At 42.9% G+C, this 113,965-nt stretch overlaps 6 protein-coding genes across 11 annotated transcripts; 5 read left to right on the top strand and 1 right to left on the bottom strand.

Annotated features, from left to right (window-relative positions):
* The first annotated feature begins 5,939 nt into the window (after nucleotides 1-5,939).
* Nucleotides 5,940-14,822, top strand: zmp:0000000662 (RING finger protein 145). Of its 2 annotated transcripts, XM_061245830.1 has the most exons (10): nucleotides 5,940-6,751; nucleotides 7,166-7,274; nucleotides 8,352-8,443; nucleotides 9,177-9,418; nucleotides 9,871-10,046; nucleotides 10,558-10,698; nucleotides 10,982-11,164; nucleotides 11,374-11,521; nucleotides 11,929-12,285; nucleotides 12,975-14,822. In XM_061245830.1, the coding sequence occupies exons 1-10, from the start codon at nucleotides 6,577-6,579 to the stop codon at nucleotides 13,566-13,568; spliced, it is 2,217 nt and encodes a 738-aa protein (XP_061101814.1). In that variant the 5' UTR covers nucleotides 5,940-6,576; the 3' UTR covers nucleotides 13,569-14,822. The 2 variants fall into 2 exon arrangements, with proteins under 2 accessions (XP_061101814.1, XP_061101815.1); XM_061245831.1 differs by lacking the exon at nucleotides 7,166-7,274 and having other exon boundaries at nucleotides 5,941-6,751.
* Nucleotides 14,823-14,950: 128 nt separating this feature from the next.
* LOC133130881 (uncharacterized) lies at nucleotides 14,951-22,215 on the top strand. 2 transcript variants are annotated; one of them, XM_061245832.1, is made up of 7 exons: nucleotides 14,951-15,612; nucleotides 18,204-18,416; nucleotides 19,053-19,206; nucleotides 19,685-20,114; nucleotides 21,108-21,299; nucleotides 21,389-21,516; nucleotides 21,879-22,215. In XM_061245832.1, exons 4-7 carry the CDS (start codon nucleotides 19,809-19,811, stop codon nucleotides 22,144-22,146), a joined length of 894 nt encoding a protein of 297 aa, XP_061101816.1. In that variant the 5' UTR covers nucleotides 14,951-15,612; nucleotides 18,204-18,416; nucleotides 19,053-19,206; nucleotides 19,685-19,808; the 3' UTR covers nucleotides 22,147-22,215. The 2 variants fall into 2 exon arrangements, with proteins under 2 accessions (XP_061101816.1, XP_061101817.1); XM_061245833.1 differs by lacking the exons at nucleotides 14,951-15,612; nucleotides 18,204-18,416 and having other exon boundaries at nucleotides 18,758-19,206.
* Nucleotides 22,216-25,687: 3,472 nt separating this feature from the next.
* On the top strand, nucleotides 25,688-43,511 carry LOC133130481 (ubiquitin-conjugating enzyme E2 D2-like). 2 transcript variants are annotated; one of them, XM_061245096.1, is made up of 8 exons: nucleotides 25,688-26,021; nucleotides 37,690-37,753; nucleotides 37,850-37,881; nucleotides 37,985-38,062; nucleotides 39,286-39,391; nucleotides 40,146-40,239; nucleotides 40,500-40,549; nucleotides 42,399-43,511. In XM_061245096.1, exons 1-7 carry the CDS (start codon nucleotides 25,998-26,000, stop codon nucleotides 40,546-40,548), a joined length of 447 nt encoding a protein of 148 aa, XP_061101080.1. In that variant the 5' UTR covers nucleotides 25,688-25,997; the 3' UTR covers nucleotide 40,549; nucleotides 42,399-43,511. The 2 variants fall into 2 exon arrangements, with proteins under 2 accessions (XP_061101080.1, XP_061101081.1); XM_061245097.1 differs by lacking the exon at nucleotides 40,500-40,549 and having other exon boundaries at nucleotides 25,691-26,021.
* Nucleotides 43,512-44,723: 1,212 nt separating this feature from the next.
* Nucleotides 44,724-63,487, top strand: manba (mannosidase, beta A, lysosomal). 2 transcript variants are annotated; one of them, XM_061247150.1, is made up of 17 exons: nucleotides 44,724-45,080; nucleotides 46,237-46,331; nucleotides 46,752-46,857; nucleotides 46,937-47,110; nucleotides 48,928-49,051; nucleotides 49,764-49,930; nucleotides 50,673-50,783; nucleotides 51,288-51,439; nucleotides 52,048-52,165; nucleotides 52,888-52,974; nucleotides 55,955-56,122; nucleotides 58,150-58,368; nucleotides 58,705-58,869; nucleotides 59,251-59,395; nucleotides 59,966-60,108; nucleotides 61,305-61,562; nucleotides 61,911-63,487. In XM_061247150.1, the coding sequence occupies exons 1-17, from the start codon at nucleotides 44,856-44,858 to the stop codon at nucleotides 62,145-62,147; spliced, it is 2,694 nt and encodes an 897-aa protein (XP_061103134.1). In that variant the 5' UTR covers nucleotides 44,724-44,855; the 3' UTR covers nucleotides 62,148-63,487. The 2 variants fall into 2 exon arrangements, with proteins under 2 accessions (XP_061103134.1, XP_061103135.1); XM_061247151.1 differs by having other exon boundaries at nucleotides 48,934-49,051.
* On the bottom strand, nucleotides 63,419-93,760 carry LOC133131725 (nuclear factor NF-kappa-B p105 subunit-like). 2 transcript variants are annotated; one of them, XM_061247149.1, is made up of 23 exons: nucleotides 93,440-93,760; nucleotides 91,084-91,121; nucleotides 88,882-88,960; nucleotides 86,543-86,580; nucleotides 86,352-86,450; nucleotides 81,438-81,586; nucleotides 80,799-80,962; nucleotides 80,086-80,244; nucleotides 78,291-78,395; nucleotides 75,366-75,457; nucleotides 75,091-75,229; nucleotides 74,564-74,698; nucleotides 74,356-74,448; nucleotides 73,741-74,038; nucleotides 73,374-73,488; nucleotides 72,834-73,035; nucleotides 71,756-71,925; nucleotides 71,189-71,291; nucleotides 70,511-70,650; nucleotides 70,218-70,284; nucleotides 69,895-70,061; nucleotides 67,961-68,108; nucleotides 63,419-65,282 (listed from the first exon to the last, which is right to left on the bottom strand). In XM_061247149.1, the coding sequence occupies exons 2-23, from the start codon at nucleotides 91,114-91,116 to the stop codon at nucleotides 65,104-65,106; spliced, it is 2,874 nt and encodes a 957-aa protein (XP_061103133.1). In that variant the 5' UTR covers nucleotides 91,117-91,121; nucleotides 93,440-93,760; the 3' UTR covers nucleotides 63,419-65,103. The 2 variants fall into 2 exon arrangements, with proteins under 2 accessions (XP_061103133.1, XP_061103132.1); XM_061247148.1 differs by having other exon boundaries at nucleotides 86,543-86,583.
* A 3,703-nt stretch (nucleotides 93,761-97,463) lies between these two features.
* On the top strand, nucleotides 97,464-112,642 carry slc39a8 (solute carrier family 39 member 8). Its single transcript, XM_061247064.1, has 8 exons — nucleotides 97,464-98,110; nucleotides 99,610-99,772; nucleotides 104,384-104,556; nucleotides 105,234-105,356; nucleotides 106,606-106,743; nucleotides 108,389-108,596; nucleotides 109,254-109,438; nucleotides 111,592-112,642. Exons 1-8 carry the CDS (start codon nucleotides 97,877-97,879, stop codon nucleotides 111,739-111,741), a joined length of 1,374 nt encoding a protein of 457 aa, XP_061103048.1. The 5' UTR covers nucleotides 97,464-97,876; the 3' UTR covers nucleotides 111,742-112,642.
* The last annotated feature ends 1,323 nt before the right edge of the window (nucleotides 112,643-113,965 follow it).

Here is a 113,965-nt window from a genome sequence, read left to right on the forward strand (position 1 = left end):
GATGTTCTGATCTATATACTAGACCCAGATATAGACTGTAAAATGTGTTGTCTTGTTGATTAAATAATACAACTGAGAGGTTTCTCTTTATGCAGAGCCATTACACAATAGGTCGTAGAAAACGAACTGAAATGGTGCGTAATGAGATTAGACATGCATTCAATCGGATTTTGTAACCTAATTGTCATGCTATAAGGGCGCATTATTTCCATTGAAAACTAATACACACGGCTCCTGCCTTTGCAATTACTGCTGCATTTCCTTCTGCTACTAGTAAACATGCATCGACTGCATTATGATTATGGTGATGACGATGATGATGATGATGATTTTTTCTATAACTATTATTTTATTATTATTGTTGTTGTTGTTGTTGTTGTCGCCACAATCATCACCATCCTGTGGTGTTTCAATAATAATTACTTAAAAATAAAAAAGTTTTCTACGGAATCAAAAATAATTAATCTAGGCCTACCCTATAGAAATACGTGGTTTCATGCACAATGCATTCTCAAAATCGTACGGATGCAGATTTGAATCTATTCAACTATAGAATGAGTTGCCCTTTTAGCCTGACGAATAACAAATAAATCTAAACAACCGATGTTTAACTTTTATGAAGCTTCGGTCTCCGCGGCTCTAAATGTGGTCCCTTGGGATTACAGTAAAAAGGTCTTGAAGAAATGCATTGATATTGAAGAAGTGCAATATTATTAGTTATACAAATGCACATTCATTTTGCGTGTTAGTCTCAAACGAACTGTTTAAATACAGTTCTAGTGGGTTATAGAATAAATTACAACTTTGTATTGTTTTTAAACGTTTTTGGGTCTATTGGTGTCTTGTCTACTAGGCCAGTAGTCTGAAAGTGTGTGTAAATGACCATAGTTTGATATAAAAATACATTCCTGGTTTTGATCATGTTTCCGTCAACCGCAAGTGTAACAATGGTGTTCATGTAGTTGTTTTCAACTTGGAAAGTTTTTGTGTCTGTGGTCGTCATTTGAATATTATCTCTATGGTTAATAAATCAGACCATGAAAGTCTACAGAATATTGTTGGCCTAACAATTAACAGGCAGGCTCAAAACACCAAGTTACTTTGGCTCTAAACGGGTGTACAAAAATCATGTTTTTAATACGATTTTTGGTAATATATCACAGCGACTCTGTAGTCTAACCTTTCCAGTACATTCATTTATTTTAGTTATTTTTTATTTCTTTACTTAAATGTTCTTAATATGCCTGCCCAAGCTGTTCAGGTAATTGGCGTCCTGTTGCTGCTCATATTCGATTCGCCAGATCTTGCTTACAACTGTGTTAACCGCTGCGCTCCTCTTTACCTTCGATCAATAGTAATCTCCTCTATTCCCATCTCTCTTCTGCTGAGGTTAATATCAAAGAGAACATCATCTCTTTGTGTCTTGGAAAATGTACAGTTTCTTATTATCTTTTGCATCTCTGCATGTTTTATCTGTTTTGCATATTTACATTTTCTACTTGTCTCACACAAAACATTGATTTTCCTCAATTCGCCATAGCCTGATGTAGCTTTCATTGGCTTGAATTTGATATGCTTTAAATCCCTTGAATATCCTATTTAAAGTTGTTCATTTTTACGGGTCTTATCGTATTAATGAACTGTATTAGAATAGTAATTTTCTTTTGGACATTTGCGCTTGATATTGTAGACTATTGTGGTGTCTTATGCATTGTAAATTACTCTGGGAATTCCGTCGGAAGAATCGTTTAATTGCAATGATGATTAAGACTGTAATGTGTTTATTGTTGTACGCTATTGAACATTATTTACAAAGACATAACCGAGTGTAAAGGTGCGTTTGGCTTATATTTATGCAAATCAACCAACCACATGGAACTTCAAACATAATGAGTAAGCCCTATAAATGTTATTTCCTTTTTAAACCTATAAAATAATAATTTACATTATTTAAACTAAACTGTATTATGGCGTTTTCTATCATTTTAAAGTTTCAGAAAGTGTATAATGATGGAACCCAGTTGATACGTGGTCCCCAGTTAACTCTATCAGCGAGTGACTTTTGTAACATAAATTTAAAATAATGAAACCGATGTTGGCAGACGTTGTGACAACGAAATTTACTACGACGGGGGGTGATATGTTTTTTAAAAATGTCCTGGTGTCAATTTGGCTGCAGATAAACGTGTAGATGGCAAATCAAAACTTAAATGGACAGTGTTGCAGCACTAGACGAGTCTAGAACGCAAGGCGGTCGATATCCTGCAGTTTCTTACTTTTGAATGAAAGATTGGAATGAAAGAATAGAACCTATCGAGTTCTGTTATCATGCTGCTATAATCAAAGCCTTTCTTCTTCAAGTGGCAGCCTCGATAGGAAAACCAATCTGTGCGCTTCCTGAAATATGCGCAGACCTAGCGTTAGCTAGATGTAGAGTTTTGCTTTTCAGCGTGCCTAATTTTGGTCTCTAAATTGTGAGATTACTAGTGCAAAGACGCAAAATATTTTTGTTCTGTGAGTATGTGTGTGTCACAGCACCACTGAGGCGCCACGATACGAGATGGAGGCTATTAGGTGGCGACTGTGTGTCCACAGAGGTTTTGTAGATCTTTGGAGTAAAGTTCTCCACCTTACTGACACATATTCCTAGTTGATGAGATGGTGTGGAAAGAATGGCCGATACCAGAATACAAGGCAAGCAAAAAATATATATATATATATATATTTTTTATGACCATAGGTATGATATTAATAACAATAATTGTACACATTCCATTGTGTCCTTGAATGACCAATTATTTGCAACAAAGTTGGGAAAATGAAGGAAACGTTGAAAGAGTTAAATCCTTCAAATGTTGATAAATGTGTTCAAATCTTTGTCTCCCCCCTGTGTTAAAACTTGAAATTCAATGTCATGTCTGCCCGGAGGTTGGAATTTGAGTATCAGGCCACATGTTCTGTTGGCTTCATTTAATAAAAAGGAACAGTCTGCAGGCTTGCATGGAGTGCTATTGCCAGTGACCTTTGCCAATAAGGCATAATCATCAAGATGAGAAATGGTTTAAAAAACAAAACCAAGTCATATGCAATGTTAAATTATGTCAAATGCATGTTTTTGTTTGGTTTCCATGCAGGTCAATATTCAGGCCATCACAAAGTTATTATACCACTGTGATATTTGCTTGGAAATAACTTCAAACATGAAGAAACATCCTCAGAAAAAACTTCCCAAGCCTTTCACTCCCCAAGGCTTAATATAATGTATATTGTGGGGAGCATGTGTGGAGTTGTGTACATACCATCCAAAACTTGGAAAGTGCGTAAAACTGTCTTTTAAAAAAATCGTTTAAATTTCATTTTGCCACACTTTTTCCCAACATAATATAGATTTTGATCATTCAATAAAAACATTCACACCATACCCTAAGTTTAAGCCAGTATACATTACTGCCACATGGTCGCGTTCATTTCTGTACCATGTAGATTCATCTTTTCCTCTTGTAACAGCACATTTTGATTTATTTGAGGGCTATGCAATGGTACAGGTATTTCTGTAAGAAAAACATTTATTAGCCAAATAATTTTGTCTGTTTGAAACGTGTAATTTGTTGAAAGTGAATTATCAAATCGTTGACAGTAGTGTAATGAAAACACCAAGCAGAAGTTCTACATAAGAAACAGTGATTAAATTATTCAATGTAATCATATACATGTGGATATTAAACATATATGATTCAATTATCCATTTGAAAAGTCTGTAGCATTTGAAGTCACAACCTGACTTCACTGGCAGATATCTGTGTTACTTTCAAGGCTGATTCCCACTGCATGGCCCATAGTGCCACCTACTGGAAAGTCATAGAACTGATATAGATATGCTTAGTACTATCTGCTAGATACCTGAGTATTCTTTGTTGCATGTAATTGTTCGCTTTCTGAGGTTATCCTGTCAAACTGTATATGCAGCCAATCATTTTGCAGTTCTAGGCTACTTTCTGTAAGCCTGCTTCTTTGGAGACATTGTAGTTCACCTGAAGCCTTAAATGAACACAATCCAGTGTGAATGTAAACCTGAGAACAGAGAGCTGTTCTGTGCCATGACTGCAGCACCAGGACCATGTACAGTTTCTGTATGCTTCTGTCATAGCTCATTTGATGGGAAGACACGGTAAACAAATAAAATGGTATGCTTCAGATGATCTATGCATAATTTGTTTTAAGCATAGCTTACCTGCCTACTCGGTGTGGAAAGTCCAAGGAATGTGTTGTCATTTTTAGTGTTGGTGTGAAGTGGGTCAGCAGCCACTGTTCCCCACACATAATACACTTTCAAAATACATTAATCATATAATGTGAACAAACTCTTGTAACTATTTATCTTTTATTTAGCATTTAAAACAAGAATACACTGACACCATGGCTTGTATAAGGAAGGCAATGGTGCATGGAGACAGTATGAATCTTGACTAATTTGAAGAGAATAGGCATATTTATCCTGCAAGTGACTCCAGTCCAAACTGTCCCAACTCTCGACCTGGGACAAGTTCTCTTGTTCATTAAACAGTTTTTGTGTTCATTCCTCTATCGACAGTTGCAAAGCGAATTAAACAATCTTACTGTAACTCAGTGATGGCCATCAGAGAGATGCATTTTTCTGGGAAATGGGTCTGGCACCATTGCATCAAATTTGTCTCAGTCCTGTGACCCATATTCACACACAGAATGATTACAGAAAGTACCTTGCTCAAGCTGGCAATCTAGCCCACAGGCCCAGTTCCCAAGCCCTCCTGCTACCACCCCAAATATTCTTCTTGGAGATGCAGGGGATTGATCATACATGCAAAACAGCACTCAGCTGCTAAGCCATATTCCCTGGCTAGATTTCACATTCCAATACTTTACTCACTAACAGCTGCCTGCTGCTAGTCTACTTTAGACTAGGCTACTATCGAACACAGATACACTAAATTGGAGTCTTTACCTTATACGATCTTTTATGTTCTGGGGTGTGTCAATCTTTCATATTTGTGTCATATATTGGAAAACATACATTCTTAACACCTACACATTCTGTTCTTTAGCATGCATTTAATATTTTATGTAGTATTGTAAAGCCTCTTATAGAGCAAAAATTGTCTGAGCTGTCATCCATCCATCCATCCATCCATCCATCCATTATCTTAACCCACTTATCCTGAACAGGGTTGCAGGGGGGCTGAAGCCTATCCTAGGCTACATTGGGCGAAAGGCAGGAATGCACCCTGGACAGGTCGCCAGTCCATCGCAGGGCACACACACCATTCACTCACACTCATACCCACAGGCAATTTAGATTCTCCAATCAGCCTAACCTGCATGTCTTTGGACTGGAGGAAACCCATGTGACACGGGGAGAACATTCAAACTCCACACAGAGAGGCCCTGGCCGACCGGGATTCAAACCCAGGACCTCCTTGCTATGAGGCGGCAGTGCTACCCACTGCACCATCCGTGCTGCGCCCTGTCATCGTCATCATCATCATATTATTATTATTATTATTATTATTATTATTATTATTATTATTATTATTATTATTATTATTATTATTATAATACATCAAGACCTGCACATAAAGTGATGAGAAATGCCAAAATCCAGGGTTCCTCCAACCATGGACTGATGGATGGATGGCTTGTTTTTCTGAATTTACTTGGAATGCCAAATCATGCTGGATTTCAAAATAAATATCAGCTGATTGAATATCAGGTTCTTATTATAATTAATATAATGGTTAAATCCGACATAAGGAATATTTTGTAGTTTTAACGCGTATAAACGTATTTTTACTAGCTGTGCATGTACTTGCACTCGGAACTAACGCCGCTTTCGGAGAGAGCGTATCTATATCTGTATTCACAGAACTGTGTGGTCACATTGCGTTAGCAAACAACGGTATCGTCGCCGCTGTGACGGGTGCGTAAGGTCAAAGTTCATAACAATGGCTGATCATGTTGAGGAAAAGCCAGAATATTGTCGTCCAAGAAAGGCAGAACTGTGCATCTTCTGACGTTAACACGTTGAAATATTATTATTTTCTTATTTAAGAAGTAGACCGTTCGATTGTATAGGTCGCTTCTTTGTCGCACTTTTAAACGTCAACACAAGTAACAAAAAAGCTGCAGCTGTCTACGTGTACAGACACGGGTTTGCTATTGCTAACTGAGACGACAACATGGAGGTACAGAATGTCGAAGGGATCAGAACCTGGACGCTGTCAGGCGGCTTCGCTTCGCTCCGTTTCGCCAAAGACAGGAACGTAGTTTAATAGCTATGTGTAATCCGCGCTCAAGGGAACGGAAGACAGTGCCTCACCAATTTGAACCCCCGGTTGTTTTAGCAACAGGTGAAAACTAACACTGTGCTGAACCGAAAAATGGGCAAGCGAAATCGTAAAAAAAGTACTGAATGATGTGCTGTGAACGCCCATCTCGGTCGCACCGTTTGTACTGTCTGGTGAACAACATGGCTCCAAGGTATTAATCATGTGAGAAGAAGAGGTATTAGAAGCACGTTAGCAAGCTGGCATTAGATTAGCAATGAAAATGCCTCGACTGGAAGAAATAGCAAATGTCGCCTTGAGAGTGCCTAGCATACTCATGCTGGATTTGTTGTACAAGTGCGACATAGACAGTTTCACGGAGCATCTAAAGGCAAAGAATGAAGACATGCTTTTTAAATACAAATATGTAATTTGGAATCTCTATTATGTTGGTGAGTACCTAATTATACGATCAGAATCGGGCTTAATTATGTTGGCTAACTTTACCAACAGTAGGAAGCTAGTTTATGTAGTAATAATATATAGCAATATAGTCTTGTGTCAAGCTGAGCTAGGAAAAGTTCATTATTTTAGGGTGGCACGTAAATGAGTGCATATTTTAGAGTTTATTGAGTATATATTTTTATTTACGTCTTCATATTGATTTGGACATGCATGCATGATATCTTTCACCTTCAAATTGTTTTAAGAAAATATTTCAACGTTTGCAAACCAGGAAAACTGAAGGGCTTTCTGCCTGGACAATCACATCCTTAGTCACCTGGTTGGATGTAGTTGTCAGCATGTCTTGCGACGACCCTGTCCATATCCCATTGAAATTGAAGTGAGGGGTGTGTGTGTTTCAGGTCATCTGGTCAGCATAGTTGTGCTGGTCCTGCCTTTGAGACACATTGTGAGGCTGTACCTCTACGTCCTGACAGCCCTGCTGCTCTATGTGGGTCACCAAGTCTCCAGGTGTGTGTTGTTGCTTCTGCCAGGCACACAAAGGCCCACTTTTTCCACGGAACCACACCAAGCTGAGCCCAGCTGTGCAAAACTGCTGTGGCATGCCAGAACCTGTCCAGGTCACGGATGGCGAGATTGGCTCAATCACATATAAAAGTTTTAAAATGTAAAGCTAGCATAACTGTATATGCCATACAGAGACCTTCCCAGAGGGAAATAATGAAAGTTTGATAATAACTGTTTTTCTGGGGAAATTCAACATGGTCAATAGCAGGGTACACCTTTTGGAGCATTCGCCTAAGCTCTCTTGTAAGTACGTTACCTGTGACCGGCAATTTTTTTTTTTCCTTGACATGTGACCTGTCATACTTAGTTATAAGTGGTCTGTCAGCTGTATGGAGTTGGATCCTGTGGTTGGAGCTCACATAGAAGCACAGGCTTGTATGTGCACACAGTTTATGTAAATGTTATCATTTAATTAATTGAGAGCCTACCATACTTGGCTCCCTTGGCATAAGCTTGACCTGATTGGAAGATTGTGATGTCAAAGTAGCTTCTGAGTTGATGCATCAGGGGTGCATGTGTCACAGGGTGGAGTTTTGCCATTGCTTTTCCAGTTTGAGAAAAAAATGGTGCGACCAAGTGGTGTCAACTGATTTCCTGGAGGGCTGCAAGTTTTTCTGGTTTCATTTTTTTATCACAGTTTAGGCATAAGAAACAAGAACCCTTAAGCCTTTTAAATCTGTAAATTGCACTTTGGCGCATGACACCAGTGAACAGGCTGTCTAAATTATTAGGCTATCTGTTAGTGTAAACACTGTTTAATGAACAACAGGGAGACTGTTTTTATGTAGGCAACATTTTCAAAAAGTCAAAAAGCTAGGTTATTTACGGTTATTTAATTTCAGATTTGTCTCACAATCTAACAACCATTGGAATCGAGCTAAAATAAATAAATAAAATGAAATGTAATCAAATGCATTATATTTTCTGCCCTTGTTGCAAATAATTGTTTCTTAAATACTCCAATACTGTTAGCATGTTCTGTCAATTTATCTGAATTTGAACCTTTTGAATCCTCTGCAGAGATTATGTACGTGGGGAATTGCACTATGCGTACGAGGGAGCAGTGTATCTGGACTCCTTGGCTTTCAGCCGTTTTGTAGCTGCTCTGACAAGTAAGTGGGTCCTAGAAGTGCATAACAGCCTTCCACTTCAAATACCTGTTTCTCCATGTGCTCTTGGTGGAGGGAAGCAAACAAGCATTTCCAGTCTTCTTTCACCATGCTCTGTTTTCAAGGGATAGCTCACTTTCTGGGGTTTTTGATATTATTTCAGTTGTAGTGTACATTCTCAATGAGCAGTTTGTGTGTGTGAGCAAGGGTGTTATTGATGTTTCTAGAAGTTTCTGACAACCTGCCTATACTCATGGCTGGTATAAGGGTATTTGGAGGTTAGTTGTCTAAAACAACAGAATACAGTTCAAGTGACTGCAGCACAGCTTCTACAGTTATGATATGCCTTTCAGGTCTTTCCATATACCACGTTTGAGACTTGGTCTTGGTCAAATACATACTTGTTTTGGATTCCAATACTTTGCTGTGCTTTTCCAATCTTGCCTGGCACATTTCAGCCTGCCAAGAGGACAAGAAGGCCCGATTTCTACTGTTTAGAGTATTTCATAGGTTCCAATACACCAGACAAGTTCAGAAAAGTGTAGAAAAGTATTTGAATCCAAAACAAATATGTATTTGACCCATGTCTGTTTGTCAAAAGGATTGAGGTTACATTCTTTTCTTTCTCCCTTCTCCGTATATTTCTGTTGCCTAACTGTCCTTGTGACTGTCTTTATAATATATAAGAAGAACGTATCATTAATAATATACCTGTGACGTCTGGTTATTTGCTCAGGTCAGATTATCCTCAGCACACTGTGTGCCTTCCTGATGAAGACCCGGGAAGTGTGGCTCTTCTCAGCTCACCTGCTCCCCCTGCTGGCCCGCCTCTGCAACACGCCCCACACCACCCTGGTCGCCGTCAGCTCCTTCGCCATGGTCCTCACGGGCCTGGAGGTGGCACTCTTCCTCATCTCCAACCTCTTTGTGCCCTACCAGCTGGCCAGGGCAGCGTACAGAGAGCTCCTGCAGGTGGAGGTGAGTCCGAGGGAGCGGACGACAGAATCTGCGCTGGTGGAGCGAGCAGCTACATCTTTACCACCAAGTGTATATCCTAGAAGAGAAGACCTTTAAGGGCTGTTGGATCTGATTGGTGTCAGATCAAGTTGTGTGTCAGGTGAAGGAACTAGGAAGTGTTTGTAGGGAACTGAAGAACCAAATAACACCATGTAGGGTACAATGTGCCAAAGCAACAGTAGTGAAAGTGAGTTATATTACATTACATTGCAGGCATTTGGTGGACGCTGTTATCCAGAGCGATGTACAACAGAGTGCATAACCAGGGACAAGTGTGCTGAGGCACAACTGCTAGGAGTGACCCTATAGATAAGAACCTGGACCCTGTAGATGAATCTCTTAACAGCAGTCTGCTGTTGTACATGAAGGAAGGTGAATGTCTGTCTGTCTGTCTGTCTCTATCGTCCTCCCAGGTGCTGGAGCTGTACCGGCTGCTGGCACTCGGGATCTCTCTGTGGAATCAGTTTGCCGTCCCCACCCTCTTCAGTGTCTTTTGGTTTGTGCTGTTCCTGGTGCAGATGTACTCACACATCACATCCAGCAATCCCTTTACCAACCACCAGGGAGTGCTATTTGTGTTCCTTACCAGGTACAGTTAGCCGTCCAATGAGAGGTTCTCTGTCCTCTGCATAAATGGCTGAAGCAAGGATATTAGTTAAGAGTGAAATAATTCTCTCAACTGCTGTCATATTAATGCTAATGCTAACTAGTACAAACACAATACAAGATGGTGCTGCTGCCATCACAAATCGGGAACTGAACTTAACTGAGCTTAAATTCCCCATTGATAACCTTTCTCAGGAGAGGTGAACCCAGCCTTAGAAAGGACTGAAATGTCCACACCACTAGATGAACTCTGAAACTAAAGCTGGCTCTGCCTCTCATGAATTTCACTACAAGGTCATGGCAGTTGAGACTAGAAAATGTTATTCATTAATTTTATGATGCGTTGACATGCTTATTGGCTGTGTCCTGTTGCCTCAGGCCTGTGTTTGTGCGTGTCCGTATGTGTGTGTACATACCTCTGTGTATGTGTGCATATCTGTGTGTGTGTGTGTGTGTGTGTGTGTGTGTGTGTGTGCTCATTTCTTTTCCAACAGTGTCTCAGAGTGCTGCGCTACTCCCTACTCCTTACTGGGCCTGACGTTTGTGGTGTCATACCTGGCTCTGGGGCTGCTGAACCTCTGCAAGCTGTACGTGGGCGGCTACGCAGCCGTGCAGAACGAGAACGTCATGCACAGGTAAATGTGCCTTATTTATATGTATAAATATATTATATGTATATGTTTATTGACATGTGCATACCCATGTACATGCATACACCTGCTTACACATTCACACGTACATACAAGTATACATAATGCAATTACAGCAATAATGCCCTCCCCCAATGACAATAGTATGATGATTACTATGTGAGTGAGCGAGCGAGCGAGCGACCGACCGACCGACCGACCGACCGACATCCAGTAGTGTGTGAGGAGCAGGACAACCCTCATCCCGCTTTGCACTGTGTATCTCCAGGGGGGTGACGGAGGGCGTGACTCTGCTGCTGCTGGCTCTGCAGACGGGCCTGTTGGACATGCAGGTGCTGCAGCGCACTTTCCTCCTCAGCATCATCCTCTTCATCGTGGTCACCTCCACCCTGCAGTCCATGATCGAGATCACCGACCCCATCATCCTGGCGCTGGGGGCCTCCCGTAACAGGTGCCTGCCGCCCAATCACTGAACAGCATGTGCACAGGAATCATTTTACATTAGACTTGGGGAAAGTAATTTTTAAGTGAATTATTCAAGATATTTCAATTAGGACGTGTGCGGAAGCAATGAGTAAATGAGGAGTAATTGCCAAGTTAGAGATAAGCAAGTTGTGTAACCGCTGGGTCAGTGACGTGTGTTGTCTGTGCCATCCTCAGAAGTGTGTGGAGACACTGCCGGGGACTCAGCATGTGCCTGCTGCTCCTCATCTTCCCCGGCTTCATGGCCTATAAGATCTCCCAGTTCTTCCATATGGACTTCTGGCTGCTCATCCTGGTGTCCAGCTGCATGCTCACCTCCCTGCAGGTAGGAGGTCAGAGTTCAGAGGTCAAGGGTCATACGTCTTAAGAGCTGATGTGCACACACTGATGGTCTTTGCAGTCTTGCTTACTGTAGACCCCAACACTGTGTAGCCCATGTTGTGAGCAGTACTGTGGGAACACAAACAAGAACATGCAGCTTTCTTTTGGGTCATCCCCAGTTTTAGTTCTAGTTTCGCCTTGGTCAGTGACACTGGCACAGAGCCTGATGACCGGTGGTCTTAGTGTGTGAAATTGGTACCAGCCACCTGCTAGATACTACTAAAATTTGCCTGTGGCTGATAAGTTTACCTGATGATTGGTGGGCTCTATCTGCCAATCAGCAAGTTCAGAAACATCCCAGTGACAGGGCCTGGTGAATAAAACAACACATTTCTCCCCACGGTTGCCCAGGTGACGGGCACCCTGCTGATCTACTCGCTGTTCATGGTGGAGCTGGTTCGACGGGACCCCATCGACAGCCTGGACGAGGTAATCTACTGCGTGAACGCGCTGAGCCGGGTGCTGGAGTTCCTGGTGGCGCTGTGCGTGGTGGCCTACGGCACCTGGGAGTCCCTGCTGGGCGAGTGGAGCTGGATGGGCGCCTCGGTCATCATCATCCACTCCTACTTCAACGTCTGGCTGCGGGCGCAGTCGGGCTGGCGCAGCTTCCTGCTGCGGAGGGAGGCCGCCCACAAGATCAACTCGCTCCCCCGGGCCACCCACGAGCAGCTGCGCCTGCACAACGACGTCTGCGCCATCTGCTTCCAGGTCGGCCAGGGGTCACCGCGGGGGAGGGGGGCGGGGACTGGGGCTTTGAAGTGTACCACCCGAATGGTCCACCAATGAGTTTCCTCTAGGTTGTAACTAAATTTGGTGAGACTTTATTTGAAGGGTCCTACATCAGAGCTACAGTGCAGTCTGTATGTCTTTGGACAGTGGTACAATTTCTGTTCTTTTGGCTCTGTAGTCCAGCACATTGGCTTTGAAATTAAACAATAAATGAGAGGTTAAAGTGCAGACTGTCCCCTTTAATTTGAGGTTATTTACATCCATATCAGGTGATGCATGTAGGAATCCCTTTGAAGGGTACAGTCTGCACTTTAACCTCACATTTATTGTTTCATTTCAAATTGTGACTTCAAAGTGACTTTGACTGTGGAATGGTTGTTGGTGCAAGACAGGGTGGATCTCAGAAACCTGATCTCCTGGGATTTTCACGCTCAGTTTGAGAGTTTGCAAAAACCACGATTCAATATATCATGCAGCCCTAGTTGTGTTGAAGGTTTACGGTCTCGGTTGGTTGAGTAGAGAGGGCAATTCCTGAGCACTTACTGCACTTACTGCTTGGGAGTGAAAGGGGCGCTATGCTATCATTAAATGTTTCATGAGGGCTCTGATAAGGTCTCAACCTCAATTCCAGGTGCAGTATCTTGTGTGATCGAGTGTCTGTTTTGTAGGAGATGAGCTCAGCTGTGGTGACACTCTGTGGGCACTTCTTCCATGGGAACTGCCTGCGCAAGTGGCTGTACGTGCAGGAGACCTGCCCCATGTGCCATCAGCCAGTGAGGCCCACTGCACCCCCACAGGGTCCGGCCAACCAGGCCCAGGAAAGGGCTGCTCCTGGCGGGGAGGCTGAAAATCAAGCCCCAGGCTTCGGCCAGGAGGTGGAGGCCGAGGCCGGAGCTGAGCAGACACCACAGGGCGAGACGGGTCAGGAGGAGGAGGAAGCGGAGGAGGCGGCGGAGGCGGAGGCAGGGACGGGGGAAGACGATGAGGCCTCGGGTGATGGCGGAACGCCCTCTGACCTCACCAGGGCGCCTGTTCAAGGCCTGCGCTTCAATGCCAGCGGGCACTTCGTGGGCCTGGCCACCCCCGAGGGGCCGTGGTCGGGGCCGGACCCTTGGGCATGGGCCCTGGAGGAGGAGCGGCTGGAGGGCCGGAACGGGGCGGGGTTGCACGGCGAGCCGGATAACGGAGACAGAGCGGAGTGCGTCTGTGGAGATCCAGCACCAGTCACGGCCAGCAGGTCCTCTCACGGCAGCGGGTCCTAGGGCCCCCACCACGGACTCTGGGGAAGAGGGTTGGACGGGGTTCTTTTAGGGAAATCTCACACCAGCGCAAGAGGACATGAGGCTGGAACTACGGGTACGGAGGACAAGGGCGACGGACCACAGGAAACTACATCAAACAGCCTTCCGCAAAGAAGAACCCCAGTATCCTCAACGCTGGAGGAATGCGACTGCAACAGCAAACCAGAATTCAGTCAGGCGTCGACACCGGCGAGTAGCGATGGGGTCCACAACAACGGGAGCACTGTGGAGGCAGGCTTCAGGGCGGACGGACTCGGACAGGACCTGGGGTCCGTGTAGACGGGACTGACCTCAGACTGAACGGGCCTGCAGCTGGGCTGCGCAGCGCGGTGGCCGGAGACTGGAGAAAGAGGCCAATCACATGACTGCAGGGGGAAAGAGTGGGTGGAGCTGGCAGGAGTGTCATGTAGCACTGAAGGAAAACTCCACCCGACCTCTCAAACGCATACACCTTCTGTCCGTGGAGGATAATGGAAATATATATACACAGGTCACCTTATAGTCCCTCAAGTAGAACAAAAATTACGAATATCTGGGCCTCTGTTTAAGCCAAAACTCTGCTGTCATGTTTGGAGGGAGGGGAAAAAATGGCAGGTAGACGATAAAAATGTACATTTCCTACTATCCTTATGTGAAAGCAAACTTAAAAATGAAGCTTCCTGTAAAACTTTGATTCATATAAATTAAACAAGCTCTTAAAAGTAGCTTAAGTAGTTCTACAAAATGTGATTGTTTAAATTATTCAAATGTTTAAACTGGGCAAATATGCATCTCCAACCTCTGCTGCTATTGTTGTCATTTGAATTTTGTGAAGTTCTGCCTCCTTGTGGGCTCTACTTGGTCTACTTTTAAGCAGGGACAATAATGCAAAGATGCAGTACTGTCAGGTCAAGCATTTTATTTCATTTTTCTTTAAGAATGTAATAACTCTTCATTTTTGAGTTTCCTGAAATAAGCTCATTCTGATCATGTTTTCACTTCGGTGCGCTGGGGAAGAAAATAGTTTTGCCAAAGTCGCGTTTATTGTAGTTAATCTCTTAGACACTTGAATATTCTCTGTGGTGACAGCAGTTTTTGGAGACTGCTGAAAGGACAAGAGTTTGTTTGGGGAAATTTAGCCTCTGAAGCACAAACCTTACGGATGACATCTTTTTTGAGCTGCCTTCTCAAAACTCTGATGTATCGGACATGAAGTATATAAATGATATTTCAAAATCCTTTATTTAGTGGTGTTTGTGCGTGTGTGCGTCTGCATTGTGTGTGTGTGTGTGTGTGTTGCTGCAGTGGTTAAAGTAGTCCAGTTGTTCAAACAGGGACCTTTTATCCAGAAGACCATGAAAGACCCATTTGGACACTGTGATATCCCTTAATCCAGCGGCCCCCAACCACCGGGCCGCGGACATGGACCGGTCCGTGGGTCATTTGCTACCGGTCCGCACAGAAATAATTAATAACTTATTTTATTTCCTATCAGTTATTTTTATTTTATTTATTTATTATTTTATTTCCTTATTTTATTGATCAGTCTGAAAGGTGTTTTATTTTGGAAAAAACGACCGGATTATCTTCCAATTACATCCGTTTTGCCTACGTGCTTTACGCATGTCAAGACTTGTCAAGGCTTGTCTCGGTACACGCGATACCCCCAACATTAAACCCACAAGATAGCTAACCTGAGTAAAAAACAAACGCCTTTGGGGAGCTTCTTTGCAAAGGGGGAAAGGCCCAACGAGGAGACAGAAGAAGATCCTACAACTACCAAGAAAAAGAAAGCTGCATTTAACAGACAGTACCAGGAGTCCTACTTAAAATACGGTTTCATCGCGACCGGTGATTCTATCTTTGTGAAGCTGGGTTTTCTGCAGTGACGGCAACCAAAACAAAATTACGGAGTAGACTAGACATAAAGAACACACTTCGGGTGTCATTGTCTCCGATTACCCCTCGATGGGACCTTCTTGTTGCAAAGAAACAAGCTCAGGGCTCCCACTGATTCAGCGTTATGGTGAGTTGTATTTTTTATGCACTTTATATTTGTTTTTATGCCGGTCGTACCATTTTATTTCGTTGTATTTATCCCCCAAAACTTGGAAGGCCAGACCGTGAAAATATTGTCTTTCATGAAACCGGTCCGTAGCACAAAAAAGGTTGGGGACCGCTGCCTTAATCTACCCCACGACAGTGCCTATGTCCCAGAGAGTGGGGATTTGACAGACACTGAGCCATTGCATTACGTCTGCAGAGCTATAGTGTAAATCAGCCATATTTTATGTGCCAGGGGCATTTTACCCACATGTTTCTGCTGAAGCGCTGTTATAGACTTGTGTTGTAGGAGTATGGGACTTGGAGTTGTATTACATTGGGGCATGTGCATTGCTGTCATGCTGGCGGCCTGTAGCGTAGTGGTTAAGGTAAATGATTGGGACCCGCAAGGTCAGTGGTTCTAATCCCCGTGTAGCCACAATAAGATCCGCACAGCCGTTGGGCCCTTGAGCAAGGCCCTTAACCCTGCATTGTTCCAGGGGAGGATTGTCTCCTGCTTAGTCTAATCAACTGTACGTCGCTCTGGATAAGAGCGTCTGCCAAAATGCCAAAAATGTAATGTAATGAATGGCCCGATGAAAGTGAGTGCACTCATTTGTAACTGCCTGCCAGTGCTGTTCCCTTTTGATGATGTAGGGCTTGTTGGCATTCACAATAGGTGATGAATGTTTGTCCTGCTAACCACAGAGTGGAATAAAGATAGCTTTTCAAATTTTCTGATTGCCAAAACATTTATGTTGGATAGTCTCCTGTGTTAACTGGGAACCAAATATCAGTGAGTCGCTAATGACATTGTAATTTCTCTGATCACATATGACAACACATTAAAGGTGGGTTGAGTAATTAAGCTAAACTTACTTCCTGTTAACATGATGAGTAACCACACTATTTAGCTAGTTTGTTGTCACCACTGAAGATTTGTTTGTTTGGCTAAATAATGGTCACCATGGGAACACAGTAAATACCTTTGTGACATCATAGAACTATGGACTCATTTCAAATTCCATGGTTTACATTTCATAGTTTACATTTGATAATTTGCAATCATTAATAATTTCAGAGATTAAAAATTGTGAAAAACATCTGTCAATATATGTCTGGAATGTCAACTGTTCGAATGGTAAGAAGCCGTATACTAGACCAAATATAAGTGAGTTAATAAGCCAGTTTAAGTGCAGTCAGGTGGGTACTGATTTACTTTCTTCAGGTGTTGATATTTCAAGTGATAAACAGTTAACTTGAATTAAATCTGGCCTTTATTTGGGAGTACAGCATGTCATACCAGGGACATCTGTGTCTTTCTTTTATTTTGAATCTACAGTGGCTTCAGAAAGTATTTAGACCCCTTCACTTTTGTCACTTTGTGTTGTAGATTTCATTTTAAATGTATAAAATTGGTATTCTTGGTAAGCTGTCAGATTGGATGGGTAGCTTCTGTGAACTTCAGGTCTCTCCACAGATGTTTTATGGGTTTAGGTCTGGGCTTTGGCTGGGCCACTCCAGTGTTGTCCTGGCTGTATGCTTAGGGTTATTGTCGTGCTGAAAGGTGAACCCTTGCCCCAGTCTGAGGTCGTGTGCATTCTGGAGCAGATTTTCTTCAAGGACCTCTGGCTGTATTCATCTTTCCCTCAATTCTGACCAGTCTCCCTGTCCCTGCCGCTGAGAAGCACCCCCATATCGTGATGATGCCACCACCATGCTTCACCGTTGGGATGGTATTAGCCAGGTGATGAGCAGTGCCTGGTGTTCACCAGACATCGTTCTGTCCAAATGTTCCCCATCTCTACTTAGGACTTCCGAAGGTTTTTAATCACCTCCATGACCAAGGTCCTTCTTGCTTAATTACTCAGTTTGACCTGACGGCCAACTCCAGGAAGATTTCTGGTGTTTCCAAACTTCCTTTTCACAATTACTGACGCCACTGTGCTCCTAGAGACACTCAAGGCTTTAGAAATAGTTTTGTACCCTTGCCCTGATCTATGCCTTGCCACAATTTTATCACAGAGGTTCCTTGGCTTCAATTTGCCACAGGTGGACTCCTATCAAGTTCTAGGCACAACTCAACGGTAATTAAATCAGACAGGATGCACATGACTACACTTTAGAGTGCCACAGCAAAGGGTCTGAATACGTGTGAGAGATTTCATTTTTTGATTTTTAATAAATTCGTATTTTGAAATAATTAATCGTCATTATGGGTTATTGAGTAGATTGATGGCCCAAAATGGCCATTTATCATGAAATGTACAGCACAATCAAGTGTAGTGAATGAAGGGGTCTGAATACTTTCTGAAGCCGCTGTAGGTATCTTAAATATGAATTCTTACCCTTGTGTATTGCGTATTGTTACCCTTCTAAAAGGAATACAGTATTTCCAATCCAAAGAATTTAATATGCTCTGCAGCACTCTTCAAAGAACCTGAATGGTAATGAAATTAATTCACACTAGACTAAATTCTTAATTAATCGTTCTGTGCAGTATAGTAATAAACTCAGTGTGTGTGCAATAATAATTTCAAAAGCGCTTCATTATATCATGTTGCTCATTCTCAGGATGTGATAAATACTCTAGTCCAGGACAATAGGGCGTTTGCAGAAAAGCTGGAGGAGCAGTTCATTCGAGGCCAGCTAGTCGAGAAGATGCTGGTCAATGCTCAAAAAGTCATGATCGGAAATACACAGGAAATCCAAGGCCTAAAACAACAGCTCTCTCTGAAAGAGAACGTCCTCCATCAGGCAGAAATGGAGATCTCTTTGATGAAAAGGGTGAGTATTTCATGTCATCTGTACAGAACTTTTGTCAAAGAGGCACCTGGGTGATCTTTCCAGTTAACCCAATATGCTGTACATTGTACTGATGTTAATAGATATTTGTGTATAAATGTATGATTTTAAAGTGTTTAAAAGCAAACATACTAGCAGCAATTAATTAGCGAGGAATGTGAAATTGAAGGCAAGATTTACAAAGGTCCTGTGTGCTGGGAGTCTCTAGGCACTGCCACTGACGTGTGTGGTTGAATCTGATTTTCTTCAGACATATGACGGGAGCATGCAGGATAATATGAGTTCAGTGAGTCTCGGTTCTCAGGCTGATGAGCTCAAACAAGTGGAGTCTCTGCGAGTTTCAGAGGAAGGACTTCCTCTCTTCACCAAGGGTCAGGGTCTAGTGCTGTCCATGCTGAGTTACTGAGATGGCAGAGAAACATTTAATTATCGTTTCAATATATCTCAATTGGGGGAACATTTTGTGCGTATTAAGCTTGGTCTAGAAATAGGCTTAATCTTCATCTGCAAAACTTGCCCTTTATTTTTTTGTTTGTTTATCTTTGAACAGCATTATATATTATATTTAAATTGCATAGTTGCAACTTTTTATTTGGTTCTTCACGTTGTGACGGTTAGACAAGGACAGGGAGAGAGATGCACAGCTCGGCTCGCTGAAGGAGGAGATTAGGGCACTGAGGGAGGAGAACCAGAGTCTACAGACCCTCTTTACTAACACTGAGAATGGAAACACACCTCTGAAAGAGTCCTTTTCCCAGACTCAGATTATCAGGTGAGTGATAATCAAAATAGATCAGACATAAACTTATGCATGGCACCTCCAGCGACAGCATTAAGCCCTATTCACATCATTCCCTTAGTTACATTTTATATTACATTACATTTTTTTAGCAAATGCTTTTATCCAAAGCAATGGACCATAAGTTATTACCAAAGGTTGAAGTATCAACTACAGAACACTGGTCAGATAAGGAACAATTCGCATTAAGAAATGTTCTACAGCCATGAACGTCTCATCTAGTTCACATGGTAAATATAAGCTAAGTCAGTAGCCTATGTTTTACACCCCTCAAATCATGATCATGGGCAGAGAACAGCTGCTCATCCCCCCTTCTTTTACCTGGGAATCAGGAGTGAAGCCAGCCAGGCCAATCAGTAGCACTATTATGTTACCTTGGAGGAAAAAAAAAAAAAACTGATTTGAGGATCCCTGTTTTACACTGTTTCACACAAGCTGCTGTTCATTGCAGGCTTCAACGTGAGCTGCAGGACCTCCAGAGACTGCAGCTCAAAGACGTGCCCTCTGAGTCCCCACACTCAGGGCTCAAATCTCCCATCGGGAGACAGCTGGGTTTGGACGACTCCTTCCTGTGGATGCAGCTGGACGAGGGGGACAGAAGTCCCTCCAGCAGCAGCAGCACCTCCCAGTGCCGGGCGGAGAAGCAGGTCCTGAGCGGGACCGCCACCCCCGACGACTGCCTGTCCATCCGCAGCCTCTCCTCCAGGGTCAGTGTGCAGGGTCCGGGGGACCTGTGCGCCTCCCCCAAAACCGCAGCCCCGGCCAGGGAGCATAGCGCCCTCCAGAGGCACATCTCCGAGGCACAGACCCTGATCATGGAGGTGGACACCTGCATCCAGGATTCCTTTCAGACCCGGGTGCAGGAAGACGTGCTGACCAGGGTAATCACACTTTCGCTACAAGTGCATGTCGCTCATTAACATCCCTTTGTGTGCTATTATTGCACTTACTGTAATAGTCAGCTTGCTGGTGCCTCATACACCTTACTGTCTTTTAGCTCATTCTGTAACTGACCACATAGATTTTGCATGCCAGTGTACATTCCATTTCCGCATAGTATTATCTGTTTAATGCAAACTTCTGTTTTACAGCGGGTCAGTAAGGATGTGAATCTGAAACTAGGATATGAGTCATTCTAATTATTGACCTTCACAGATCATACAAGGATAAGCGTTTCGATAAAAAAAGTATCATATTTAAATATTGTTAAATATGGCAACTTTAAAAGAGCACAAATTACATTAAATGACCTTGTTAAGAATCCATTAAACACAGCTAAAATAGCGATAGCATATTTCACAGTAATACTACTAGGTTTGCTATAATGTCAAGACTTTCATCATTAGTTTCATACTTCGCGGATAAAAGACATGCACCCTGTAAGAAAGGGTAAGGAGTGACCCTGGGGTGTACAGAACAGGATATTTAAACAAAGATAGGGTTGAAGGAGCCCTGTCCTTAATATAGCTGTATAGCATGATAAACTCAGACACCTGGGTCCTTCAACAGCAAGCTGGCTCTGGTCAGGTGAGGGTGTGATCTGGGGTTGCTAGTTTTGTCAAGGCTAAGGCAGAGGATTTTCCCTTCAGAGTGAAGGTCTTTCATTTTCAGGGTTTTTAATGTGAGATAGAAAATGTAACAGAAGCACACATTTTTGGATGATAGTTGAGCAATTCGTTTTTTTGTGATTCATTTTTCCACAGCTCTACAGCTGTGGACAAAACATAATTTTTTCTTCGGAGATCTTAAGAGATCCCCAAACATGTCTGGTTAGGTTATCCCTGCATTTTCTTGCAAGAAGGAATCATTTGGAGGCTCTTCAGATTTCATAAGCCTCTTATTTTCATGGTCATGTTTGTGCTTTTGCGTTTCAGGCGGTAATTGAGTCTCTAATGCAGCAGAATCAGGCTGTAGCTCAGGAACTGGATTTGCAAACGGCACGAGTCCACGAGCTGGAGGTCATGCTTGCTGACGCTTATGAGCAAAAGGCCGTGGCGGTGTCTGAGAGCCAGACAGCCATGGAGGAACTTCAGGACTTCATACGTGGCAGAGACAAGCTCCTCAAAGTAAGTTGCCGTTTACTCTGCGCCTTCTCTCATTTACGTTGATATTGAAATGGACCTGACTTGCAGTTTATGTCTCCTCCATGCTATAGGAGCTGAGCGAGGACTACAGTCAGCTGAGGGAGGAGAAAATCCATTTGCAGAGCTTTTTCTGTGACGATGGGCACGGGACTGCGGTCCTGAAAAAGTCATTTCATCAGAGCCACCCTCAGATAAACAAGTAAGCAATGTCTAACAGAAATTATGTGTAGTCATCTTTATATTTGCTTTATTCTCCGCTATGAGCCAGTGACTGTGTTGCACACCACAGGAGGGTCAGCTTAAATCAGAGCTGTGTCTGTATGATATAATGTGTATGCGTCATGGGCTGTGTGTGTCTGCCATATTGATGGGAGGATATAAAACGGCTTATGTGACTGCACCTACAGTGTCCCCACAGCAGACCAAAACAAATAACTTTTTGAATTGTCCACACTGGTGTCTTGTCTACAAAGATGCTAAGTACAATGCTCTCCGTGTCCACGTCATGCTCTAGTTATGATTTGCCGGTTGAATCATCACACAGGCTGGTGTTGGTTTTAGGATGCAGGGTGAGATAACGGAGCTCCACAGAAGGCAACACACAAGCAGCTTAAGCAAGCTGTACCTCGGGCTTAAAGCTCATGAAGAGAGGGAGCTCAGTCCTCAAGATGTGGCTTCGGTCGTTCTGGACCTGAATGAATTTAGTTCATTTCTGGGAGGAACCCTGGACGAGCAGCACCAGAACTCAGCACCAGAACCTGGACCTGCAGCTGCTGAGGGAGCCACACGCCTGAGGAAAGAATACAAGACACAGACATTTAAAGTATAACTGACCCATCATTATGTATTCATTTACTTTTCTACATCTTCAATGTGTTATTAAATCATTCATATGGCTTTTATTTGTTTGGGTTTTCTTTCATTTTATTGATTATTATTATTATTATTATTACTACTTGTCTTTAATATTTGAAATGAATCACTTTGCCTGCCCAACCCTGTTCTTCCATCCTGTAGGTTTTCATTCAAATCAGTGTGGCACATCTGATTCTACTATTCATCAGTTCAAGGAGATCTCTAGCTGTTGAATCAGCTGTGCTTTGTTAGGGTTGGAGTGAAAACGATGTCCAGGAGCAAGGTTGGGTAGCTCTGTCGTACAGGCATATATGAAGCAATTTATTAATGACCAACAGGTGGCACTGTGAGTTATCTAGTGATTACAGGGTAGTAGGTGGTGCTGTGGTTCACACAAGTAGCATCGGGTGATACAGGTTTTGCATGGGTGACACAATGAATAGCGGGCAATGTAGGTGGTGCTGTGATTGACACAATGAATGTCATGACACAGATGGAGCTGTGGGTGACGGTGCATATCAGGTGGTGCAGTGTGTGATAGTGAATATCAGCTGACAGAGGTGGTGCTGCTGTTGACAGTGAATCTCAGCTTTCAGAAAGCACATTTTTTATGAATCCGGTTCCTGAGGCAAATAAACATTTACTTTCTTTTGTGCATTTTCTCCATTATACCTAAAATAGAACGCATATTTGGGTCATTAGTAGGATTTGGATATTTTTAGTTGAAATTCTCAGCTTTATGTTCTAATAAAGTGGCTAAACTGGATCAGATCATTTAATGCATTTGTATCTACTCCATTTCAGTGCATGAATACTGTCACAACGTCTCAGAAAAATTAGTAGAAGGTATTTAGACTTACACAGAAAGGTGAGTCTGGAAGTCTGGTGAGTCATGGTTTCCTATAGAAATATCCACAGGCCTTCCAAACATTGACAGTACACATAATTATTAACTATGAGTACTTATACAGCCTTTGAAAGCTTCAAATAAACACTGACCACAAATAATGTCATGTATGTATATTCTGTCTGTTTTTTCAGTCAGTCATACGCATGAAAAAGTTCACGCCAATGCAGCACTAAAAACATACAGGATCTCAACGAAAAACATTTTTAGAGAAAATAAAAAATAAACCAAGTTACTCACAAGCACTTGTTTTCTAACTTTCTAAATATACACGAGCAAGAATTGGTTGGCCAATGAAATAATTAATGTCAACGTATTGGCAAGTCACAACAAACACGTGGTCCTAATGTTTTGAGGAGATTAAATAGGCACCATTCCAATCCAATATTACTCCATGGTGCCTGTTTTTTTTATTTAACCTGTTCCTTTTTTTCCCCAAGATAATATTATTTAAAATGCATTGTGTCATATCAAATCGTAATTAGCATCAGAGTATATCTGGATTGGGTGCTCTAGTTGGCTTGTCACTGTGTTCTTCATATCACTTTTTATATGCGCTTATTGCCTCTTTCTGTGATGCCTATGGATAAATGCATAAATTATTGATCAGTTAATGCAAATGGTAATTCGCATTATTTTTCCCTCAATCTGAATTCTTTTAAATAGTATATCCTTGTGTTGACTAAATTCAAGTGGTTCAGCTGTTTTTCAGACCAGAAGTCAGAATAGGGAAGAAATGTGATCTCAGTGACTTTGGCTGTGGAATGGTTGTTGGTGCCAGACAGGGTGTTTTGCCTATCTCAGACATTGCTGATCTCCTGGGATTTTCAAGCAAAGCAGTCTAGAGTTTGCAGGGAATGGTGCGAAAAACTAAAAACATCCAATGAACAGCAGTTCTGTGGGCAAAAACATGTTGTTAATGAGACAGGTCAGAAGACAAAGGCCAGACTGGTCAAAGCTGACAGGAAGGTGACAGTAACGCAAATAACCATGCATTACAACAGTGGCATGCAGGAGAGCATCTCTGAACACACAATGCTAGATAGTAAATGTAAATTAATTCATCCAGGCTGCTCCCAGACAATTGCTTTGCTATGTGTGTTATTTGTTTGAAAGATGGAAAATGTTTTAAGCCATAAAAATGTCAAACAAAATAGATTATAGATTGATGGATGCATTTCACTCTTCTGACCCTGAAATAGCAGCCTTCTAATTTACCTGAGTCTGTATCTGCATCAGTTTCTTTAGGCTCTGTACCACATCCTGATGAAAAACATAGTGTGTACACATTGGTATTGGCACACACAAAATGTTCTGTGTTAATTCTGCTATAGAGTTCATATGAGTACAATAGGGATCAAAAACCCAGACTGGTTGGATAAAACTAATCAGAGTTAATCTAACACTGAACATTTTGTTGTGTAGCTGTGTAGCTGTTGCAATATGTGGGTGATGTAGTACTGCTTGCGTATATGTTGTGCAGTTGTTGAAGTGAAAGGGTTTCAACACATCAATAATGGCATGAAAACACGCACAAAATAGCATAGGAAACTTCCTTCAAATCATCCTCATGTAAAATGACAAAATCAATATTGTATGTGTGTTCCTGTACAATATATGCTGACTCGCCCATCAGAGATCAATTTGTTGGCATGCTTCAGTTCTTCATGATGGTGTCATTGAGCAATTTGTCAGGCACTGCTGTGTGCTGGAACACTTGGCTCCCTAGGTTGAATGCCTATACATTATTTGTTTTGGCACACAATACTGCAGAAATTGATGTATTGCACATTTGTTACCTTGATTTTGTTTATTAAGTGGTTTGTTTAAAAATCCAATTTTGGCTTTAAAAGATGACCACTGACAAATTTCTGCATTAGTTATCAGAGAGGCTTCTGCTGTTGAGATGTAACTGTAAACATGTAAACACGTACTATATTCATTTAAAATAGGAAGGTCTCTGATTTTAATGTTCTTTAACAGCTTTTATAGTAATATATATTCACCAATGTGTTATGGGTATTCAGTAGTGTTTATGAATTTGATTGCTTTTGGGCGACAGTTTGCACTTTGCTCAGGGCGACATTAGCTCAGGTGGTCTGGCAGTCAGAGGGTTGCCGGTTCGATCCCACCCTGGGTGTGTCGAAGTGTCCCTGAGCAAGACACCTAACCCATAAATGCTCCTGATGAGCTGGTTGGTACCTTGCATGGCAGCCAATTGCTGATGGTGTGTGAGTGTGTGTATGAATGGGTGAATGAGGAGCATCAATTGTACAGCACTTTGGATAAAGGAGCAATATAAATGCCAACCACTTACCATTTTGTGTGCTCTCTAAAGGCACAGTTTGATTTAGATGGAAGACAATATGTTTTTGACTACAGTGTTTGATTTTGACATAGAAGTTTGAGGTTTGTACAGGTCAGTGTGAGATTTTTTTTTTTTTTTTTTCGTGTTTGCAGTTTTGGGAAATTGAGCATCATTTCAGGAAATGTCTAGTTAAAACTGCAACATGTTGCGACAGGCACGCTTCCGCTACGTGTTCACTCCGCTCCAGGGTTGATTTTTGACGTCGTGGTGCGGTGTGGGCGGAGTGATATAAGATAGAGGTCCGCCCGATGGGTGTGTGTAGTTCCGGCAGGAGCGGACATCTTGTGGAACTGCAGAGAAGACAAGACAGCGATAGAGGGACAGGACGGAGGAGCTGGAGCGGCACGAACGTCAGATAGCTAGCTAGGTGGCCAGAGCATTGGGATATAAAACCGGTGATCGTTGGTCCACTTCGGTCACCGTTGATTGAGTCACACTGGGTGAAAACGTGGCAGTTATTTAGTTTGCAAATTATTCGGGTTTTTTTTTTTATTTACCTGGCGATTTCAACTGGGAACAGATTGCCCCGGGTAACCCACAGAAAGAGAGAATGGCGCTGAAGCGAATTCATAAGGTAAATTGATGTGAAACGAACTATAACATGTTGGATTACAAACTTATATTATTAATGAAAGGTCGTCTCAGCTTAGACATTAATTTAGAAGGTACCTAGCTATCAAGCAAATATGTTGTGGTTTGAATAGAGCTACTGTTAATCGTGCTACCGTAGCCAGCTAACGGTACTAGGCCTGCGTTTTACGCCGGTCGGTTGATAACGTTCCTAAGGTAGACAGCGCTAGCTTTGGGGGCAATACCAGCGGGAGTGCATAACCATAGCCATAGCCATAGCCTAAACCTAACATATCTAGCTAGCGAGCCAGGATAAGGATATACACATTGAAATGTACAATAACAATTGAATGCGTATAGTCTATGAACTCTAAATATACTCACTGCGGATGGTAGTTTTGTAGGTTAGCTAGTTAAGTTAACGTAACATGGGTAGGAACTGACGATATTCTGATGTCCGTGTTGTAGCCAGACAAATTGGCTATATCGCTAATTTTAACGTTAGCTAGTCTTCAAATTACAAGTTAATGTTGGTTAGCGTAATGGGACTGTTTGGCTGAAATAAGGTTAATATTGCCGTTATACGGGTTAAAGTGAAGCTGAGCGAAAGCCAAAATGGGGTTTGCTACTTTAGCAGCTAACTTTAGCTAGCTAGCTACTGCAGTTGGCTAGCCATTTTAGCGAAGTTACATTTTTTTCGCAAATGCCATGTGCAAACGTTAAAGCTAGCTTAGCGGTTTGTGCCAATCTCTCGTTAGTTTACTTTAGCTACTGCTGAGTAGCTACCTTCGTAGTTATTTTAAAGGTAACGCTTGCTTGCGGGTAACCCGAACTTACCAGGGAGCACTGGCTAGTAGCTATAATTTATAACTATAACGTTAGCTACGTAATGTTACACGTTTGGTAGCCACCGTAAACGTTACGTTTGCTATTGGAAATGCACTGTCTGGCTCTCTATGGCTAGTAGCCAAATATATGGCGCAGGAGCTTGATATTAATGTTCACTATATCCAGTTGGTTACATAAATTATAACGGTAATGTTAGCTACGGCTAAGTTAACTTGACTCTTAATGTTGTCATTCACTGTCATAGCTCATGACGCTCATTTGGCTGGCTAACGTGAATGACTGATGAGCAAACCAGGCTAGCTACCTACCTACCTACCTACCTAACGTAACGCTGGGTAACATAACTTAAATGTCAATTAACTTGGCTAACGTTATTTGGAAGTTAACCACGTCCGTTCCTAAAGTGTGTGCGCCTAGCTAACGTTTATGTGCTAGCTATTCTTAAAATGGCGGCTACGGCGGGCCGACCAGTAACTGTTATTGGTCTAGGTAGCTAGATACTTAAGTGATTGATTAATATGCCAGTGTGAATCTTGAAAAGTAGAGCGTATCAATATGAGACCCTTTAATGTCCCTATAACTTTACTAGCTAGCTTGTTAGCGTTATGTGGCTATGTTAATGACGACTATTAAGTTCCATCTGTAGCTAAGTTAACCAACGTTAGCCCTTGCTTAACGGCCTTGCATAGTTATTTCTTTATGACGGGAATTATATCCGACTGATTACCATCGAAGTTTGAGTCGTTAAGGTTAGAGGTGTAAAGTCGCGCAACGGAGGTTACTCATCCCCGAAGATTATTTGATTAGTCCAGAATCCCCGAGTGACAGGTGGTTGGAATGTAGCTAGCACTTGCTCTGTGTAACACGTTAGGTAAGGTTAACGCCACTTTAGCGAAAAGTTATTCTCGGAATTGCGTTATTAAACACTACGTGGGTCGTTTAGTTCGGCTAGCTACGTTTGTGTATATGTTCTTTCTGTGAACATATAATGGTTAACTGCTTCCGTCAGTATGCGTCTCACAAATTGAATTCCAAAAATTCTTATCCGATGTAGAACAACCCCATGATCGTAAATTATAAGCAAGTAATGTTCACCAAGCGGCACAGTGTGAAACATGTCACGTTTAAAGTTGTCTGGCTTATCCGCTGTAATGATGACTTCCTATAACGGGCACGACTTCCTCGCTCGGAATTGCAGCGGATGGAAAGGAATGAAAACGTTGTGTAATCGTCATGTTGCGGAATTCCTTTGTTATTTCTTTAGTCATGACATGATGCATATCTGAATCATATATATTCATATATTACAAAGGGTGTGATTATACACAGTACATGGTGCAACACTTCACAGAACTCACGGCTGCGTTCACGCATTTGGGGTCTGTTTTGGTTCGATTCTGTGCGTTTTCGTACCAATCTAATTTATTTGAGAAAAGTATAATGTTAAAATGATTATCAAAATGCAGTCAACTCATTATCAAATGCTTAATAACACTATAGCCAATTGACACAAAATGCAGTATGAACTCAACCTGTATTAGACTATGTAAACGACAAGTGTATTGTAAGTGTAAGAATCTTGGTTGGAATACAACTAATCTCATGCTCATGCTCTTTCCGTTTCGCAAACTGACCGGCTGAGTGGCTGTAAGGTGTACCTTACCTGTGTAGATGGTTGCATGGTGTGTGTATTCCTTATTTTCAGTATTGTATGGAATCAAATAGAAATGGCTTATATAGCCTTTACATGACAAAAAAGATTAAAAAAAACAAAAAAAACATCTGGATGGATTTCTAGCAGTCTTGAAACTTGTATATCCTTAAATGTAAGTTTTGGGAAGTATATCTCCCAGTAGGCTGTCCGAAGATATAGTCAGGCACTTCTAGTGAGGCACATTGCAAAGTCCTGTATATACTGCTGTGAATTAAAGCATTTACTGTCACATCGTATTAATGCCTGAAAACCTCTCGTGTCTAGTTTATACAATTGTATGATTTTAACCTGCATGTCCATTTGTAGTCACTCATGTTTGATTTTTTTAAAATTCTTTTTTTATTTTTTGTAGAATCCCTGCTACCCCCCATTAATGCGCTGGTAGCAAATTCTCAATTTATCCCTTCCACGTTATTAGTCATAATGTGCAAGTTTTCACCTCAGTCTGTTTTGTTTGAACAGACTTTTGTAAGGCTGGTGAACTGTGACACTGAACATCCTGTTTTTGTACTTGAGTTTTGTTATGGTAAGCATCACCGACCGCAGGAGCGACTTGGCTGCTTGGGGTGTTGTATCTGAGAACATTCTGCTTGCTATTGCTCGCCATTTTCTTTGTGAGCGACTCCTGCAGGTGGGACCTGGTTTTCCTTCACCTCATCCATATACCTCTGGACATGGGCTATTCCAAGATTATATTCTGTGTTGCTGTGTTTTAGTAACCCAAGAAGGCTGGGCCAGATAAAAAGTTTAGCACTGTAGAGTCAGAATAAGGCGGGAGAACTGAGCAATATAAACTGCATAACCAGATTTCTGATGACCTACATTCCTTTAATTGTTTATCTGTGGTGATTTACTTAGCCAGTAATGTTGCTGCTGCTTCTTGTTTTGTTTTGTAGGCTGTTACATAATTGCCTGTGTTATGTTCCCTGATATTTTGGGTTGATCATGTTTAAATATGTTTTTGATTCTCACATGCCAATCTTTCTTGTCTCCATTTGCCGTCATATATTAAAGGCTTGTAGTATGTCTGCTGTTCTCCTACATACGTTACCTTGTGGGTAGATTAATGGATTTTAATTTTCAATGGAAAACAAGATGGCTGTTTGTCGACGTTAACGATGTAGCTGCATTTTATATCTTTGCTCATCAAATTGGGGAATGGTACCAGGGTCAGTGTTCACATTTCAGATGGTTGTGCTGGGCATATTTTGTGTGGATTTGCTGATATTTTGGAATGTGGTTTGGGTGTTGTAGTGAGCTTGCACCATCTGTGCCTTGTAACCCTTTCCCATTCCAATTGGGATTCCTGAGAAAATTGCAGCTAGTTTATTTCCTGCCATCATCATGATGAACCGGTCGGCTGTCGTAGTCCGCTTCCTGCGACGCTCTCCCTGCAGGAGCACAGGCTTGACCGGTGAGCTGCCTGTGGGGCTGAGCCAGGGTGGTGCAGCCTGCATCTGTGAGTGACCACGTTTGTCAATCCATTTTCGCTGAGCTCTGGGACTCTCCAAAGGGGCACAGGCAACCCCAGATTAATCCTCATCAAAGCAACAGAAATGCAGTGGAAATGCATCACTGCCATTAGGTTCACGCGTTGAAGTACATTGAGAAGGGAAGACTTCAGTCGAGGAAATTAAAGATCTCGGAGTTGCCTAGGGTAAATGAGAATTATTTAAAATGGTAATTTTGAGCCTATATTTCCAGTAAGTATGCACAGTATTGAATTTTTGCCAATATCAGTTATCCAATAATTAACAGGGTGATGTTGGCCAATACCAGGTTGGGTTACTCATTATGCTCCTACTAAATACTTTGTGCAGATGCCGACCTCTTTAAAAAAAAAAACCTATTCATACTGGTCCGGAGTCATTACTGAAAACTACAGTGTCTGAAGTCACTGATGTAGCATCAAAAGATGTAGAATTTGCTCCCACAAAAGTAGCCGGCCTTTGCCAGTGCTGTAGTCTGCTATGTAGCCAGTGGCAGCTCTTGTGGAACTCGCCGATCAATAATCACCAAAGGCTAGGAATGCACCAAAATCAGAATTTCAGCCAATACCGATAACCGGTAATTACTGGTAATTAATGTTCGCTGATTTGGTCTGTATAAGAAATGTGTTCATACCCTAATCTTGAGTTTGACATACTATAAATGGGGTCAACACATAAGGGGGAAAAAATATTTCAACATTTTGACCCGGCCAATGCATAAAACCCCAGCTTTGCTGTAAAGTTTCTTGCAAGAAATTACTGAGGGCAATAGTAGGCTAAACAAAATTACATAAAGGAGTGGTATTACTACTACTTGCAACTGAAGTAACAAATTGACACTGCAGTTGTTAATTATAATTTTTTTTTTAAACTGATTGACCATCAGTTAATTGTTACTGTTGAAAATTGGTAGGCTATTAATGGCATACATGTTTCAAGCTTTTTACTTTTTTTTTTTTTCTTTGAATGAAAGCGTTGATGCTGTGTTTATGTTCTGAGTTAAGCCAAGGGTTATTGTTAGTATTTAATAATAGTTTTTTTTAACAGTGCTTCTTTTAAATAATTATAAGCCCTCTTGTGTTATTGCCTTATGTTGTTTCCAGCCATGGCCATAGGCAAGAATGATGCACAAATGGTTAAAAAAAGAAATAATCACTGGTTGCCATATTGGCTTCATCTGACCGATACCAATAATGCAATAATGGAAATTTTAACTAACGTCAGCCAATACCAATATATCATGCATCCTTTATTTCCATTGCATACCCTGATGTACTATGCGTCTATGGACGTCGTCTTGTGTTTTCTACTATATATGGAATTTATTTGGATTTTGTCTGACATTAACGGTCTTACTCATTGAAGTGTAAATGCCTTCACAAACCACCTAATGGGGTTGGGTTGAATTATGTCAGCGTGTGTATGTATCAGTAGCTACACTTGTGTATGTACCCTGTCCAAGACTGCTCACAGCCAAAACATGGGTGCAGTAAAATCCAGCACTGCAGTATGATTAGTTCAGTTTTCTTAAGGTCTTTTTGTCATTTATTTGGCACAAACCGGTTGGTCGGTCAGTCCGGTCCGGGGGGGGGGGGGGGGCACTGAGAAAAGGCTCTGAAGTAACAAGACAGCTGGGTGAAGGTTTCATTTGGAGCCCTGGCATGTGCTGGTCCATTCACGCTCCCCCCCTAGAAACACACACCTCAGTCTCCACTGCGCAGTCCCCTTTGCCTTCTCGGCCCATTGCCCCAAAGAAAGCAGGACTAAATTTAGACGCCATTGCCAAAAACACACAGGCCTCATCTCATCCAGCCCCAATCACTATGACGAGACCTCTGTCCCATCACCTATGCATAATTAAAATCCAGCACAGAAAATTAAACCGGCTTCGATTGGCAAAGAAACTGAGGTTTTGCTCTTTTGGCCCCAGTACCTGGATTCGAGTCACTTCTGTTCTGCTGTTGAAATTTAGAATACATGCAATTCCTTGCCCACTCATTTAGCCTTTTATTTAGGATATCAATGATTCTCATTGTATCCGAAAGAAAATCTGGACTAGTTGAAATCATTACAGGGCATGTATTGTATGTGTCCCAACAGTTTTTCATTCTGCTTTAGAGCCTATAGAGCTAGTGTGTTTGGTTTGAGCTGATGTTGAAAGACTAACAAAATATTGACATAGTGGAAGCTTTTGGCAGTTTGTCAGCCATTAAATGTTCTTATTGGTGAATTTTTGAAATGAAGTGTAGGTTGTAGATCTGCCTACTCTTATGCTGTGACTGAATGTTGCCTGTCAGTTGTAGTTGAGGTTGCGCATATATTCTCATCGTGCCAGAGCCATTTGAAGTGGTGCCAAGTTGCCGGTTTTGTGGAAGTCAGCAACAACCAGTTGTAAAAAAGAAAAGAAAAAAGGCGGTTCTGCAAATGTTCACATCTTAATTCCTCAGCCCTAGAACTGTCATCTTAGAAGCCTTAATTGAAGTGTAGGTTAATTCGATTTTCAAATTGAAGTGTACAGTGTCTTATAGCGCCAATGACCTGGCGACTGAAGGGTCTTTAAAAATGTGAAATTACTGAAAATGAGTGTGAAATGGTGCAACGTGGTATCAGTGTCAAAGGTAAACCATTAGGTTCTCAAATGCATAAAAATCTTCTAATTCTGGTGAATATGTATTTGGCCATTTGTCCACTTTAATCTGATGTCTTGACACGACGTACGAGTAATGAGTGCCGTCATTTTGCTGCCGCTCCAGAGTTGGCTGTGTCCCACTGTGGTTATAATTGAGGGTTTTCCAGTTTGAACCTATAGTGTAATTCTATAGTGTAATTCTGCTCCCAAGCAACTGATCTTGAAACATCCATTGTTACCAATCAGTATCAACAGTTATACAAGTTCCCAGAGACCCCCAAGCTCTCATGAAGGTTACTCTCAGAAGCTTTGCCTGCCCCGTGCATTAACGGCTTCCCCGTGGTCTCGCGCATAATGGCCTTCTCACCTTCACTGCTGTGTGCTAAGTGAACAAGTCTAATGCGATTCCGAAAATCTTCAATCCACTTCATTGTATTTCTCTCAACTGTGTTTAGTCACATCGCCTAAAATCTAAGGAAAGTGGTAGAATTACATATGAAGCCAAATATGAAATGCAGTCAATTGAATGTAATGCAAGTAAAACACTTTTGTTCAGATGGAAGCTCTTCTGGCTGATTTTTATTGTGAATACTGCTTGACACAATGAGCTTAGCAATCGATTTGGTTTCAGTTGGTACATTGAAATACTGAACAGAAAGCCGTGTAGCATATTTATGGTTGCATTCAGACTGTCGGCCTCAATGTCAGTTGTTGCTGGCATCTGAATTTTTAGACTGACTTAATACTTATTTTGGAAAGCACCCCAGCAGTGCTACCAATGCAGTATTGTGACTACATTACCCAGTGACGTGGAGAGTGACATCATTGTATTTCCAGATTCAAGTGTGGCACAAGTCGGAACTGGAAAGTTGCTACTCCCTGTAACCCACAAACACACTTCTAAAACATCCAAACTGTGTTGCGCATAAGGGGACTGCTTTTACCTGCAGTCTGATTGTAACCTTGTAAACGTTGAATTTGCAGTGTCAATTAGTTCCCTTGTGATTGCTGAGGTCCAATATGGGCCTTGAGGAGATCAGTTATGTGGGGGTAACGTGCACGTTTTATCCCCATGTAACTTGAGCTAAGAGAAATCTTCCATCCCTTGCACTGACTCCAGCGATGTCAAATCTTCCATATTAAAATGCCTTGTACTGTAGCCTTTGTTTTGCTGACATACGGTGTTGCCCTTAGTTAATTTACAGTCTGTGGTTTTAACCAGGTAGTCGTGTGCTGCTACTGTGCCTTTATCGGCTCCTTTAGTAATGATGGGTGATGGATTGGTGGGTTTTTCCTGAAAACCAATATTCTGCACAAGAGTTTAAACTGTCAATAGTCCTGTGTGTGCTTTCAGGTGGCAGTGACATCGGCCTAATTCACTGATTAATTTGATGTAGTGCAGCTACCAGTCATTCAAGTAAATTGAATGGGCTCTAGAACACACTCCTAGGGTACACCATTCCCTGCACATACTGTGGCCTGTAAGAAATAATTAAATTCTAATATGGATCAAATTTCAAACACTTTTTTTGACGCCTCCTTTGGTTTTCTGTAAATCTGCATATCATTCCTTGATGGTCCTTGTGAGTCTGAAATTTGAAAGAGGTGTGACAACTTCAGCCTGCTGTTGTCTGGACATGGTGAAAGCACAAGCCTGCATACTTGTAGGTTGCCAAAATGGGAGCTATAGCGGGGCTTCTTGGGTGTTGGGTGACAGAGGAAATGGCACCACATTGCTGTGCTGACCACTTCAGTACAAGCCGTGCTGAAATGCGAAACTTCTTCGAAAGCTCAGCCAAGTTAACAGATTTTTGTTGTCTTTGCTCCTGGTAAGTGTCGTTCAGTAACAGGAAAAATCATTGTATATCATTTGTAGAACTTTGGATTACTACACCGAGAACTGTTCACTTGAACTTATGACCTTGTCAGTGGACCTCTGCTGTAGACCGGTCAGTGGTGGACAGCATGTGCCAAGATCAGTGACAACCCTAAGTCTGACATTGACGTAGATGACATAAGTAATTTTGCTGAAATGTTTACCCCCACAACACGTGTGGACTCTTTTTTTTTGGTATTTTTATCTGTTGTTGAAAGGGGTGTGTTTGTATCTGCAGACATGCCGGACTCGGTAACAGGTGTAACCGAACCCTTCACAACAGCCAGATTAGTGGCTTCAAGTCATTGGGTTCCCCACAATTTTAATTTTGTAGGGAATATGTTCATTTTGAATGCTGGTGTCCAAGAGCTGTAGTGTGTTACCCAAAAATATTTCTGCAGGTGTGAATTTTGATTGTTTCTGACCTTTAGGCCCCAGGGATTGTTTGGATGCATTAAAAAATGTACAAACTAATTAAAAAGGCATCTGTGTAAAGGCTGTTAGTGAGCCTAGGAAAATCTAGTTCCCTTTGTACATTTCAAACTACTTTCCTGAACTCGCTCCTATGCTCGAAGTTTTAAGTTTAACATTTATTCCCGATTTAACGTAATTCGAGTTCGGGTCAAGTGTTTTTCTTGTTGAGTAGCATTTTGCTGGTTTAGTTGTAGGGCCTTTGTATCTGATTTGGCACCTGACGTTGATTTGCTTAAAGAGCAAGTGTCAAAGTGTGAGCAAAGGTCAGGTGTTAAAACTTGTGAAGAGTTCAGATGGAATACATATTTTCTTCTCTTTGAAATGGTAATCAGTCTCCAGGCAGTCTGGGAGGTCCAGCAGTGTAGGAGACTTGCAAATCCGCTTTTCTCTGATGGCAAATCTTGCCGTTTACCCATGGAGTCATTTTCATTTTTCCACCCCAAGGCTCAGGTGAATGACTGAGCGAAGCTCGGCAGTTTTAAGTGCTGAAGACGTGTGCTGCAGACTGGCAGTGCACTGTACGCTGCGTGTTTCTTCATCCCTCCGCCCTCCTGCCGGACCTCTCTTCTGTCCTCATTCTCATTACGAGATGTGCAGTCCGCATGAGCACCATGCAGCCGCCCCGCTGCTGGTGGCTGTTAGCATCTCGGCTTCACACCATGCGAGCAGAAGGCAAAGAGGTGATGCTGTTGTCACGTTGGTTGTGCGGAACTGCATGTGAACCTGAAACCAGCATTTGCTTTAAAGAAGTCGGCCACGTTGTCTGAATGGTTAGAGACAGCAGGGCACTGACGTCCCCCGCAGATGCAATTAAGGGTTCCTCCCCCCCCCTTGACGAAATGAACGTCAACGTGAATGTCAATGGGACCTGAGAAGGTCGGTTATTAGTGACGCAAGTCCTCTTGTGCTGAAGTCCTTAGCTGCCAGGGGCCCTATTGCAGCAGGTTGGAAAGGCTACTTTTGGCAGTCCACTTTTTTGATCATGGGTGTTCCGGATAGATTTGGGAAGTGTCCTTGGCCTGGCCTTGGGTAATATGCTCTTTGCACCAGTTTTATATAAGGTTGTGACCTTTTCCCTCAATGTCAGTAGTTCTCACTTATGAAGAAACTGCGGGAGTTGAGGAGTCCATCCCTGGAGGGATTTTTAAAAATGCTGGCAACCGTTGAATTCCATTGCCTCTGCTTTCATTTGAGCAAAGCTGATCTGCACATAGGCTGGTTCCTCTCCTGAAAGCAGGCAGGCAGTAGGCTTGCCAGTCATCCTGACGGTGTGCGGTCCTGCGGTACAGCCGTAAAGTAGCCGGACCGCCACGCTGAAGAACAGCGGCTCGGGTGCCGTTCCTCTCCCGGCAGTCTCCATCTGGTCCCCAAAAGCGCAAGAACATCTCCACAGAGCTCCGTGTCCTGGAATGGCAGCTGCTCTGAGATGCGCCGTCTCTGTAGGCCCGGCAGGCTTACTGAGGAGAGCGCAGTCTGGCGGGCAGTGACTCAGCAGAGTCTGGCTGTCTCCGAGACTTCAATGTGAGACTCCTCTGTTGGGACTTCAGGCAGCGGTCTCCTCTTAAGCACTCAAAATGGGGGAAGGAACGAACTGTTTAACAAGTGCTGACTTAATATGAAGGTACAAGCCCTACAGAGCAAACTGGGAATGAGGATCAGCCTAGCTTTTGTTTACTGTAGCAGAGCATAGAATGCACCAGCAGTGCCTGAAACAAACGCACCATAAACAAACAATGGCCATTGGCAATTTTTTCACCGTGTGAACGGCTGGCCAGCGCCGTTTTTGTGGTCGGCTGAAATATGGAAACATGACACCCCCCCCCCCCTTTTCTGTTTTGCTTGTAAAGGAAATGGTCTCGACTTCACATGGCCTAACTTGTCTGCGTAATTTCCTTTTTGGCAGATAAAGCTTTGTCTGTAATTGTCATCACATGGTGCACTCTGGCCCCCCTAGGGAAACCGTGCAGGCATCCGTCACAGGGGTAATTGTTTAGCTGGGGTCATGTCAGGGCATGAGTTGCACCTTAAGTGACGAAATGCGTTATGAGAAGCATTTGAAGAGCATTTTTCTCTTGGTACTCTAATGTGCAAAGAGTGTTGAACTATTTTTGGGCGCATTTGGGCAATTCAGGATTGCTTTGGAAACAAACTGGAATCGTTAGCTTGAAGGAGGCCTTCTCAAAGTTAATTTCCTTCTAAATATCTCCAGGTTTTAATTATGCTAAGTACTTATTGGATTACCCAGTGCCATGTGTGCTAGTGCATAGGCCGGTTTGAGGGAGTGTAATTTCAGTACCTCAAGTTGTTCCATTTCTAGTCAATTTAGAAATCTGATGTAGCGAGCTTTCGATGGAGTATATTTGAGTAGTATAATGTGCTGAGTGGAAACCACTGCAATCAAGTTATTGAAATGTGCAGAGGTACCTATTGGAGCTCTGGGGTCAAACTTTATTTCGGCAACTTTTGATGATTCTGCATCAGCGCGAGGATGTGATTGAGTTCCACAGTTGAGCCTTTCAAAATTTTTAGTCGTAAATTTGGTTTGACTGCCCCGGAAGTACAAATGCTGTGAACAGAATCTTCCATCTGGCCTGCCTCACCTGCGTCTCACCCTCTGGCTCTCTCTCTGTCTGTCTACAGGAGCTGAATGACTTGGCGCGTGACCCCCCAGCACAATGCTCCGCAGGCCCAGTGGGAGATGACAGTAAGTCACACGCGTGTCACTCACGTGTCCTGCTCTTGCATTGACATGGCTCTTCAGAAACGCCATCTCCTAACTGCACATTTCGTTTCTCCACAGTGTTTCACTGGCAAGCTACAATCATGGGGCCTGTGAGTATTGCATATCCTCTGCTTTGCACGTTTTCAGATTTTGATGTTATTGGCTCGGTCGCATTTTGACGCCTTCTCCCTTTTCCCCCCCCGTTTCCTGCAGAATGACAGTCCATATCAGGGTGGTGTTTTCTTCTTGACAATTCACTTCCCCACAGACTACCCTTTCAAACCTCCCAAGGTGAGTCTCTTTAAACGAGTCAGCACTGCACGCATTGCGTGAATCCATTGAGGTTTTTGGAAATGTATTTTAGGTCAGCAGGCCTAAAGATTTGATTTGATTATGCTTTTCTGCTCATGCTTCTGAAGTCCTGCATTTAAAGATCCAGGATAATGGAAAAGATAAGATGGCTAGATAACCTAAAACCTGAAACTAAAGTAAAAATGAATTGGAACATTTTATCATAATAGGCATGCCACGTAATACATTTCATTCATATCGACATTTGGTTAGAACTCAATTTATATGGTAATGTCTTAACCATGCAGGACTAGGACAGTCATTTTTTAATTAGTGTCTCGTCAGCCCTTCATCCTAGTTAAATTTGTGGCTTTAATTTAGTACAGAAATGGGCAATGCTGGCTGTATGTTTCTGATTGTCATGCCAACTTCTGGCCTAATTTAGCCCTAACATTTACGCCATCTGACATTTCAGCTACATTTTGTGATAAGCACAGGTTCTAGTGTCCCTTTTTGAAATGCTTTTCAGTGATCTAACCTACAAGTGAACCATTGTCAGTGTATACAACCAGTCAGATCATTCAACCAGGGTAAATTGTGAAAAGATCTGCAAACACTCCGGCCCTCCAGGACCAGAATTTCCCACCCCTGATTTAGCACCTTGTTTGCTTGTTGAAGAAATTCTAGAAGCATATAGCAGCAATGAGTTGCCCCGTTGTATTGTATTGGCTGTTAGGTGACACTGGCTGGGTGAACAGCAGGCTCAGGTGCTATGCCGTTCAGGGGCCTGTAATGGCACACTGCCCACCGTTCGTGGCTTCACAGTGCATCTGTCCCGTTTCCCAGAATGCAGTGTGCTCACACGGCACACCCAGGAGCTGGAGTGCTTCTCCACAACAAGAAGGGTGCTCTCCATTCACCTGTAAGCACACCCTGGGTGCTAAGAGCCGCTGTGTAGTCACTGCTGCTGGCTTGACAGTGTCATGCTGCTCAATACGTGGTTAAAGAACTGGCTACTCAAACGTTTCTGTCAATTTCAGTTTTATATTGGAACCACAAACCAGTCATTCTCCACATTTTCAGAAAAGGCAAAAGGTGTTTGAGCATGTGAAACACTCTGCTAAAATGTGTTCTGCCTGCATTCTTTTATCCATCATCTGTAGCTAAATCATTGTTATGGAAACCTGACACACAACCTGAAGTTTTGCCCTTTTTCTTTTTAGGTTGCGTTTACCACAAGAATTTATCACCCTAATATTAACAGTAATGGCAGCATCTGTCTCGATATTCTAAGATCACAGTGGTCGCCTGCATTAACTATTTCTAAAGGTAAGAGCTTTGGTATTCTAAGCCTGCTTTAATGTAGGCCTCAGGCGTTTAACCTCCATGTTCTTCATAAACCTCTGCTTTGAAGAGCTCCCTTGAAGCTGTCAGCTTGCACACTTAGCAGGATGTAAGCTCATGTTTGGTTGCATTGCTATGTTCTTGTTGCTAAATGAAAGCCCTGTGCTCTTTTGTCACTGAGCTTGTGTGAGTACGTCTAGTTTCCAGTCCAGGTGCAGTCTCACAAGTCCTCTGTGCTCTTAAATCCTGTTAGGTAGCATGTTTGGCTGACCTCTGCACTTTACCTCTGGGTGAAGCTGTCATTATATGCTAAGGATAGGACAGGCTTTTTTTCCTGGTGGTGTGCTAGCTTGCATTCTGCTAATTTTCTTTTTAGTAAAGGCCTCTTTCAAATCACTGATGTAATTTGACAAATAAATGGCCACCCTTTGGAAGGATGAGCACCTAATGGATGTAAAAAGGAATATGTAGCATTTTTTCTTATCCCACAGTTGCTAGTATAGTTCTGCGCTTCTGGTGAACCCAGCCCTAGCCTCTCTTACAACCAACGGCACAGAACTGTACACATCTCATACGAGCCCTTCTAGGGACAAACGCTGGCAATCAACTGAAGCTGTACATGTTGGGGTGCAATTGTTTGGCACAATGATCAAAGCAATTGTATCTGTCAGTGCTTTGCTAGGAGAGCTTAAAATGAATGTAATGTGCAGTCCTAATACAGGTTCTTTCTTTTTTGCAGTTCTTTTGTCCATTTGTTCACTGTTATGTGATCCAAACCCAGATGACCCTCTAGTGCCCGAGATTGCACGCATCTACAAAACAGATAACGAAAAGTGAGTACGCCTCCACGCACGCACACACGCGCACACACACACACGCGTTTAATGTAGGCAGCTTCCAGGATTACTCTTAGTTTTCTTGGAACTTCAGCTAGATAATCCTTTCCTATTGCATGAAACGCTGATTCTGAAGTATTTGAAAAATGTTTTAATGATGGAAATGTCCCCATCACCTTTAGAGTCATTTTCGCACTGTCTGAAATGGTGGTGGGGGGTCTGACTCTGCATAACCCTGGACCGTTTTGCTTTGTTAGATATAATAGGCTAGCACGGGAATGGACAGACAAGTATGCAATGCTTTAGGGTAAGGGTACCTGCATCTTGGAACGTGAGGGGGATGGTGTTTCTCCACTGAACCGCATGGAGACCGAGCTGAACGTTCACTAACCCCAGGCATTTGTACTTGGCCTGAGCGCATTAACCTGACCGCTTGCGATTGAGGCGGGGCCGCTGCAGCCGGTCTTCTGCATTATTAATTCTCTCAGTGGGGTTGGACTGCGGGTTTGCAGATGGAGTGACCTCTTTAACCCATTATGGACTAAGACGCCCTGTAGAAATCCCTTAGAAAGGTCTAAGAATCACAGCATTCCAACAGTATTGAAAAATGGACATATGATCAAATACAAGGTTTGTGTCCCATCCGGCTGTTATGGGAGACCTCACGCACAGGTCGCTGTGCTGGGAGGACTTGGGCGTTGGAAGTTGCTCTGTTTTGATTTTGTATCTGAAGTGCTTAGAAACGGCATGATGTACTTAACACTCGACTTCGGTCTGGTGATTTGAACCTTGGGTGGTGTTTGTTCAGAAACGGGTGCTGAAATTGAGCAGTAGAGCATGTTGTGTGGAACATCAGCGTTCACTGAGAATAATGGAGTGTGATGTGTTTTGATCTATATTCATAGCCAGTACAGGTTAGTATGTAATAGATTACTGGCTAGACTACTTTGTCATAGGTTGTTAGTCAAAGTAGCCCGTGAATCTTGAAGCACCAGCCAGTATGAATCGGTGTGTTGTATGACTATCTGCCCGTTTCCTTCATTTGGCTCTTATGTTTTTTTTCTTTCCAACTTCATAACCCTCCCCCCCCCCCTCATGTAGTGTCTTCCCAGAGCTCACTGCTATCATAGCACATTGCATCTGTAGTGTTCTCTTGTCATGTAGCTAGCATTTTGCCATCCACAGTAGTAGCAGAGGTGCACAACCTTTAGCGGACCAAGATGTGAGCATCAATTGTACAGCGCTTTGGATAAAGGCGCTATATAAATGCCAACCATTTACCCTTTAGCTTGTAAATAAATTTTAACAAATGTTTCAAAATTCTCTAAATGGTACAACTTTGATTTGACTTTTTAAAATAGGATGGTTATTTTCAACATAGAGGAAAACCGTCCAGTAGTGTTGTCCCATCGGCCCCTTTGGTTCTGTTGTACTTTGCCCTCTGAAAGTCCACAACAGGAAGCTTTAGTGAGCCCCTGGGTCAGTTATCTCACTGCATTGCCATGGCTTTTGGAGTTCAGTTTGAATTTATTTTTCATGTATTGACATCTTTTAGTGCAATGTTTTAACAGCATGACAGTTTGGTCACTCGTTAGCTGTTGCTTTTTGAGAGGTGTTTTAGAAATGATGGCTAGATGGCGATTAGACAGGAGGTTTACAGGTAGAGCACTGCCACTCTTCCTCCGGATGTGTCCTAACCCGGCTGCCACGCTGATACTTGTCTCCAGCCTCAATCCCCTATATGACACAGCAGGTCGTTAAAGTGTGAATATCTCCATTGTCTGAACTTTGCTTAGTGTTTCTTGTGACATCACCTGGCCAAACCTAGTTCCGGCTCATGCAACAAAGCTATTGGCCCTCCGAAAAGTTTCTGATTTATGTTTTAGCCCAGTTTAGTTACGCGTATACAGTATGAGCTGCTGGTTTTTCCCTGTCCTCGGGTAATGTATTTCAATTAGGTGCAGCTTAAATATGTTTTGCGGTTGGTCATAGGTAAATGTACAGTTAAACGGCTGGTGCGATTGGCCAGTTGAGCTGCACTTTCGTGCTTGTTTTTCCTGAGTGACACTTGTCATGTATTGCATGCGTGGTGCGGTTATCCTGTTCTGTTGATTGCTGGGATACTATAGTGTAACTGTTTCCTTCTCTTCACACAGGTACAACAGAATAGCGCGGGAATGGACTCAGAAGTATGCAATGTGATGCCACCTCGCCGAAGTCAGAACAAACACGTATTATAGCTGGAATAAACTTTAAATTACTGGTTTATTTTTATTTTTTTGTTTTCTTATTTGGCTGCTCCCCTGTATAAAACCATATTTAGATGTTTCTTTTTTTTTTTTTCTGGCCCGCATTCATTCACACGCTCTCACAAGAAGATGGTGTCTCCTGCCCAGGCCAAGACCAGGTTCTTGAGTTTTTAATGTAATTTTCCCATTGAAAAAAAGGAAACTGCCCACAGTTCTTTCTGAAAACTCAATGGAGCATGTGGCCATAGCAGGCCAACACATCACCCCAGCCACTTGGTTATGAGGCTTTAAAGAACCAAACCAACAACAGTGTTCCTCATCGCTCTAACACGTGCTGAAGATGCCAACAAAACAAGGATGCTCCACGCGCTACCAGCCCCATCTTGTAAGGATCACCTCATTGCTGGGACAGCATCCATTTTTTTGTAAGCTTTTCCCAATAAAGTTAGAGACCTTGAGGTCTGTTCAAATGTATTTTCTGCTCATAACTGACCGCCTGGATGGTGAACTGCTGTAAAGTATACGCATCAGCAGCGAGGAAGTTAAAAAAAAAAAAAAGAAAAAAAAAAAGAAATAAAAGAAATAAAAAAAGTCGAATATAATGCTGTATTTTATGCATGTTAATAAAGGAATAAAGTTTATGTTCTGCAGACAATGCAAATTTGGAGGATGGGATGGGTAGGGTGGGAGGAGAACTCGGCCCCCTTTTTAGGGTTTTTGTTTTTTGTATTTTTTTTTTTCTTTGTTTTTAGAAGTTGGGAGCTATTAGTTGATCCATCTTCCAAAACACTTTTCTTGTAGCACTGAAAAAAGATGCAAAGCCCTCAACGGAAGACTGATCGACTAATAGCTCTGCAAGTTATTGATTTGTTTTATTTCTTCTTTCCCCCCCCCCCCCCCCCCCCCCTCAATAAAGTTGCATAAACCAATACTTGGTAGCCTGGTGCAATTTGTATAAAGCTGTCTTTTTGTATGTGGCTGTATTCACTGTAATGATAATAAAAGCGGTGGGCCTTGGGACTGCAGAGCTCTTTCTTTGTCACCTGTCCCCCCTTAGTTATTCCCTGGTTTCTTAGTCTGGTTCAATTCCTCTGGAAATGTCTGAAATCAGATTCTATACAGCTCATCGGAAGTACGGTCAGGGGAACTGAAACCAGGTTTGCTTCTTGACTTCATTTATGGTTCCAAACTTTTTAGTTGAGATGCTGTCATTTTGCCGCATGCATGTTACTAAATTGGGTTTATCCTATGCATAAAGGAAGTATTCCGTAAACATACCAACTTGAATATGAGTGGTGCATGGATGATGCTGTTGGAGATCTATCGTTAGCAGTTAATGATCAAAAGGAGGTACTTGCTTCACTTGTACGGGTATACCTGGGGAAAGTATTACAGGATATATTTGTAAATCATGCGTCACTTGGACTTCATCTGTATAGTATCGTAAACCCTTCCCTGCTTCCCGAAACGTTGTAACCTGAAATACTTTTATGGATCGTTTTGTTGATGGCTGTACAAGTGCTGGCACATGCTCTGCACGGATTGAGGAAATGACGAGCTCCTGTAATATATTGGTCCTTAAACGGTAGCCCCGATAGATTAGCTTGACATTTCAAGTGATTTATTTTAACCCTAGCAAATTTGCCAAATACGACTTCCTTCCCTGAAGTCGGAGCGAGAATAAAGTGGGTAGTGTGAAGTTACCGACAGTTGCCGACAATTTCGCGGAGAAATGTCCAGGGGTGCGGCGGCACGGATGGTGCAGTGGGTTGCACTGCCGCCTCACAGCAAGGAGGTCCTGGGTTCGAATCCCCGTCGGCCGTGGCCTCTCTGTGCGGAGTTTGCATGTTCTCCCCGTGTCTGCGTGGGTTTCCTCCGGGTACTCCGGTTTCCTCCCACAGTCCAAAGACATGCAGGTTAGGCTGATTGGAGAGTCTAAATTGCCCGTAGGTATGAGTGTATGAGTGTATGAGTGTGTGAGTGAATGGTGTGTGTGCCCTGCGATGGACTGGCGACCTGTCCAGGGTGTATTCCTGCCTTTCGCCCAATGTATGCTGGGATAGGCTCCAGCCCCCCTGCGACCCTGTTCAGGATAAGCGGGTTCAGATAATGGATGGATGGATGGATGTCCAGGGGTATTGCCAAAATAAAAGCCCTATATTAAAACGCCGTACAAATGAGTATTCACGAAGCATGACCCGCAGCGGCGGTCAGCTGATTTGTCATATGACGGCCTCTACCAAAAGCAGGAAGTTGGTCGAAGCAGAAATGTCAGAGCAAGATTAGTAGCCGTTAAACAGTAAACGATGTGAAAATACTTTTTGTAGAGCTTGAATTCTTTGTTTCTAATCGAGCAGTTTGAAAATGAATGCGCTCCGAGAAGTTCTAGCAGCCATTATGTGCATTTTTAGTTTAACGATTCTGGAAGGACGCTGTGAATCATCTGGACCAGAGTCACGCAATCGTGGCTTTGAAACGTATAGTTTAAATGGTAAATGGACAGTATCCAACTCGAACGGTTCATTGTCGTTCGGTGCAGACGTGCCTGGTTGTGTGCATACAGGACTATTGAAACAGGGACTAATACAGGTAGGCTGCATGTTCGCGCGTTTTCTTATGACCAGATGTGCTAAGAGAAATTCGGTGAACACTAGTACAACACTAGACACAAATGCATGCTAGTATGGTGGACTACGCTGGAATCGCAGAGCTGGTGTGGTCAGTAGATCGATTCTACAGGGGTCCTATCAGTTGACGGCAAACAAGGACGCGGCACAAGCAACAATAATGGTATCGGGTGTCAGTGTTTCCACCGTGTCGCATCATTCACATGGATCAGTTATCAGTCGGTTGAAGGGAGCTACATGTTGTGGATGGACATGAATTTGAGATGCGGAAACATCTCAAACAAAATGAATAGTCCAATTTCTCATGTTTACTGAAATTAACTTCCTTACACAAACTTCCTTATTGCTCTTCCTGAAAAATGTTAGCGACCACATCTAGGGAAGCAGACTGATGATAAGTCCTATATCATAAATATATCATTTTAAATATAGAGTAATGCACACCAAATGTACACAACATATGGTGGCATTTTGTAAAGTTCATGTTGCATGGTTAATGCTAGAAGTTCTGTAATTAATCACCATTTCAATGTACTGTGTCCCCAAACTTTTAGTGGTCTAATACTCAGACTTAACCCATGCAGATAAGAACAAATAGCCACAAGCCTCGCACATTTAAAAACCTGCCTTTGGCTGCTCAGATGTGCGACACCAAAAAGGTATCAAGACTACAAACAAAACTAACAGCCCTGAGAACCCAAGGCAGGATTTCACGAGACATGGCTACACTTACCAATATACTTATTTTATTATTTTCTGGTAGCATTATTGTACTTTATACTGTATTACACCCAGTTTTTGAAATCTTAAAAATCCAATCCTGTGACAATGTCTTCAGACACACTGAACTTTATTTGAATTTAATTTACCTTTATCTGTTGTGCATGCAGTGTGGATTGTGCTCTGTAGAGAGGGGCAATTTTCAGTACCAATTACCAGACTTTGCAAGGCCTATCATTAAAGTGGCTTGCAGTGCAGTGCATTCACTTCAGGTCCGCGGTGAAACAAATCCAATTAATGTTACCCCAGATTACACCAGTCTACACATCGGTCCGTGTGGCATGGGGGTTTGTTCTATTGGGTGTGTTTTTGATAGAGCTTGCTTGTGTTTGGAACAGGACCCCTATTACAGGTTCAATGACTTGGCCTACCGGTGGATTTCTCTTGACAATTGGACATACACAAGCACATTCTCAGTGCCGACTGAGATGAGGCAAGCACACTTCTTCTTGTTGCACTTGTCTTTATTGTTGGAAAATATCATTCTTAGAACCATCGATAACCTCTAAGCCACAATAACCATCCCAAGACGTTCATAGCCACTCGTTATAGCTTGCATAGCGTTGTGTAGAGCTTGCCATTTTAGTTTTTTCATCTGAATGGTCTCCCATTTCACAATTGTTTTTTGCGTTCTTTTGAATGCCCTCTCAAATAATATGTTGTAAAATATTAGCAAAAAAGTAAAATTTTAACAACAAATGAACCCCCCCACCACCACCACTTATGCTAGGCTTATGTACTTTCTGCTCATAGTTTAAGCTTGTTTCATTTGTTGATAACTTGTGTATGTTTTATTGGATTAGAGGATTTATACTTTGGCTCAATCAAATATGTTCTTTCTGTGGCTCATCAGGAGCAAGCAGAAGGTGGTTTTGGTCTTTGAGGGCGTGGACACAGTTTCCTCCATCACCCTCAACGGAGCGACCGTGGGCACGACGGACAACATGTTCCTCCGATATGTGAGTGGAATCCCAGCATCCCCTGCCTGGGGTATGTCCCCCTGGCCCTCCCCTGTGTGACGCAGCGTGTGCTTGGCAGGGCTTTGAGGTTCGAGGTCTGCTCAGGGAGCGGGGGAACGTCCTCACCGTCGGCCTCTCATCAGCCGTGGCGTACGCCGCGAAGCGTAGCCAGGCTCACTCCGCCTACCCGGTCCCTCCCGACTGCCCCCCGCCTGTGCAGAAGGGAGAGTGTCACATCAACTTCATCAGGAAGGTGAGCCGACCCATTAGTTCTCTCAATCTCAGGTGATATCTGAAGTTATTTGGCACCGACCTTTCAGTGATTTAAATACGTACAGCGATTCTGTGAAGAGAAACCGTGTGAATGTGTTTGGTTGTCTTCCGGAAATTGATTATATGTCAGTATAATGGTGTGTGAGTATCTGAGCGTGAAGCATGGGGTGCCCAGATTTCACCTTCTCAAGCAAAGCATTAGTTATATGCTCATATTTCACACACCCACCATTCCAGGATTCAAAAATTCAATGATAATTCCAATAGAGAACCATCACTTTTCAAACACACTGACTAAGAGTGAGCAGACACTGCTCGCTATAATTACTAGTAAGACCCTGATTTATAGACCCACTGTTAGGGCGATGTACAGTCGAACAAACCCAGTGACCTGTAACAACACCTCACTGAGCTGAGGCCTCTCTCTGCGTGGTGCCCAGGCAACTGGCCTCACTGAACACAACTTCTTAAATAAAAGAAGCTGCTACCGCTTTAAAAATGCATGGTCCTCTCACGCCTCTTACTTGATTATCTCTTAAAATCGGTAAACAAGTCCTCCGGAGGGCCACTCGATCCCGGCTAACGCACAACGCGCTTACCTTGTCCCTACATTATGAGTGCCATACTGTACGTAACCTGCTCTTACACCATTGTTAGAAGACTGAATACTGAATAATAACAGGTCCTTGAAAAGGCTGTTATAACCAGCCTTCAGGCTGGGCCCAGGCAATCAAAGCCCACGGGGACACGCCGGGTAATTAGCGGGTAGCAAAGATGCTTCGGCGCGGCTATTTCTGGCCTGTTTGTCTCTTGAGAACGCGCTTTAAATAAAGGCGATGTGCAGCATTGCTAGGAATGCTGAGATCTCTTGACAACTGTATGGCTATATATAACGAAAGCACCGCTGCCTCGAAGAGCTCGTTAGCCCCTCCTCAGTCTCCCTTTCAATGCTGCGACCCTGCTAATAGTCCACACCCCTTTTGTTTTGACTCATTTAGGCTGTTCGAGACCCTTACAGAAAGGGAATAAACTGAAAATATATTTAAATGAAATATTTTGTTTCAACGCTTCATAATGTAATGGAATATTGACTAATTATTGCCACAATTAATTTTGCCATGAAAAAAATAGTTTTGAAATATAAGCAATTGAAATGATTTTTTTTTTTCATTCACGTGTAAACACTCCAGTGTGCACAAAGTATTTTCCAAAAACATAGGACATAGAGTCGCAGACACAAATTTTGTATGCTACCCTTCTACATATTGTGATTAAGTTACAAAAGTGATTAAAGCGGATGTGTTCAAGCATTGGATGACATTTTGGGTAATGTTATTTGTATAACTTCGTCACGATATGTTATCTGTCTATTGGTACTTCCTTTACTGATATGAAATGCATATTGTTTGCTAGGTTAACATGACACATAATGATTATGAATGGGCCTTTGTGCCTTCTTGGTGATACTGCATTTTTCTATTCCCGAGAGACAACACTGATGTTCTCTACTGCTATATGTTGCTCTATAGGTAGAGTGCCTGCTGCTAAGTGATTGTAATGGAACGTAATGCAATGTCTATATCAGGCCCTGTCTCAGTCAGGATCCTGTCTCCAAGTGTAAACGTGGGAAGGGTCTTGCGCAAATATGTTCCGGCAGGTTCCTTGAAGCCCTCTGTTTATGTGGTCCAGCTGTTGGCACAACGTGTTGTCACCGGCCGTGACGTTCTCGTAAACACGAGACGTCTTGCGCAAAGGTGCGAAACGGTACACGTCCGTCCCTCATGGGCTGTTTTTCAGGCGCAGAGTTCTTTCAGCTGGGACTGGGGGCCGTCCTTCCCCACCCTGGGGCTGTGGGGGGGCGTGCATCTGGAGGCTTACGACTCGCTGCGGCTGCTGTATCTCACCACGACACCGGCTCGTGGTACGTCATCTCCTCTCAGCGGAGATATCCTCTTTAGCGCTGATACGAAGCTAGTAATTGTTCCATGGATAACTACCGTGCAAGTCAAATAAAAATAAATCTTTACATATATCATTATTTTATACTTCTATTACACCGTGTACCCGTGTATTAGTAATGTCCACATATCAAATGTACCACATAAACTCAGCTGACTAGTATGCTTGTACATCATATATAGCTACAAATATGCTTACATATGTATGGGGTGGGGGCATTTTGTTCCAGGACAGACTGGCAGCATGTTTTTGTTTCTATTAATTATCCCTCGCTGTATTAGCTCATTAGCTCTATACACCAATGCTGGTTCACCAATGCTTCATCTAGGGAAAGAAAAGTAGTCAGCACTGCATGCATCATTCAGTAGCTTATCAGGGAATTCACCCAAAATGTCAGGTCATGTAAATGAGTGGGCTAATGAAATAATTGAGGGAATAAGTTTGTGTGAAATCCCAAAGCAGATATGGCCCTCCTTTCCCACCACTGTATTATATTTTATGTGAGCATAATATAGGGCATATTGTACTCGCATGAAATATACCAATTGAAATGTGCTGGAAAGCTTTCCCTATCATGACAGAATGCACGCAGCTGAGCATTTATGAGGAATGTGTTCATAAGTGCTGGGCTCGATGTGATGTCATCAGATTACTGAACTGTTCCACTTCCTCAGATGGCCCCTCCCAGTGGAGTGTGGGGGTGGAGCTGCACTGTGATGCGGTGGTGGCGGCAGTGGGATACGTGACGCTCCTCCTTCCTGAACTTGCTACGCAGCAAACTTACCGGGTCTTCCTGCCAGCAGGAGAGAGCAGGAGCACGTTCATCCTTCCTGTCAACAAGGTAGACCTGGGCTTTTTGGCTCAGCTGTGGGAAATACCAGCCTGTGAATCGACACTTGCCCAGGCACTGACCCTGGGTCACCTACTTTCTTTTTCTGATATGGTTGGTGCTATTATTAAGGGTTGGTAAGCTGATCCTGGATCAGGTCTGGGGTCACCAAGTACTTGCATCGGAGGAACCGTTTTGGGAGTAGCCAGACCTATAAGGCCTTGTATATCTGCAGGCCCTGTGTGGTCAGCAGTGTACCCCATCAGTACCATCATTTTTCACAGTGTGTGTCATCACTATTTCAGCCACAGGTTTCTCTGGATGGGAGTAATGTCATAGTAACCAAATAGGATGAGGTCACAGTGAACCAAGTTTCCTCTTCCTCAGATTACCAGCTGAAGCCAAAAGCACTAAAAGGAGCACTTGATGTGGCCTGACTTCTGCTCTATTGCATAGTCACCACCTACATTCATCTGTCAAGGGCATATTGGCCTTTTTTAGTATTTGAACTAGTTTGTAGTTTCTTTTTTTTGTAACCATAAACCTACAATATTTGTGCAATTATTGGTGAAAAGGGGAACAAAATTGGGGGGGGGGGGACTCAAATAAAATATTGTGAATAAGATTTTAATTTTTTAATAAATAATAAGTAAGGGGAAAATCTGAGTTATTAAATACCAAATGAATCCGTTTGGCTAAATGTGCCTAGTTGGAAAAGGACTTTGTTACTGAAACGGGCCTGTCTTCCCCGCAGAGCGCTGAAGTGGCCCTGTGGTGGCCCAGGGGTCACGGCTCTCAGCGCCAGTACAACATGAGTGTGCAGGTGGAGCTGGACGGAGGCTTCGCCATCGACACCAAAACCCTGGTCAGCGCTTCCTGCTATTTCACTTTACTGCCCTGCAGAAAAAACTGCTCAAGCTACAGTAGGTTACAGCTGGTAAAGCTACAGCTGGTAAATAATAATAAATTAGCTGACAGTTTTGAACCCAAGCATCTCACAGTTGTTTCGACCCAGCAGGGGACAATCCCCCTGGAGCAATGTGGGGTTAAGGGTCTGGGCCAAACAGCTGCGTAGATCTTATTGTGACGACACAGGGGCTTGAAGCACAAATCTTCCGGGTTCCAGCCCCGTACCTTAACCACTAGACTAGAGGCTGATGGTTGACTGACCAGTTCAGACCAACTCCCCACTCAACGTGGTTTGATCAGCTATGTTTTGAAATGGAACCCTGCATCTGACCTTGTTTTCTGTTGTTAAGCTTGGATCGACAGGCAGTCAGTAAATATGTTGGCATGAGCTTGTTGAGTGTACATCTGAGGAGTGTGCAGTTGTAAATGAACAGAGGTCAGTGAGCATGCTGTGTTCCAGGTGTCTTTCCGCACAGCGGAGCTGGTTCAGGAGCCCGTTGCAGAGTCCCCCGGATTAAGTTTATACTTTAGGATCAACGGGATTCCCATCTTCCTCAAAGGTTCCAACTGGATCCCAGCCCATGCCTTCCAGGATCAGGTCACGCCCAGCGTGTAAGCCACCGCCAGTAGCATCTTTATGTTCCGGCTTACCAGACAACACTCAACAAAAAGCCCACCCTTAGCTGCTAACTATGTTCCCATGTCACGGTTACTGTTCAACTATTTTCAAACAGTTCAAGTTCTGTTCCTTCCCTAATGAAGTTGATTCAATTAAGATAGTCTTGACAGTGAGAAGGAGAGCAATTTTTACCTTTTAAATTTAGGACCAACTATTAAATTCATTAACAGTTAATTATAACCAAATGGCTGCTGAGTCACTTATGGTCTTGGTGGTTTCCCCTTCGGCAGCCATTTCGGTGCACTACTACAAGGTCATTTTCAGACTGCAAGGTGAAACCGACCTTATTTGGATCAGGATTTATTCATTGCTACCCACACCCTCTAATGCCTTTTACAAACTCGCCTCATACTGTTTATTCGTAATAAAATGCCCTCCGCCCCTACAAACTGTTTTTACAATTAGTAAATTAGTAAACTGTCTCAACATGTAATGAACTGTGATGAGAAAAATCATAGACAAGCCATCAGTTGACAAGCCACTTGGTAATATCCCTGACACTGTGTGTTGCACTGATTGATGTTCTCTGTGCTTGCGTCAGGCTGCGGAACCTTCTGCAGTCAGCTGTGGATGCCAACATGAACACGCTGAGAGTCTGGGGGGGAGGAGTCTACGAGCAAGAACATTTCTACCGTCTCTGCGATGAACTGGGTGTCATGGTAACATCTCAGTCTTACTGATTGTTTTGTTTTTTTCTCTTTCCGGAGAAACACTATCTTGGCACCGAGCTGTAGGCAGCAAGCACAAGCCACTGCCATTTGCTTTTATATTTGGATTTAAAAACAAATCTTGTTCCTTCAGAAGAACACAGTGCATTGTAAATTTGACATTGCACAGCTGAAAATAATTAGCTGCATCATAGTTTTGGCAGGATTTATAACTAATTAAAGATCCCTTAATTAGTGGTTATGTTATTATGCCATAGTGTTCACTTCATTACAGCTTTCCTCCGGCTTGTGTCTTACCACCTGATGCGATCTTTGAAAGCCACATCTTGTAATTCACACTCAAAATTTTAATTAATGTCACCGCTGTGTGCTCCTGCTGGCAGAAGACCTTACAGAACAGGAAGTTACATCACAACTGAATGAGCGTAGTTTACAGCAAATAACAGGCAGCTGATTTAAGGATAATTTCAGGTCAGGTTCATTGCATAATGCTCAGTGAGGGAGCGGAAGAAGAATTTATAATGACAATTGGCAAAAAAGAATAAAATGAATTTTAAATGATGTTATCAGAAATCTAATTTATTTCATTATGCATTTAAACTTAGTTTTGGCATGTTTTGTGCTTCTTGAAGCACATTCAACCCGCAACATGCCGGATTTAGAAAAGCGAAACAGGAAGTGTAAGAATAACACCCTGTGTTTGTGTCTTTCAGATTTGGCAGGACTTCATGTTCGCTTGCGCCCTGTACCCTACTGACTCCGAGTTCATAGAGACAGTGAGAAAGGAGGTGACTCACCAGGTGAGCTGGACACACACTCTCATATAGCATCTCCCCTGGCTGTGTGTGACCACATGTTAAAGCTAGTGTACACAACATTCTCTATTATTTATATTGCATTCCCACTGCATTGTTAGCATATTACATTCTATATTATGTACACTCAGGGATCACTTTATTAGGTAGACCTGTACGACCTGTAACAGCTTGTTAATGCAAATATTTAATCAGCTAAATGCATAAAATCATGCAGATGTTAATACATCTAATAAATACCTAATAAAGTGCTCACTGAGTGTATATTACATTCTTACGTAACCTTCAGCTATCATGTAACATTTAGTTTCATATATATTACATTCTCATGTAACATTCAGCTGCCATATGACATTTTGCAGTACCATTTTCCTGTGGTGTCTTAGTTACAAAATACACAGCATCAATGTGGCCTGGCACTAAAGGGAATGGGCTGGTCGTTGTGTCTGATGCGGCCGATAGTTTAACGTTTCTCCCTGAACACCTGGGTTCATTTTCAAAAAAGAGGATAACGGATTCACAGGAGATCATCTTCTCCTGTCGCACTATTGAGTAAATAAATGTGTAACCCTGTGCTTTGAAGCAGAACTACAGGAGTATGGTACTTCATTCAGAAAACTTAACCAGGAAGGTCAGCTGAACGCTCTTTGTTATGTCATTTTGCCGCAGTATAAAAAGTCTCTTTTGCAGTAATGACCTTGTGGAACAAAATTAGTACAGAATAAACAGACATAGAAGAGAAAGATGACACAGCCAGTCAACTGCTGGGAGGATGAGTAATTGTCAGGATTGAGAGAGGCAGTTAGGGAATTTGACTAGGACACGACAGTTAATTGCCCTTAATCCCCTAACTGCCTTTTGATAAGCGTGAATGGGATCTTTATTATCTACACTGAGTCATAATCTCTGTGTAGAGACAACACACCAGTTACTTCCCATTGCACTACCACCATTTCCTATTCCCTTTCTCATGCTTCATCCCCTTTTCTCCACAATTTGGAATGGCCAATCATGTGTGAGTGTGTGTGAGTGTGTGAGTGTATGCGCGTGCGTGAGCGTGTGAGTGTGTGTCTGTGTGTATTAATGCTAATTTCTGTACCTAATTGGGCCAGTCGGTCGAGGGTAGACAAACATGTTCTCCTCTGAAGCATGTGAGATCAGCTACATGTTCTTGTCACATCACTGTTTAACCAGCTGGGCTCACACAGACATGAGTCGGAGGACGAGAGTTCATGTGTAGATAAACGGGCGGACATGCAGGGGTCGCTGGTGTATGTATGCACTGTCATCCCAGCTGACTGAAGCCCTCCCTTGCCTAGGATGCTACAGCCCTGTGGGGCAGGCAGCCGTATTCACCCCAGGCATGGCCCAGAACCAATACCCAACCATAGGGCTCTTCCACACACTAGAACATGACCTAAACATGAATGAGCTACCCAGCACATGCACTGGGAGATTTCTGTTTTATTTTGATCTGGAAGAACCTGTGCCCCCTATTGGCAGAATATCTGTCTGCAACCTGATGGGCTTCACCTATCAATGTCCTAATGAAGTCCAGCTCCTCTTAGCTTCAGCAGTCATGGCCATTGAACAGTCCTAATGTAATGGACTGCAAACGGACTTGTAATTGAGATATTGCTGGTTCAATTCCTAGAGTGATTCAATTGTACTTCAATTGTACCCTCGAGAAGCATGCTTAACCTGAACTGGCTCAGTAAATATGCAGCTGTATAAATGGTTTTTTTGTGAATGTAATCTGCGTATGTCTCTGTGTGAGACACCTGCTGAAAGCCTGTACATAAATGTCAATAAAAATGTAAATGCAGTGGGTTCTGTGCACATGCTGTTTTTGTGCTGGGAAGCTGTATCGTTGTGCGTGGCAGAATTGCTGAAGTCAGATGAGGATAAGGTATGCTGCATTGATCCCTGATCCCCTCATCCTGGCTGCTGTCGCGTGTTCCCTCCTCTACGATCCGTCTCTGTCTGCTGCTTCTGTTCCTCTCTGCCCGCTCCTAACAGTGAACAGTGAGTGCAGAGGCTCTGCTTTAAAACTAATCCAGCTTTTCATTTTGTGTGTTCCTTTAGCGGGGGCGGAGTTCCCCTCGGAGTGACCCTGCATGCGTGCGGGCAATGAAAATAGGCACACACGCACACGCACACACACACGCACAAACATACGCAAACACACATACACACATGCACACACACACGCTCATACACACACATATACAAACACATACATGCACATGCACTCACTCACACATACACACACATATACACACACACACACACACACATACAGACACATGCACATGCATACACGCACACACATACAACCCTATCCCTGTGATCTCAAACAGTAGAAGGGTAGAACTCTGCAGACAATTGCAATTACAACAGCAACAACTAACAACATAATCAGGCTCTGTCGTACCTCATATACTGCACTGTTCATGCCAAGGGATTTGAAACAGATGAATGCTCTTTGCTTGGGCTAGCAGTATGTTCATGCAGGTGAAGCAATATGGAGGACAGATAACACTAATAAAACTTAGTCTGAATGTCCGCTCTACATTTTATGAGTAAGGAGGCAAATAAAGCTGTAATTTATCTGCTCTGTACAGATTCGTTTTGAGAACAAATTGCTCATGAAAGGGGGAAAAAAGACTTGTTGAAGTCTTCATTTTTACAAATAGTATGCTCTTTGTGAAGAGGTTACTTCCTGTGTGATGGTGTGAGAATTAGCGCTTCGTGCGCTTTTTGATGTGATCCGAATCTACACTCATGTCTAAATGCAAAATGGAAATGACCGTTTTCACGCTGAATATTTCACCAACAAAGGTCATGTTTTTTCCCATGTAGTGGAGACGATGAATAAGAAATATTACCACTTCCCAGATAATATGAACTTTTGAAAGCCTTGAATCTGTGAGTTGAGCGATGTAATTTCCTGTTTTGGCGGCAGGTGAAGAGGCTGAAATCCCACCCCTCCATCATCGTGTGGAGCGCAAACAACGAGAATGAGGCCGCCATCGCCACAAACTGGTTCGGCATCCCCACCTCCCAGCGCGACCGCTACCTGAAGGACTACGTCACGCTCTACGTCACCAACATCAGGGAGATCGTTCAGAAGGCCAGTTGCCATCGGTTCATTTAGTTTCTTACTCCTTGAATGTACACAGCAGGTGTATACCTTTAACGCTCAGGAATGCTAAGGAAATTGACATTAGTTATTTAGCTGACGCTTTTATCCAAAGCAACTTACAGTTGATTAAACTAAGCAGGGGCCAATCCCCCCTGTAGTAATGTGGGGTTATATGTAAGGGCTATGCTCAAGGGCTAAACTGCTGCACTAATCTTAGTGTGGCCACATTGGGGCTTGAACCACCAGCCTTCCACGTCCCAGTCAAACACCTTAACCACTAGATCTCCACTCTATGCACTCATTTTCTAATTTGCTGCCATTAAATGTCACAACCCTAAGATTGTATGAAAATGTTTTGGTTACAAAAATTGTTATTAATGTGGGAATGGTCAGTAAAACATAATATAAATAATGTAATGGCAATGGGAATCGGTGTATTGCTATGGGGGTTGAAATCTTAAAGATTCACACCTCAAAACTTTGAAGATAAAGCCCTATGATTATAAGTTCTTGAAATGCCAAATTTTGACCTGACCTTTTGCTTGAACTGTCCACAGGGAAATGTATCTCTGTCTCCTGGCTAAAATCCATTTCACTACCCACTGTATGACATTATAGTATACACTAACCTACATTAAGATCTGTCTATTAACTTCCTATGTGGAGTCATAGCTTGATCAGACAGAACAGGCATCCATTATGATTTTTAAAGCAAATGTGTTTTAACACATAAAATGGAGACTAGCAGAGTCTCAGGCTCTAAGAAACCATCTTATGTGGAAGTCATTTATGTATTTTGTGTTGGTGGTTTGGTTGAGCCCGCTACAAAAGGAGGTTTTGTGCTGCATTGATTGTAGGGAACTGTGTGCGTGCATGCTTGTTTGTTTGTTTGTTTATTTATTTAGAGTTGGGGTTTGAAAGCATTTTATTCAATCCAAATCTTTTCGATTCCCTTATCGAATCTTTTGGGTACACTGTTAGTGGACAGAGTAGGAAGACAATTTCTCTGCGAAACTAATATATGTGTTTCGACTGAGGCAGCAGCAGAACATAGTTGGATTTTTCTCATTTTGGATTCACCTCTTTGACAAACACTGACATAAAACAAATCCATATCTAAACCATGGGAGTCTATTGTGCTGAATGGATGTAGACCTTTCAACACAAACCGTCAGAGCCAGGGTTGGATTCAACACCTCCATCCAAAAAAAAAGAAAAGGATTTGAACGCTGTGAGATACGTTTATGGATTGAGAAGGGTCGCTACTGTTTAAGCAGCGCCGATGATTCATAGCATTTTACCTGCGATTTCCTGTTGCTCAGTCACCTACCATGAGTCACCTTTCCTTTCAACCAATGGCAAAGCATGTTGCGATAACACTGGCAATGTCACTCGCACCCAGCTCATAGCATTAGCATCATCATACCTGAAGGCGTTTGGAAGGGAACCAGTCACGTGGCAGATATGCAGAACAGGTGCCAAGCATAAGACTCCTGCCGGGCCTAAAGCATTGATAGAGATACAGCGTTCCTTTCCTCCCTCTGTCACGGCATATTGGCTTCGGACAGAAGTCAGTGCTCAGCTTTGAGCTACTGTTAGTCTCCTGGGGTCTGACTGTTGCTATCTATCACCCCGCCACTCACTGCAGTGTATGTGAACAAACTGAAAAACAGGCACCATTAATATTTATTGTTATAGTTTATCGACAGACAGTAACTTTGCACATGTGTATACAATTATCATACAATTAGCTTGGGCCAAACTGATGCCGAAAAACATTCAACAAGTCTTGTACATAAGTAGAAAAGCTCGGGTCAGTGCATCATACATAATATTGATTAGGATTGCTGCAATGTTAGTTATGTCTAGCTGTCCATGTATGGTTGCAATACTGTATGACATGGGCCCCGTCACTATGGTGGGCAATGGGCCAAGAGGTGTTTGCTGCTGTATCGGTGTGTTGTACTGAGGTACGCAGGCATTATAAGCTTTTTTTTCCCTCTCTGTGTTTGCAGGAGGACGCGAGTCGCCCATTCCTCACCTCCAGCCCCACCAACGGGGCCGAGTCGGAGCAGGAGGGCTGGGTGGCCCGGAACCCCTACGACACCCACTTTGGGGACACGCACTTCTACAGCTACCTGCAGGACTGCTGGGACTGGAGGGCCTTCCCCCGTACCCGCCTCGCCTCGGAGTACGGCTTCCAGTCCTGGCCCTCCTTCTCCACCCTGCAGAAGGTAATTTTAATAATAATTACAATAATAATCATCATCATCATCATCACCGTACATTACATTACAATCATTTAGCACATGCTCTTGTCCTGAGCAATATACATTTTAGTAAAACATTACATGATGTTGATAATGATCTTAATCATGGTTAATTAATAATTGCATTTATAGAGGGCATATTGTATTCTTTTTGTATTTGAGTATTTTACAGTCGTGAGAGTTACTTGGATCTTTAATTAGCACAGTAAATTGGGTCCTTGATGTAATGTTTTATCCTATAGGGAGTGTGCTATTGTAACTGAGTAATGGTGGGTGACACGAGGATCTTGTCCATTACAGATCTCTGCTCCTGAAGACTGGAGCTACCAGAGCAACTTCTCCCGGCACCGGCAGCACCACGACACCGGCAACCAGCAGATGCTGCAGCAGGCCAAGCTGCATTTCCACCTGCCGGACTCTCCTGACCCTCTCCTCACCTACAGAGACACGCTCTACCTCACGCAGGTCCACCTCCTCCTTACCTCACACCAGCACCTGGCCAATCATAGCGCTCGCTCACCCCACTCAGTCAGCCAGATCTGCATGCGACCAATCGGTGCACTGGCTCACTCGACCAGTCGCAATGCTCTTTTGAATGTGGCCAATCAGCACTGTGAGGAAAGCTAACAAGTCATTGGCAAGGTGAAATGGAAATGGCTGTAATGTGGCAGCAGTCTCATCAGTTTAGTGAGTGTGCACAAAGCTCAGTTTAAGCATGTGTGAATGCATTTGTCAGTTCAGTGTGAGCACAGTTGATGGGTTTAAAATGCGTATGTGTACAGGAGACTCTAAAAGTGTGTGCCACATGGTGTAAAATAAAATATTTAAAATATGTGTGTCATGCAGGTGATGCAGGCGCAGTGCGTGAAGGCTCAGACAGAGTTCTACCGTAGGAGCCGGAGTGAAATCATAAACGGACAAGGCAAGACCATGGGCGCCCTCTACTGGCAACTTAATGACATCTGGCAAGGCCCATCCTGGTCCTCTATTGGTCAGTATGCAGTTCTAGTCATATTGTTTTACTCTCTCTCACACTCAACCACATTCACACACTTGCATTTATATAAACATTACACACATTTTTGTTTGCAGAATGTCAGTAACTTTCATACTAGAATTATGTACATTTGTATGTCTTGATTTTTAAGTCTGTTTTATGTGTGTCTGAATGCATGAATTTACAGACTGCGTTGAAAGCTTTTTTAGTGTCTGACAGTGAAATCCAGATCTCCTGTTATTCCCCTTCAGAACTGAAACCCGACAGCAGCTCAGATCACAGAGCTGTCTGGTGCATCAGTAAGATCAGCAGTCTCCATATCAGAACGATCATCCATTTTAGTGTTTTACATCAGTCCTTTACTGCATTTGTTTCTTTTTAGTATTTAGTTTAACAGAGCTGTCCTTTATTTTATTTTGGATTTATTTACTTTAATAGAGCTGTCCTTTTTATTTTTAGAAGTTGTGTGTCTATTTTTGCATTATTCCCTCCATACAGAGGAAGGACTCTGTGCACAGTAAAGGCAGTAATAATGTAGAGGGTGTGTTTCCCCCTCTTGTACAGAGTTTGGGGGCAAGTGGAAGATGCTGCATTACTTTGCCCAGGACTTCTTTGCCCCTGTGCTGCCAGTGGGGTTCCAGGACCAGGGGCTTTTACTGATCTACGCTGTATCCGACCTGACCTCTGACCTCACTCTCAAAGTTGTGGTAGGTCACGGCATTGTGCTGTCTTTGTGTGTACAATCCCTCTCCACTGGTAATACTGTGGTATGCTTTAACAGCCGATCTAGGATTATAACCCAAACTATGCTCTTCTCCTCAAACATTCATACAGAGATGTTCACAATTCATCAAATGCAAGTCAGAGTCAAGTCTCAAATCTCCAGAATGGTGCTGCCTAAACAACAGTATGGCTATAGAAATTAATCACGATTCCTAGGCAAATTGAAGATATAGACACCAGAAGTATAGAAGACATATTTTGTACATGACAAGTGTGTGACAACAGTATTATCAGGGGCACACAAAAAGATAGTGGTTATTTAATTTATTAATTAATATATCAATGAACTACCATGTCTGAGCCAATGTTCTCAAGATGGCTGGAAAAAGGCTTGCCAAAACCTCAGGTCTGGTGTGGTAGGTAATTGATATATAAATAAATAAGATTAAAAAAATAACCATTTATTTTTTAAGGACATTTATTTTGTGTGACTCATGTAAGCATTACCATGGACTGTAATATAAGATGATGGTCAATAACAAAATAGGGGCTGTTTACATTAACACAGATTAAGATTAATCCTGGACTAAATGCAGTTTTGTATGGACAATCTCCATTTAAATTTAGTGTAGGTCTAGGCTTCTGCATCTGCAACTCAAGAATAATAATTATAACTTTTTGTAAACAAAGTTACAAAATGTTGAAATTTGAATCACGTTGCAGTATTGGTTCATTAATGTACTCTTGATTTGACATTTGAAATGAAAGGTAACTGTTAAGCATTTACTATAATCATTGAAAAAATTTCTAGATTTTGTTTATGCAAGTAATCGGGAGCAGTGATTTTTGGACTACATCTAGCTACATTATGCATTAAATTACGTAAAACGACGTTGGGTGTGTTTTAATTAAGGAATATCTTTCATATGAATAACTGAAAAAGAATCATTGGCTGTGACATTATTCACTTTGTCATTTTCACGATGCCATTTGGCAGACTCTTATTGTTCACGAGTCCTTATTGACAAGTCCGAGTCGAGTCTCAAGTAATTTTTGGATGAGTCCGAGTGGAGTCTGGACTCCATGTATGTGCGACTCGAGTCCCCATCTCTGCATTCATACCCCGCTCGGGCCCGGATTATGCTATGTAAAATTGTAATGTGCATGTGTTTATTACCAGATTACAGTGTACCAGTGGAGCAGCTTGGAGCCGGTGTGCACTCTAGCCTCCAGGGCGGCGCTGGTGAGTGGAGGGAGTGCCCTGCCTCTGTATAAGCAGCCCATGACTGCCCTGCTGGCGGGATGCAGGAACTGCAGCACGCTGACCTGCATCCTGACCTTTCACCTGGAGGACTCCGAAGGCCAGCGCGGCCCCACAAACCACCTCTTCCTCAGCTCTCCCAGAGAGGCACAAGGCCTGCAGACACCTAATATCACAGTGAGCACCAATCTTACCATCCCATTATTACTTTAAATCTGGTTTCTTAAGCTCATGATTAATGATGGTTTTCTGCTTTCAGGTACTGCTCTTTATTCTGAATATTGCAGACTGGTACATGCACTACTGGTGTAGCTTTAGCCGTGGCACCATTTTTAGTTAATTTTCTGTGGTTTATTCTGTGTAAAGAATGTGCTCATTACCAGATTGTAGAAAATGTACGTATTTCTTCTATTCTGGTTTTAATTACATTTCAATACTGTTTATACTGTATGTATGCCTTGTTTTGTCTACTCATGACTGTGTGTGTGTGTGTGTGTGTGTGTGTGTGTGTGTGTGTGTCCACAGACTAGCATCCGTCAGGACGGGGACACATACTCAGTCACTCTCCACACCTCTGCAGTCACCCCGTTCCTGTGGCTGGACGTTGGGGACATCCCAGGACGATTTGAGTCTAATGGCTTCCTCATGGTAACAGAGAGCCGGACGGTGCGCTTCTACCCCTGGGGCCCCACCAGCGCCGCCCTGCTGTCCCACGCCCTACAGGTCACCTCACTCAGGGGGGTGTACCAACCACAGCAGTGACCGCAACCTTATGGACACCCAACCTCAGGGGAAATTTTGTTTTCTTATAATTATGATTGTTATTTGAAGTAAATGCCCAGTGTATTAATGGACCTGGTATAAAATAGGGGCAACATGGCTCAGGCAGTAAGAGCAGTCGTCTGGCAGTTGGAGGGTTGCCGGTTCGATCCCCCGCCCGGGCTGTGTCGAAGTGTCCCTGAGCAAGACACCATTGGCTGTGTCAGGCTGTGCCTGAGCAAGACACCTAACCCCTAAATGCTCCTGACGAGCTGGTCGGTGCCTTGCATGGCTGCCAATCGTCGTTGGTGTGTGAATGGGTGAATGAGAAGCATCCAATTGTACAGCGCTTTGGATAAAGGCGCTATATAAATGCCAACCATTTACCATTTACCATTTACCACAAAAGGTGGGCTACTGGGTGGCTTGTCCTTTGTGTGGATGGGCCCGCTATCTGTTATGGGATCTGGACTGTGCCAGAGCCGGCTGTGGCTGTGGCTATGGCACATTGGCACACCTGGCCTTAACTTTGCCCGGATACGGGAGGGCTCTCGTGCAACAGCACCCCACCTGCAGTCTTCCTGCATATTGAAAGGGTCTTTCTCAGGCTGTGTGACCTGCTGGACTGCAGTGGGGAAAGCAGCCATTTCACAGCACACGTTACAGAGGACAGCGGGAGCTGCTCTGACTTTCCTGGACTGAGATAAAAACCATGGAAAACTGGATGGATACAACCTGTTGAAAATTCCAGCTAAGACCAGCGAGGATTTGAAGCTGCTTTAACCTGTGTTTTCAGCACTTCTAGGTGGTCGTTGGCTAGTCAAAGCTGGTCTCTAGCCGGACAAAGCTGGTTAAGATGGTAACGTTAGAGTCATTTGGTGGTGTAACTGGTGGACTTGCTGACTATTTAGGCTTGTCTGCAGGTGAACAGCTGGTTGACCAGCTAATAGTGTCAAAACACAGCTTAAACCAGCTTGACCAGCTTAGGCCGTTTACACTGGCATTTTCAGCAGGGCCTGCGGTACATTAACAAGAGTCTATTAAACAATACGTGCATATAATGCATCAACATATTGATGTGAAATGTTGCTTGTGCTAGACTTTGCAGTTTGGTCTCTGCACCTTGAAGTGGTTTGGTGTCAGTTGGATGATTCACACATGCTGCTAGTAGCAACAGTGAATGTGTGGGGGAGATATTTCAAAAGGTGCCGTTGATTTATAACCGAAAGTAATATTAATTTATATTGCTTAAGAGCACAAATGTCCAAAAGCACTTTATACTTTTCCGAATTTTATTATAAAAGTATTACAATCAGCCAATTAAAAAGCAAACCTTGAACACAGTTTTCGCCTTTTTCCAATGCCTCCATACGTGTATATACAAAGTGGAATTTCAAAGCGCATGTATAAATATGCCGGCTGGATAGATCATAGTGCAGAGCATGTTAGTTCCTTTTCAGTAGAAGCCAAAAATTAAGTAGCAATTAAAAAAAACTAACAAAAAAAGAGAAAACAATGGGTTAAATTGGTGTTTTATAGCAGTAGCAATGCTGTATCTTTAGCTTTTAAAGAATGCAATCACTTTTATAATTCACAGGACTCCTCCCTTAGATGTAAAATTCCATAGACTTCAGTGAAGCACACTAGCGTCTGCACCAATCCAAGGGAATTCTCTGTACACATTTACTTGTTTACCTTATAGCAACTTTTCCTGTTATACAGGTTAATTTACTATGAATAAGCATTTGTCTGGTATCTGTACTGCACTGCATAGTCCCTTAAAAATGATTAAGTCTCAAGTCTCAGACAAACAAACTGCACTGAATCTCCAGATGGACAAGCTTTCGATTCAGCTTCACACTTATAAAAGCTTTACACAAGTACCATTTTCAAACTAGTAGCTGCAGCAAGTTTAAAGGTAGTAACAGAAAAATGCCACAGAATCAAAATAATAAACGGCAAACAACCAAAAAATACATTCCATTTTTTAAATGCATAGTGGCAGAATTTCAACAGGACAGGTACATAAAGGGATGAGTAAGAAAAAAACAAAAACAAAAGCATAAAATGCACAGTATGAACACAGTATTTTTATGTTTTTTTGTTTACTTTCCATAATCTTTGGATTTCGTCTTCGACGTTCAAAAAGAACACTGGATGTCACAGAATGAGTTGATGTAAGGACAATTCTTACTGAATAACGATGTAATTATGTTGACTGGTTTGTTCAGCAATGAAAAAGAGAGCGCTTGATTGGCCAAACAAACCAACATCCACCGCAGCGTGGACACAGTTTCACTTGACATCACTCTGTGACGTCCCTGGCAACCGGACTTGAGTCATACGATCTCCGCGGGTGGGATGGCCCGTTGTGTCAGTTCACAGGTAGGTCATCGCTGCAGCTTCCTGCCCACCCGCGTGTCACACTGTTATCCCGACAGGTGTGGTTAATCCATCTCTCATGGGGCCGTTTGGGGGGGGGGGGGAGGCTGCTTCACTGTTCTCCGTCGAGGAAGGGGGAGCGAGGGTCCTCTTCTTTGCAAAGATGACTTCATCCTTCTGAACCAATCGAGATGAAACTGAAATTCTCAACCTGCCCACTAAATGGAACTGAATTTCTGAAGTTAGGAAGGGTACTTTCCAAGTGTGGGAGAAAAGTCGTGCACATTTCACTCTATGGACAATTTAAAAAAAATGTTTAAAAGAAACTCAGTAGTACGCCCTGTTTCCTTCATGATTGTCTTGGTTTGGAGCATTTTGATCCCAGAGTTTGGGAGCAGTTGACTGTGATTGCAGTGTAAAGGGGGGAGGGAAGATATTGGGGCCACTATAGCCGCTGTGGGAGGTGGACAAGCCTCTGCTTGAGGAATGCTTGGTCTGAGACGACCGTCTCTGAGCGCGCTCCGTTTCCATGGTGTCGGATGTGTCGGGTGCCGTAGTGGAGGAGCGAGGACCCTCACTATACCTCCCCCTCCATGGCGAGGCTGGGGCCCTCATTAGGCTCTGGGGGGCCGCACAGGGACCCCGAAATGCTGAGGCTCAGCTTCATGAAGGACGTCTCCACCCCACTGTCGCACATGCCCCCCTCCTCCGGATCATCCCCCTTCAGGCCCTGTACCTGCTGGGGCACGGGCACACCTGGGGAAGGGAGAGAGACAACGAGTGAGTGAACGGAAAACAAGACTGGAACAAGAGGGGAACAGATAAAGTAGAAGAGCAGAGAGAAGAGAAAGCAAGACGAGGGAAAGAATCAGATCGAAGAGAAATGAAGAGACAGGATGAGAGAAGGTAAAAGGAAAGGTGTGAGTAAGAGATGAAATAACTATAATAACTAATAAAATAACTACAACATTCACTGTAAAGGGCTGTTCAAGTGTTTCATGGGCCCATTTTCTCAGACACAGCTTAAGTCTAGTCTTAAAATAAATTAAATTCTGAATGGAGATTCTCCATAGAAAACGCAATTAAGTTTCGGCCTAAGCTTTACCTGTGTCAGTGAGTCGGCCCTTAGTCTTGTAATGAAACAACAATTTTCTACTTTATTAATTTTTTTATTATTCTTTTTTTAAACTTGTTTTAAGTTACTTTCCCTTTGACAAGTGAAATTTAAAGACAGGCTGAAATGGAAGCAGCACAAGCTTCTGTGATATGACATTTGCGAGTACGCGAGGAGAGGGAAGAATGAACATTGCTGTGTGAAAGGATATTGATTGGAGGGGAACAGAAAATTGACAGACATTTCACCGACATACATGCCCACTGGTACACGATGACTCAAAATCTCATTTCAAATAGTTTCCAGGAAGTGGATGGAAAAAAGCTTTGTCTAAATATAAGACTAAAATATTTATTTTTGGTTTCTGCAGTGTTGTCAATACATGAAGTTAGTTTAACCCCTTAAGTATCACCCCTTTTCCTGACACAAGCTTGAAAATGATATACCCAAAATAAATGGTTACTATTCTTGAACCCTTTTGACTACCAGCATAATCCTGCTCTGTTCTGAAGGGTAATCCCTTGGGGTTTGCTTTCAATGTCAGAAATACTCTAATACTCTTTTATCACTAAAGCAAAGTTACAGAAGTCCAAACACAGTGAAAGAGGAAGCTTTTATTCTCACTGAAAAGATTTTAAATTTTTGAATCAAAACAGATCACTGCGGCTGTGGCTGATGCGGTTAGACGTACAATGAAGCACAGCCACAAAGCATTTCTATGCACAATTATGCAACAGCAAAACGGACAACAATGAGAATTCCCCCAGATAAATTCTCAGTAAAGGATGGACATTCTATTGAGGTTTCTCCATGTTAGCACATTTTTAGAATTAGAAACTAATGCATTTGGTTGGCTGGACCTTTGCTGTGGAAAGGACACTGACATTACCATATTTCTTGTAGTATATGGATTTCCAAAGTGCAAAGAAGCTAAGTTCCCCCCACGCTTGTTTTGCCACCCACATGTTACAAAGATATGGTACTGTTGTCACAAAAGCAAAGGCATCTTAAAATATGTTACACAGATAGAACTGTGAGTTTTAACGCTTTCAAACGGTATATCCTGTTACCATAGTGACAGAAAATTGTGCTGTGAAAAAAGGAATGAATAAAAATGTTAAAAACCCACTTAAGAAGGTTAAGAGAGCAGTCTTATGGGAGGAAATTTCAATAGCTCCATAGAAGGACGCCCATCTTTAAAGCTGGTAAAAGCTCTTAGTTCATGACTGTCATAGTGTCCTTGTTAGTATAGTGAAATTGGAAAAGTGGTCAGTGTCTGGCCGAAGAGCACCACCATTGGGGGAGGGCTGAGAGCCTCAGTTGATGCCATTTCTGGGTGTGGCCACATGGTGGCTTCCTCAACACCAGAGGAACCAGATGCTTCAGCGCTCACAGCAACAATGGAAATGGAGGGAACTCCAGGCACACACAGCAGGCTGTGGATGTGTGTGAACCACAGCAAAGAGGAAGTAGCAGGACCACACTGCCACAGTTCACAGTTTAGCCTCTCTAAACTCACTCCACTGGCCTGACAACAAAACAAAACATCAGTGTGGAAGTATCCGGAGTGAGCAGATGTCCCAGATAGCAAGGGAAGGGAATTTGAGTCAGTTTTCTCTCCAGCAACTAGGTTTTCCTCACCTGGGAATCCCCTCCCGTCTCAACCCTGAAAAATCCCTGATCTGACTGGAGGCGCTACAGTACTGAATATATCGCCTGTTACTCTTCAGAGCAAAGGGGAAGGCCGACAGGTCACGCTGCTGCATGGGGAAGCTGGACAGGGGTGGCCCAAATGCCAACAGCAAAACTCCGATGGTTGATGTCACGATGGGAAAACACCGTACATTCATCCTTGGAATTTCTCCTCGACTGCTTTTCTTAGAAAAGCTTCTACTGAAACTACATGTCTATTGTAAATTCACAGTTGTCTGGTCAAATGACTTATAAGAAACTAGCTGGAAGAAGATGTGAACTAGCTGTGTTTATCAGCTACTAGTTGAAGGAGTTTGCTAAAACCTTCAGGTCTGTGTATATCAAGACGATGGTAGATCTCTCCGTTCCTACCAGACCTGTGTTAATACTTTTCTACGCTTTAATGCGCTTGTCTGGTGTATTGGAGCCTATGAGATACTTACAAAAAGTGCACACCCCACATTCTCTTTATTGGCTCAATTGCACCAGGCAAAATCAATGGAACACAGAAAATATCTGAATCAAAAGCAGGAGGAACATGTGAGCAGGTGCGCAAGCACAGCAGAAACACAATGAGATGTAAGGGCTGCCACAGCTCCGTGGTCTGTCCCCCTGGGGCTTCGCTTACCGCCAAGTTTCGCTTCCGTCCGCGGGGGGAAAGGCTCTTCCGGCTGACGCCCGGCCCCACCCAGCGCCCCCTGCAGGATGTCCAGGGCACCTTCATCTCCCACCGCCTTCAGGCCCTCCAGCAGCTCTGTCACGGTGCCTCCCGAAACCTGGGGAAACCGACAGCTGCTACACATCTCACTCACTCCCGACCCGACTGACAACCAGCCAGGAAAACGCTGTGGAGGTACTGCTCAAAAGGCAATACAAGAAAAGAAATGTTCCCATGGATAATTCATCTCCTTTCTCTTCTTTAAATGAGTTTAAATGTGCACTCAAAGTCACTGTGATTCTGGTATGATTCCCATCTTCCTTTTTTATTATTTATTTACTATTATTTAATTTTTTGTTAGAAAAAAGAAATATTTACAGCACTGGGTTGCATGTTCTCCAGAGAAATGTTTAGGGCATTAGTAATTCAAGCACAGTATGAATTCTGTGTAAACTCCCATATGATCAGATTATTAAATGGCTGTATTTAAATGTTAATGCCAATAGCCATTTCTAATCAAGATTGACAGCCTGCCCAAGAGGCGACTATCATGTGAATCCAGTACTCTCTTGGTGCAAGCTAGGACTACTGGACCTCCTCGGCCATGGAAAATTAACCATCTATAAGTTCAAACAGAGGACATGGCTACGAAAAACAAAACGGCGCTAGTACTGGTTTGTTGCATACATTTTTTAAATTCATTGATTTTTGAATAGGCGGCACGGATGGTGCAGTGGGTAGCACTGCCGCCTCACAGCAAGGAGGTCCTGGGTTCGAATCCCCGTCAGCCAGGGCCTCTCTGTGCAGAGTTTGCATGTTTTCCCAGTGTTTGCGTGGGTTTCCTCCGGGTACTCCGGTTTCCTCCCACAGTCCAAAGACATGCACGTTAGGCTGATTGGAGAGTCTAAAATGCCCGTAGGTATGAGTGTGCGAGTGAATGGTGTGTGTGCCCTGCGATGGACTGGCGACCTGTCCAGGGTGTATTCCTGCCTTTCGCCCAATGTATGCTGGGATAGGCTCCAGCCCCCCTGCGACCCTGTTCAGGATAAGCGGGTAAAAGATAATGGATGGATGGATGGATGGATGGATGGATTTTTGAATATTTACAGTTTGAAATTGCATCAGCAGTCATTGTTTTTTACATTTTCAGCGGTTTATGTATCCGCCTCCCTCTGATCCCATTCAGGTCAGTTATGCAGGGGGTTATTGTGCTTAAGTCTTGAAAGGGAAAAAAAAGACCACTCATTCCAGAAAGTGGCCCCGAGAAGAAAATGACACCCTTTGTTTTCCATGGCGCTGAGTGTCCTGCGTGACATACTGTTGTCCATCTGCACTGAAAATGTCACGTACTGAAATGAGTGGGTTTTTCCTCTCTCACATACCAAAAAGTGCCAACTTTCAGACCATGAGGGGAAAACCAGTCATAACTGGAAACAAATACCAAAAATCTTTCTCTCAAAGGTGCTAGCCATTTCAGGACCTAGCCTGCCATCCAGAGAGCTCTGATGAGGTTATGAGCAGGACTGAGCTCCGGGGTACAGGCTGACACTGTGTGTGGGTGTGTATGTGCTTGTGTATGTGTGTGTGTGTGTGTGTGTGTGTGTGTGTGCGTACCTTGTAGCTGTCCTGCAGTGTGTGTGTGTGTGTGTGTGTGTACCTGGTAGCTGTCCAGCTGTGTGTGTGTGTGTGTGTGTGTGTGTGTGCGTACCTTGTAGCTGTCCTGCAGTGTGTGTGTGTGTGTGTGTGTGTACCTGGTAGCTGTCCAGCTGTGTGTGTGTGTGTGTGTGTGTACCTGGTAGCTGTCCAGCTGTCTGTGTGTGTGTGTGTGTGTGTGTACCTGGTAGCTGTCCAGCAGCGTGTGTGTGTGTGTGTGTGTGTGTGTGTGTGTGTGTGTGTGTGTGTACCTCGTAGCTGTCCAGCAGCGTGTGTGCAGGCGAGGGGCTCAGTCTGAAGGCACTGTTGAGGATTCCCAGGCCCAGCTCGTTGGCTAGGCTCTCCCAGCTCTGAGGGGGCTGCTCCAGGGCGTGGCACAGCTTCTGCTTCACCTCCTGGTCCAGCTTCTGAAGGTCGCCTGGGGGTCACACCGTTGTCAGGGCGGGGCACACGGTACTCACACATCAGAACACTGAGTGACAGGGCTGCTACAGAGTAGCCAATTAAACAAGCTCAGTATGAAAGGCAGTGTTCAGAAAAGACAAGGATAGGCTGGCATTATGTGGGAGCTTACCTTGGGGGGGCGCAGTGGTCAATGTGAACTCAGGCTGGTACTGTTTACCATTCAGAATGTCATATACCTGTGGGTAAGATGTTGGGCAGAAAAACATTTAAACAATGACTGACTGAAATGAAAATGGTAAACTAGGCATTTGTATAGACAGCCATTTCAATGGCGTCATTGTGTAGTTTGTTGTAATATAGTGTGTCCTTATGCTAATAGTTTTTAATGATACGTAAAGCTTGCTCAGGAAAGCTGTATAATTAAAGTATCATTCATGATGAAGGCAATGAGAGGACATCCACCTCAGTGGAGGAGGCCATGTCTAGCGGCATGGTGCCCGGGACAAAGCCCTCGTCCTCCTCTTCATCCTCCTCTTCCTCAGCACATCGCTCCTCCTCGCTGTCATACAGAGGCTCACCGTTCTGCCTGTGCGGGTCAGCACCTGCAGGCGGGAGCAGAGGGAGAGAGATAGCGATGATTACTGTTGTTCGGTAAGGGTTTCCCTCCAAAATGTCAGCCAAGCAGAACAGAAAAAAAAAAAAAAAAAACAACTCGCAAGAGATAGAGTAGGCCAGACACGCTCCAGCACTCCTGAAACTAAAGGGAACGGTACACGTCTTCAATAATTTAACAGACATGGTTATGGATCGTAATCTAGTTGACTTGACATTTAATAAGATTACTTAATCTTATTTTTCCATTCGCTTGTGGTTATTCTTGACTATGACACGTCACTGAATGCCAACAGCCCAACTGACACCGCCGCCTTGTTCCAAATCGCATCTTTTAAAATTACAGTGGGCGGAGACTGGGCATAGGCCGGTCTTTCATGACCCTTTAAGAGCGAAGATAGACTGAACAAAGGGACGGTTTTTCTTGGCTTGAGAAAAGCCGAATATTCCTGTCTTCACAGAAGCAGCACTGACAGCTTGTGTTCTGATATTGGCTGTGTGGAGTCGGCTGACTGCGGCGCTGCTCACCTGCAGCCATGAGGAGAGCCGTTAGCTTGACGGAGCCGCGCCCTGCGGCGATGTGCAGGGGAGTGGATCCGTTATACGTGCAGGAGTCCACATTTGCGTTTCCCTGCAGTGACAAAATGCACCATCACATACACGCACATACACACACTGTCACATACACGCACACTATATAGACGCACACTATATAAACAAGGACCCCAGCATTGTGCGTTTCCCTGCAGCGACAAAACCGTCACTTAAACGCAGTTATCCCAGCTCAGTGTAGTTACCCTAGTCATTCCAGTGCAGTGTAAAGTTATCCCAGCTCAGTGTAAAGTTATCCCAGCTCTGTGTTAATTTATCCCAGCTCAGTGTAGTTACCCTGGTCATTCCAGTGCAGTGTAAAGTTATCCCAGCTCAGTGTAAGGCTATCCCAGCTCAGTGTTAAGCTATCCCAGCTCAGTGTAAAGTTATCGCAGCACAGTGTACAGTTATAAAGTCATTCCAGCGCAGTGTAAAGCTATCCCAGCTCAGTGTAAAGTTACCCCAGCTCAGTGTAAGGATACCCCAGTCTCGTGCGTGCGTTACCTCGAGCAGCAGGCAGCCGGACAGGGAGATGTTGTCCCGCTCCACAGCCAGGTGCAGCGGGGTCCGGCCGCAGCTCAGCTCCTGCACGTCCACATCGGCCCTGCCCTGCAGCAGCTCCCGCACAGAGCCCAGGCTGTTAGCCAGCACAGCCAGGTGGAGCGCACAGAGCCCTGAACACATTACATTACATTATTGGCATTTGATTAGACTAAGCAGGAGACAATCCTCCCCTGGAGCAATGCACGGTTATGGGCCCAACGGCTGTGCGGATCTTATTGTGGCTACACTGGGATTGGAACCACCGACCTTGCGTGTCCCAGTCATTTACCTTAACCACTACGCTACAGGCCGCCCTGACACAGCACCAGACACAGGGTTAGAGCAGCACAGAGCCCTGAACACAGCACCAGAAACAGGGTTACAGCAGCACAGAGCCCTGAACACAGCACCAGACACAGGGTTAGAGCAGCACAGAGCCCTGAACACAGCACCACACACAGGGTTAGAGCAGCACAGAGCCCTGAACACAGCACCAGACACAGGGTTAGAGCAGCACAGAGCCCTGAACACAGCACCAGAAACAGGGTTACAGCAGCACAGAGCCCTGGACACAGCACCAGACACAGGGTTAGAGCAGCACAGAGCCCTGAACACAGCACCACACACAGGGTTAGAGCAGCACAGCACAGCCCCGCTGAACCAGCCACAGACTCTATACCCCAGGGCTGCCAAACCCGGTTCCTGGACAACTACTGTCCTGTAGGTTTTCACCTCAACCCTAATTTGCCACACCTGATTTTACTAATAAGCTGTTGAATTAAGCACATTTCTTTCAGGTTGGAGTGAAAACATACAGGAGAGTAGACATCCAGGAGCAGGCTTAGATACAATGGACAGCCCTGCTATATAAGGCAGGCCTTTACATTTGTACTTTGCTTACTTTTTAGTTATCTACAAAATAGTTGTGATGGGAAGCTACTACATTACTGTACTGCAGTATATTATTGTCTGTTGGAATCAGACAGCGGTCCGGACGCTCCATAAGGAAAGGCGTACTCTTTCCCTCGGTGACGTGTACCTGATGCGTTGGGGAGGTCCATGAGCTCGGCCACGTTTCTGTGCTTCAGCAGCAATCCCACAATCCTCCCGGTGCTCTGCCGGGCCGCCAGGTGCAGGGCCATGTTGCCGTGGCGATCGGCGAGGCTGGGGTCAGCGCCAGCAGCCAGCAGGGCCTCCACCGCCCCCTCCTGCTGCGTGACCACGGCCAGGTGCAGGGGCGTCTGGGACAGACACACGGACAGACACACGGACACCACTGAATAACGCTTCTCAGCGCCACCGACAAAAGGCCCGTCCACACCAACAACTATAAATATTAGTAAAAATTATTATTAAAAAAATGATTACTCCAGTGGATGGCATACACCACAACAAAAGCGTCCCAATTAGTAATGTTTTTTTCCCTGTTAGTACACATCATTTTTGAGGAGCAAATGCTCCTAAAATGGGAGCACTCTACAGTATTGGGTTTGAACACGTGCCTGACTTACCTAAACTCCCCTGACTCCTGTGCCTAACTCTAAGCGAGAGCTTGTGTGTGTGCGAGTGCGTGAGGTACCTGGTAAAGGTCGTTCCTCATGTTGACCACGTCCTCTCCCGGGAGAGCAGCGATGACCTCAGACAGACTCTGCACTGCATCCGTCCGGCTGTGGATCACCCCCAGGTGCAGACCACTGGGGACACGGAGATAACCAATCAGGGATCTCCCTGCTGCATGCTACCACAGGACAACCAATCAGGCGCAGGGAAAGCCTCGGGCAGGGACCTCCCTACTGTACACTGCCACAGAGACAACCAATCACTGAACAAAGGGAAAAGCACTGCCTAACGACTACAGAAAAGCCTCTGAGCACAGTGGTATGGTTTGACACTGCTGAGAGTGCTCACAGACAGAATGCGGAGAAAACGGCCGTGGCTGCACGTACGTGTCTCCGTTCTCGTCCTGGGCGGACATGAGGGGGCGCTGCACGGCGAGCAGCACGCGGACGTCCCCGGTGAGGGCGTACTGGAAGAGCGCCTCCGCCTGCCTCTGAGCCAGCTCCACCATGCGCTGCTCCAGCTGCCACTCACAGAGAGCCTGCTCCCCGCTGGACGAGGCCTGGTCTCCTGGCTCCGCCCCCGCCTGCGGGCACGGCCCGTCACACACCGGCTCCGCCCCCCCAGCCCCGGGGTCCTCGTCGTCCTCGCCGTCCTGGCTAGAGTCCCCCACCGGGCCCTGAGAGGCTGACAGAAAGGGGACGCCGGTCACGTGACCACCCAGGGACCCACCCACGTCACGCAATGCACAATTGGGTTTTGGGATCTTTGAGATAAACGTCTGCTTATTTTACGTGCATTTTTAGCATTTTGAGATGGGTTGGCAGGCTCAAACTGGAAATCTTTTGTAGTTAGTTGATTTTTTCCCTGTCAGCAACCTACGGCAACAGTGTTCTGCCACAGGATTGCAGTGGTGGCCAAACATAACTTTTCCAGTTTTCTGCTTCATTGCGAGGAAACTCAACAAGCCAATGTTATAGGGCAGTAGTAGCGCTGTCACTCACCGTGCTTCATGCCGACTCCGCCCCCACCATGGGGGAAGGAGTAGCCGGTTCCATAGTTGTAGTTGTTGGTGGAATAGCCCTGGAAGTAGTGTCCTGGAACACATCAGATTCAGGCTCAGAAGCCCAGTGGCCACCCAAACATGAGCACATTTCAGTACTAATAATAATTTCAGCAGCTTTCGAACAGTGAAATGCATCCCCTGCATACCTCCGGTGCCAGGACCCCCTCCTGGGGCAGAACCAGGTCCGCCCGGCCTGTACATGCCCCCACCGCCCCCCTGGGGGCCGTAGTCCTGAAGGTTAGGGAGTGTCTTCTGCCTCTTCCTCTGCACCTCCTCCTTATCTGCACACAGTGACAGGTACAGGAGTCAGGGGAGTTGGACACGGCAGTCAGGGGAGTTGGGCACGGCAGTCAGGGGAGTTGGGCACGGCAGTCAGAAGAGTTGGGCACAGGAGTCAGAGGAGTTAAATCCAATCCGTGGTCAAATCCAATGCGCAAGAGAACAGACCCAAAGGAACAGAAATAGATGTACTTCTGTCCTAATACTACCGGACTGCACTGTATGTAAGAAATGTAGTCGCTCTTGATAAGAGTGTCTGCTAAATGCAGAGCAGACAGTGCAGTCAGGAGTGCAGAAAGGACAGCAGACAAGTGCAGAGCAGTGTCCGGCATAAAAATGAACGCATAAATGAACAGATGACCGTGGAAGCTCAGAGACGCTGTGCAGGGCTCACCGATGATCTGTGGGTGGTAGGTGAAGGGCTTGGGCTCACTGGTCTCATTATCAGACTTCCTTTTCAGCTGGACAAACACAGACACGGGCTTCTGCAGGTTCAGGTCGCGGTACTTTGGGGTCTTGAAGACGATCGCAAACTGGGAGGAGGAGCCATTGACACATCAATCAAATGAAACATCAGCAGTGTCAGATATACTGTACACGTCGTCCACATCCGAGTATCAGCCCGTGCATACTAGATTGCCCACATCCAACTTTATTTGTGGTGCTGACCTGCCGGTGGACATCGGTGGGGGAGAAGTCCCCGAAGGCCTCCCACATCGGCCCTGCATCGTCGTCCTCGTAGAAGCGCACCTGGATGTCGTCTGGGGAGGAGGCACAAAAGATGGCAGCGTAAGCCCTGCTGGGAACTTTCACTACTCGTTCACCGTGTAATCTTCACCTATGCGGCGATGCAGTGGGGATTTAGTCTCTCTGATATAGAGCACAGAATCAATTCCCCCAAACAATTTGTAAACCGGCATCCAGTCATGAAGCAACTACTTTTCTACCTACAATAGATCAGTGTTTTGTACCCATTGAATTACCGACGTCAAAAAACTTTAATTTCTTCCCCACTAATCTACATCCATATCGATCTCCATGACCCGTGTTGATGAGATGTCTAACCGATGCTTGGTGGGTTATTAATCCGTGTTCTGGGATAAAATGCACTACAACATTAACAAAAAAACAAGTGGTTGATCTGTCCAATCAACATATACAGTAAGTACGATAACCTAAAGCCTATGTTTGTGGTTTGTGGTCCATCATTGACCTTTCTACATATGCCACAATACCATATTTGCAGATTTGACCAGGATGGCAACTTGTTCTAGAACCAATTTAAACATGCAACTTAATCCACAATGAGGTGGTCCGCTATCAAAAAATAATTAGCATAGAATACCCGAATGAGAATTGAGCATTCAACAAAGCCTTGTAGTAACTTCTGTTAATTTAATACACTGAAGCCCTGTGGATTTAGAATGTGCTGCCTTGCATCAGAACCTGATGCTGACGGCATCCCCCAACATCACAGGTGTGGCTTATAATGCTTCCAATAAAATTAATATACTTCAATATACTGTAAATATATTGACTTTTTTGAAAATAAAAACCACACACATTTATAAACAAAGAAATATATATATAGCATAATTAACAGCATTTCATACCATTGTATGCTATTAACTTAGGTCATGATTATTATGAATACAATGACAAACACTTCATTGTGTTTCATTAGTAACATGCTCTCTGTAACGGTCGCATGACAAAATTAAAATTCCAGAGCAGGTACATGCCTGACTCCAGGCATTGGAAGAGAGAGAGAGAGCGCGGTGCTTGGAATTTCTCCGTCTGCACTGGGGAATTCCCCCAGGGTCAGAGTCTGGGTCGGAGTGCCTCCTGCGTGAAAAGTACAGAGGCAGAGCGCCGCGTGGGCTCTGAAAGACTGAGGGCGGCAGATCGCTATCGGCAGGAAGCGCACGCACCAGGAACGCGGTCGGCCCGCCAGGTCGCGGTCGCACGTTTCTGTAACGTCACTGGAACGCTGTGGCAACAAACGGTCTGCCCGTGGCTGCCCCAGCCGATTAACCAACAGACCTGGGTCAAATAGAGTACGTACAGCGCCCTCCAAAATCTTTGGGACTAAGACCCTTAACGTCTTGATTTGCCACATTTTTAGATTTGTGGGGGTGTTATGGCCTGTGTATATATGGCTGCCGAAGGTACTGGCTCACTTATCTTCATTGATGATATAACTGCTGATGGTAGTAGCAAAATACATTCTGAAGTGTGTAGACCAGGGGTTCAGAACCCCGGTCCTCATACTGGTTTTTGTTCCAACCAATTGCCTTGTTTTTAATTTGCTGACAACTGTATAAATTACTCTGGTTCACTCCGGTACTTGAGCACAGCGAAATCATGACAATATACTTGCAGTCTGCAGCTGTAGCCGATACTCATACACATGTCAGATAATATATGATTGAGTCAATTAAATTATTAAGACCAGATGTTGTGTACCCCTGGTATAGATTCATCCTATCCACTCAATTTCAAGTGAATGTCTCAAAACTCTTTGGCCGGAACTTGGAAGCTCATTCTACAGCAATGATCCCCAACATACTGCTAAAGCAACAAAATAGTTTTTCAAAGCTAAAAAATGGTTAATTCTTACAATCACCCGATCTGAACCCAACTGACCATGCCTTTCATATGCTGAAGAGAAAACTTCATTAGCACCTGAAACAAGCATGAGCTAAAGATGGCTGGTAGAGCATCACCAGAGAAGACACCCAACAACTGGTGATGTCCATGAATCACAGCATGCAAAGGATATGCAACAAAATACTAAACACGACTACTTTCATTTACATAACATTGTTGTGTCCCAAATATTATGCTGCCCTGAAATGGGGGGACAATGTATAAACGCTGCTATAATTTCTACATGGTGAAACCGAAATGTATAAAAATGCCCTTTATTACAATCTGACAATGTGCACTTTAACCAGATGTGATTAGATTTTTTACAATTATGAATTACAGATACATTTCTATGCTTTACTGATCTTGTCCGGTGTATTGGAACCTATGAAATACTCTCAAAATTTGCAAAACCCGCCTTCTGGCCATCTTGGTTGGCTAAATTGCAGCAGGTAAGATTAATCGGGCAAATAAAAGAATTTGAATCCAAAACAATTACATATTTGACCAAGGTCTGTTAATGAAACGTCAATTCCCCTGAGCGTCAATTCCCAATTCCCACCAGCTGGGAGTCATAGCCAAGATGCTTTTGTTGATTGTGTCATAACAGGACTTTGTACATACATTCAATAGATTTCATAATGTCCAGGCCACCATCATTACAATGCTTATTGGCAGGTCAAAACCTCCATCATCATCCTCTCTTTCACTCATCATCCCTCCATTCATTCATGGTCAGGTCAAAGCCGCTTTTATCGATCCATTCACTCATATTCCCAAAGAGCACTGCGGCACGTCCTATGAGGTTCAACAACACTCACTGTGCTAAAACCTTCACATCGACTGCTTGCAAATCCAGTGTGGCTTTAAAGCCACTTAGGGATCCTGATCCAGTGATGAGAACTCTGCTGGTGACAGTAAACATGAAGAGGAAAGCCCCCCTACCTTTCTGCACTTTATCACACAGCAGGTACACCTCCTCTCCCCCGGTCACACACCCCGCTGTGCGGTCCATCCGCACGATCTTCAGGTTGGAAGCATTGGGAGCCTCTGGAACGGGGGGAAGGGGAGGGAGAAGGAGAGAGGGAGAGAGGGAGCAAGAGTGTTAGTGAGTACATGCATCACATTTCGCTGTCCATCATTTTCCAAGACGCTCAGACGTGTTTACAACATCTTCACTGATCAAACTGTAACGTTACCCAGGGATTGCTATAAAAGCATTCACATTTCCAACGGGAAACGTGGGAAAAGCGTCTTATATATGAACTATGAATTATTACAATGAATTTGCAATGAGCCCATCTTGAATGAATGTTTTGCCTGTTACACATGCACACATAAGAGTGACAGTCGTACAAAACACAAGTACACACAAACAGAATGCTGATAATATTTAGCTTAGTAATGAGGCGGCTTGTCACAATCTCTACCGGCAGCATAAACATTGTGTGATATCATCTGCAAAATGTTTATAATATGCACTTTTCACAAAGATAAAAACCCAAATGGAAAATGAGCTTTCATTAGTTTGAATATGAAAAAGGAAACCGCAGCATTTCTGAAGAAAGCGGGTTGCCAGATCAAAATGCAAGTCGCGTGTAGCCGGGGAGGAGGTGAAACTGAAAGCAGCGACCCAGTTTTTCCCTGCTGAGGGAGCAGCTGGTGCGTGCAGGGATGGAGAAAGGACACCAGGCCCGGGACTGATGTGGCTTTATTCCTCTTCGTGTCACACAAATAACTGGTGGGCATACTCACCGCTGAATTTCATAAAACGTGTAGGGTGGATAATGAAAAGGTCATCGGATACGGATTCAGGGCGAGTGTCAGAACACCCACAGACAGCAGAATGTGGTTGTAGCAGCAGCCAAAGGGGCAATATTCTGCTCTGTATTAGCTCAGATTCAGCAGTCATAGATATGATGAGATTACAGGGACAGAGACACTTCCTGCTTCCGTGGCCAGACTGAACACACTGTACTGTACAGACAGGGCATATAGAGCCACCCACTGACAGACTGAACACACTGTACTGTACAGACAGGACATATAGAGCCACTCACTGACAGACTGAACACACTACTGTACAGACAGGGCATATAGAGCCACAGCACTGACAGACTGAACACACTACTGTACAGACAGGGCATATAGAGCCACTCACTGACCGACTGAACACACTGTACTGTACAGACAGGGCATATAGAGCCACTCACTGACAGACAGACTGAACACACTGTACTGTACAGACAGGACATATAGAGCCATTCACTGACAGACTGAACACACTACTGTACAGACAGGGCATATAGAGCCACCCACTGACAGACTGAACACACTGTACTGTACAGACAGGACATATAGAGCCATTCACTGACAGACTGAACACACTGTACTGTACAGACAGGACATATAGAGCCACAGCACTGACAGACTGAACACACTACTGTACAGACAGGACATATAGAGCCACTCACTGACAGACTGAACACACTGTACTGTACAGACAGGGCATATAGAGCCATTCACTGACAGACTGAACACACTACTGTACAGACAGGACATATAGAGCCATTCACTGACAGACTGAACACACTGTACTGTACAGACAGGACATATAGAGCCATTCACTGACAGACTGAACACACTACTGTACAGACAGGACATATAGAGCCACTCACTGACAGACTGAACACACTGTACTGTACAGACAGGACATATAGAGCCATTCACTGAGACTCACTGCTGTCGTAGATGGGGTCGGAGATGACAGGGTTTAGCCGGCGGGAGAAGCCTCCGTCACTATCGGGCAGGAAGGCGGTGAACATGAGACACACAACACTGAGATCCATGTCTTTAGCCTGCGCCCCTGCAGCATCGGCTACCAGAATCTTCTGATGTTCTACAGAAAACACACATCGTTTCTCTGAGATATGAGTACAAGGCCCACACTGTTTAACACTATACACGCACACACACTGTTTAACACTATACACGCACACACACTGTTTAACACTATACACGCACACACACTGTTTAACACTATACACGCACACACACTGTTTAACACTATACACGCACACACACTGTTGGGGCACATCCCCTAAAATGCTCACGTGCACACTCGCTTGTTTAACTCTGCACACGCACCGTTTAACACTGCACACATACACACACTCGCTTGTTTGCTCACTCACTCATAAATCAACAAACATAATCATGCAGTTTGAAATATGAGTACAACGCCCACATCGTTTAACACTATGCATGCACGCACACACACATAGACAGAGACAGTCACACACACAGCGCCATACTGTTTATCATTATACACATGCACCGCCAGCCACGCACGCTTGCTCATGAATACAACACAAATATAATCGTACAGCATGAGATATGCATTCCGCATTGCACACTGTATAACACACACTTATTAACAGCTGTGAAGCTGACCTGTGAGTTCGCGGGGCTGGCGGACCTCCTCCTGCAGGCAGTCGATCTCCGGGTGGATGACCACGCCGCAGTTGAAGCCCTGCCTGTAGGCCTCAGACATGCGCTCATCCAGAGTCTTGCTCACATTCTTCTTCGTCACGTGGAGGATGCCCAGGTTCGGAAAACTACGGCAGAAACCCACGCCTGAACGTCAGCAACCAGGGCCAATCCCAAACCCTGATTGGCTACGCACAATGATCTCACGGTCCTTCTGTGATGTCAAATCACTTAGATCCTAATGGAATCAGGAACTCTACAGCACGGGTCTACAACCCTGGTACTGGAGAGTGGCACGTGGTTTTTTTCTGTCTTGCTAAGAATCAGTAACCGATTGAGAATGGCATAACCAGGGAAGTGAGTTTAACAAATCAGCTGCAGAGCTTCAACAAAAATCAGCAGCCCCAGGGACCAGGACCAGGGCCTGGGGCAGGGGGCCCCTGCTTTGTAGGTCGAAACCACCGCCCAAAGATCTGGCTATATTCACTCAAATTCAATGATTACATTAACTCTAGCACAGAGTAACAGAAGGCCTAACTCTGGGTAAGCCTTCAGCTCCCTGTTAAGCAGTAACGGTGAGCACACAGGGTCGGCGGAGCGCACCTGATGCAGGAGTCCTTGGGCTGCAGGTCGGCAATGCAGATGCCCTTGTCACACTGCTTTCCCACCAGGCTGTGGGCGTGGAGGTGTGTGTCCTTGGAGAAGGTGACCAGCTGGACCACCACACGAGCCATGCCCTGGTAGTTGCAGACCTGCCGCCAGAGAAGCACGTTAAGACGGCCTAGCCCCTCCGCGTCCACCAGAACAACTTATGCAGGACGTCGTCTGGGTGTTATTCTTCAGCCGGGGACTAAAACAGGGCCCGGCCACAGACTTGCAGTCTGGACCTGCTCATGAACCTGGTGCCCAATCAACACCACACAGTAGATCTTGAATTAGCGTATTATCTTTTAAATAGTGTATTGCCAATAGTGGGATAGGATGAGATGAGACTGTATTTTATGCTTTTATTTTATTTCTTGTGGTAATGTTCTTTTGCTTACACTTTTGGAATGACTGCAGTGTCCATGTGGAACACAGGGTTGGGTACATAAAAACTAGAAGGTTTGGTCATACAGCTATGCACATGAATGGCCATCATTTACTTCTCATTTTATTTTAATTCTCCAAGGTGAACTCCAGGGTGAGTCACACAGGGGCATAATCACCCAAAGCTTAAGAAAAAATGGACAAAGACTACTAAACAAGTAAGCTTTCAAAATGAATTATCAGGGAATTAAGCAGGGAAATCCAACGACTTTCCACAAACAGCCATAAAAACCGAAAGCTAAGCGACATGTCGGACAGAAGAGTTACGACGGGCGCCACACGAATGCTGTATCATTAAACCCACCGAGTGAAACAGTAAAGACGGGGTAGCGAACGCTAGCTGCTGCTAGGCGAAGGTTTTCAAAACACAGAGGAGGCCCAACCACGGCCCACTGCCTCTGGTGTTCACCGCCCTGCTGTCGCCACCGCGAGGGGGAAACCCAGAGCCCTTCCACAGCCCGACCCACGAGTGACTTGCAATGACGGGCCAAGCCACGGACAACCAGGGCACGAGGGACACTGTGTACGCGGCATCCAAAACAAACAGAATCCCCAAAACCGATTCTAGTCTGCATGTGGATACTTCACCAACACTCAACGGAGCATTGCTAACATTTATACTTAACCAATGCTCAACACATTTTTATACTTTCGCATAGATACACTCACCAAGCACTTTATTAGGAACATTTTTACTTTATTACACCAACTTATTCATGCGATTATCTAATCGGCTAATTGTGTAGCAGCAGTGCAATGCATACACTCACATAGATACGGGTCAGGAGCTTCAGTCAATGTTCACATCAACCATCAGAATGGGGAACAAATTTGATTTAAGTGACTTTGACCATTGAATGATTGTTGATGGCAGACAAGGTGCTTTGAGTATCTCAGAATCTTCTGGGATCTCCTGGGATTTTCACGTACACTAGTCTCAAGCTTGCAAAGAATGGTGCAAAAAATATTAAATAAATAAATTCAGTGAGCAGCAGTTCTGCAGACAGAAACACCTTAATGAGAGACATCAGAGGAGAATGGCCAAATTGGTCAAAGCTGACAGGAAGGTTACGGTAACATTACACAGTGTATGTCATCATACACGCTACTGCAGTGATGTGCAGCTTTAAATAGCTGTAGCAGGAAATTGGGCTCAGCTAACTTGTTTGATGCTGGACTGCATTTTGAGGCCAGGTTTCGAGTCCGTGCAGAAAGGTCCTCTTGACAAGGAAAAAGGAAATTTACTTCCCAGAGGTGACATCACCACCACAGTATACATATGTCATCACCACCACAATAAAACTTTCGGGGTTTGTGTTGCACCTGTGTCAAACTGTACTCTGGCCAGCCCTTCCGCTGTTCCCCAGTGCGACGCAGCTTATCCAAAACTCCTACGTCATGAAAGAGGAAGCTGCTGCTCTTGGTACACACGAAGCGCAGAGCTTTCAGTAAATCAAAAACAAAAAAGGAAAGGGTAACCACCAATGACGGGGAGTATAACCTTTAACACTGCAATATGTAGCCTACACAGTGAAACACAAACCCATTCTTTGACTGTACAATCCTTAATCAGTAAATTCAATGTCATAGCTCTGAAAATCGCAAGAGGGAAATATGGTATTTACCTAGAACATAAAGCCCTGAGGCAAAACTGGCAGTGTGGTATCGTGAGCAGGTCTGAGTATGTTGTAGAGTGAGAGGGCGCGCACGCCACCGCGTTTCCCGCTTCTGAGTAAGCTCAACGCTTCCTGTTAATAGCACTGATGACATAGGAGGAAATTCCCGATGAGGCGAGAGAGACTGAGTGAGAGAATGAGGGCAATCAAAACCAATTCTGTAAAGTCAAGGAATTTATAAATCTGTCTCTCGTTTTTCCATTCAGTTGCATATGTCTAAATATCAGATCGATTTAGTGCCCAATGTAGTCAATATCTGTCCGTTACCATCCCTTCTGCTGCCGTTCCCTAACAATAACTTAAAGCATTATTCCATTTCAAAAAAGGTACTTTAAAAGACACATTGAGACAAGCAGCTGCAGCCCCACCCTTAAATGTTCAAAAACCTTTTGTGAGTTTGGGAACAGAAGAGACGAGAGTGTGAGAGAGAGTCAGCCAACACGAGAAATTGCATTTCTGACTAAATTCCTCAGAGATGGTGCAGACATGGGGATTTCCCACCAAGCCCCGGTGAAACCCACTCACCAGTCTACACGTGTGGGGATACGGCACAACACTGTTTGTTTGTACCTGGAAGAGGGCAGTGCCCAACATTACTATAACTGAGAATGCTGGGGGATTCTCTTTGTTAAGCATCCTGACCCCAACAAAGTGTAAAACAAAAATTACAGTGGAAACAGGTAGTTTGAAATATTGAGAGTTTTTGTAGCCTTCTTCTTGGTGGAAATGAAACATCTTCATTCTGAAATCCTTGCAAGCAACTGTTCTGAGGAACACACTGTTGTTAACACCAGACAGAACAACCACTGCAAATAGATAATTTAGAAGGCATGGAGCTACTTCAGAATAAAAAGTTCAGCCCTGGAATTATATTCACCTGACTCATTGAAGCCCTAACTAGTAAATCACATGGTCTGGGCTTCAGTAATCATCTTTTAAAAAAGTAACAAAGAATAATCCAAAAGGGTTCCCAAACTTTTTCACAGGTCCCTTTTCCTTTTTTAACATTTATAAACTGTAGAAGAAATCTTGCTTCACAATTTGCAGAAAGGTCTCATGTTGTACCAGTTAGAGTTCAGGTTTGCTTTCGATCACATACAGATTCATTATGTCATTTAAACCATTTAAACCCAAATTCTTGCACCCCACAGTATATACTCATGACTGCACTTTTCCACATGCAAACTGAATAACAGAGCTGGTCAGACACTAATGACATGTTTCCACAGTAGCCTATTCAGGCAAATGCAAATGTGTCAACTGCAGGCTATTGTCTTTTTTCAATCTTTAACTAGCGCAGCCAGACACAGGGTACTCTAACTGCACTTCCAAAGCAACCACCATCAACCAAACGGATAATATTAAATATTTAACCCTTTTCACTGTGCACATTCTCATAATTTGTGATGTAAACACGTAGGATATTTTTCTAAATTTAACAGGAATAAAGTAAGACATGATCAGTTGAGGAAGGATCCTGGAATGCCTCTTTACCACATGAGAATAGCTATCGAGCCCTCAAATGAATGCACTTTTGTCCACAATATCATTCCCACCAGAGGTGCTCACAGGCCTATTTAAACAAGCCTAATGTAGGACGGCGCTAGCCTTAGCCAACCACACTGGCGCTAGTAGGCAACGTCTCTCAGCAAGACCAATTGAGTTTCAAAAACAAAGTCTGGTTTTGGCTGCTTGGTTAAAACAACATTTTCCTGTTCATAAATCACTGGGAGCACTGGAAACAGTGTACAGCTGGATTACAGTTCTTAACCCTGCACCTGTGCATACTACCGGATATGCATATGGTTGTTCTTCCTTTCCAATCCTGCAATAAATCAAGGATGAAGGATGATTAACCACTGTTCCACAACCCCACATTCAATACCAATGCTGGTAATTGCGACAATTCCTTTGCTAACACACAAGGAGTTTTTGGTATTTAACATTGCATAACATTGCAAAAAAAGGTAGAGTGAAATTGGTAACTGCCCAGTACTGAAGAAGAAGACAGTGGTTGCATGTATCCAAACAGTATTGAGCCTGTCCCACAGGTGCCCAGACTCAAGCAGGGTTTTTAGCAGGTCATGCCTCAATGAAACCAAACCAAAAGCACACACATCACATACGAATCAATGTGATTCCGAAGTGAGAATTCTCACGCTGGTGACGGCTCAGAACAGGACGGGCGAAATGGACATGGACAGCACCGCTGCGGAAACGGACATGGACAGCACCGGTGTGAAACCAGATTAACAACTCAGGCTGTTTCGTACCTAGACTAAACATGGAACAGCAAAGGACCAGCAACACGTGAAAGAATCATAAATGAGAAATCTGCCATGCTTACTCTGAGGAGAGTACATTAATGCATGAACCCTTTCGCTTCCTAGTCTTGGAACAAGCTTGTCATACTACCGACTAAAGACAACAAATTATTTTCTGTTTATTTGTTATGGGACAGCTTTAAAGACACTGAAGGACATCTTCAACAAAATGTAAAATAATTTGAGGGTACGCAACTTCCAGTTAGGGACACACACAAAACCGGTGGCAAGCCCCCAATCTAAGATCCATACAGCACATACTGTTACGATACAAAGAAGTGAGGGCGCATTCTCAAAAGTGATTCAGTGATCAATAAAGGAAATCCTTTCCCATGGTTACAGCCTCGCACTGCTGCCGTGACGATGTGTCCATTTTGCTTCCGTTGGTTTTCTTTCTGCAGGCGCCGTGCTCTGATTGGTGGACTCACCTTCACCTGCGGATAGGACTTCCTGTTCTTCTCACTGGAGGCTCCTGGGAGGCCGCCATGGGAGGGCCCCTCACAGCCATAGCGGAAACGGAACCCTCTCTGAAAGAGAGCGAATGTTTAGCTACATGGACTTTTGGTGGCAAGCCTTTCCCCAGGCCAGAATGGGAGAAGGTGTATTTTAAAACGCTTACCTGTTTGGGCTGTTCTATGATTTGAAGATAAGGCCCATCTGCTGCAATAAAAATAATAAAGTGAATAATTTGAATGACTACATTCAATACTGAATAATTACAATTCGCCAGGCAAACTAAAGCTAGAAAATTTTTCACATTATACACCTAGTGCACACCAAGAAAAAATGTGTCACTCGAGAACAAGGCGTTCACGTGCACTAAGCCATTGAAACAGGAAAATTTTTATAGATTATATTCATGTGTTAAAACAGGCTCTTTTTGGCGAACGTAATGGGTAAACTGCAGTGTGCATAGCTGGAGGTCAAACCACAGTTTGGAGTTTAAAACCCTATGCCACAGAACTGCATTACAACTGGAACAGCTATCCAAATATGAACTAGCTGGTCCAGTTGTAATGTAGTCTGTGGTGTAAAAGCTTAAACCTGTTGTCTAAACTCCAGCTAAGCACACTGCAATTGACCCGTTATGTCCTCCATCAAGAACATGTTTGAAAATATAAATATAATCTTCTGACAGCTAGCAATAAATGTCCCCGCAACAGCTTTGAAGCTAATGTATGGGTGAATAGCTGAAGCTTCTGACAGCGCAGTGTGTGTAGTAAGTATACAATACTCCCTCAGGAACCTCCATTTAGCACGATACTGACCAATCCACAGTGAGATTTAAACGACATCCCTCTATATGAAAATGGAGGGCAACACACACGCCATGGTACTCATTCTAGTGTTAATAACATGGTAGCCCAATAAGCACAATGATAGCAGTAATGCAGACAAAATACAAAATGGCATTACACAATTATGCCCAATGTACTGCATTACATCGACAGGAAGTGTGTGCTTGTGAACAGGAAGCAGCAAACTTTTCAACAGGAAAGAGGAAACAAGACAACCTCAGGTACAACACAAATATCACTGAAGGAATTCAAATGTCTCGCTGGAGGAAGCACAAATACAACCAAATATTATAGGACAACTGATGATTCCCTCAGCCAATGAATAACAAGGGCTGAGCCAATTTACTGATATTGTTCAAACAAGTTTTAAGTATATGTGTAATGTTTTCAAATATTATTTTACACAGTAGTTAGACTTCTGTGTAACTGAGCCACTTTGAAGAGTGGGAGTTACTTTCTGAGGAACATGCATCTACTTTCAATAGCATAGCGCATTTCTGCATCAGCATGAACACACTCTCTAAAGGCTTTAGGCAGCACACACCAATCAGAAATGAGTCTTGACAATGGGCTTAATGTACAAGTCTGAGGTAGCCAATTGGTTGGCGTGATAAGCAAACCGACACTGTGAGACTGTAAAATACAATAAGCCAAAACTATAAAGAATGTAAAGTGATGTAACTTTACTCACAGCAAATGAAAAGCTGACACAATTTCTCATATAATTTCAGGGGGGCACGTCCCCCGGAAAGAAGCCCCGCTGTTATGGCGTCACCGTTGGACATGTGCCAGGAGAATGCAGAAGCGAGAGTGGGCGAGTGGAGAAGGCAGGCCTGTATCTGCACCGCCGGCCTCAACATTCCTCAGGCGAGCGAGTGAAAGAGCGGCCTTTTTAAAACCTTGGCTCGGCAGTTTCTCCTGCGTATTTTTATGCATGAGATCACACTCCTGATTCAACTGTGGCTCAACACTGCAAATCCCTCAGGAGCAGTACAATATTTCACCAACCTCATCAGATTGACCAAATATAGGCCATTTCATTTTACAGGAAGGAAAATGTGTGCCCGAAGTCCTAAACGTAGCATGTTGACAGCTCATGCATACATGAGTCGGAACCCACCTGTAAAAACATTCTCATACCATATTTCTGGCCAGGATACTCAGAAAACAGAAGGTTTCACCAATCCCATTAAGGTGGACCTACAGAGCTCCCAATCACTCATTTGAACTAATCGAAAGGTTTGGCTCTCGACAGAAAACCACACCGCTTGATCCAAATCCATTATCCAGTAATCAAACATTTTTGTTTTGTGGAGCCTCATTCTCACAGTACTACAGCGGTCCAAATCCATATATCCATAATGTCACTCACTCTGCTCTGTGAAAACCCTCGCATGCTGAAGACGGTCAGCTAACCTCTAGGAAACTGGTTCTTAAATGTTTTAATACCGGGACCCAAATTAAAAATACCTTTTAATATCATCTGGGGTCCCATCACCTACCCATACAAGCATGAGTGGACAACACTCATTTTGGGGCCTGCCTCATACACTCCCGAGACCCATAGTTTACAAACACTGCTCTCGGAAAACCTTTTGACAGCCTACCCCTTTGTTATTACGCTACCACCTCACACACAGCCTGGAGGCACTGCTCTTACCTATCCTCAGCGTGTTGGCATGCGACATAGGGGGGTAATTCAGCACTTCCATTCCCATCCATGGTTCCACATCTATAAACTGAAGGGAAGAAAGAGAGAAACACGAGGACCCACAGAGAAGTGTTAGTAAGGTTGCATATCCCCCCCCACCCCCTGAAATCCTTCCATTATGCATAGAGTGAACAAATTGTAACCACAACAGGTCCGGTGTAACCACACCACAGAATGCAAGCATGGTATTGGAACCACAGTTGCAGTGCAGGTGGATCAGCGGTTGTTCATTCTGCTCTAGCCGAACCGCCATGGAAACTTTCTACGCGATGCTGTTTGATAAAAAACCGATTTTGAACAATTACCACTGAAACATGTATTATTACAGTAGTGTACAAGAATTTGGCCACCCTTGGTCAAGACCCTAGGGCCTTTTACAATTAATATCGAAGTCACAGTCACTGCATATGGCTGACTGAGCAAGAACAGAGCTAAAGATCTGAATCTGTTATTTCAATGAAAGAAAACAGATGAGAAGTATTTCAAGGTGGCATGCTTACATTTATTTAATTAATTTTTGCTGATATTTCACTTTAACTCTGGAATGTAGGAAATCTGAAGCCCTTTCCTGGTTTTCAAACTGAATAATAACACAGCTATGTGATTATCTATTGCCATCAACCAAATTTATTTCCAAAGTACAAGGTTTTCATTTCTGTATCCGTCTTGCCTTACAATTCATTTTAGTGTCCTAGAGAAAGGAAAGAACTCCAAACACAGACAGGGAAATCCCCTAAAACCTCCTCATTCATTTCACACTGATGTGGTTCCACCCAGAAAGCAATGAACAATCCAAACCAGCTTCCTTCTATCCTCAAACAAAAAAACACTGACACATTTAATTATGGCATTTAGCATGGTGATCTTAAACCAGCTAAATGGTCAATACTACATGAAGAGTCTGATTGCAAGCGCTTTTCTCAAAACAAACTAAAACAAAAGAAGAAACTGAACTCATATAACTGTCAAAAAAAGGGGTGACAGTTGCAAGTAAGAATTTGGTCGAAATTAAAATTCAACCTGTGAGGTTCTTGCAAAAAGCAGCTGACACCAATACTGTAGTTTCTTGGTCTGGGTCCGCTGTTTATGCCGAGGCACCAGTAACAGTAAGTTCCATGGCTGGGAATGACCCTCGTACTACTTCATGGGTGCAGATTTAGAGCGGGTCTTTGAAAAGATGAGAAACTATCCACGCCCATTCCCCAGGTGAGCCACACACAAAAGGTTCTGACATTAAGATTCTGATCTGACATTTCATCATTATGAAGAAACATAAGTTTTAATTTTGTCTTAATTTTGTTTTAAGTCTTTTAGCAGGTCAGACGAAGACTGCAATTGTCAAAAAAGAAAGCACTTTTTTTGACAAAGGTACCCAAAAGTAAAAGGCTTCATTCAAAGTCAGGGGTAACTGTAGCAACCAAAGTGCCTTGTACTTTCCAAGAAGGGCTTCCTGTGTGCTCAAACCTCGACCGCTCTGCTCTTTTCACATCTCTCAGGAGCCAGGAAACTACCACAGAGCCAGTATTCACCAATCAGTGAGCAAAGTTAGCAAACATTATTGAGCTCCAACAAGGCCAACTGCAACTGCTGCTAATGAGCTAAAGATAACGCAATACACAGCCCCTAATGAGAATCCAATCTCTCCACTGTGGTTATATCCACCCCAGAGGGTGATATTGGCTAACAGAGAATCTTATAGGCTATGTGTTTACGTTGGTCTGCCTGAAATGCTCTGTGAATCTGAATTTCAATGATCAATCTGCCTGTGTGAGTACAGTGGACAGTACCACTGTTATTAAAGGCCAGGACTTAACCCTTTAAGGTGTAAGATCACAAATATGCGATTAGAATGTGCTTAAGTGAACATTAATGCTAAAGTTACCACTACTACTGGGAATTGAAATCAATTGACTTCTAGAACAGTTGCTTAGAAATTTGAAAAGAAAGAAAAACATTCCACAAAACCAATACTCTTCACAGGGTTAACATTGCTCCACAATACTGTCAGGCCAAACAACACCATCATGTCAATTGTATTAATTCCTTTTCATTTAAATTACAGTGGCAAGAAGTGATTAGAGCCCTTATGTAACACAGATGAAGAAGAAGAAAAAGAACCATAATAACAGGAATAGCTGGAACGGTACTTACAGGACTTTGGAGGTAGGGGTCCTCCTCTGCCATGGCGTCTGCAAAACAAAAAGAGGTTTCACTGAAATCACCTTCAACTTCAACTGATGGTGGAGGACAACTTTCTGTTGGCTTTCAAAGAAACACATCCACAAGCCCTGCAGCATCTTAACAAAAATCAGTCCAGGAGGACCATGGTGTCTGCTGCTTAGGTGTTGCTGCTTAGGTGCTGCTGTACAAGTGATCAGGTAGTTTAAGTCATCAATTTGCTATGGAGCCCATACACTGTGTTCTCAAGGCCTTAATTGGCTACTGATTGAAAGGAAACTACAAATACCTGCAGACACTGCTGCCCACCAGGAATAGAGTGAGAGGTCAAAATATGTACGTGAAATGACACGAATTTCAGATTTTATTTTTATCTAGATTTGTTAAACAACTTAGAACATGTCATCTATTTTATCAAACCACCCAATATTTAGGTGAGCAAAAGTATTGGAACATGTGACTGACGGGTGTTACTTGTTGCCCAGCTGTGTCCTGTTAGATTGATTGGTTAAACAATGAATAGCTCTGAATGTCTCCTCTTGGTTTTAGCATTGGGGTTTCCTGTGAAGACTGCATTTGTGTGAGAAAAGATGAACCAACATGAAGACCAGAGAAGAAAAAGCCATTTTGAAGCTTAGAAATGAGGGAAATCAATCATATCCATTGCACAAGCAATGGGGACGACATGTACAACAACTGGGAATGTCCAGAAAAAGAAAGAAACCCCTGGCGTGCTGAGCAACAGACATCAAACAGGTCAACCAAGGAAAACAACAGCAGTTGATGACAGAAACATTGTGATAGCTGTGAAGAAACCCCCCAAAATATTGGTCAGTGACATCACAAAGAATCTACACATGGCATGGACGAAGGTACCTCAATCAACCGTTCAAAGAAGACTTAGAGAGCAGCAATATAGAAGCTATACTACAAGATGCAAACCACTCTTCAGTGGAAAAAATTGGAAGACGAGATTACAATTTGCAAAGATGCACAGAAATTAGCCTAACTTCTACCAACGTGTTGGAAAGGCCAAGGCAAGACAATGACCCAAAACACACTGCCAACAGACAGGACTTCATAAGTGAGACAAAGGGGAAGGTTTCTGACTGGCCAAGTCATGCATGCATGAGCATACATTTCACCTCCTGAAGAGGAGATTGAAGGAGATTGAAGGGAACACACCCCCCACCCCCCCAATGCTTCTTTTTCTCATTGATGTAGATCCATAAATGAGCAAAAGAAGCATGTCTAGCTGTTAATCACTCATGAGAGCAACCTGTTTTCCATACTTTTTCCTTGAGTAGGTATAGTAGTATACATAAGTTGTTATCAAATATTTTAAAGCATAAGTTATATTTTAGCCTCTTTCCCAATCAACAAGAAACCTGTTTTCTGTGTTTCACCTTAGTTTCATAGTTGGCTTGTGTTGACACATTCTTAGACAATACGTAAACAATTCTTAAACACCCAATAAATGCTGTGGACAGAGGTTGTCAATTGCCATCTGGATCCAAAGTGAAGTACAAATCCTTCATCACCCCGAAAACATGGTGGCCCGTAGTGAGTAGAAAACAATAGATCAAATAGTAGCAAATGTTTTTGTTTTTTTTGTCTTCTCCCCAGAAACCTGGGCAGGTACCCTTTATCTCACTGAAAGCATCCTATTTTAAGACCGTTATTCTAGACAAATTCTCACTTTGTGCTTCAGTACAACAGTAGCCAGCTTCACTCACATGAATAAACGATCATATGAATAAATTAATGTAACATTCAAACTGTCATATCACGTGACTACAAGGGATATACTACTTATTAAGAGTCTAAGATAAAGCAGATCATATTATTATTTACCATATTATGAAATGCAAATTACCTAATTAGTTAACTCAAAAAATAGCTAGCTTGCCGTATCTAGTTGCTTCGCTAGCTAACTGATCATCATAGGGCAAGCCGCTAATTAGCTAGCAGGTTAGCATTAACCCCGTTCAGTACTACAGTTAACTTTGTTAGTGTTAGCTAACTTCACAGTCTGTACTAATGTATCACTAACTTACTATAACAGCGTCCTTGGATTCAACATAAATTAAAAATACGCAGGAGTAAAATACCTTTGCTAAACTAACAACTATGAAACTGCTGGAAATATTATCTAGTAGCACTGCTTTATGAGGAAGTGGATACAAAAGCTTCAGCCACAACTAGAGCCCAAAAACAAGACTGAAGAAAAGTGGATAGCTTATCCTGCCATCTACCCAACTATCAATTAAGTTAACGATATAGCTACGTTTATGACAAGCTCATATTCCTGATACACGAGAAAGCCTACCTTTTCGAGTCACACTTCGTCCAGGTTTATGTTGCTAGTGCAGTAGTTGGTTAGTCTGGTAGGTGACAACTCCGTTCAAACTGATGATTGCTACCTTGCTAACTTGGTAGCTATAAATTAGCTAGCTATAATCCGCCGTGTCAGTCTTCTGCATTTGGCGAGATCAAAACGTGCGTATGTTTGATAGGAAAGTACAGATATACCTTTTATATATAACTGCGAATACACATATGAATACTCGTTGAAAGTTAGACAGTCTTGTGGCTCGAGTTATGAGGATAACAGCCTCTGTTTCTCGGTGTTTGTTAAAACTTGACTTCCTTGCTGGAAATTCCCAGTGACGTAAAGCCGAAAATCGACTTTTGTCGTGCTGCCCTCTGGTGGATACAGTCTTAAAATGTTGCCTCAAAGCTGCGAATGCCTCCGGTGCATGCAATATTCATATTATAAAACACCTATTAAACACACTAGGACGTATGAGATTTTATACACACTGTTACAGCTTCAAGGTCAATATATTTATGACTTACAAAAAGATGCTACTGATGAACCGCAGTTGGGTATCTACAATTCTATTAAAATATTCTGTATACATGGCAATATGGCTACCACATACTAACCGTATTTAATTTATTGCAATTACATTTCTTTGTTTGACTGAAACACTGAATTGCTAGATGGGTTATGATATACTAAAATTACGTAATAACAATCTACTAATGTTCTAGGTAGAGCACATTGCCATTGTACCCAATGGTGCATGCATCAGTCCAGAGTGGCCCTGTATGGGATGCTATATTCAGGAAAAAAGTGTCTAAAAATGTTAAAGAAAAACTCATACACTGATACTTACTAGCACGGTAATAGAGTACTGTTGTACTTTTTGTGTTTTTTTCCCTTAAAGAACTAGAAACATACCTGGTACTGGGTTCACAGCAGATCATATAAGCGCTATTAAGTGATATGTAATTCTCTATGTCACACTTTATAAGACTTTCTGCTTAGTAATTGAAATTAATGTGATATACGGAGAGGACCAACTATTCTGGAGCTTTAAAGGCATTTCATATGTTAATTGTAATATTAATGCTGAACAAAATTAATTGTCATAGATGTTGTATAACAATGACCATTATTGACTTCTGGACAGAAATGCAATAATGCATTGCCTGTATTTCAGACTTCTACCACAAATTAACTTTGGTTCGGTTTATTGGGTTTTGGGAAGTTTTCACATGAAGTATGAGTGGTAACCACTAGGAGGCTGTCTTGGATTGGTAACTGAATTCCTTTTTTTATGGAATGGATATACACTCACTGAGCACCTTATTAGGAACACCTATAGACCTACTTATTCATGTGATTACCTAATCAGCCAATTGTGTGGCAGCAGTGCAACGTATACAATCATGCAGATACAGGCAAGGAGTACCTGACTTTGACTGTGAAATGATTGTTGATGCCAGACAGGGTGGTTTGAGTATTTCAGGAACTGCTGATCTCCTAGGATTTTCACAAACAACATTCTCTGGAGTTTGCAGAAAATGGTGCAAAAAACAGAAAAACATCCACTGAGCAGCAGTTTTGTGGGTAGAAATGCTTTGTCAGTGAGAGAGGTCCGTGGAGAATGGCCAGACTGGTCAAAGCTGACAGGAAGGTGACAGTAATACAAATAATCACACATTACAACAGTGGTACGCAGAAGAGCATATCTGAACAGACAACACATAAATACCTAATAAAGTGCTTGTACTTTCAGTTTCAATTCCCAAAGCACTGCCACTGGATCAGTCCCAACTTTTTACATACTATGGTTTGGATAATGAAATATAACAAAGTATAATGAATGCATTGGCATAGGTTCATTTTCAGAGGTGAAATCACAATGACTCAATTAACTGAAATGGACAGCTATGTTCCATATAAATACCCATATTCATCAGACTATGTATTACCAAAATATGTTTTATTTCTTTATTTATGAATTTTGCTTTTGTACAATGGTCTTGCACATACTAACTAGAATCCACTACACACTGCAAAAAAAAAAACTTTAATTACAATAATAATGAAAATTTTAAAAATAACACTGTCTCAATAAAATGATTGAATATCACTGAAGTGATTACATGAGTTATATATAAGTTATTTTGTCTAAAATTATGTTTATTTCATGAAATGAAATTAACCCTATTGCCATGCTTTGCATTCCCCTGTTAATGTTTTCGTTTTCCTTTGTGGTTCTAGCGCATTTTGTCCCATCTCACTTTCCGTAGTCTTCATTCATTCTGTCATTCAGTTCACCTGTGTCTCCTTACCTGTTTCCTTCACTCACCTGTTTGTCCTTTCTGTCCAATCACTTTGTGTATTTAACCACCCTCATATTTGTTTTCCCTCAGTTCTTTGCCAGATTGTAATGTGTGCTAACCATGCTCTCATATTTGTGAGACGTCGACCACTCAACTGCAAGGGGGCAAAGTGGATAGGTGTCAGGACAGAAGAACCAATGGCAACCCAGAAATTAACTGAATAAGCATCTCTATTCAAGAACTGACAGGTCAGACAGGCAATGGTCAAACACTGGCAGACTGGTATGGCAGAGAACACAGTTTGTGGTGGCGGCCAATAGCAATATGGGGCAAAAGGGTATGACAAGGGTAATCCAAATCTTGGTCATTGTCACAGGCGAAAGTCCAAACACAGAAATGCAGACAGAACAGGCAAATGTACAGACTGAGATCCAAGAAACTAAATCCAATACACAAAGCAAAGTCCAGTAACAAGTGATCCAAATAGAGCAGAAGAATAATCCAATAAGGGGTAGTTTGGGGTACACAAAATAGGTCATACAGCCAGGTACCAACAATAATATGATAAATTGTCTTGCATGAATAAACTATTTTTTCTTAGCTTTCCTATTAAAGACACACACATATTTTTCTTGTTAAAAACGGTATCTTGGTAAAAGCAGACTGGCTATGTGCGGGGTGGCCCATCAGATATTAGGGGTGGCACCCCGTCCACCCCTTTAGAATCGCCCTTGACATATTTATGGAACCAAGCACGACTGTTCTGGCAATCGTTGATTTCCTAATCCGTTTTCCTAGAACTATATTTTTGCCGGGACTATACCTAAGAGAGAATTTTGTCTTTAACTACTTATTGCTGCGTAAATGCATTGCTAGATTGTTTCCGTACCAAACTAATGTAAAACATGTTACGTTTCTTGCAGGGGGTTTTCTACGCTTTTCAATAAAGTATGTGTCCTTTTCAGGTAATTGACAGTTTAGGAATATCCATCCATTATCTGAACCCGCTTATCCTGAACAGGGTCCCAGGGGGGCTGGAGCCTATCCCAGCATACATTGGGCGAAAGGCAGGAATACACCCTGGTCGGGTCACCAGTCCATCACAGGGCACACACACCATTCACTCACACACTCATTCCTATGGGCAATTTAGACTTTCCAATCAGCCTAACCTGCATGTCTTTGGACTGTGGGAGGAAACCGGAGTACCCGAAGGAAACATGCAAACTCCGCACAGAGAGGCCCCGGCCGACGGGGATTCGAACCCAGGACCTCCTTGCTGTGAGGCGGCAGTGCTACCCACTGCACCATCCGTGCCGCCAATATCGCTGGGTTCGCATAGCATAATTAATATACAGACGTGCGTAATTGCAGGATTTGGACTTACTTTAGATAAATTGTTCTGGCTAACGGGGCTTCATTATTTCATTTGGTATGACATTATTTATTCCATTGTGATGTGAAGAGTGAAAAATGTGACAGTATGCCTCTCCTCTACTCAATTAGAATGTATATGTTCCATGATTTCAAAGCTTTAACTCCGTATTATAAAATGTTTTAAGATGTAACATTGAATACAAAGGGTATCAAGTTTTTAGGGTGCAGGCTGACATTGGGGAAACACACACACGGGCACGCACGCTCACACGCACACACGCACACAGACACACACAAAGGACCATTGAAATTGAATGACTTCGCCCTGAACCGCACGAGCCAGGGCGAAGCAAGCCCGATACGTTTACTCTGTTCGGGAGTGAATTGATCTTTGTACTGCGAGAGTGCTGAAATAATCTCTTGCCCTGTTAATGTTTGCATTTGTGCAGAGATTTAAACAAGCCAACATAGGATATGCACGTGTGGTAGGCGTAATTACTTATTTATTGTGGCAGTGAAAGGATAAAAGCGCTTGCACGTTGGCATAATCTTGTACCTTGCTAAAGAATTAAATCGCGGTTAACGGTGAAATAGTCGACTTCTTCAAAGGGAATCTCGCCTCTGTGAGTTAAATTAAACCGGGCATTGCTCAATAATCAGATATTTGTGTAGTGCACGTCTACAGTATCAACGCTGAAGTTGGCTATAATTTTCTGATAAAGACCGACCACGTCAACTTTCGCAAAGCACGATGAGTACAGCCAGACCTCGCGTGGTGAACATCATGACAATATTGGTTGCAGCAACATGTATTCTAGCACCCGTTGTCTCTGTGCAAGTATCGACGTTTTTAGAGGACATTTTTATTTTCTATGGTGAAAGGGACACTTTATCAACTGAAAACCTCGAGAAAATGCTACAATTACTGGAAACCAGAAACCCAGACCAAATATTGGAAGGAGGAAACTTATCGATACAGTCAAAGGTACGCTTCTATGTTTGGTTAGTTACAAGTACTATATGAAATGCCTACAATCATTCATCAGACGAAATACTGTTTGGTAATCACAGTTACAAATAGGCTACAGAATTAAAATTTTAAATTGACATGTTTGGCACGTGTTAAGTGCACTCTTCATGACGATGATAGTATTACTGATCAATGGCTAATCCCTATCGGCATTCAAAATCAGAGATAAAAAGAGATTGAATAATATGCTGGTTTTGAAGTAAGCCAATCTCATTCAATTCAATAATAATAATGAACTAAATAATGAAACTGATGAAAATGAAACTAAATAATTAACATACCTAATTTTATTGGATTGTATTTTGACATGTTGACTTGTATGTCATGAAATACATGTTCTGGGTAACTTTATCCGTATTTGATCCATTATTTCTTATAAACCTGAGTGTGCAGTGTTTATACTTGTACCATGCATTGATTGAAATGCTGTGTAAAAAACTTGAGCACACTCCATAATTACTGTTACTGTTAACTCTTGTATTATTTAATCAGCTCTATTAGGGTCAAAAGTACTCCATTAGAGTTTATTCTACACTGACAATTTGCTGTGCATTTTATCAACTTTTTGGAGAGGGGTTGGGTAACACTGTCTATACCAGGCCATTGAAACTAGTAGGTTTGCACAAACCTTTAATACAATCAATCACTGCAATATACACTGGCTGAGGTTTTTAATTCAGCATAAACTGCATCCACATGCTAAGCTTTCCACTGTCTGGTTTACCATGCACTTGACTACAGCGTCAACAGAGAATTGCATTCAAATTTGCAATCCGTTTGTTTGTTGTTAATTTACATTGGGTTAATTGAATCCTTTGCCAGATTAAGTGACTTTTTTATCTTGTGTAGGTCGTATAAAAGTGTAAGTATTTGTGAGTACAGGGCACACAGAATTCCCCATAAGGTCACTGCTGTGTTATCTCATCTGCTACAGCATCAGAACAACCACTGAGAGAGTAAGACATGCACGTTGATGCACGTGCACCATTCATATCGCCTGCAGGGGGTTAGTCCAGTGTTAATTCAGTTTATGAGTACATATGAGTCCAACTGGGACTGTGCGTACTCAGAAATAGTTGATTCAATGCTTAGCAATTTACTGTCCCTTGACTTGTGTCTTGGGCATTTAAGCGATCTGAACCTGAATACATTTCCACCCTGCTATTTTATCACCAGCCAATCGTATAGCTGAGATTAGCACAGCTTCATCCATTCCATTGATGATTTTAAGTCTCATCTTATTTCTGTTTTTGTTTATTTTGTCCTTATTTTCTGTTTTTATTATTTTAATCTGCATATCAAATTTTGTTTGTATTTTACCAAGGGCAAAGTATTACCTTTTGTTTCCACTTTCAAGCACGTTAAGCTAATAAGCTGCTCCTTGTATAAAAGTTTCTCAATGAATAAAAAAAGTTTTTAAAAAAAATGTATTTGTGCTCTGTCCCTCACCGCAGTGCCTGTCAGCGAATGACATTTTATCTGAGTATGGCTTTAGCAACCTCAGCGAGCTGAGTGCAGGTCATTTGGAGAGAATTTGCCCTGCCCTTCTGAACCAGGCTGTTCTGCCCCCCTGTCCCATCAATGCGCCCGTCACAGAGGAACCCCTGCATGCCCACGGTGAGGCCTTGCTTCATTATATCCAAAAATGAAATGTATTTATATATTCAAATATAACTCCAGTTGAATAGTTACACTCAGTGAGCGCTTTATTAGGTAGACCTCTACGCCAGCTTTTTAATGCAAATATTTAATCGGCCAATCATGTGGCAGCAACTATATGCATACAAGCATGCAGAGGTTCAGCTGTTTTTCAGACCAGAATGGGGAAGAAATGTGATCTAAGTGACTTTGACCATGGAATGATTGTTGGTGTCAGACATGGTGGTTTGAGTATCTCAGAAACTGCTGATCTCCTGGGATTTTCACGCACAACAGTCTCTAGAGTTTGCAGAGAATGGTGCGAAAAACAAAAAAACATCCAGTGAACAGGAGTTCTGCGGGTAGAAACGCATTGTTAATGAGAGAGGTGACTGGAAGGTGACAGTAATGCAAATAATTACACATAACATCAGTAGTATGCAGAAGAACATCTCTGAACACACAATGCATCAAACCTCTAAGTGGATAGGCTACAGCAGCAGAAGACTTAATAAGTCTAATGAATACCTAATAAAGTGATCACTGAGTGTATATATGGAACAGAAATAAAACAGTAAAACAAACAGTAGTTGGAATCTTTTCCAAACTTAAACACGCATTGCCAAGGACTCTGCTGTGATTTCTGCATGGATGCACAATGTGTTCTTTTGTGGTCTTTCAGCTCGGTGAAATGATCTGATGGCGTATACGTGATTCCTCTTGAACTTATATAAACTCTGTAAGAGTTAAAATAGCTCTGAACTTTTTTACTGTATTGTAATAGAATATCAACAAGGTGCCACAGTAAAATGTCCAGTGTTAAGTCAACTTTCACAATAGGGTCCATATGTATTCTGTATTGATTTAACACTTTTTCTGTATGCCTTCAATGATTAAATAATGACAGAAAATCAGTTTTACAACATGTTCTGATAAATCCATAGAGGTATTTTGAAGTGACAGATTTTGAAGTTTTGGAATTTTATTGATTTGTTACTCCTCCTGATATTATATGTTTATCCACCATGAAATAATAAACCACAGCCTTTACCAATGACCATGAAGTAAATAAATTGATATCTGAAAACAGACTTTTCTAGACATGTTTTGTTTTGATGTTGTTGTTTTCTTTTTCATTTTTATTCTGGGATGGCAAAAACACAAGTGGAAAGGGCTATCAGACTTGCAAGTAGGGAGTTGCAATAATCTAGTCTTGTTGATTGTACTCTTCAAGGGTTCTGAATTTCTGTATGTTCACACTAGGACTCGGAACAGTACTGTCCTCTCAGGTCAACTTTTGCACTTGTTCTTGTGTTTGATTTGCACTTAGTTGTACGTCGCTCTGGATAAGAGCGTCTGCTAAATGCCACGTAATGTAATGTAATGTAGTCTGGAGATTACCTTAGCCTGGACGAGTAGCTGTGTGGAGTACGTGGTCAGGTATGGTCGGATCTTCCTGATGTTATTGAGAAAGAATCTGCAGGAGTGGGCAGGCACTGTAGTACCATCAATGGTGAAAGTCAATTGAGTGGTGTCTATGGTACCTTTCTGGTGTCTGTGCATAGTGTACAGTAAGTCTATTTTGAGAAGAAGCAAGTGTTACCACTAGTGTTGCCACAGAGGGGATGGTTTCTAAATCCTTTAGATTGAAACTGCTCCAGCCTAATCATGGCCTGATAGTGACTGACAGGCCATGATTAACTGCATTTCGGCAGTTGGACTTGGAACCCGAAGGATTCGTGTTCAAATCTCAAGTAGAATTCTTACTTTTAAAAGATTGAAATTAATTGAGCAGTATCCCTTTGGGCTGAAAGATATTTAGTACCAACTTCCTAGTTCCAATGGGAATTCATTGATCACCACACTAACATTTTGTGTATCATATATATAGTCCCCTCAAAATGTATTGGAACAGCAAGGCCAATTCCTATGTTTTTGCAATACACTGAATAGATTTGGGGTTGAGATAAAAAGATGAACACGCGACAAGAGTAGAATTATTTTCAGGTTTGGTGTTTTTCGTTCTCTAGTTTTTGTCTAAGTGCCTAGCGTTTCCGGGCTTTGTTACCCTCTGTGCCCACTGTGCCTGTGTAGTCTGTCTGTCAGTTAATTTCACGCCATTCATTAGTTTCACCATTGTTTCACTTCCTGATTGTTTCCCACACCTGATTGCCATTTCCCTCTTGTTACCTGTGTTATAAAAACCCTTTTGTTTGTCTAGTTCGTCGCCAGATTGGTATGTGTCCTGACCATACTGTCCAGCATTATATTCTGATTGATACCTGTTACGATCTATTTTTTGTTTTCGACTTCTGCATTTAGCTTTTCCCGTCTGTCTAGTTTTGAACTGCTGTTTATCGACCTGTTTTTGTTTTTCAACTTCTGTCTTTGGATTCTGTTCTTGTCTGCTCTGCCCGCTCTTTACCGAACCGTCGCCTGTGACTACGACTTCGCTTTGGATTACCCTTGATATATCTGTTTGCTGGTGTATTGACCCTTTGGCTGGACACTGTATAACATACTGCCTATTCCCTGCTATTCCCGTTTGCTGGCTATCGAACCCCCCCTGTCTGACCTGCCATTTTTACAATAAAGACTTTGAACGGAAAGCTACACCTTGGTCTTGCTACTGGGTATTTACACCTAATGAAGTCCTTTGTTGTGTTGGCAGTGTGCTTTGGGTCATTGTCTTGCTGCATGATGAAGTTCCTCCCAATTAGTTTGGACTCATTTCTCCATAAGTTGGCAGATGTTTCCTTCCTGACAGTAATGCAAGTAACTACACATTACAACAGTGGTATGTAGAAGAGCATCTCTGAACACACAACCTCTAAGCGGATTGGCTACAGCAGCAGAAGACCAATAAGTCAAAAAAAAAAGTAATAAATACATAATAAAGTGCTCACTGAGTTAATATGTGGAGTGCTTAAATAGCTGATGCTATGAGAACTTACGTACATTTTATTGCACCTATGTATCTTGGTAGTTTTATTATGTAATGATTTTACTGCTAATGACCTATTTATTAGTAGCCATTCTGTTTCTGTATAGAGCTTAAACTTTAGTCAGTTGTGTCTGTGCCAGATAATTAACAGAACATTGTCACTGTGCCTGTGCATTAGAGTTGCATCATGGGCCATTATTTGATAATAAGTATATCAGATTAACCATATCAGATTAAGTGAGGAAATTGAAAAGCAGAAACGGTGACCAATAATTTCTTGGCATGTACCTATCATCATCTACCATTAGCAATAATTCCACCCCCCTACACTATCTCAACTTCTACTCATGATTTCTGCTTGTAAAAAAAATCTATCTGTCTAGTGTGGTAAATGGTAAGCATTTAAATAGTGCCTTTATCCAAAGCGCTGTACAATTGATGCTTCTCATTCACTCATTCATACATGCACTCACACACCAACGGCGATCAACTGCCATGCAAGGTACCAACCAGCTCGTCAGGAGCATTTAGGGGTTAGGTGTCTTGCTCAGGGACACTTCGACACACCCAGGGTGGAATCTTATTGTGAGCCACTGACCTACCAGTGCCTTTGTGTAAAACAACTCTGATAAGAGTACTTTTTACTCTGTCATATAAACTCTGTATGAGTTTGACAAACACTGTATTCTACTGTCTACTTGCCCTCGCCTTCAACATCCTTGAACCAAATATCAATTGCATTCTTTCATTCTTCTTGCCATAATTTAGTTTTGAAGTGGAAGAAAGCAGTGCTTTTGTGCAATAAACTTGATCGTACTCTGATACAGGGGCAAAGTGTATGTCAGCGTTATCTAAGCTTGTTGCATGGGCTGCTGGAGCCTGGTTTCGTACACTAGCCGTACTCAGTGAAACGCCTGCTGGGGGACAATCCTCCATTAGAGTTTGCCCTGTGGAATGTGATTACCATCTGGGCTGGGGGAAGAAGAGTGACTGGTATGCAGCTTGGCAGCACTGATGTTTCCATGGAAATGCACATACGCCTCTTAGCAGCAGAGATTGGTCACTTTTGTGCAGTGGGAAGAGCTGAGCTTTACTCTAATTGGAAGAATCAGGGGTAGGAGGATGTCCTTCAGGTTTTGGGTGTCTGTCTTGGCATGATCAGTTTTTCAGTGGCCTCCTAGTTTCAGTTCGTAGTTGTCCAACAATCCCCTGTGCTTACTACAGTACTGTAGTGTTTATATTTTACCAAGGGCGAAGCATGGTCTTTTGTCTCAGCTTTTAACCACATCAAGGTACATGTGACAGACTGGATCCTTATGTGGATATTCACTTGTATGCCAGGCTATGTTCCATTCAAAGGCCTATTATAGTAGTTCTGGACATTGGACTGATTGATGTTAATAATTCATCGGACTGCAGACTTGAAGGGCTTTGCCTTAAACGAACTGGGACTATATAATTTACGCAAACTCTAAGCAGACACCAGGTCCGCCAGCCGTAGTTCCTATGGCATATCTTATCAGTGGTGTGGGCTGTTGGCATGATGACTGACAACAGTGTCTTCCAGGGTTAATACAGTAGGTTGTGGGTGAGGAATGTTCCCCAGGGTAGCTGTAAAGGGCCACCTCTGTCTCCCCCTTCCCCAGATGTCTGGGGATTTGGGGTCTTGGCGGTCACCATTATTAATCTGGCTGCACTACTTGGTCTGGCACTCATCCCCTTCACCAAGAAGCCCTACTTCCCCAAGGTGCTGACCTATTTCATTGGCCTGGCCATCGGCACCCTCTTCTCCAATGCTGTGCTGCAGCTCATCCCAGAGGTGAGAGGACCAATATATGACCATATATAACTATCTTCCTCACAACAAGAAGGTCATGGGTTTGAGCCCTACCTCGGTCTTTCTATGTGGAGTTTGCATGTTTTCCCCGTGTTTGTGTGGGTTTCCTCTGGGTACTCCAGTTTCGTCCCACAGTCCAAAGACATGCAGGTTAGGGACTACGGATGAAAATGAGCTCATTAGTTAACCCTGGCACATTTACATTGATGTGGAAACTGAAAATGTGTATTAATGTGCTCTGTCTCTGGTAAATCAATAAAATACTACTAATTAACAGCTCAACAAGCTCTCTAGCTGTTGAATGAGGTGCACATTGTTAGAGTTAGAGTGAAAACCTACAGGATGGTAGAACTCCCGATTGTTCCAGGACACATTAATCTGATATCATATGTAATTCTGTATTAGAACAGTAATTCAGTGTCATAATGTGTACAGGGACACAGTCATTTCATTTCACAAACATTTTGTGTCATAATATGTGCAAGGACACCGACTTTTAATATCATGCTTAGGCTGAGCATTACCATATAGGTCACGTAGTTTATATATAAAATCATACATCAATTGTCATCTTGACATCAAGTAAAAATTATTCAGTTATTACAGTATTACAGACTTACACATGTTTTTCTTTGTTTTTCTTTTTCTCAAATGAGCAGGCCTTGGGGTTTGATCCAAAATCTGACAACTACACCGCGAAAGCCGTCGGAATATTTGGAGGATTCTATTTGCTTTTCTTCATAGAAAGAATACTGCAGATGGCACTAAAAATCCACACTGAGGTTTGTTTCTTTGTTGTCCCCATGGATTTTATGGAAAAATAGAGATATAATAATTCAATAAAAACACCTGCTGTTATGTGGAATATTTAAGTTAGTGGACTGACTGAACTAGGATTGAACCAGGAAATGAAGCAAGGCACCGTGCCCTGACTTCATCATAGCAAAATAACACATTCTGATTTGTTACATTATGAATAGAAGTTTTGGAAAATACTATTAATTAGTATAGCGCTTAGTGTATTTTGTCTTTGTAATTTATTCATGAAATTCAGCTAACTTGGCCTCTTTGCTCAACTGCAAATAATATTTAAGGATGTTCCATGTTTTTTTTTCCATTTGATGTTGTGGAGTTTTGCCTTAACCAGGCAACTCTAAAGCAACCACTGCATAGAGAGCCATATACAGACAGACGTGAGTTCACATACAGTACACTCTAAAGCAACCACTACATAGAGAGCCATATACAGACAGACGTGAGTTCACATACAGTACACTCTAAAGCAACCACTACATAGAGAGCCGTATACAGACAGACGTGAGTTCACATACAGTACACTCTAAAGCAACCACTACATAGAGAGCCATATACAGACAGATGTGAGTTCACACACAGAACACTCTAAAGCAACCACTACATAGAGAGCCATATACAGACAGACGTGAGTTCACATACAGAAACACTCTAAAGCAACCACTACATAGAGAGCCATATACAGACAGACGTGAGTTCACATACAGAAACACTCTAAAGCAACAACTACATAGAGAGCCATATACAGACAGACGTGAGTTCACATACAGTACACTCTAAAGCAACCACTACATAGAGAGCCATATACAGACAGACGTGAGTTCACATACAGAAACACTCTAAAGCAACAACTACATAGAGAGCCATATACAGACAGACGTGAGTTCACATACAGTACACTCTAAAGCAACCACTACATAGAGAGCCATATACAGACAGACGTGAGTTCATGTACAGAACACTCTAAAGCAACCACTACATAGAGAGCCATATACAGACAGACGTGAGTTCATGTACAGAACACTCTAAAGCAACCACTACATAGAGAGCCATATACAGACAGACGTGAGTTCACATACAGAAACACTCTCTAGCAGAGCAAGGCAGTAAGTGAAGAGTATTAGTAAAGACGCATTGGCATTGTTGCAACACGCATTGATTGTGTTGGTATGATGTGTTCTTCTTAGCCTCTCTCTCGTTTCCCTCCCATGTTTTCAGCCTGCGCACAGTCACTTCAGTCCCCCAGATCAGCTCCAGAACGGGGATGTGGCGGGCAAAGTCGAAGTCATCGCCGTCACCAGCTTCAGCAATGTCAACAGTGACAAGGCCAGCATGACCTCTGAACTAGCAGAGCAGGTATCAGCCAGGCCCTTTCACCCACAAGTGAAGATGCAACAGGAAATCTCCACGTGGGTCTGCTCTTAGTTTCTGAAGCGTGATGTGCATCACATTTGTTTGTTGACAAAAATGTTGACAAAATTGGGTAAGGTAAACATAGTTTACCATACCCAAAGTGTAGGATGACGTGGATCACATTGGTTTGCAGATTAACATGTATGCCCTAGTTTGCCTTACCTAAAGTTTAGTTTCGCATGGAGAAATTCATTTCAACGGTATAACATCCTAAGATAAAAAGCTTACACTGAGCAGTTTTGAGCTGTTCTCAAAACTTGTTCTTCATTTTGAGTTGAGTATAAGTGCATGTCTAAATTACACCACACATAATTATCATTGTTGGAAGTTAGTACCAATCAGAATTAACTACTTATTGCTGACACACTGGCATATGGTAATACTGTCTTTTATAGAGACTTTTGTTGGCCTTTGTTTGTAGTCAAGAGAGATCTACTATATACCCTAAAGAAAAACTCAACTGTTTTCTGACAGCAATGCTACCCTGGTATGGACATCTCGTGGGCAGAAAGGGATTTGCTGGTATCGCTAAAATGAGATAGAGAAAGTAACATTAATGGGTAACAGGGGTGTGGGCGGGTTGAAGCTGACCTTGAAATTAAACACTCTTGGAATCACGGAAGGGCAAGTGAAACCATCTGAGAAACATTTTCCGTTTTCATGACGGTGCAGATGCTTGTGAGTTGCACTTGGCGCCTTTGAGCACTTTCCTCAAAATAGAGACTTTCTGACAACAGTCTTCATATCAGTTTCCGCAGCAGCAGAGGGTAACAGCTGGGGAGGGAAGGGGGGTCAGTGAACCTGTGTCACATGACCTGTACCACCGCTGTGCGTTTCCTCCGGTTTGAGCTCAAAACATGGATAAAAAAGAACCGCATTCCTATGCCTAATAAGTGAGGAGGGTTATTTCAAATGGTGTTGTCTGTGTAGTAGGAAACAGACTGTGGTCTGTACATAAGTTGAGCTGATGTATTTATGCCTGTCCTCAACAGACATGGTGCCCTTCGCACCTCTCTCCCCTGTGACTCTGATTTAAGAGGTCTCATTTAGTGTGCTTGACACCTTGAGAAAGGTCCAGAGTGGGCAGATAATCTGAATGAACACCAGCAGGTGACAGCTATACAATTCAATCAGCTCAAAGCTTTGGGTGGCTGTCATAACAACCAAGTATGCAGTTGATAGTCTATAATTTCCTTTTGCCAACACAATATGTTGATGGTTTTTAATAGAAGACTGGGTCATTACACCAGGCAGGGTCATGTACAGGGTGAGCCAGCTGCATTCAGCTGTATTCATCCAACCACAACATTCAGCTCTTCTCAGAACACACAAACAGACATTCACTGCAAACCGCAAGTCTGAAGGCTGTCTGAAAGAATAACATTGGAGCTGTATAATACAACTGTACAAAAAAACTTTCATGGGTCAGTATTTCGTTTTGTTGGTCTAGTTTTAATTGTGTAGCTTACAGTATTTATTGTGTGAAACAATAGCCGGGCACATACAGTCCAGTATTTTTTAAGTTGTCATGTGAAGTATGTACAGCACGGTCTACTGTGAGACTTTGAGATGTTCGTGTCTCTGCCAGGAAATGCACGTCACCACGGGAACCTGCCGCTGGCTCAGGGGGGAGCGTGTCTCCAAGATCAAGACGGTGGCGTGGATGATCACCCTGAGCGACGCCGTGCACAACTTCATCGACGGCCTGGCCATCGGGGCCTCCTTCACCGTGTCTCTGCTGACCGGCTTCAGCACCTCCATTGCCATCGTCTGCGAGGAGTTCCCTCACGAGCTGGGTAAGGACTGCGCCGTCCTGCTGGCCTCACTTTTACAGGGTTTCCATAGCAGCCACATTAGCTCAGGAGGTAAGAGCGCTTATCTGGCAGTCGGAGGGTTGTCCGTTCGGTCCCCGCCCTGGGTGTGTGGAAGCATCCCTGAGCATGACACCTAAGCCCCAATTGCTCCCAACGAGCTGATTGCATGGCAGTCTAGCTATATAAAGTTTATAGATATATAAATGCAGTCCATTTAGGAGAGGGCCTTAGAGATGAAGGATGTCTAAATCTGTGGAAACTCACTTTATAGGTTCTCTAAAGAGAAATATTGTGTACAGCTTGCCACGTTCACCACACGCGGGAGGAGTTCCTGTTTCAGGATTGTTGTGTGAGGGAGCCATGTAGGAAGTGGTAAATCTGATTGAACTTTCTGGCTATAACCCTGATTACAGTGTTTACAATGAGCTTTTGCTTGATCAAATTAGTTATCAACACAATAGCGCATAAGTAGTTCGTACATTTTGTGTCCTGTACACTATATGGTATCATCACTTGCTATTTTTAAGAATGTAAGCATTTGGCTTTATCATGGGGGGAACAATGGGGGGCAGTAATGCTGTCAGGAACACAGAGTTTTGTTTCTCCTCGATGGACTGTGGTCTCTTTCTCCCCCTGTAGGTGACTTTGTGATACTGCTGAACTCAGGCATGAGTATCCCTCAGGCGATTTTCTTCAACCTGCTGTCGGCCATGTCATGCTACCTCGGCCTGGCCATTGGCATCGTGGTGGGGAGCAACTTCGCTCCCAACATCATCTTTGCATTGGCTGGAGGCATGTTCCTCTACATTGCACTGGCTGACATGGTAAGTAATCCATCCATCCATTATCTAACGGACTTATTCCTGGGTCATGGGGAGGTCATTGGTCGAGAGACAAGAATACACCTGGGACAGGTTGGCAAACCACTGCAGGGCACACACAATTCACTCGTGCACTTATACCTACAGGCAATTTAGACTCTCCAATTATCCTAACTTGCGAGTCTTTGGGCTGTGGAAGGAAACTAGAGTGCACCACCGTCCTGTTAGTGAACTACACTCTCCAAAATAATGTTTCCAAAATGACCCCTTTGATTCTATAGAACAGTGGTAACCAAACTCGGTCCTGGAGTACCCCTGTATATGCTGCTTTTTGTTTTAATAAGCTGTTCATTTTTCTTAATTAGGTGCTTTTTATGTCTAGAGAGATTTAAACCAAATTTTTTCAGATAGCTGAGCATACCATAAAGAATAACATTTCCATGTTCATATTGTGCTTTTAACAATACATACATTTTTCTGAAAAACTGCATAAAAAGTGGTAAAATATTTTTAACTTATCAAATTAAAGACTGAAGTGAATCAGTAGGCTCCTAATTGGTGAAGATGTGGACACTTGGCCATCAAAACTAACCATTTTGGAAGATAATGAAGAATTGACAGGCAAAGCAAATGATAAGAAGGCAAACCTGCATTGTGTTGATATATTTAAGGAAAAAAAACAAATGAAATTAAATGTAAAAGAAAATTGCACTTAGGATGACTGCATTTTTGTTTAGAGCCCTTCATGCGTGTTTTACTAGTTGGATTTGCTGCTTTTAACCTGTGAAAGAACCTATGCACTTGTAAATCGCTTTGGATTAAAAGCGTCTGCCAAATGACTAAAATGTAAATGTAAAAATGCATATTCAATTACCTGATGCATATTCAACTACCATATTCAACTGAGGTTAATCTATTAGTTAACCTCAGTCTTGTATTTGTTACCTCTTCTGGTCATTTTATTCTTCATGCCTTCATGCTATTTCTGGCATAATGTGGTTTAAGGTAAACAATCCATGTTAAAATGAAAAGAACCTAATTACTAAAAAACATTAACTTTATTTTTTAAATTATTTAATGGCAATTGGGGTGGAATAAAAACCACCATACACACACAGGGGCACTCCAGGACCAAGTCTGGGAACCACTGCTATAGAAGTTCAAGTGCTCTTTGTCAGGCAAAATGGTTCTTTGTCTGGGACACTTCACACACCTATGATAGAGGGTTGTATAAAAACAGAAAATGGTTCCTCTATGGAGACAAGCCCAAGAAACCTTTTTTCTTTAGAGTTGCACTCAGCACAGATTAAGAACATAATCCGCATCCTTCTGCTCCTTATCAACAAAGAGATAAATATCGCCCTGGGCTGTTATCAAATAAACCTGTTCCCCCTGAGTAATTTGGATAATGAGCTTACTTCCAAAATCTGCACAGTTGGCAAATGTAAAGGTCATTCTTTTACAGTGAATTGCTTCCTTAATTTCAATTTAGCCATGATAAAATAATAAACATATAAAAAATCGGATATGGGATATCTTTTTAAGCCCTATCTTTTCAAGTGTCAGTAGTTAAAATGTTATCAGGTGTAACCATGCATCATCAGGTGCCAGACTGGATAGTTTAAACACATAATGATGTTTGTTTTGTTGTAGTACGTGCAAACCTTTTGTCATTTGAAAATGCTGTTGGCACATTGAGTTTGTTTTATTTCCAACTTGCAAATGCATACACCAAAGTTCACCCATGTTTTACAGACAAACTGAACCAGATATATATTCTCATTGAAGGCCTTTCTCGTCAGTTTGTACAACATTTATTTGATATATTGCAGAAACTACTAGATGTTCCTATCACAATGGAGGCTTGGCTTTGCCCATTAGTGGTTTGTGGATTTATTAAAGGATACCAGGCACAGGTGAAAAGAGAGATTTTGGCTGGATAGGTCAATTTTGAGTTATAATGATATTTAGCGTCCACAATGACTGTAGTTTCATAAAATATATGAAACAATGAGCAGAAATAATAATTTGGGACCATACTATCTAAGAGTTGATTTAAACTTTTTAGTGTGCAGAAAATCTCTGTTCTGCAGACTTGAAGGAGATGAGTGGCACCTATGGGTATTTATTATGACAGTGGTCTGTTGTGATTTCAGTACCCAGAGATGAACGCCATCATGGCCGAACAGGAAAGGTCTGCCAAGAACTCCATCATCTTCTTCGTGATACAGAACCTCGGCCTGCTGACAGGCTTCACAATCATCCTCCTCATTACCATGTTCGCTGGAGAAATCAATCTGGGATAGGGGACAAGGAGAGAGAGAGAAGAGGCCTTTCTAGCAGTCCCATCGCTAGAACTGCAACCCCCATCCCAAGTCGTGGGTCCTGACCAATGCATTGTGGTCTCCACTGTGACTCGACCACTACCGCTCTCAAAGATGCACAATGTTGCCGTGGCAATGTTTTGAGAACACTGTGGCAGTTGGACCAAACCACTCCTCAGAGATGACGAATCTGTTTTGATTGATCCAGTGATTCCTGGACTTTGTAGTTCATGTGATGAAGCATTATTTATTACATGCATTATTATCAATCACAGTACACTGCAGCATTGGTTTGCCTTTTGTTATTTTGCTGCTAATCCATGAGCTTCTGTTGAAAGCTGTGAAAGAAACAACATCAATCAGGCCAAAGAGTTTCCTAAGATTAACCTTGCTGGGCATTGACTGCCAAACCATTCAATTTGACAGCTTTTGCTGTAAGATGCCATATATGTATCATGTCCGTAATAAAAATCACTTAAAAGGTTTGTGGCAGTTGGTTATGTAACCTTGTTCTTGTGAGGTTCCAGTGGTGCTGTAAATATAGCTGTACATCAAAGAAGGGAATATAGAATTTGACATGTCCGAGAGTTGTTTTCATGGTTCTTTTATTGCTGGGGCGGCAAGTGATTTTTATGCAATAGTCTTCTAACTTATAGCAAGAATGTCTTGAAATAATTCAGTATGGTTTTTATAAAAACTTGAAGATTTTCTAACGAATAGTAGTCACTGATTTTGTAATGAGGAAACAACTGTGAGAATGGAAAGCTCATAACAATTTCATAATTGTAACACTGCCATTTTTTACCATCACATTTTTGAACATTTTTTTCAGTTTTTTACACAATCATGTTTGGTAAAATGCAATAAAAAAATATATTTTAAAGTTTGCTGCGTTTGGTTCCACACTTCCATTGTGTTGTATCATTGCACTTCATCTGCTGAACACAGTCACTTTTGACATTTCCAAGTGTCAATCCAATGCCATTTCCTACAAAACAACCTTCCATTTAAGATGGATGTGATTGGTTAAATAACAAACATAATTGAATATTTCTGATTGCATAGGATACCATGTTTCCAGAATAAATGTCTAAAGCTCTGTCTATGCAAAAGGCATCCAAAATGTGACCTCATTATACTGGTAATACCATACACAAAAATATGTCAGTCCTCTTCATATTGTCTGTGGCTGAATCTAGCTGGAGATTTGTTACCAATAAACCACACTTGGTCATATGGGGATGGTTCTGCTTCCTCACTGGACATGACCATTAAATTGATTTTAATCTTTTAGTTTTGTTTTGCTTTATGTAAACCAGGCATACCTTTTAATGCAAGGCCGGCCTAATATGTTTTAAAAAGTGTTTTGGATGCTTCAAAACACCTGTCCTTCTGGTAGCACTATCGTTTATGCACCCATTTATATTTCAGATGTTATCTGTCCAAATGTAGTGTTCCCATGAATGAAGCCAGAACAACACTTGCTGCCATTATCAAACAAATTATTACCCTTGCATGTGGCTTTTATTACCCATATCTATTCATAAAAATCCACCACCAAATGGAAATATCTTCATTCAATGCTGGTATAAAAACCCTAGTATAAGCAAGTTACTTCTTAACTAGAGTGCTGCAGGAAGGAAACAGGAAAGGGCACTGAGCAGCTATCAGAGGGAAAGGGAGGCGCTCAGGTGGAAACAGCTGAGCTCATTCAATTCAGGGGCCCCATTTAGCCTATAAAACCATTCGATTGTTCAATAGTAAATAGTTGCTTATGCAGCCAGAAAACGATAGTAGATACATATAAAATCCTACTTTGACGTGCATATGATTATGGTATCTCTTCATAAATTTTATCCTTGACATACCCATGGTTAATTACCTGGTTATGTGGAAGTAGGCTACTACACGTTTGACAGCAGCGCACCAATCCTCCAAGTGGGTTGTGTTCATGTTTTAAGATTAACATTTAATTGATAATTCATTTTAGACATGATGAGTGCAAGAAATGTTGAACTGTAACCTTATATAGAAGAAAATTACTGCTAATGGCCGTATTCACAAGACCATGTAACTTTAAAGCACGATCACGTGTTCATGTTCAAATCAACGTTCATTTAAGATTCATAGCTACTGTATATAAGAGTGTATGATGCAGACAAGCCATTTCAAAGCAATGTACACAACCTTTTTCGGTCTCAGTTAA

The sequence above is a fragment of the Conger conger genome, chromosome 6, assembly GCF_963514075.1.
Source record: "Conger conger chromosome 6, fConCon1.1, whole genome shotgun sequence".
NCBI classification, from domain to species: Eukaryota; Metazoa; Chordata; class Actinopteri; order Anguilliformes; family Congridae; genus Conger; species Conger conger.

Coding starts and splice junctions, on each gene's coding strand:
- LOC133130881 (XM_061245832.1), top strand. CDS start 19,809: ATGCAGCTGGACGAGGGGGACAGAAGTCCCTCCAGCAGCAGCAGCACC. Junction 20,115..21,107: donor AGGAAGACGTGCTGACCAGG/GTAATCACACTT, acceptor TTTGCGTTTCAG/GCGGTAATTGAGTCTCTAAT. Junction 21,517..21,878: donor AGCCACCCTCAGATAAACAA/GTAAGCAATGTC, acceptor TGTTGGTTTTAG/GATGCAGGGTGAGATAACGG.
- slc39a8 (XM_061247064.1), top strand. CDS start 97,877: ATGAGTACAGCCAGACCTCGCGTGGTGAACATCATGACAATATTGGTT. Junction 105,357..106,605: donor CACTAAAAATCCACACTGAG/GTTTGTTTCTTT, acceptor CCATGTTTTCAG/CCTGCGCACAGTCACTTCAG. Junction 109,439..111,591: donor ACATTGCACTGGCTGACATG/GTAAGTAATCCA, acceptor TTGTGATTTCAG/TACCCAGAGATGAACGCCAT.
- LOC133131725 (XM_061247148.1), bottom strand. CDS start 91,116: ATGGCAGAGGAGGACCCCTACCTCCAAAGTCCT. Junction 81,587..86,351: donor AGTCCTATCCGCAGGTGAAG/GTGAGTCCACCA, acceptor CTCTGGCGGCAG/GTCTGCAACTACCAGGGCAT. Junction 70,062..70,217: donor GACCACTGCGCCCCCCCAAG/GTAAGCTCCCAC, acceptor TGTGACCCCCAG/GCGACCTTCAGAAGCTGGAC.
- zmp:0000000662 (XM_061245830.1), top strand. CDS start 6,577: ATGAAAATGCCTCGACTGGAAGAAATAGCAAATGTCGCCTTGAGAGTG. Junction 9,419..9,870: donor GAGAGCTCCTGCAGGTGGAG/GTGAGTCCGAGG, acceptor TCGTCCTCCCAG/GTGCTGGAGCTGTACCGGCT. Junction 11,522..11,928: donor GCATGCTCACCTCCCTGCAG/GTAGGAGGTCAG, acceptor ACGGTTGCCCAG/GTGACGGGCACCCTGCTGAT.
- manba (XM_061247150.1), top strand. CDS start 44,856: ATGAATGCGCTCCGAGAAGTTCTAGCAGCCATTATGTGCATTTTTAGT. Junction 50,784..51,287: donor CCATCGACACCAAAACCCTG/GTCAGCGCTTCC, acceptor GCTGTGTTCCAG/GTGTCTTTCCGCACAGCGGA. Junction 58,870..59,250: donor ACACGCTCTACCTCACGCAG/GTCCACCTCCTC, acceptor TGTGTCATGCAG/GTGATGCAGGCGCAGTGCGT.
- LOC133130481 (XM_061245096.1), top strand. CDS start 25,998: ATGGCGCTGAAGCGAATTCATAAG. Junction 38,063..39,285: donor ACCCTTTCAAACCTCCCAAG/GTGAGTCTCTTT, acceptor TTTTCTTTTTAG/GTTGCGTTTACCACAAGAAT. Junction 40,240..40,499: donor TACAAAACAGATAACGAAAA/GTGAGTACGCCT, acceptor TTGCTTTGTTAG/ATATAATAGGCTAGCACGGG.